The following is a 144,179-nucleotide window of genomic DNA, read 5'->3' as shown; positions in this document are numbered from 1 at the left end:
TAACTTTCTTGGTCTTTTCCTTTAAAATGTTCGATTTAAACTTTTTCACCGTTATCAGAACCAATCTGTAACTGAAGAAGGCGTTTTGGTGACTTGTGCTTGGATTGATTAGGATAATTGCAAAGAGACCGTGTGTGCCACAGAAGCCTAGCTAATGTGCTGGTTGTTAATTGAGATTCTCAGTAAGCGAACATCGTTAACTGGTTCAAGCCGCCACACATCATTTGTAGCCTAAGTGGTGAACGATTATTGATGCACTGTCCTCGCTGAAGATGTTCTCGGTACATTGACTGCTGCATGATCGCGGCCAATAGAACGTGATGGAGAGCCATCGTTATGCTGGATCTTAAGATTAACCCTCATATTCTGCGTACCGCTTTTATTGGCGTCACCCCACCGGCTGTTGAGTGTGCCCAGGCTCTGTTAACTGTCATCTCTCGGCACTGTTCCAAGAACCATTCCAGCAATAAACCCAACTGACAGGCGCAATACTTTTCACCAGAGATCATTATTTATACATGAAAATTCCTGATCGTATATTTATTATATTATTTGTTTATTACATACCCGTGTATTTACAAAACGCGGACTTTTGGTCCTCAATACCCCAGAGGTAGCTGTCTTCCGGAAATGTGTTTTCACACATGCTTCCGCCCCATGATATTGTACGTCTAAAATTGCTTGTTGGCAGAAATCGTAAATCTAGAGTGCCTGTGGCTTTCCTGATGAGCAAGGTAAAACTGTGTTACATTGTCTCTTCACTGTGTTGATGGCGCGCTTTAGTTGTTAAGGAATGGACAGGTCATCCATGGAGACATTAAGCATGGTATGCTGCTGTGTTTACAGTTGCTAATGGAATCCGTGAGCTGCGGAGCAGTGGTTGCGTGGCGATCCCACGTGGCGAAGACCTGATACACGTAGGCGACGTATTAGCAGACGGAATGACTCCCCAGGGGCACAGAGCACTTATACTAGGGGCAAGAAAAAACACCAGTAGTGTGACTATCACACCCCGCGCAACGGCAGCTCTGACATCAAGAGTTTCGTGTGGAGCGAATCGGACATGTTCTGAACACAGTCTAGTTATACCAATGTCTTTGATTTGTGACTTATTTGAAACTGGAAAACCATTCTTTCTTCTTCTAAATTGATCTGTATTCAGACAACTGAAAAAGTGGTTGAATGACGTGCGTGTAGCGTTGTGAATCAAACTGTACACATTGAAGTATGAAATAGATAGAGTGTTCGTTTTCAGGTAAATTGCCAGTCGTGCATCACAGTATAGTATAGTTTGTAGTCATTGGTTGGCTAATATAATCCCGCAGCTGGTTATATATTGTGGCTTTGCACAGAGTGTTTCGGTTAACCTTGCTTTCCAGTGCCTCTCTTTGTTTTTCAGAGAAAAATGAACTCGTAAGACATCTCTTGAAAGTGTGAGAGCCTTTCAAAGTTCACGGTTTCATTTTCATAAATCACCACTCTTCACCATTAGGCAGTTTGAGAAAAGCAGTTCTGAACCGAGGACGGAACTCGCCTGAATCAATATGAAGCATCTCAAAGGTCGTCACTGCGCATGCGCAAGTTTTCATTTTTGTTCAGCCACGTGAATGTTACTTGTCAGGGATGATATAGCAATGGCCATGGATGACGATGATAGTGAACGTAGCCCATCGATATGACGCTTTTGTTTTCAGGTCGGTGACATTTTCGGAATGTTATTTTTGTTTGTATAGGGATTTTTAAACCGTCATTCCTGTACAGAGTGATTTCTTTTCAGTAGAAGGCCACACAGCCTTAAAAAGCCTTCGCTGTTGAACTCGAGAAATCTACGATAATGGAAAATACAGTACCTGCTTGCATTCAAATGTCGCACCACTGAGAACAGAACTTTCCCCTTCACTCTAATTTCTTATATGACGAAATACAGCGACTAAAAATTGTTGAGGTCGCCGTCTCATCGATGGAGTCGGGTTAAACAGATTATAAGATACCGCACCCATTTCGACAATCATGTCGTTGGTTTCTACGGTCTCGTCGGAAACAGTTCCCAAGTCGACATATGCCTGCTTTTCGTGACCGTCTGCCAAAAAATTCGGATCTCAAATTTACCCCTAAGCGTAAAATTCGAGATAACGATTCCTTTACCTTTATTCGTCGTGTAGAACAGATATTTGGCTACCTCTTCCTCAAGGATCTGCAAATAATATGCATAACGCTTTGGTGCAGATTTCCCATGAGACAGACAACGGCGTCTGCAGACAATAGCTGTTTCTATATGGGCTCGTCAGACGAAATCTAATGAGAAATACAATGGGTAGGCTTTCAACAGTATAATCTTCACACCTAAGTGTGTTTCATTTAATTTATGACAGATATATTTGACACGCGTTCCAAACATTACTGACTCTGTGAGCCGACTGAGGGGATACAATAGTTTGCTTACTGAGCACTGTTACATGCATGCTATCGGACGTACCGGCACTGTTCCAAAGTTAACCCAGCTAATCAATTTAATCAACAGAGATATCGTCAGAAAGAGATCCTATCTCGATAAATACATAGTCAATAATGGCATCTTCCTATTAACAGTGTCCGATTTTGCCATTATATCGAGACTTGAGGGAACCATTTAATCATTATCTTCCATTACTGCCGCTGGGAGGAGCGTATAACTTTACGAAGTGTTTCTTTACACTGTTATCCCACAGCCTTGTGCTATGTCAATGGAATTAACGACACCAAAGCGATTTCACTACAGTCCAACATTGCGTAGAGCAAAGAAGGGCCTGAATGCGCTTTAACAAAAACTGGTGGGCACAGTGTGCACTTACAAATACATCACTCATTTCCAGTCGAAAACATTGCATTCATTACAAGACTTGTTTCTTCGTACTATAAAACTGATTTCAGACGTATGAGTGAAAAATTATTGGTCATAGCTTTTACACCAATCAACCAACAGAACACATACTGACCTTACCAAAAGTGCAATAACCAACATTTACCCAATTCACAGACTTCGTCTCTTAATATTCATAACGCTTGACTTGTGACGTCAGAGGGTAATGTTCGGACAATAGCTGAATGAAACAAAGCTCTGCTCGGTTGAAGCAGGGGAAGACACGCGTAATCTTCCGCCCACAACACTATCGACCGTAGGCGATAGAGTAGTGACCTTATGTTAGCAGCGGAGCAGCTCGCAGACGTATCCCTGGCTCAAAGCCAACCGAAACAATCGATGTCTTAATGAAGAAAGGAATACTCCGCTGCGAATAATTTCATTGATGCATTTCTGGATATGTTCTAAACACAAACTGAAGGCGGGTTGATGAAAACGTCACGAAGAGCTTAGGGCATTGGTTTTTCGTTGGAATAGCTATTAAATCCACTAACACGTCATACGCGGTTGCATGGTTAGGGGGCGGGTAACTGGGAATGGTCGGGTCTATATGGTTTTGATGGACATAATTTCCTTGCGGATCATATATCTTTTTATGAAGAAAGACAAATAAATGTCAAACGCATGTCTTTACTCGGAATGTTTCCATTTTTTTATGTGCAAACTGTTTTGTTTTCAAATATCCTGACACTGAAAAAGTATCATTTTGATCGATTACTGATTATTTCTGCTTCAATGTATTTGTATTCGGAATGGATAACAGATTACTGGCGAATATAATACTCTAATGGGAAATCAATTGGGGTGTCATTTCGGAGAACGGCTCAAGCTCCGAAACAGACCCATATAGCCATTTATGGGCAAGAGCTGTTGGCTGATCTTACAGTGCAACCGGGCATTGTCCACAGGGCGAGCATCAGATAAAACTGACAAACTCTACTACAATTTCAACCCTACCTTAATCTTATAATGCGAGAACATCACAAAGTTTTGAATGAAAAGAAAAAAACAGTTTTAAAAAGGTGAAACCTGGGCATAAATCTTCAGCTAGGACTGAAGTAAAATCTGTAGCAGACTTAGAACAAGCATTGTCAGGAGGCAATCGGATATCTTTGAATGTGAAACTGGCTTTATGTCTCTTGGGAGAAAGGAATGGAAACATAATATGCTTCGTGGCCTGTCGTTAAAGGCGCTGATGGTTATTCCAAGCACCATGGGCAATGAATGATCTACAGAATGGGATAAGCCAGTCACGCTCTGAAGTTATTTAACTACCACAGTTATTTTCGTTCCCATCATGTTATATTTATTGGCCCTCAATTTACTTCCGTATCTTGAGTGGTGAACTACATGACAGGATCTGAAACGCCTTCCAGATGAGACGCTTTTCCATTTTGGACAGCTTAGAGATTTGTATTCGTGTAAACCAGGGCGACGCGAAACACAAAAATAAATCAACATTGAAATTACAGTCGAATGGCCTTCAAAAATGCACCAAAGGAGCTTCCGGTTTTCATGTAAAGCGTGCAACGTGTTGAAACAGTAAACATTTTAATTTAAATGCTTCCCAGTAAAAGATTATTGTCTAAATTATTTACGATAGTCTTTATGTAACTATGTAAAGCCTGTAATTTAAATGATGAAGTAACTAAAAAGATAGCACATTTGATGGTTATCTTACACAAGACAGAGTATTTGTTGTCGTCAGTTACGATCTGGTCATTCTTCTACATTGACACATTTAATTCTGATAATGTATAGAGTTACATATAACTGTGAAGCCTCGAGTTCAAGACTCTATAAATAACCCAAGACAATTTCAGTGTTACTGGAAAAAAATCTCCATGCTGTAGGCCTATATTTTCATCCCATAGAATATCTCATTCATACGTAAAAACCCATCCCTTATTCAGTATAGTCTGTCTGCGGGACTACTCGCTAAATCAGCGCCGGTATTGCTGAATTTGATGACGGTTTGGGAATTCGCTGTAGAGATGGCCGAGGAATCTTAAGCTGCCTAATGGAATTCTGTTGGTTGGTAGACTGCGCTCTTGCACCACCTGCTGCTGGCAGTTTGTCAATCTGTCTTTATTTGAGGCTCAGCCAGTTCAAGTTATTGCCACACGCGGCTTAGCTATGGATGGAGGCTTCATCGCTGTGACGTCAAAGCTGTCCCAAAGCCTGGTCTTAAGGCACATACTCTGGTTTCCGTTTTGGCAAACACTAAAAAAAAATAACATTTGACCGAACGTGAAAACATTTTAGCTAGATGTGTTTTTACCTTATGAATCACCTGATTCACACCGAATCCACCAAATATATGCCAACCTGATGTGCATGTTCGTTAACACCTTTTGGATAGAGGGCTAGCATCTACGCACATATTTATAGACTTAGTCTCATAGTGTGGTTTTTGTTGTGACTGATGTCCAACAACGACCAAAGCCAAACTAGCGCTGATGAAACGCCCAGACTAAAGGACTGATGCTGTACGATTACTACAGCTTGCTTGTACGTTATGGATATTTCTCAGCCCTGTTGTCCTCTACATACCCAGTGTATACCGTACCATGGATGTCGCTACCGTTTTGTAAACAGTACTGAATGTCCAGTAATGGGTATGAGCGCGTAGTACGGATTGATCAATAGATGCTATATTTTGCCTCAAAGGGTTGGTTGAATGATACTAGGATATCCCAGTTCGCACTCCCCGTACCATATGTATAAGATTTATTGACTTGGCAATTGTCCAGAGCCGATGTTAATTCTCACTTTTGCTGACGTCACGGGATGGCAGAGCATTACTGAGATATATTGGATATGTCCAATGATGGATTATCAAGAGAGAGTATATGTATTATTCCGTTGGAGATGACCTCTCATGAACCTACGTGAATTGTAAATGTTTTTGTGTGGAATGCAAGACCCTGTATCTTTCCGTTGATTAAGACAAAGTGTTAATGGTTGGCATGGCCGCATGGATCTCCTAACGCACTGATATCCAATTAGAGAAAACAAATACGAGGTACGTCTTCAAAATCAATACCAAATGAAGACATCTTAGGACATTTCGATTGGCATCAAAGGACATGTTTTAATTCGAAGCCTTTCACATGCGGAAATTATAGCTCCTGGCTGACAGGTAAAGGTTCGCCTAAGGATTGGTCCACTTATTTTTAAATGGGAAGAACGTTTTTTATTATGAAAACTGATTTTCCAGAAATATAGAAATGAAAATCAATAATTTGCTAAGAGTCTATACCATATATGCCATTGTCCCAGATCCAAGTCTTTGGAGTGCAGGCGAAATACTTATCTTACATGCGTTAATTGTTTTTTTTTATGATGTAACTAATTCCTTACAAGCATAGCAACTGTGTAACTTTTCTATACCTTATAGGTCTTCTTATATGAATACATTCTCTAACAGCTAGAGCATACCAGAAGCCGACTAAATAAGTATTTGCATTCGTGTGATTTAAATTTGACATTCCAGTGCGTCATATACCATGCCATTGCACGACCATGTAGTAATCTAGTGCAAGTGCACTTTGGACAAGCCACTGGGTTGGTTCTGGTCCTCATAACTAGTAACCCAATGGCATCAATTAATCTGGTGTTCTGATCTTGTGTGAGTGGTAAATTACGACTGGAATCAAACCAGCCATTATGCTGCACATATATCGGGTTTAAATTGAACTCTCTTGGTAGCTTTGTGGTCTGTTATACGTTTATACAGTGTTCTGGTCATATCCCCTAAGTATCTACAATAATTACATGGTTATCCTGCACACCCCGGAGACTCCATTATCAGAGGCACCCACGGGTTCATTAACCTACGTGGAAAATTATATGCGGAGGTCACCGTCAGAACTTATAGTTTCCTAAGCTTCGACCTTTCCAAGGTTTTGGTTCTTTGTTCCTCAGAACAGGCCTACATTCCCGTCACAAGATGTACATTCATGCTTCATCTCGTATTTAGATCGATGCGGAATGACCTACTTCACTGTTGAAGAGCCGGAGGTATAAATTTTGTTGAAAATATCATAGGTCACCAGTCCCGTCGCGCAGGGTTAGTTTAACCCCGGTTACAGAAATGGCTGGCAGATACGCTTTGATCCTCCTAAATCACCCCTTGCACAAATCGTCTAATTTCACCAAAGAAAATATCATATTAGTTAACGTTATAACCTTATACATAAGTTAATGAAATCGAATTGCAACCTGTTATCAATGAAAAAGCACTATCAAATCTGACGGCGTCTCCATGTAGCAGCCGGGCTTCAGAGCCGACAAATACACGATGCTGCCTCACTATAAAGGCATATCGAAGACACCAGGCATGAGGCTTCAACCCTGCACAAAGTACTGACACAATTTCTATGCTACACGCGAGAAAATACAAGTATGAGCAGACACTCGTACCTTCGTGGCCAACACTGTTTGGTGCTTTTCCTCCCATGGAGGAATCCGTCACATCAAGAATAGTGCTAAATGGCATACTTTTTCACTTATACGAAGGCGGTCCGTTTTAATCCATGGGTAGAAGAAATAAGATTGCAGGGGTAGAATACAGACCTTTAGAAAATTACTGACAAACTTGTCCACGTGCATGTGACGTATAAATATGCAGAACATACCGGTGGAAGACAAATGGTCACACGAGCGCTTATTGTCATCAAGGCCCGATCACGAAGTGAAAGCGGGATAAATACAAATTCCCTATTCAAGGCTGGGTTTGAACCCGCACCTCATGTGGCGCCTTACCATTTGTCTTTCACTTCTAAACACTGGTGTGTATAACACAGTGGGAAACATTCGCAGCAATCATTCAGTGTCAATTTAGAGCCTCTTAGGACTACGGACCAACTTCCAGAAATCAGTCATACTGATTGCATTACGAGGTCTTGAGAAAAACCAAAGTAAGACAGTTGTGACTCAATTTTGCCCGCCAGTGTAAAATTGACTGTCTTTTTGCCCCTTAATGGTGGAATATGACATAATACCTTTTTTCTTAATCACGAATTAAAGGATCTCACAACCGCAATGAAACTTACGGGTGTTTACCATCCTGGCATGGTAACTTATATTTACTTATTTATCTGGTTGGTGTTTTACGCCGTGATGAAGAACACCTCACTTGAAAGACGGCGGCTAGCATTATTGTGATCTCCTAACCATACGCCAAGTTTAAATTAATTTAACTCTCACCCAAATGTTTCACATACTAGAGAAATATTATATGCTACTGCAGCTCTACGAAGATGATGGAAAAATGATGCAACAGGGCAGCTCTAGTCCCCAACCCTCCTTTCTATCAGCTGTACCCTCCCTTTGTTATGGCTAGGTTTAAATCAGATTGGCCGCATATAAAATGTAGTGATGATTAAATTGGAACTCAGTGTGTCATTCAGGAAAATGAGTTTTGTTTGGATACTGACAGTTTGTAATTGGACACCGACGTCACCAGAAGGAATGGTAGTCTAAGCACATGTTTTTTTTCACTACCAGATCTTAATTAACTCTTTTTTTTTTCATGGATCTTGTACATGGACTACGGAAGAGCATACGGCAATGATGTTACAGGCTTCAGCCTGATTTCTTGAATCGATTAAAGTCATAAACGGGGCGGTTTAAAGCAAAGAAGTAAAACTGTAGTGCATAACCACAGTGCAGTAACCACAGTTGTCACAACGCCATACTGCAACACACGACATGGATGTAATACTGTCATTATGGCGGAAAACCCCAATCTTTCACAATACTACACTTACTATCATTGTTTTTTTTGATTTCAGACTTTATCTTTGCATATGATAGTATAGCTTAATACCATAGTTAAGTCAGTGTGTTATACATGGGGAACCAGAGATACATTTCATATGAAATCTTATTCACCTGGCCTACTGACTGAATCTGTCATAGACCGAGCACCAGAGATACATATTAGATGAAAACTTACGTTTGCTCGCCTAGTCTTCTGACTAGCTTGGTACCAACCTGTGACAGTTCTGACTGAATCTGTCATAGACCGAGCACCAGAGATACATATCAGATGAAATCTTATATTTATTTACCTAGTCTACTAGCTGAATCTGTCATAGGCCGAGCACCAGAGATACATATCAGATGAAATGTTATGTTTATTCAGCTAGTCTTCTGACTGAATCTGTCATAGACCGAGCACCAGAGATGCATATTAGATGAAAACTTACGTTTGCTCGCTTAGTCTTCTGACTAGCTTGGTACCAACCTGTGACAGTTCTGACTGAATCTGTCATAGACCGAGCACCAGAGATACATACCAGATGAAATCTTATGTTTATTTACCTAGTCTACTAGCTGAATCTGTCATAGGCCGAGCACCAGAGATACATATCAGATGAAATCTTATGTTTATTTACCTAGTCTACTAGCTGAATCTGTCATAGGCCGAGCACCAGAGATACATATCAGATGAAATGTTATGTTTATTCAGCTAGTCTACTGACTGAATCTGTCATAGACCAAGCACCAGAGATACATATCAGATCAAATATTACGTTTATTCGCCAAGTCTACTAGCTGAATCTGTCATAGACCGAGCACCAGGGATAAATATTAGGTGAAATCTTACGTTTACTCGCCTAGTCTACTGACTGAATCTGTCATACGCCGGCACCATAGATACATATCAATCTCTACGTATAAAGTTTCTTCAGAGAAATTGAACGGCATGTGGTTTATCACTGATTAATGCTTATGGTCTCGGTTTGCATCGGTCAGGCTTTCGGTTTCTGTTGGTCACTGTTTCGGTTTCCATTAGGAATGGGCTTTGGTATCAATTGGTCATAGTATCGCTTTCCATTGGTCAGGCTTTTGGTTTCCCCTGTGATTGTGACTGTGACTTTTGTGACTTTGTGACCTTTGAATTACAATCTGTTCGGTTAAATTCTGTAACGCTCGTCATTTTCGAACTGTATCTAATACCACTTAACCTGGGGCTAGGGACTGTAAAGGCAGCCATGCTCATTATATCTGCATTATGCCGTTATGAACAGTTGCAATCCAAACGCGACTGATTAGGGTTTCGGTTTCCAATTGTCAGGGTTTCGTTATCCACTGGTCAGGGTTTCGGTATCCACTGATCAGGGTTTCAGTTTCCATTTGTCAGGGTTTCGGTATCCACTGGTTAAGGTTTCGGTTTCATTTGGTCAGCGTTTCGGTACCCACTGGTCAGGATTTCGGTATCCACTGATTAGGGTTTCGGTTTCCAATTGTCAGGGTTTCGGTATCCACTGGTCAGGGTTTCGGTATCCACTGATTAGGGTTTCGGTTTCCAATTGTCAGGGTTTCGGTATCCACTGGTCAGGGTTTCGGTATCCATTGATTAGGGTTTCGGTTTCCAATTGTCAGGGTTTCTGTTCATATTGGTCGTTACTGAGATTATCTCTTCAGGAACCTTACACCTTTCTTAGAGAAGAAAATGTTGGTTCCTAAAAACATGATTACCCATACACCGAGTTTCGTTGAGACTCTCATCTTGATATTTCATCTTCATTTTTCTTTATTATGAATCTTTATTGTTAATTTTCTCCTCAGGCGCCTTCCTAATTCCTTATGCCATCATGCTGTGTATCGAAGGCATCCCGCTGTTTTACCTGGAGTTGGCTGTGGGACAGAGACTAAGAATGGGGGCCGTGGGGGCCTACAGTCAGGTGTCCCCGTACCTGGGTGGGCTAGGACTAGCCTGTTGTGTCGTCTCCTTCAATCTCGCCCTGTATTACAACACAATCATGGGATGGTGCTTTTATTACTTCTTCCAAAGTTTCCAAAGTCCTTTGCCTTGGTCCAAGTGTCCAGAAGAAACTGTTGGAAATGTGACCCAGATTAAAGACCGTGAGTGTGAGGTGAGTACAGCAAATTATACGGGCTAATATTAAATGAATGTGTACAGGCAGTAACCTTGAATTATATACAAACAAACAGTGGAAGTGATTGTTTTATTTATCAATTCATGAGGCTCAGGCATAGTGTCGTTGAAAATTATCTCACTATTAATTTGACAGCGGTCAGGTGTGTGGGTTGATTAAAATCACCTGACAGAGCCAAAGATGAATCAATCTCCTTCGCATAAATTAAAGCCGTCGCAAAACTAACATGGGATGGATTCGAGCCTGAAACCTCATGGACCGATTGGCTGCAATCGTAGAATAAGTTAAATGAAAACGCTAATATCGAATATTCATAATAACATTAACTCATTTATGCAGATAATATCAAAAAAATACATTGGCAGAGAAACTTCATTAGAGCTGGTTTTAAACATTCACACATAATAGCATTATGATGAAAGTGAATATTTTGTTTTCTATTTTATTGGAGGAAAACTGAACAAATCTGTGGCATATAAACTTTAATCCATACAGGAAAGAGTGACATAAAATTGATAGGCTTAAGGGGTAGACCATAACGTGTTATGTAACCTATGCCATTCCTCTTGGTATCGTATGCAGAGCTAAACTCTTAGCTTGAACAATTATTTATATGGGAGTAGACAAGAAAATTCCTACCAGCACATAGGGGAGTTTCGAGTTCGAGCTCTTTTATCGCTGAGTGGAGAAAAAGGGCAACCGTATCATGTGACCTGTCAAAAATTGTAGTATTGTCACAACCATGCTTTACCAACCAATTCTAAAAATAGTTGTTAACAGTTGTAATGGAACAGGCTGATACTGACATGTATCATCTGACGTGGAACTGTTCAGTAACCAGTCAGTGCATGTTGGTTATCAAAGACTATATATACCAAACCGTAATTTAGCAGTACCAGGCTGTCACCCATTAACAGAGAAAAGTTTAGCTTGGTACCAGCCTGTGACAGTTTGACTTTGTAGGATGGATTGCCTTGAAGGATGGCTATTTATACCGTTTAAGACTTATCTTCTGAGAACATCTGCATTGCTTAAAAAGATTTAGGCATCCGTATAAATAGTTATATAAAGTGCTAATCACATCACAGGGGACTAGATTCAGGCCACAGTTTATTTCTTATTTACTTACATGTTAAGGTTCATTACCGCGGAATAGTCTCTAAGCCCAGACCCTCTTAGTCTGTTGTTCATTAATGTTTGAGACATGGGATTTTAGTGTTAATAATCCTTGGATCTACATCCTTCCCGGTACCTGTCGAAGGATGAGAACTTACTTCGGGCATTCCGGTTTCGTCTGCCGTCATGTGCATAAGTGAAGAAACCTTGAATACCGTGATAAAACAAAACTTAAATAAATTAAAAAAAAAACAAATAATTAAATTAATAAATAAAGGAGAGTAACATAGGATGTAGGCCATAGCATCCATTGTCGTCAGGTTAAACAGAAATACAATGTTATACAAGTTTCCATATCAGGCTGACAGTGATGCCTAATCTATCAACAGGTGTCTCGAAAGAGGATTTAGTCTGAGGTAACTAATTAGACATTCTATTTCGGGAAGGGGTAAAACTTATATATAAATGCATAGATAACATGAATCGACAGTATCCAAGCAGCTCCCGTTCTATTTCTGGACTTTGTGATTCCGTTCACCGTATTAATAATTGATGTCTGTATAGATCCAATATATCACATATAGCCACGCAGAAAAAGACATCATTTCAGAGACATCACTTCGTAATTTATCAAACTACCCTACCCGGATGTTTTCCCTCGAATTGGCCTTGCCTTTTTAAGCGTTCATCTGAATAAGCCATATCAGTTTGGCTTTGCCGGCTGGGAATAAATGACAGATGGTTTTGTGCTGCCTTACTATGTTTTCAACGTTATTTCGGTATACTACTACACTTCCAGTATGCCCTAGTGCCGTCACAATTCTGAAATATTTATGGCACTTTCTCACTGAATTATCATGCTGTCGCATCCAGTCATTATACTTGCGCATATGGGCAACCAGACCTATCTTAAGCGTAGGTTTCAAGATGTAAGACGTTACAACAGAGTGATATGACGTCGTCTCTTTACGGTACGGTAAAGTCTGGTAATTTTGACAAGGAGTGGTATATAGAATACAGAGAACTATTTAAAGAAAATTAGACTGATCTTCTGAATTGTGTTCTTGTGTGGATTTGGGTTTCCAATATTGCATAGAAATGATATTCTGCCGGTACTTTGCTCAAAACACGATCACTGCCATGTAAAAAGATAGGCAAGTAGCCCTACTGTGCCGTAAAGTGGCGACAATATTATGCACCGGGGCGTCATTCTGTTGTCGCAATGGCATAACTCAAAAACTGCATATATTTAACATGGGACCAGAAAAAACACACTTATGTACTATCCAGTACTGTTTAACATTCTTTACACGACATTGCCTTCAGTTGAACTTCAAGCCAGGAAAGTATTCAGGAGTTTTTATTTAAATCGTCTTAAATAAGACTACACCCGGAATTGAACATTTGTCACCCGATACCCAAAGCACTGTTGCCCGTGATTTCGTAAATTAATTATTGTAACTACCATGCGTTTGTTTAAATTGTCATTATTATCGTGGTTAGGAATTACACTTTCTGCATATACAAGTGTAGTACAGATACTAGTGCAGAAAGTTGGCTGCGTGGCTTAGCATATGAACCATCTAAACCACTTGACCAACAGGCCTCCCACAAAAAATGCAAGGTAGTCGATTTTACGACTTGATCCCATTTTTGTTGGTTGAGTGGCCTGGATGTTAAACATGTATTGGTGGGATTTTTTACCCATGACTTACATCCGGGTAATTCTGTGTTTGTAAGGACAGTCCTACGAAGCAGAACAATGACTTTGGTGTGAGGATCAAGTGAACAGGTCGCACACAATGTAACAATGTCGGTCACAATGGCGCAAACAATATGCGTATAATCAGACACGGTCAACAATGCTCTGTGCACAAAAGCAAACTCTATCCGCCTGAAAGACCTATGTTGCACGTTGGATGTTGCTATGATACACCACCGTTTGTCACTCAAAATCACGCTATATACATCACTGGTCAGTCAAAGTAGGTTTCTTACGGTTAAAGCAGTGATCAATAAAAACCAGTGGTACTTGTAGTATATCTATCTAGGAAAATATCTACATGAGCAGTTTGATTTGTTACCGCGAGTAACGCGCTAGTACTCCACTTTCCCCGAAAACCGCGTTGTGCAAATAAAACGTCTGAAGTAAACCTTTCCATTCAGACTCAACCAGATAGTTATGTGACCTTTGCGAGTGAGGACATTACAGATAAGCAGAAACACGGACCTGGAGCACAATGATGATGGCTGCAGAATAAATCAGATGTTAGTGTCTCTGCATTGGTTTAGTACATATTTACTTAAATATCTGCATTATGTTATACAACTTGAAATGCTTCTATACAGGTTACAAGGAAAAAAGAGATGTTGGTGTTATTACATCGGTTTTTATTTTGTGCAACGTCACATTCTAAAAACAGCAGGATCCGTGCATAAACTTAGGATATTTGAGGACTTCCTATTCTTAGTGGTCGTTGGTTTCCCTGTAGTAACGCAAATGGTTGCGAATATTTCTCCGATAATAAAAATGTGTACAGACTCGTTTTGTTGTCCAATTCTCTTAATTTCCTTACTACCTGTAATATGAGGACAGTAATAACAATGCCTAGAAATTATCATAATCAATTCACTTTGACAAGAAAGACTAAATTGATAGACTTTGCAAAAGTCCCTTAAATAGATCATCTTCACACTTGTATGTTTTGCGATGATACGTGGATTAGTCACGCTTGTTGAGTGTTCATACATCTGCCAATAAAAAATTCCTTAATGGTATGTACGGCTGTAACAGCAATTAAAGGCCTTTCCCAAGGAGGCACTTAGTAATGTCCTTGAGATTGTGGAACCGGAAATTTTCCTTCAAAAAAACCGAAATGTTCTTGACATCAGGAATGTACTTACATCTGGAAATGACCTTGACACGAGGCTATGTCATTGGCACCAGGAAATATCCTTGGTACACATCAGTTTCTGTTTCATGGAACTACCCAAAATCATATGTTTAATCTCCACAATTAATTTTAAACTCTGTTCCTGAAAAAAAACGTTTTATGTAGGCATGAGTTGTTACATGTACGTCTGAAATGTTCAAGGCCCTGTTCTGAAATTCTGTAAACCAACAAGTCTCTACCCCAAGAACATGATTTGTGTCTCAGGTGTCCTTGGCAAAGTATGTTCCAAGGTATCAAAATACATTCTACCACGGAATACCAACTTTGGCCTACATATTAATAATTGTAAATCTATAGTTTCCTGAAATGTTTAAGGCCCTTTCCTGGAAATCCCAAAGTCAGCCATTGTCTCAGGTGTCCTTGGTAGAGTATGTACCAAGCTGTCAAAATATATTCTGCAACGGAATTACGCACATTAGACACATCTACGTAAGTTGTTACTGACCTTGGCCTGCATATGTATAATTGTTAATCTATGGTTGCCAGTATTCGGTTTTTATTCTTGGCTATTATTCATTTCCCAAATGGTTCGCTGTTAGCAACGTCTTGTACGGCTTGCCGTCCATACAGAGGCGTGGTGTGATGAAAGATTTGTAACGTTCAAGAATGTACTCTGTCATTCTGTCAATGGCGAACAGCGCTGATGTGTTATGTGTTTTATCCAGGAGGGCTGTATTAACTATGACTTACATCCGGGTAATGCTGTGTTTGCAATATCGACCGAGGGAGCGTGTAAGGAGGTCATAACACGGAAGCCCAGCACACACAATGATATCAAGTGTGTCAGTCACAATGCTTTCGCCAGTGCAAACAATAGCGCGTAAATGACCGTGGAATTAGATACGGTCAACAAAGCTCTGTGACACAAAGGTAGCGCCGCCCAGACTTCTCAGTAAACAGCCTGAACGAGCTGTGTTTCACGTTGGCTGTTGCTATGATACGCTGCCGTTTGCCAATCAAAATCCCTTCTCCGCAGACATGTACATCTCTGGGCAGTCAAAGTAGGACCCTACATCTAAGGTACTGATAAGTAAAATCCAATAGTACTTAATAGAAACAACTAACGCGGAGCACAGTGCTGGTAGCTGTAGAAAACTGAAAAAAAGAGATATTAATGTCATTCTTCAGACTTTTTCTCCCATTAATCCAATGTAAAATACTACAGCATAAAGTGTAAAAGCAGACCACCGATGACAGTGTGATTCGTGGGAATTGGCGAAAACATGAAGTACATTAAGATATAGAAATGTTACATTGTGGTTGCATGATGAGAAAAGACATATTAGTGTCATAATAATTTAATCCTTTATTTTTCTCAGTCATATGATCTGGTCAAACGAGGAATTTATAATACAATGTATAATCTAGTTAATAGACAGAAATATTTATAATTTTTAACCAAAACCTTCTAAATGTGGCGGGTTGTTGTCTGTGGTGGTTATATATAGAAACTACAGTTCAGCACTTATTTCTTCGTATCAACCCCAATAAAAATGTCAAACGTTGCCAGTTTCTCTCCATTACCTGTTTGTTTCGATTCACATTGGACATATTTAATCCTGAATCCTTACTCTTGTCATACATTTCTCACTACTTTTTTTTCGAAATTTCGACTTTTTTCTAAAATTTTGACATTCCTATGTTGAAATTTCGAATTTTTTTTCGAAAGAACGCCACGCACATAATGTCTGCAGTCTTGTTAAGTTAAAAAAGCTAAAATATGAAGTAAGGTTCATCACACAGATAAATGAAAACTGTACATAAAAATACTTTCACCTATTTTTACAGATTTTTTGAGGAGTGTTGAAAGGTATTCAAATATTTGAATATCATGGTGGGCTTTATGAGCCACACTGACAGTATCTGGGAACTCTGTCGTCACATCACCTTTCATTCCTGATGTTCATCAGAAAGAAGGAATTTTTGGGAACATTATTTCAGTAATATTTCACTCAGGGATAAAAAGAGTTCTTTTTCACTGTCATGATTAGAGTTTGAAAAACTTTCTGTGACGTCAGAGTTACTAACCTGTGATGGTATGGTCCATAAAGTCCACATTAGAATTCAAATGTTTGAACGCCTTCAATTCTTTTCACAAAATCTAACAGAATAATTGAAAGTATATTTATGTGTGGTTTTAAGTTGTCCATTTAGTTGTCCCAGAAAATTAATTTTGCATACAGTGCAACACCAAGGAAATTTGTGTAAGGTTTTAAATATTCCTTTCAATATGCCTATTCATATATATGATATATATATATATATATATGATAACCTCATGATAAGAAAGTAAAAATTTCGAGAAAAATATAAATGTCAACTTTTCACCCATTGAATTTTGTTCTTACGTGCCGTAGTATTATGCCTAAGACATAAAAGTGCCGATTTATACCAGAGTACAGTCTTTATTTGTAAATGTAAATACCTACCTTATTTACTATAAGATTTCTACTACATGCGTTATGTGGATGTATCGAAGTCATCAAGAAAAGACATGTTGGCGTTATAATATATACTAAAATACGTACCCTGTATATGAATTGGGTTATACCTGCATTATGAAGTATAAATAATAAAGTATAATGAATACAGCTAATCTGGCAGCAACTTGCCATAACTGATGTGGCGATTGAGACAACTGAAAATGTTGGAATATAGATACATAAAACGGTAGGCAGTGGTCTAACTGGCTGAGAAGGACCATAAATTGCTAGTTCGTCCCCAACCATCAAGCACTTGATCAGTGAGGTTGCGTGATCGAATCCAGCTTTTTACGACTTTAGGGCACGAGTTTTGTTAGGTACCTGGTGAAGGTCGGTGGCTTACTCCGGACATTCCGATTTCCTTTATCGTTAAACCTGTTCTGTTACCGAGAAATTCTAGACAACGTCGTTAAACACCAGTTTAAAATCACACGCCTTTATTCGACGTTAGTAAACACACATGCCATTTTAATCACAGTTACCTAAACAATCGCTCTAGATTATTTAAAACAAGGAGAAATGTGTGAGCTGAGTGAAAGGCGATACGTAACAAAATACTTTAAAGTACTATGTTTACATTTTTCGTACGAAAACACAAGCAGACACACAAGCAAAAATTTGTATGGTGGGTTTTTCACATTATTTTAAGCACTAGATATTAAAATTGGCAAATAATAAGAGATAATTTAACAAAAATTGACTAATTTCAAAGTATCCAATATGTGATTGTGTTTTGACGTCAAAACATGTGGTTTCCAGTAGGTCACCGAATTTTATCTTGTTTTAAATACTTGCTACTACAAATGGGAAAATTTTAAAATATAAACAAAACTTTTTTAGCCTGGAGATGTAATCGACACTTACGTCGCTTTATCGTTTTGGTTTATTTTAATGGCAAAGAGGATGTATCAAAAGTCCACGACGAATGATGTACCATTTGTCTTTCAGATCAGCAGTCCGACGACTTATTTCTGGTATCGAAACACGCTGAACACAGCTGCGAACATAGAGGCAACACCGGTGTTAAACTGGCAGCTCTCCTTGTGCCTGATCGGAGCATGGGTCGTCGTCTATCTGTGCCTCATCAAGGGCATTAAATCTTCTGGAAAGGTAGGTAAAAGACACTCGTGGTACACATACGACCCTGTCCCATCTCTGGAGAGATAGTTGGTAGGCACACTACATCTGGTATACATACGACCCTGTCCCACGTCTGGAGAAATGGTTGGTAGGCACACTACACCTGGCTCACATACGACTCTGTCCCACGTCTGTAGAGACAGTTGGCAGGTCCACTACACCTGGCACACCTTCGACCATACTCCATGTTTGGAGAGATGGTTGGGAGGCACACTTCACCTGGTGTACATACGACCCTGTCCCAGGTCTGGGGAGATAGTTGGTAGGCACACTACACCTAGTACACATACGATCCTGTCCCATGTCTGGAGAGATAGTTGGTAAACTCACTACATCTGGTACACATACGACCCTGTTCCATGTCTGGAGAGATAGTTGGTAAGAACACTACATCTGGTACACATACGACCCTGTCCCACTTCTGGAGAGATAGTAGGTAGGCACACTACACCTGGTACATATACGGACCCTGTCCCATCTCTGGAGAGATGGTTGGTAGCCACTCTACATCTTGTATACAAACCACCCTGTCCCATGTCTGGGGAGATAATTGGTAGGCACACTACATCTGGTACACATACGACCTTGCCCAATGTATGGAGAAACAGTTGATAGGCACACTACACCTCGCTCACATACGACCCTGTCCCACTTCTGGAGAGATAGTTGGTAGGCACACTACACCTGGTACACATACGACCCTGTCCCATGTCTGGAGAGATAGTTGGTAGGCACTCTACATCTGGTACACATACGACCCTGTTCCATGTCTGGAGAGATAGTTGGTAGGCACTCTACATCTGGTACACATACGACCCTGTCCCATGTCTGGAGAGACAGTTGGTAGGCACACTACACCTGGTACATATACGACCATACTCTACGTCCACGTTTTCGTAGGCACACTACACCTTGTACACGTACGACCCTGTCCCATCTCTGGAGAGATAGTAGATAGGCCCACTACATCTGGTACACATACGACCGTACCCGACGTTTGGAGAGATGGTTGGGGGGTCCACTACACCTGGTGTACACACGGCCCTGTCTCAAGTCAGGAAAGGTAGTAGATAGGCACTCTACATCTGATACTCATGCGACCATACCCCACTTTTGGAAAGATGGTTGGTAGGCCCACTACATCTGGTACATATACGACCCTGTCCCACGTCTGGTGAGATAGTTGGTAGGCACATTACATCTGGTACACATACGAACCATAACCCGCGTTTAAGTGAGTGAGTGAGTGCTTGGGGTTTAACGTCGTACTCAACAATTTTTCAGTCATATAACGACGAAGGAATCCTTAGGGTGCATGTACGTGTAATAGCAGGACGGATTTCCACCGCTCTTTTATCTAGTGCCGCTTCACTGAGACGACTTACCGAAGGCAAGCAAGCCACCCCGCCCGAGCCATTATACTGATACGGGTCAACCAGTCGTTGCACTATCCCCTTCATGCTGAACGCCCGGCGAGGAAGCTACAACTTCCTCTTTTAAAGTCTTAGGTGTGACTCGATCAAGGATTGATCCTGGATCTACCGGTCCCGAAGCGGACGCTCTACCACTACCACTAGATAGGCCCACTACACCTGGCACACATACGACCATACCTCACGTTTGAAGAGATGGTTGGTAGGCCCACCACACCTGTTACACATACGACCCCTGTCCCATATCTGGAGAGAAAATAGATAGGCACACTACATCTGGTACATATACATCCCTGTCCCATATCTGGAGAGATAGTAGATAGGCCCACTATATCTGGCACACATACGACCCTGCCCCATGTCTGGAGAGTTAGTTGATAGGCACACAACATCTGGTATACATACGACCCTGTCCCTTGTCTGGAGAGATGGTAAGTAGGCAAACTACCTTTGGTATACATACGACCATGTCCCATCTCTGGAGAGATAGTAGATACGCCCACTACACCTCGCTCACATACGACCCTGCCCCATGTCTGAAGAGATAGTAGATAGGCCCACTACATCTGGTACACATACGACCATACCCCAAGTTTGGAGAGATGGTTGGTAGGCACACCTGGTACACATACGACCCTGCCCCACGTCTGGAGGGATAGTTGGTAGGCACACAATATGTGATACACAGACAAGTCCCATCTCCACACGTGGTCTCGATATGAGTTCGTGAGCCTCACGTTTTTTCACGTTGAGCGTTAATTTCATCCATTATTAAACAGACGATAATTGAAAAGTAGTTGGTTGTGTTTGGTATTCACTATGTCGTGGCACAAAATGAAAACCCCTTCATCGATTGACTTATGTCATCCTGTTTTTTATGACCCGCTTTCCGTGAAGTAGATGTTGCGTCCGTTTATGGCTGCGTGGGGATTTTCCATTAGCAGTCTGGTGGGAACGTCATAGAATTCAGCTGAGTAACAACTGACATTCTATGCCTAAAATTGGATAATAAATATATGAGTCACTTTGCAACATTCGCGCAGCAATCGCCAGCCGCTGAAAGAAAGAGAAATGATGTTTGAAGTGGGTGATGAGTGTGGCTGGAAATAGAAGCAGGCAACATCCTCATCTGTATCGTTTCGCCGCTTGAGTGCTGCAGCCAGTCCCTTGCGGAGCAAAATTACTGAACAAAGTGCAATTCACTTTGAAAGAATAGTTTAGTATACTCTACTGTACACCGTGAAAATCATGGTGTAAAACGCAAATATTTGAGGACATAATACTTTGTTTCCAACGCATGTATCCGTGGTTGCAATATTATCATATTTCACTACGGTTCTTAACGGAACTCTCGAATTTGTTGTTTGCATTTATTAATCAATGAAAACCTACTCCATCTCTCAGTTGATTTTATTTACTTGAAGATGTGCCATTAAATGTTAAATTTTGTGAGGCTAACGATCTATTGTTATTACTCTACATACTCTATAATTCACTGATAAGACTGCCAGGTCAGATTTATTGGTATAGGGAAGAAACCCGGAGTGCATGGCGTAAACCACCAGCCTGGCACCTGACAAACCTCGTGACGGTAGCCAAGGCCGTAAGTCAGGAAGCATATGCGTTATCCCTGCATCATGCTCCTAACTAAGCATCCTACGTTACACACACTGAATTAATCATCACTGTCGCATAATAAAATCTAGCTGGTTTTTCTGTCCAGCATCCACTATGACATCTAACTAGTTTCTCTGCCCAGCATCCACTATGATGTCTGACTAGTTTTTTTCTGTGCACCACCCACTTTGACATCTAACTGTTTTTTTCTGCGGAGCATCCGCTATGATGTCTGACTAAATTAGTTGTTTTATCTGCAGCATCCACTATGATATAAACCTAGTTTTTCTTTGCAGTATCCACTATGATGTCTGACTAAATTTTCCTTCCCAGTATCCACTATGACATAAAGCTAGTTTTCCTGCGCAGCATCCACTAAGTCTAACTATTCTTTTTTCTGTACAGCATTCCCCATGGTGTCTGATTAAGTCTTTCTATGCAGTTTCAACTATGACATCTAACTAGTTTTCAGTGTAGCCTCGATTCTGATATCTAACTAGTTTATTCTGTGCAGCAACCACTATGATGTCTAGCTAGTTTTTTCTGTGTAGAATCCACTATGATGTCTAGCTAGTTTTTTCTGTGTAGAATCCACTATGATGTCTAGCTAGTTTTTCCTGTGTAGCATCCACTATGATGTCTAGCCAGTTTTTTCTGTGTAGCATCCACTATGATGTCTAACTAGTGTTTTCTGCGAAGAATTCACTATGGTATCTATTTTGTTTTATCCACTGTGATGTCTAGCTGTTTTTTGGGGCTCAACATCTAGTATGATGCCTAACTAGTATTTTTCTGTGTAGGATCAACCAAGATGTCTAGCTATTTTTTTCTGTGTACATCCACTATGATGTCTGGCTAGCTTTTCTGTGTAGCATCCACTATGATGTCTGGTTAGCTTTTCTGTGTAGCATCCACTATGATGGCTTGTTGACTTTCTGTACAGCGTTTACCAGCAATGCTGGCTCGAAGAACACATCTGGCCAGCGCTTTGTGCAAATTGTCCAGGCCAGATGACCCGGTGACATGTGCAATGCAGAAATTTTGCTAAATGTCACAACTAATAAACCGTCGATTGCTTGAGAGATCATTGCAAATTCAGAGTGCTCTATGGCAAACAGGTTATAATATTATTAGTATTTAAGTCGTTTTGATACCAAACAGAGTTATGCGTGTTGATTACTACTGATTGGGCTGAAATCAGCCTAGCATATTGCTCAAACATTTCGTTAATATCGGTGCCGCAGGTTTGACAATGTTGTGTTGTTAAGGATATAAATGCAGTTACCTTGGGGAAGAGGAAATCTGATTACGATTCCTAGGACTTTTGGCCGCCTTCAGCGATCTAGGCGTCTGTAGGAGCTTATGTTAAGTAGTCTAGCAGACATAAGCGCTGTTTCATGCAGACCGATAGCATTCGTTTTCTCGCCTTAGGCAAGGAATTAGGTGATAGTCAAGATGAAGTGGCCTTCCAGAAGACGTTGCTATGATGGAGTCTCAGGGAAAGTCTATCTGGAAAACACGGAGGATGAACTGGTAGACAAAATACAAAGATAACCTACTTCTCATATCACTTTAAGTATTCAAGAATAAATGTAGGGGCAGTGAAAATGGTATGCCTATTGGCAACATTTGAACGATTTTGTTTCATTGTTTGGTTTTCAACAACATAATCAAGAAGTTTTCACTATACTAAGACGACCTTCAGTTTTGTGGGTGAAGGAAATCGGATTGCCCAGACACACCCAAATTTCTCGGTGTACATCGGATTTCTAGGAGTAAACTGGATGGTTCGGCGTAAACCTAATTGCCCAGATTGCTCGAAGTTAAACGGATTGCTCAGAGTAAAGTGGAGTAAACTGCATTGCTCAGAGTAAACCGGATGGTTAGGAGTAAACCGGGTGACTAGGATTAAACCGTATTGTTCGGTGTAAGCCGAATTGTTAAGTGTAAACCGCATTGCTCAAAGTAAAAGGGATTGTCCAAAGTAAACCCCTGGTCTTCGCCAGGCCCTAGCCTGACATCATTAGTCTCTGGATCTGACAGACGTTCCTTTATCCGTCTGAGTCAGCCAGGGCTTTGTGTTTGAATGAATACAGTGAGAGATCAAATAATGCCATGAGAAGACAGATTTGGAGTTTATGATTTATTTATAACTATGCCACAACATGAATCTTTAAAAGCACGCTTCAAAGACTTATTTTGCTAGGGTTAACTCGACTATAGTTTCTGGTATACATTTTATGATGCTGTTTAACATCAGTAACCTTTAAGCCAAAAAGTAAAAAAAAATATGCTCATAAATCAAAAGAACGACAAACACACAACGCTAACAAATGTATTTTCTATTTCTGCAGGTGGTATATGTCACAGCCACATTTCCGTATTTGGTCTTGGTGATATTTTTCTTCCGAGGAGTTACGTTGCCTGGATTTGAGAAAGGATTAAAACATTTGTTTGTTCCGGATGTAAGTTGTCACACTAGCTAAAGTTTTGGCGCCAGGCTAAATCTTAAATTACCTAGAGCTATGGGCTTATTAGCCTTATCCTAAAATAGACTCGGTAATGCCTGCAGTTAACAATATTGCAGCATTCAGATCAAAGATGCCTGTAAAATAATTACCCGGTGTATTTTCAGAGCGTAATGTGAGCTGGATGCTGGACCACTTTGTTATTATCCTGGAATCCGATATCTGGGATGGATCTCCAGTAAAATGAGAAAGCCGTTATGCGCTGAAATGCGCCGTTACTTTTACGACTATCTACCTTGTATAGGTTATATTTAGCTGAGATTGTCTCTTGTTTGTTTCCAGTGGAACAAATTGATGGATCCCCAGGTCTGGTTGGATGCCGCCTCGCAGATTTTCTATTCGTTCGGGTTAGCGTTTGGAGGCCTCATTGCTTTGGCATCATACAATCCAGTCCGGAATAACTTCATGCGACAAACATTGATTGTGACCATAACCGACTTTTTAACTGCAATATTTACAGCGTCTGTGGTGTTTTCTATATTAGGTAAGTGAATCGGCTTCTACACTTGGATACATGTAAGCCCAACCAAATCCACGGTATTGTATTTCAATCGCAAGGACACTGGTGCTTGTTCAGTACCGGACTTTATCAGGGGAATTTGCAGATTCGTCAGCTCGCATTGTTTTTGGGATCTTAGTGACAATGCGTTTTCTACCAATATGATCGTTTCACTTGAGAAAGTCGTCAGTAACTTGCCAACAGTCGATGGTTTATCCTGGCTTTTCTCTCACCATAAGGCTTACTACCATCGCAGAGGGAAAGTCTTTTGGATATAGCTTTAAACAACAAAACAAATAAAGTAAATATCCACTCACATATAAATACCCACTCAACATACAAACATCCACTCACATGTAAATACTCTCTCCACATACAAATATCCACTCTACACACAAACACCCACTCCACATACAAATACCCACTCAACATACAAATACCCACTCCACACACAAATATCCACTCCACAAATAAATACCCTCTCCACATACAAATATCCACTCCACACATAAATACCCACTCCACAATCAAATACCCACTCCAGATACAAATACCCATTCCAAACATAAATACCCACACCACACATACTATATAACTTTACAATACCGCCCTAAAAGTGATATATAAGTAGTCACATAAAGATGACTTACCAAGCGTGTCGCGCGCCAGGTACATGTAGCATGGTGTGGGGCAACATTACACAAACCACTGGTTAATTGTATCTCTGGATAAGAAAAAATTCTTCACCGTTGTAGAACATAGAAGAATTCTATACAGCTTTGTACCGTGTTGTGGCCTCAGAACTTTCTTACATGTTGACAGGTTTCAAAGCAACACTTGCTTTCGACGAATGCATACGACAACATTCCATGAACTCTACGTCTTCTGTTGGTGTTAGCAACATAACAGAAGTTTGTAATTTTCAAAAAATCATATCAGAGGTAAGTTTATCCTTGAGTCTATTTAATCCGTGGTATGCTACTCAGCAATATTAGTTCGCTAGCCTTCTCATCAGGTGTGACGCCATGGTGACCATTTTTTCGGCACTACCCTAATTCCTCAACCTGTTCGCATGTAAAAAATTTTCAGTGCTATTTATCCAAATTTTTAATATTATTTTGGAGACAAAGCTATATTTTTTGGATTGGCCAGTTTCAGGGCAGAATTTGCTAAAAAAAACCCACCTTGCGAACATGCCAAAAGGTTGAAGAATTACAGCATCTGAATTATTGCTTTGTTCATAGCTCATTCATGAAAGCATTGCACAGCATATTGTCTCTGAATACCCCCACCGCAAAGAGTTGGACATCGACAGGATTGAATTTAGTCAAAATGTGATATTTAATCGATAAACAGCTGTTTTTTTTTCTTCAAAATTTAGTTAGTAAATACGTAATAAATATTATTTAAAAATATTTGTTTCCAGGCTATATTATTATCCACTTTTATACATTTAAATTGTGATGTTTTGAAAATTGTTCTGTAGACCTCTAAGTCTGATAAATCTTACCTAACTACTTTTCCAAGCTTTACACTCGTCACAATATGGCTGAAATATAGCCGACGTGGCGTTAAGCCATAATCATTCATTTATTCCAAGCTTTGTACATGTGGTCGATCCATGACAGCTAAGACCTATTCATGCTGTAGACGTCAGTGGTGTTCAAAACCTTATCAGAAAAATAAAACTCAAGTCAATTAACAGATGAATATGGTTGTTTAGTTAAGACGTTCTCGTTATTAATTATTAATGTAAATATGTTTTCAGTCGGCCGCCGGAACTGGTTTGGCGTTTATTGCGTTCACAGAGGCCATTAACCAGTTCCCCCTGGCTCCGCTCTGGTCAGTGTTGTTCTTCTTGATGTTGTTTACTCTGGGCTTGGACAGTATGTTCGGTACCCTGGAAGGTGCGCTCACCTCCATATATGACATGACGCTAATCAAAATCCGGAAAGAGCTCGTTTGTGGTAAGCCTCAAACTTTTCCTCCTTAGCCCAACTATGCAGTATGTGTAAGTTACCGCTGTCTCTGCATATCAAGAAACAAGCCAACAATGAATCAAAGTCTCAACCCTTATGATCTGGTGGTATGAACACCACAGTGATGGAATTCCACGAAAACATTTCTATATGTGACCAATTTTCTACTATATAGTGTCTTAACAAAAAAGTGTTAATAACTAATTCCGATGGAGAATTCACTTCTTATTATTTTATATGCAGTAATAATGGCTAAAAACATCATAATGAGGCCTATGAAGATTTTCCCTGTACCATGAGGAAATATAACTCGTCAAAAAGTGGGTTCCAAGCTGTGTAAAAATAGACCATTGTCTGCTGTCACGTGTGTATTTTTGTGAACCTTTGTGTGTAGTCTTTGTTTATGAACTGACGAGTTTGGAGCTTGTTTGCTCTGCCCTGTTTTAGGCGCGCAATGTTTCTCACTAACGTCAGTAATACTTTCGATTTCCTTTTATCTTGTAGGTGTTGTGTGTTTTGTCATGTGCGCCATATCTTTGTCCTTCGCTACAACGACCGGACCTTACGTCTTCGAGCTATTCGACGACTTCTCAGCTAATATTCCGCTCTTGGTCATAGCGTTTACAGAATGCATCGCCGTGTCTTATGTCTATGGGCTGCAGCAGTAAGTGAACACGTGTATACATTATATTTTTTTAATTTTATTTTTTTATTTTATTTTTTTATTTACTCAACCATATACTCAACAATATTTCACTTGTTTTTACTATCAGCCATACTTTCTTTCGTTCATTCACCGAAATGTTTACAATGTCTATACCTAGGCAGTTCATGTATAAAACATTAAGTTCTAGCCGACTTATTTTATTCCAAATTGATCAAATAAAAAGGATATTATGTGTTATAATCATAATATATATTGATATTAAATTTCTCCCTGAATGTAACTTGCAAGGGTAAACATAGCAAACCTTGCAGTCCTATAAATTTTCAACAAACATGTAGGGAGTAGAAAGACAGTTCTGTTCTATAAAATGATGCATATAATAGATAACCAGAAAGCTACTTCTCACAGTCATAGGCATACTGCTGTATTTCACGAGGATCAGTTATCACCCCTCACCATGGAACTGATAATTTTTCTTGCGCAGATTCAGTGACGACATAGAGTTGATGCTTGGTCATAGGCCTTCTTATTACTGGCTGTTCAGCTGGCGATATTTAGCGCCAATTACAATGGTTGTAATATTTATTTCAAACCTCATCGAGATTTTCCAAAAAGGGACATCTTATTCTGCTTGGCATCCGGAACTGGTAAGAAATATTTATTTATTATTTCTTTATTTTTATTTATTTATTTACTTTATTAGTATTTAACTCCAGACAGATTATTACCTCCGTAACCGAAGTGATTAGCACGCCAGCGCAGTGCAATGGCCAAGGAGCTTCTCACCAGTGCCGTCGTTGTGAGTCCAACTTATGTTGGCTTCCTCTCCGGCGGTACGTGGGGTCTGCAGCAACCTGCCAATGGTAATGGATTTCTCCTTGGCTTTACCCGGTTTCCTCCCACCATAACGCTGGCCGCCGACGTATAAGTGAAATATTCTTCACTTATTTACCTATACCGTGGCTGTCAGGTTGGTAAGAACTATGGTCATAAAGGATTGTTTTTCGATAAATAACATAGATGTAAAGTAATAGCCGCGCACTCTGTAGGCGACAGATCCTTGGTCAGTGCGGCCGCGTGTTCGAATCCAGCCACAGCTTGCTTTAATCGGGATTTATCTCGAAGGTAGTTCTATTGAGGTATTATCGGGCTTTCTCCGCTTATGTGACTATCAAGGTTGACGTAGATGGAACTGTAATGTGCTGAAGCCTATCGTTAAACCTCTAGTAAATAACTAAATAAATAAAAAAATAAATAAATAAATAAATAAATAAATAAATAAATGTGTCAATAAATAAATTAAACAGGGTAAACTCATGTGATAAATCTGTCACAAAGGTATATTCTTTTTATCATTTGAAGTTTTGTACGCTTATCTCTAAATCACAGTTTTTGGCCGATGAAAGTATGAATGTATGTACCCTTGGGGTTTTACGTCGTACTTAACAAATTTTCATGCATTTGAAGACGATGAACCATTAGGTGAATGTACATATATTCAGGGTTTTTGTGGCAGGGCGAGTCCTAGCCTGCCAAAGGGATACCACCACTAAAGTAAAATGCCGAAGACACCTGACATGACACTCCATCCGGTCACATTAAACTTACACCTGGTAAGTCAGTCCTGTTTGCTGGCTCTAACATGGCAGTGCCGAGAGCCAAGTGAGGCTGCAACAAGTACCACTTTTAAAGTCTTTGGTATGACCGGATCCCTGAAGAAAGGTTCCAAAATATGACGCACATACTCGGTTTATATTTTGGTTTTCATATATAAACAACAAATTAAAAAATGGCGGTTTAATATGCTCCAAAAATGTTGATAAAACTTTGTCGTTACTGTAGTAGTAGGATAAATCAGTATTTGAAATCTAATATGCAATTGAATGTTAGCTAAGGCGACTTAGTCGGCTGTATAAGTGGCTCTTGACGTTATCTCGCGTAATTGTTAAGGTCAATTCTCAACGTGGTCATCAGCGACAAGTCTCGTCATCTATCTGTCAATGTGTGAATATGACATTTCCCTTTCGTGCCTGTGCGTTATCGGAACGAATTTGGCTTATTAAGATCATCATCTTGTAATTTCTTCTTTGAACAACTGTGGTGACTAAGGAACGAGTTGAGTAATGCACGGTAATTTATACGTTCATTTCACACAGCAGAGACTTTCATTTTATCCATATAAACATTGCACCTTGTCGATTGGTAGGTTTCCATCGATGTGTTATACAATTCATTACTTCTAATCTGACAGTTTGAAGCTGAACCAAATCTCCGTCTTCAGGTGTATGTAAAATTAACTTTGGTATAAGTCAGGTCAGCCCATGGAACAGGTTGTTGAGGGCGTTGTGTTATTTTCAATCAATGATCACACCCTGTTTAGTAGGATTCATGGTTTAACGAGAGATTTGACAACAGCCAATCAGAAAGCTACCTCGGAAGCAATGGCGATGGTGTGAACTTGACCCCACATGCCATTCGGAGATAGCGTCAGGACTACACGTCAAAGGGCAACCAGAAGAAGAACCAGAAGGGCATCACTCTGGTGTGATTCACAGTATTATTTGAAAATGCCACCAATAATTTCGTGGATTAGTATTGGTGTGTAACTGTTATTCGCCATTACAACTTGTGGATATTCGTGGGTTTCCTCCTGACTCTGTCCAGTTTCCTCCCACCGCCGCCGTAGAAGTGAAGTGCTCTTGAATACGGCGTAAAAAACATATAAATAAATGAATGAATAAATAAATAAATAAATAAATAAATAAATAAATAAATAAATAAATAAACATTAGCTGTAAAAAGGAAAGTTGACAAACTTTGCCCTTTGACCGGCAGATTTATATTAAACATCAGTAACGATGATGTGAAAGTCAAAATGTCTAGATATCTCGCAAGTTGAAATGTCTAGGTATATCCCGCAAGTAAAAAAGTCTAGGTATCCCGCATGTCAAAATATATAGGTAGCCCGCAAGTCAAAATGCCTAGGTATCCCGCAAGTGAAAATGTCTAAGTATCCCGCAAGTGAAAATGTCTAGGTATCCCTCATGTGCCTAGATAAATGTGGTATTTGATGAGAACAGGGCGTTTAATCAGTCAGAGAAAGTGTAGACGACCATTCACAGCGGTCAGATTTTTATTTGAAACTCGAGCGCATGAATCAATATCTACATCTAGAATTACATCGCTACCTTGGCTTTTTAACTAGAGGATATTAGTAGACTTTCTGACGTTATTCCAAGTCTCAAAATTTCCGTCTGCACTTTTGTCACCTGTTTCCTGTCTGAAATAGCATTCTTAATTCCCACGCTTTAAATCAGCGTGAAAAAAAATCCGTGCGAGGTGATGTGTTAGCTGAGGATCGATTTGACGAGAGAGTGAAAGCGAGTGGCTGGGCTTTACATGAAACAGCACCTTTCCAAAGGGCATAACGATGACGGCACCCACCTCGAGACTGGCTGCAAAGAGCTGTCGAGTTTCTGAGAACAAATCAACCGTTCACTGGCGAAATAAAGCTTTTAGATATAGACAGCTAGCTCCTGCCGACCTGTCTGGCATCTCACTGTCAAGAATCCAGATCCCATGTTGTCAGCTCATCGACTCTTCTTAAGATCCAAGTCTCGTTCGTCGGAAGATTTGCAGTAACCTGCGGATGGTCATGTGTTTCATCCCACCATAATGCTGGCCATGATGTTGGCCGATATTCGACGGCGTAAAATACCAATTAAGTGATTAAAAAAAGTGTATTCAATTATGGCGTCTTGTATATGGCCCTATCCATTTAACATATGTGTTAGTATTCATCTGGAATGTACGTGGCAAGTGTCTGCTACAAAAACATGTACCTGCTACAAAAACATGTACCTGCAACAAGAACATGTGCCTGTTACAAGAACATAAGCCTGCTATTAGAACATGTACTTGCTACAAGGACATGTAACTGCTACAAGAACATGTACCTGCTATTAGAACATGTACCTGCTACTAGAACATGTACCTGCTACTAAAACATGTACTTACTACATGTACAAGATTATATTTGCTCGAATGGCCATCTGGTGCCATAACTCAATGTTTCGTCTCAGTGGCTTAAATGAAAACAGCACTCACAGATGATTTATATTAGAAATGAAAGTCCCTGTTGTCCCTGTATAATCAGGGACTATATGGAAGAAGTTTTAATTTTTTTGCGCGAAGTACTTCATAATCAGACTGCCTAGGTTGTCAAATTGAACCTCTCCAGGGACACATGTAGAGGCTTTCAGTTTGCCACGAGATTGTCTATAAGTTGGTCTGTTTGTTTGTCTGTCCAATGAGGGACATCAGCACAAGACGTCATCGCCTTTGTTCGGGCTGTGTCACGTTTTTCCCGTCTGCCTTGTTTCACTGCTAGTTATTTAAATATTGCAATTTTGTCAGCTATGGTATTTTGTCTGCTTTAGGGCGTGACCGTGTTACAGCCGTGGCCCTGGTGGTGTCAACTGATCGCAGCCATCCTCATTCTCAGCTCGATTCTGTGGATCCCGGGGGTGGCGCTGGCTCGCTGGAAAAACCTGATACCGTGGAGGGAGGTGCCGCCAGCGTTTTTCCCTGCTGAAGAACTACGTGAGGAGTGGGGTCTCCAGCCCCACCGGACAAACTTGTTCGAGAGAATTTTCTTCGGCTTTAGAGAACCCACCTTCAAACCGGCACCTTGAAAAGGTCGCCAACTTTTAAGCAATGCCACGTGATGCCTGCAAACTATTAGGCCTTTCAGTGCAATTTTGCGACTGCTTTGTACAATAAAGGTAATCATGGTACGGTATAACATTCTGTGTAGAGACATGTAAGATTCAGTCAGTGACGTGCAAAAGAGTAGGTATACTTGAGCCGTGTTTTGCACGGCTACTATGTTTGGTGATGAACAAGTCCCAGAAAGGTAGCACTCAGCACCACAAATCAGCGTGACAGAAAACAGGGCTGTGCTGTGTCCTGGTCAATCACTCACTGTGCACGCAGTGTCCTGGTCAGTCACTCACTGTGTACGCTCTGTGGTGCTCAGTCACTTACTGTGTGTGTTGTGTGGTGCTCAGTCACTCACTGCGCATGCTGGGTGCTGGTAATTCAGGCATTGTGTATATTTGACGTCCCCCTCATCATATGTAGACCACGCAAGGCTTCATGGAATATCATTTTACTAGGATCCATTCAAACGTAATAAGCACCAATACTATTTTCAGTTCTAATTAATACATGTGTCTCCAAAGAAACCGGAGGCATTATACTAATCGGGTAAAATATAGTACTGTTAACACATTCCTCTTTAGCAAAGGTCTCCAAGTTGGACACTTTCATTTTTTATTAGAAAAATCTTTCTATTCTTGTTTGAAAGTGAATATTCACTTTTGATGATGAGACAAGTATAGGTCACAAAAATTCCCGGGTGTGTTAATGGTGAAATAAGTAAAAGTCACAAAGTTGCCGTGTGTGCTAATGGTGAAATAAGTAGAAGTCACAAAAGTAGCAGTGTGTGCTGATGTCAGATGGTGAGACAAGCAGAGGTCACAAAAGTTGCCGTGTGTGCTGATGGTGAAACAAGCAGAAGTCACAAAAGTTGCCGTGTGTGCTGATAGTGAGACAAGTAGAAGCCACAAAAGTTGCCGTGTGTTCTGATGGTGAGACAAGCATAAGTCATAGAAGTGGTCGTGTATGCTGATAACGAAGTAGATATGAACGTGGCGGAGTAGAAGCAAACGAGTCCGAAAAGAAGTGAATATGACCAAACGGGAGTGAATGTGGCTGAATACTGATCACTTGGCACAGCTTGACACATTTTAAAGCTTAATTATAGAAGTGTCTTATGGTGTTGTGATGACGTTTGAAACAGGAGCATCTGCCCTTATAGAATCCGTGGCATTGAATCCCAACCGGCGAATGTATTGCCACCTCCTAAAAACGTTTCAGTTCACCTTAGTGAAAGTGATGATGACGTCATAACGTCGCCGGAAGATTGAAGATTTGTGACCATTATGTGGGATATCCGTTTGGCCAGCTCGCGACCATATTGATTATCATTGGTCTGGTGAATTTTCTTGATTGCCAGTTTAGAAATGTCCATAGCACATGCTATTCTTCTCCATCGACCACACAAGCTGCAAAATTAACACCTGCAAGCTGTGTCACGTCCCTCAACAAAATAAACGATAAAATGCCGCAAACGGCATCGCTGCAAATGCTGTAGATCATCGGTGTGTGGGGCGTCCTGTTAAAATTGACGAAAAGGTCATCTGTGTTGACAAATGCTTTTCTTAGAAATTTCCACTGCCCTGTAGATGTCTTAGGGCTCTTTTCCCCCAGTACATGACAGTCGTGCCATGGGTGAATGTCACATCATCTTACACCTTGTGTATATCATCTCTGGTTGAAACAGAATTCAAAAACTTTAAGATGTAGTCTCATATCAGTCAGTAATCATCGTGCCCATCCACGTATAGTAGAAGTAGCTATAAACTGTGTCTTTTCTTGTAATATTTATCGCCAAATTCATAATTTCACTCACTCACTTGTAATATATATTTATTTGATTGTTGTTCAACGCCATACTCAAGAATATTTTACTTGTACGACGGAATCAATTCGTAGGAGGAGAAAATTGGAGTGTTCAAAATAAAACCATTGACTTTTGGCAAACTACTGCCAAACTTTCTTACGGCTGAAGTGTGGACTTTACCGCCATATTAACGATATTTAGGAAGCTGTATCATCGTCAGGCAATTAATACAAGGCATCTTCATCATCCAAGATCATTCAAGATAAAATTATTATAGAACTAAAAGGAATCTACATGAAATAAATACAACGAAATATTGACTTTTAGAGTTACTTGTGATTTATAGAGAAACTATTAAAATAAGACTAAATTAAAAAAAAAATATCAGAATAATCATTTGACACCACCGACCAGTAAACTGGCTGTTAGCAAACTAGATTTGAAATCAGTTATAGTGCATATGTACTGAAGAGTAATCATTATCAGGCCCTACAGCTGTTTAAGATAAACGTGCATAAAAATAATAATAAAATATTTTGCTCTTTCTAAGCACGTCTGGCAGCTACCATTCTTGTTTCTGCACGACGCCTACAATTCAGGGGAATTCAAGACGATATTAGTTTCCTCTCGTGACAGTAAAATAATGTGGAGATACTGAATTGCGCAGATGTTGTTTTATCTAAAGTATACGTATATTATATTTTGTTCATGTCAGCATTTTCCTTTAAAACAGTGTCCTTATACATGTATAGGGGATATATTTTACACCATGTTACAGAAAACATCATGCAACCGTTTGTGAGCATATGTCATATGTTATTTTATGCAACGGTGCTTTGAGTGGCATGCGTGGTGAATGTGTTTGTTTGTGTGCTCTCAGGTACATCCAAGTACTATCAATGCAACATATTTCTTGCTCTGTCGTCAGTTAGACATGCATATTATATATAAACTCAGTAGGAATCGTGTTATTTGTCATTGTCTGTACATGTAAATTAACGGTGGTTTCATAGGTAGCTATATGTATAGAGCAGAAGCTCAATTTAGATCACAGTTATTGGATCATAGAGTTTATATATAGGCCTACAATAACATGACAACTCCTGGAGAGATTTACAAAAATGTTTACTGTGACCGCAGATTTATTCTGCAAAATCTACAACAGAAGGCTACATATACAGTAATAACGCAACTACTGATGACATATACAAAATCGAGCTACATATACAGTGACGTGGCAATTAATCATGACATATACAAAATAGAACTACAATTACAGTGACGTGACAACTATTGATGACACACACAAACTAGGGCTACATTTACAGTGACGTCATAACTATTGCTGACATACACAAAATAGGGCTACAATTACAGGGACGTGACAACTATTGATGACATACACAAAATAGGGCTACATATACAGTGTAGTCAGATAACTGCAACACTTTTTGTTTAAAGCAGCAAAACGTATTTCACTTACATTGCAACTTTTAGTTACATTTCCAGAATAGGATCATGATATGGCATAATATTCTCATTTATTTGCTCCATACTTAACATTTATTCCCTAAACTGCATGAACCTGTCGTGCGAGAAGATGCAGGTCTGAGAACATATTGAGGACAATCTAGCTTACTGTTCACAAAAGGTATACGGTGTCGTCCATAGCCCTACCGGTTACACAAATGCATACATTAACTACGTGTAAAGCAATTCTTTTTTAATATTCATTTCATGTTTGAATTATAAACCCTCTCATTTTCACTTGAAAATAGAGGCATCTCTTTGAGTATGTTTGTACATAGTAATTCTGGTTGACAATGTGGATTGAAATGTTCAGAGTTAGATCTGTAATTTTGTGTAAAGTTACCAGGATGTACTAAGAAGGGAGGTAACTCTAAGAGATATGATCGACAAGAAGTCGGTTAAACCAAAGCATTCAGGTTTACATGCAAGCGAGACATATCAAACAAACCTGTCGACCCAATATTCACATGCATTACAGTACTCCTGGTTTTATTGTGTACATATCAGTAAATCACTATAATGTAGTGGGCATCAAATACAACCAAAAAAGTGATATCTACTCCGCTTGTCTTTGGTGATGTTTAACCACTATTTGTACGGTTTCAGGATTGAGCATTTTGGTTTCTCCTTTTAAAGTCGTTGCGTTGCTGTTTATTGGATTTCATTTTAAAGTCAGTTCTAGCATCTTATCGAAATTATTGGTTTTCAACGTCGACCACTACTCCGTCATTTTGGTAAATATATGTTTGTCTGTACTTAATCACCGGTATTGATCTCTGATTCATACATCAATTGATCAAAGCAAACCGCATATATATTCGTTTCGTTTCTGTTTTTACAAGTTTAATACTAACAACGTTGTGATTTATGGATCTATAATGAAATTCATTGCCACAGTAAAATATGTCATTTCATACCCGGTGCAAACGTTATCATTGGCATAAGGGTCATGAGCGCACGTTGTGTATATATGTTACCTCGCAAATGAAGCCCCACACTAGGGCTATATGACCCTATACAGTTTTAGTGACATTGTAACAGTCTAGCTCCAAAATAAAACGGCCATGTTGTTGACAAATGTTGTGCTTAGGTTCTTATCGCGGATTAAAATGATTTTCAAAATGAACTTGACTTGTTTCGTTTCTTCTAGACTTTGTTTCTAGAAACCTGACACCTTCCATGAGTTCTGCTCGTGTTAGAATTCGACTGGGGATCGCGGTGTGTCACTTTTTCCTTTACAGAAGAGTTATATTTGACAATGCAAAAAGATGGAGGCATTCTAGAAGGGACCTGGTCAGTGTCAGTACTGGCAGTTCATTGCCCTACAGTAATGTCCGTTAAATTCAGACAGCTGTAGGATGAGTGATAAATGATCCTTTAATGGAAATCCACGCTTCATTTGTCTAAATCTGCGGAATATTAAAGGTGTGATGATTGTGCATACGGGTGACCAGCCCACATGTATACACTAGTCAACTCACTTACCAAAGGTACCTGTATAGACAACTTGGAGGTACCGTACACTGAAGCCAGAAATGCACTTGTTTATTTACTTTTTTGTTATCTAAGTAGGTCTTACTCAGTCAGATTTAGTATATGCTTGAAGTCAAAATGCAAGAAATGTGGAACATTATAAAAAGTTGATCAAACCAATGTGTTCTTTTGTTCTTATCATATTAACCCTATTACCATGCAGCATCTAATCCTTTCTGGACATAACACAAACAATTTAACATGTCAGGATCTGGGATTTCGATTCCTTGGGAAGCTTTACACACGTAAGCCTTTCTTGTGGGATGTTTGTAAAAAGAGAAAGAGACCAAGCATGGTACATGTATATAATTATGTATGGAATTTAATAGATATGGAGAGTTTCTGTACATTGAAAGCCATCTGCTGATGAAGATAGAAACATATCAGAATTGTACCTTCACACTTACTTCTATTTTAGACAAGTTACGAAATATTTGAGTACAATCCAATCTAGGAAAGTAGTCTACAACATACCGTTTTTGCAGTGGTTAAAGTAAAGGACAGTTTCACGAATAAATGAAACATTCTTGAGGACGACGTAAACAAGAAATAAATATCCCTCACCTGGTCCACCGTTCAATTTCGATTTATCGTCATCTTAATGAAACTGACCACGGAGAACCTGACTGACTTAGTTAAATAACTGCTTTCAGATGGTGTGGTTGAAAACAGGATGTATTTCATAAGCCGTGTTCAGACTGTGAGATTTATCGAATGCTAAAATCGCATTAAACTGCATACGTCCTAGTTTTATTAGACAAGTCTACTCAACAATCGCCCTCGGGACAGCTAGATCCAGGATCAATCCTTGATCGAGTCACACCTAATACTTTAAAAGAGGAAGTTGTAACTTCCTCGCTTGGCGTTCAGCATGAAGGGGATAGTGCAACGACTGGTTGACTCGTATCAGTATAATGGCTCGGGTGGGGCGGCTTACTTGCCTTCGGTAAGTCGTCTCAGTGAAGCAGCACTAAATAAAAGAGCGGTGGAAATCCGTCCTGCAACAAGGAGGCACATTACACGTACATGCACCCTAATGATTCCTTCGTCGTCATATGACTGAAAAATTGTTGAGTACGACGTTAAACTCCAAGCACTCACTCACTCAACAATCGCACCGTTTGGGTGCGGTAGAATAAGTTATACAAGTAAGAGAAAGTTTAAAAATAAGGGGAAGTAAACCTGAAACCACTATATGCTATTACACTTCCACAATGAGTAGCCTCCCGTGGACTGTCTTATATGCGTACATCGCCGGAACAGCACTGTGAGAACCTGAGGGAAATCTCATTTTATGAATCACATATCTCTGTTAGTAGAAAATATATTCAGTAAATAACTGAGGGGTATTGATCAAATAACGATCTCTAAAAAGAATAATGAGCATATATCTCTGAAACAGCACGCAACTATTAGGATGTGTTTGATAATAGAAATCGTGGTGGTGCGTCATATCCATGGAATAGAGTAGATAGAGTAGTAGAGTTCTAAATCTGTTGTAATTGACGGTGAAAACCGTGAAAAATGTGAGGCAACCTTTGTCACTTGTGTAAACGATACCAACAGGACAGCACCGGGGCATACAGTAGAACAGGGCTACCATCAATGCAATGACGTAGGAGAGCACCGGGGTATACAGTAGAACAGGGCTACCATCAATGCAATGACGTAGGACAGCACCGGGGCATACAGTAGAACAGGGCTACCATCAATGCAATTCGGTAGGACAGCACCGGGGCATAAAGCAGAACAGGGCTACCATCAATGCAATGGCATAGGACAGCACCGGGGTATACAGTAGAACAGGGCTACCATCAATGCAATGACGTAGGACAGCACCGGGCATACAGTAGAACAGGGGTACCAAAGCAATGACGTCTTCTAAATCAACACATTTCCACAAAATCGGTAGCGAACACGCCCTTCCAAAAGACACACAATGGCGTCCTCAAAATGGCGTCCTCAGATGAGCAACACCTGACATAAACAACCATGGCAAAACATGTCTGTTCACAATGAATAAAGGAACAGGTTATCAAAAGTTAAAAATACATCGAACCATGGAGGGTTAATTCTTACACTTGTCTTACCCTGTTGCAGAAGCACAAATGATACATTTTTCCTTTAAAAGCTCACTAAAGTTAAACTCTTCACTTTCTTCAATCGTTTGTCTACTCTATTTTTTTTTCTCAGATGCCCATGTTATCGTAAATGTGGTACGACGTTAAACCCCGAGCACTCACTCACTCACAAACTCACTCAATCGTAAATGTTATCCCGAAATAGTTGCCTAATATTTTGACTTTTCCCACCTTTAGCGAAAAAAAGAGTTCGAACTCGAAACTTCACTATTCATCAACATGAGTAACATTGGAATTCAACAACATCAGCGACACTAGAATTCATCAACATCGGTGACAATGCAATTCATCAACATTAGTCGAACAGTTTAATGATCTTTTACATTTGGGCATGGCTCTGTAGGTAACAAATGGTAACAGACACCGGGACAAAAGATCAGTTAATGTATGCCTACCAGAAAAGCACCTAAGCCCATGCGATTCATCAGTACCAGTTTGATACGTGCATGACAACATTAACGTTACTGGACACATGTAGGAGTGTTGTTCTTTTCCATAACTTCAAGTGTGTATGTATGCTCTGGGTTTTTCGTCGTACTTAACAATTTAAGTCTCATGACGACAAGTAGTCTTTAGATGTGTGTACGTATACTGTGTCTTCTTCTGGCAGGGTGAGTCCATCCATACAGCCACATTGCTGTCTCTAATTAAGTATCATGCAAAAGACTCCACCCAGTCGCATTATACTGAGGTTGGATCATACCAAAGACTTTAAAAATGGTACTTGCTGCTGCCTCGCCAGGCGCTCAGCACTTGGTCCGGCGTCAGGATAATGTGACTGGGTGGGGTGTCATGTCTGGTGTCTTGGGCATGATACTTCAGTGGCGGCAGTACTTACCTTGCCACAGGAAGACACATGTGATGTACTCACACCTAATGACCCCTCGTCGTCATATGACTGGAAAACGTTTTACCTCAAGCATACATACTTACATACATACCGGTATTTGAAGACAGTGTGAATGAATAAAATATCACTGTCATTTGGATTTCATTCAGAAAAAAGTGGATGCCTTGTTGGGTGTCGGAGTTTGTGGATTCAAAGCTTTATTGTTATGCCTACATTTATGTCACACTTCATCCTTCACGCTGAGTGATACTCTATGTCTATTCTAGCCTTTATACATAGGCAATAATACGTAAAGCAAATACATTCAAACATTAGTATTTCCGTTATTATACGTGCCTGCTTTCACTTTGCTCTTTATCGTTTGAAAGGCCTATGTTTATGTAAGTTTTATATTCCAGGGTTTTTTGTCGTTTGAAAGGCCTATGTTTATGTAAGTTTTATGTTCCAGGGTTTTTTGTCTGTATGCCCAGATTTCCAGATGTCCATTCCATGCAGAAGGAGAACCCGGGTAAGGCGAGTTAGTATACCATGCCAATCAAGCTGAGAGATTTTGTCTCATTTTGTGTTCAGTTTTCACGAAAAAGATCATGTGCCTCTAAGTGTACTTTTGTGCTTTCAGTGGAACAACATTTTAAACATAACACCAGTCAGACACCTTTCATATGTACTCATAGACATCTTAGTACATGTAACCATATTAATGCATTTTAAAACTACATTAAACCGGTAGTCACTTAACCCACAAAATAAATACAAAACTGAAAGGCACAACAGGAGTACAAAAATCTGCTTCAGCAATATGTACAAATACCCTCGATTTGCACAGATAAATAAACAACATTCTATATTTCTGTTCTCAGCCTTAACATTAAAGAATCGATTAAAATTCTGTTCATCCGAATACTGCTGCAGATTACCACAAAAATGTAATCAAATCACTCTTAGCCAAAGGCTAACCTATGCTCAAATAGCTTCATAGCTGTTTCCGTAAAGTTCCTGACAGACAGACATCAGACAGACAGACATCAAACAGACAAATAGACATCAGACAGACAGACATCAGACAGACAGCCATCAAGCAGACGCTGGTCAAAATACAACTTTTTTTGGCGGAGGTAATAAAGTAAAGCAAATGAATCGTTGTCTGATTCATATTAGTTTTGTATATTTTTTTGTTTTAATTTCCAAATTATATTTGCCCATTGAAACACTAAAGAGCCAAACATGCACAGATCTCATTTATCATGGATATAGCTGATAATAGTAATTCGTATACTGAGCTTATCCTCAAACTTCGAATAAGGCAGTTGCAGATACAGCTCATTATAGAACTGAAACCCATCGTACTACATGTGTAATAACAGCAATAATAACAACGACTTCTAGGAGACGATTATACAGAGTGTGATTCCATACGTTTATACTGAGTTAGAAAACTTTGCTTCTATCAAAACTGGTTTTGTGGGATCGACTTTTGAAATTATTACTCACATTACTCATTATTACCTCACATGTCCCAGGAATGCATAAACATTCCTACATTTCACATTTGCCAAAAGTTACGAGCACGCGATATTTCCGAACTGTTCATATACGGCAAGACTTTAATGAGATGTTGAATACCTTCCTCCACCGATATGGTGGATGTAAACCCCAGGCTCTTTATCATGTTGTACGATACTTCATAGTTTCTCTTGTCCAAGTCTTCTCCAACGGTCTCAGTGACTGTGCAGTCTTTTACCAGCTTCTGAATGGCAATGGCGACATCGGATTTCGTCATATTCATACGCTCGTCTCCAACATTGTAAGCCTTGCTTTTCATCGCTTTGTAATTGAGTAGAGCAAACATGAACGCACGCGCTGCGTCCTTCACGTGCAGAAAGGTGCGCCGGAAGTTGCCTTGATAAACCTCAAGTTTTCCCTCACACAGTGCTCTCTGAGTAAAGTCGTTGATGAGTAGGTCCAGTCTTATCCTAGGGGATACGCCGAACACAGTTGCCAGTCTCAGAGCCACACCACCCACCTGAACACACAGCCGTTCCCCCTCTGCTTTAGTGCTGCCATACAGCGTCAGCGGGCTAATCGGGGTGTCTTCCGTGCACACGCCTTCTACGGAGCCATAGCACGATCCAGACGACGCGTACACCAACTTCTGCGAGGACTTTAACAGTTCCGTCACGTTTTTCGTGCCGATCACGTTGATTTGGTACGCTGACTCTTTATCGCGGTCACAGGCTGGATAGCCCACTATTGCCGCCAAGTGCACGACGCCATCTTTTCCTTCCATAGCAATCTCAAGCTGATCTCTGTCCCGGACATCCCCCTTTACGATATGGAACTTGGGATGGTCGGCGTACGGAAGGGAGTAAGTCACTCCCCACAAGAACACGTCGAATATGGTGACCTCGTAGCCGTGCTCTAGGAGCATGGGTACAAGCGTGGTGCCCAGGTAGCCACCCCCTCCCGTGACCAGAACATGCCCAATGCTCCTTCCCATGTCATGCCCATTCTCACCGCTGCGTCCTGGCAGGCATTTCTCATTTGATTCCATAACAGTTCTTCTGTAGCTGCAAAAAATGTCTCAAATTTAATTTATTTCCATAAATTTATATTACATAGACTTCAATCCTTTTCTTGGAAAGAGGATTTGTATACGTTCCTTGACACTTATTATTCATAAGGTACTAGGATAATGTGCGGTGACGGATATGGGTGGGACCAGTCGCGCAGTCTTACGTTCGTTGAAGACCATTTGTCTTCTACCAATATGCATGACGTGCGAGTTGGCATGTTATAAATGAGAAGGCTCGTCTGTAACTTGTAGAAGATCATTGTTTCACTTTGGACACGATGGTGTTCTTCGGCCATGAAAATGACCGCCCCCGTAGGTACATCTATGTGTGGAGATATGATTGTGAACAGTTATAAACATTTATTAAATTAAGTCAGATCAAATGCTTGTCTGGCGCCGTTTCTGTCTAAAGTAGCCTTAGTTTGTCATGGCCAGTTTTAGTGTAATTTTGTCCGGGATAGTATGATCATCTTCCTGTCAGCAAGATGATTGGCCTACTTGCCATGCGCTTCGTATTCGTCTTTGCTTTTAGTGTACCTATAAAAGTCTCCAGAAACCTATTCTTTTGACAGAGAATGGCAATGCGGGCCAAATACTTCCGCCAAGGCATTTTCAGCCCATCACTGATCGTCCTTTGTAATTGTGTCTTTCCTTGTTTCGAAATGTAAATGCATGTAAGCTCGGGTCCGATTTATTCCTTGACACAGCGTTATATAACAACAGTAAGCAGTGCTGTGGACGGTTATAGATGTGCTTTTACTAAAACAAGTAGGCAGCTGAAAGTCTCTGTGCTATTAGGCAATACCGGTGATAACGAGAGAGATAGAACAACCTATCGATGTAGCCTATGTTGTTGTTGTTGCGCCACTAATTTCTGTCAAAGTTATTTTGCTTCAAAATGAGCGTTCCCCCCTATAATAATCCTTAACACGTCCATGTGCGAGAAATTATTTTTTTTTTTTGCGCTAGCACTTTTACGTCTTGAGTGAAATAAATATATTCCGCACATCGCACACTTCTCACTACAGTGTTATGTGCACGACTGCCGTCAGTTTCTAAATATAGCTTGCCACTGTTTACATATGCTAAGTTCAGGGAGTGCTGTCTGAACTTAGCATACCTGTCTGAACTTAGTGCCTGTTTGTTTACATCAAGTGTTCAGGAATTTTCTTATTCTGGACAATTCCACGAGGTTATATAAGACCTATGAAAGCAGGCCAGAGGGAGAGAACAGAGATCGGAGATGGAAGAATTATTGAGAGTTTGGATGCTTTCGCTGTGTATTATTTTAGTAGGCCTTTTGTGCTGAATTTTAGTGTCTCTATAGCCTCTGGCTTTGTTATATCCTATCTCCACCGAGCATTTTTTGTGTATATTTCGTCATACACTCAGTTATACTGTGGATTTTCCACCTTGTGAATTTGCCTCTGAGCATTTATGCCTGTGTGGTATATATATTGTGGAATATATGCGTCCGTTTGGACTTGACACCGTAAGTACCTTAGTATTTGTATAGATACTGCTATCCTTTCTTGTTAAACTTAAGTACCTTAATATTTGTATAAGTCTTATTATCTGTTCTTGTTAAGCTAATAAATTGTTGTAAAATAAAATCTGCTGGTTTTGGTTACTTTTTTGTGCGGCTAAACTGTCGTGTATTTCGAACAAGCCATCTCTTTATAATACAGGCAGTTTGGGTCGTAACAATAGACACATCCCATGTTGTTGTTTTGAACTGTAAGCGTCAATAACTAGGGTATAAAGTGAAACCTGATTAGGCAGTGTGAATGGTAAGAAAGATGATGTCGGACATCGCCGGCTTGATCAAATGAAGATGTGCCAATGCTAAAACATTGCAGACTTCCATCGACAGCCTAGGATTCGGCTCAGTTCCAGTTGTGTTTACTTTGTATCTGCCTTGATATACTGGATTCTGGGTTTGTCTCGCTCCTAGCTGCCATTTTTGTTAGGATTGTTGGAGATCCGATTGATATTTTCTCATTTTTAACACAGCCGTTAACGAGCTAAATGTATTCAAAATCTTCCAAAATTGGGAGAGCACAGTGGACTATTATTGTATTGGTGCAAATGTACTGCGAATCTTCCGTTTAGCTGCGTAACGCCTGTTGTAAAAAAGTTAAATGACACACATTTAATACTGACTTGAGAGCCTGCCTCTAATTTAGCCAATATGGAACTAACTAAAACATATTGGATGGGTCTGGTTTTTATATGTTGCTTATAAAAATTCGTACTGTATATTACAATCGCCACACTTGAATGATCATGAGGAATATAGTTGTAACAAGCTGTTGATTGCAATTTACCGGCTATTCGGCACGCATGCGTATTGGCTTGAGTGCGCGATTGTTGCGTATGGAGTACATTCCTGAACACTTTCATGTGAACTGTAAAGCAACGGTCATTGCGATCGATGAGGAAGAACACATGCACCATTTTGGAGGATATTTGTCCTTGTATGCATTTGCAACTGTTGTCAACATTGCATTCAATACTGCCAACTCCAACATTATTAATGGCACAGCTGTTATGTGCTTTTTGTTTTCTTATTTGGCGATCCAAATTTCCATCGGAAAACACTAGAAGAAACAACACACAGTGTAACTATATAAGTATGAACAAGACTGAAGAATCCAGAATATCGATCACACAATATCATTATTTGTCTATGATATACAATAAAAGCTGCACCACTCTCATCCATCAATCACTGAATTAAGCAATAGGATGGTAAACTATATCACAACAAAGATGTATATTTTTATTTTTGGAAACTATGCTCAATCCAATGTCTGGAGACTTGAGATCAAACCCAGGTCGGGTCATACCGACAAATAACACTTGTTGCTGCGCTGTTTGGTGATCATTGATAGGTTAGAGATGGAAACAGGATTGGTTTGCCCGGTGTCAGCATAATGGTTTGGTGCGATGTTATGTCTGGTGTCTTCGGCATGATACTTAATTCAGTGGCAGTAGCACTGCATGGCGGCATGGACTTTCCTTGAAGCAAGAAAACACAATACGTATGTATACACACAATAAATGACTCCTCGTCGTCATACGACTGGAAATTGTTGCGTACGACGTAAAACATCAAGCATACATACAGCCCATGTAAAGCCTTAGATGCCACAAGTTTATAAAATGTAAGAAACTTTCTAAATTACGTGTGACATTGGAGGTTTATACAGTGTTTTAACATATACGCGTGAATTTGTATGTTTCATAACGAAAAAATCTCGTTCAACAGCTATCGGGCTTGTGAGATTGTGTGTTCGAGTCCAGCTCTCGCTATTTTAGCTGCGGCTTTATTTCACCATCTGCCTTATAAGGAAAATATGATACCTATTCGACTGAAGACTTAATGTAGTGCCGCGTATTATATCACACCGATAAGGCAGAACGTAGTGGTTGGAGACACTAGATTATCCTCCCATACCATGAATGCAGTCGTATAGCAACATCTTAAATAGTTTTTTGTTCGACGTTAAATAAATAAATTCTAGTCCTATTTGTGAAATATAAGTAAAGTTATGATTGTATATGAAAAATGAGAAATAAATCCTCCAGACAGCCAACGAATGATAGGAATAACATAAAGACATATATACAGAAAGAGTTTTTTTTTAGCCGAGCAATACAACTCCGCAAAAACTCATCTTGACGACCTCAATATTTCTACTGCAATTCTGTCATGCTTTTTGATAATTATAGTCTTGATGGTGAAGATGAAAAGGGATCTTTAATACAGAATGACTTTGTTTACAGAAAAGGCAGAGGGTAGCAGTATAAAACTGAAGGCTGTGTAATTCCATTGTGGCTTTTCCAAGCACTTTCTACAACGTTTCCATTTCAAGATAAATCGATTTTACAACACAGGCTGTTGACTATGTGCCAATATGTTTTTTTTAAACGTGAATAATGATAATGTGAACATATGGTGCAGATGGATGTTTCGACACAAAGATATCTAAAGTGGAGATCGGAAACCTTATGTATCCTTCGATCGAAGTTCGTTGGTTCAAAATACACATCAATACATACCAGACACTCCAAACATTTTGGCAATGCATCAAAAAATGGGGTGGGGGAATACGCTGCAAATTTCAATAAATCATTTCCAACGTTTTCTCCGAAACATTGGTGTTTTACAGAAAACACGTGACATGTCTATTAGAATGGTCAATTAGCCGTTTTTATTTTAACAATGTATATAACTATTAGTTTTTGCTGCGTACAGGAGTCACATGTGAATGATTTCATTGGTGCTTGGTAGTCATAAAAAGACCGGGGCACAAAGGGCATCAGTTTTCAAATGTCATGATAAAATGTATTTATTTATTTATTTTATTCTTGTTCAACGCCATACTTAAGATTGTTTCCACTTGATGGTCAGTTTTTATAGATGAAGGAAAGCGCAGTGCACCGGGTAAACCACTGATCATTGGCACCGAACTATCTCACGTCTGACACACACACTCACATGCACACTATTTTGATGATACACAAAAAGTGGGCATGAAAGGAACCCTGCGCAAACGGCCATAACAGCCCCCGAACCGTGATAGGAGAGATCTTCACTTCAGCCCTCCCCCCCCTCCCCCCCCCCATTAAAACTTGACGACGTCCCTTTTATGTTTTAATCAGTTAATTTATTTATCTGATTGGCGCTTTACGCTGTAGTCAAGATCATTTCACTTATACGACGCTGGCCAACTTCATGGTAAGAGGAAAACGTCAAGACAGATTAACAATGACGTTCACACATTCCTTTATTTCTCCCCTGCCACGCGACATGACACCAGAGGTAAACACGCAATTTTACATTGATGACGGAATAGAACAGCAAATTCTACACGTTATTAATGGACATTCCTTCATTAAAAAGTCTAAATAGCGTTAACCGGTACAAACTGTGACAAACAACAAACTCCCCCCTTCCCCTGTAATGCTGTTTGGCTGACATATACTTGTTCTCATATTAATACGATTATATACAGAAATTAATGCAGAAAAGTAATCTGCATCTGGCTCGATCTTTTTCATTCACTAAACGGTATATTGATAATCTGCTACCTTTAAACAACCCACGTATAGCAAAAGCTCTCAAGACCACCATCGCTGCATTTAAGGAAATACAGACCCCAGATGGTACATCTTATCTGAACCTACACTTGTACAAAGACTAAAACGGTTTAATATTAAGCAAACTTTACGACAAAAGGGATATTTGTACATATGGTTTCAGTGTTGACATTGTAAGTTATCCTCGCTTGGATCATAGTCCACCAAAGGGTCCTTCATATGGCGTGCAGATATCCCGCCTTGTAACATTTGTTAGATCCTTTGTGTTATTTGTCGATTTATCCAACATATTTGCGCTATCGCTGAAAACACTGGTATATCAAGGCTATTCCATCAAACACCTTCCGTGGGAAGAACTGCCACCAAGCTGTCGTGGGTTTCCCCCCCGTTTTTATATGACTATATTGCTGGCCTCTGTCGTTCAGGTGAAATATTCTTGAGTACGGCGTGAAAATACCAGATGAAATAAATGGATAAATCGAACGCCTTCACTTCAAGTTTCGTACGGTTTACAACGAGTGTATCTCTAGATCTCTAGATTAGGGGCTGTATATTGGTTGTATGGAATGAAATTGATTTGTAGGATGTGTAAACAGTTGCAATCAAAGCGCAAAGCTTTTTCAAAACTGTGTCAAAGAAACATTTAAAGTTAAAGTTTCGCTTTTGGTTATCGGCCCATTTTGAAACCCTGCCAACATGATAACATTTTAATTTTAAAACGCGGAATTATGAGAACAAAATCAGCTTTTCCCTGTTGTCGTGTTCATCTTTATTGTAGCTTATTCCATAAATTCTTTAACGCAATAATGTGCAAAAATTTGATATCTAAAATGTTGTGGCGTTGTCCCTTCAAGCTGTAAATCAAATGCCAAAAAACCAAGACATTTTACATGAAAATGTAAAATTCTGCTTTCGTTAGATTCCAAAGAGCACCGTAAAGTGAGGCGCCGCGTTGCTGACCCAACTATACTTCATACTATTTCAAAAGGAGTAAAAGGTGGCAGTATTAAATTACATCATGTTTAAAGAGTCAAATTTGTAACGCCTTTGAATGTGTTAATGTAGCCTACATTATAAATACTTTCTCTCCTTCAAAATGTTGGATTTAATATTATCAGTGTTGCAACATTTTAATATCAAGAAAGTATACAAATGATAGTAGACTTACCTGTGGATAATTACCCCTGGTATAAAGAACACACGGATCCGGGTGTGATATTTCTGATTTAAAAGATAGTTCTCCTTGAGATCTCGCTAAGTTGATACCTCACCACGGCGCATGTCTGCGGATGTGTTCGGTTGCCAGAGTTAGTCACCGTATTGATAAAGGTAACAGCTATCAGTTCGCAGTAGCTCCTTACGTATATCCCGATAAGAAATATACATCAGGTAAAATGTGTACCTAAATACCCTAAATGAATTATTCTCAGGTGACCGAAAAATCAATAATAGGTGATATGCGCGAGCTGTTTCGTTTTAAATATATACTGATTATGTAGATCAGTTAAGGTTATCATCAAGGAACGAAACGATGGAACGATAGTTGAAGGTAATGGCACGATAATGTCTATCATTCCATCGCTTTGTATTATCTTTCCACCGCATCGGGTTACTCTTCCATCTGCTGTTTAATCACTTCTTTCCATCGCCCTGCAAAGAATTGTCAGATGACCAAAACAGTACTTTGTGATGGTGTCTGTCTTCTCTTTCCAGTACTAATGGCTGCCTTTAGTCGAAAATTAAAAATAGTGAAAGTGATTATAAAGCATAAAACACATGACAATATTTGAATTTCAGGTATGCAGTGGAAATGCTATTCATGCAAGTTTTATGTTTGAAACATGAAATGGTATAGTGCGTCAAACCTTGAGGACTTTGAATAGATATTTACCTTTGTGATGATCTACAGCTCAGGATTTTTGTCAGTCTATTGGTATAGAATCGTTAGCTTTTATGACAAGTCATATAATATTTCTTTTTGTACGTACATGTAAATAGCATTTTTTGAATGTGTGGGAGAGCACTACCCTTTTTCAAGTGGTATCCCTTCCATCGTGTTTTTGTATTAGAGTTTCGGTGATATTTTGCAACAGAGGTAATTTGAGAGCTGAAACAGCTATCATTCGTCTAGACTACCATATGTGGGGTATATAGTGACCAGTGTTAAAGTTCTTCATACGATTGTTGATAATTTAAGAATATTTGTTTATTTATTTATTTATTTGATTGGTGTTTTACGCCGTACTCAAGAATATTTCACTTATACGACGGCGGCCAGCATTATGGTGGGTGGAAACCGGGCACAGCCCGGGGGAAACCCACGACCATCCTCAGGTTGCTGAGAGACCTTCCCACATACGGCCGGAGAGGAAGACAGCACGAGCTGGACTTGAACTCACAGCGACCGCATTGGTGAGAGACTCTTGGGTCATTACGCTGCGCTAGCGCGCTAACCAACTGAGCCACGGAGGCCCCATTTAAGAATGTTAGTGTTTAGTGATTCATGTGGTGGTCAAAATAACATGTTCGTTTTGTTGGTATGAATGTGTTGTAACGTGTTTTTGAATTTCAGAACTTGAGTTTTCAGAAGATTGAGGTGAAATCTACTGACATGTGTCGGCCTAAGTTGGCAGTGATAAATAGCAGTCATGAAACTCTGATTCCAGCTTTATCACTTTCACGAGTATAGGTCACAAAAGTGCCACAGGGTGAGACTCTACTTGTTAAACCCTTGTCACGGCCAACAACAGGATATTAAATTTTCGCACTTTCTGATGGCAATGTGGAAGTTTTGAATCCAACAGTTAGCGACATTTGGTTACCATCTACGGCTAAACTTGGGGTGATGCAAAGCTATACTTTGAGATGAACAAGTGTTTGTCGGCGTGAACCGGGAGGAACCTGTTGGTGAAGTTTTGCTTCCCAATTTAGATAATTTCAGTGGAAATAAGGTAGAATTGGAACAGTCTAGGAAGATTTTTTGGTAAGTATGCCGAAGTTCTCTGTGAGAATTTTGGTAAGCCTCAAATCGTCAAGCATAAAATTGCAACCACGGACGATATTCCATTTAGTGTTTCCTGTCGCAGAATACCTCCCAACTTAGTCGGCGATGTCAAGTTACGCCTTGAAGATCTGCTGGAACAAAGTACTTCAAGCTATGGGGCACCGCCGATGCTTATCTGGAAGAAAAAATGGAGATCTTAGGATGTGCGTGGACTATTGCACACTAAACAGCAAGACCATGGTGCATATCTGATATCATGAATCGAGGAGTCTCTAGACCTTTTGTCTAGAGAATGTTTCTCTTCGACCATCGATTTGAAGTCAGCATTCAATCAGATTAAACAGAGGAAAGCGACAATCGGGCATTACAAATTCAACAGAATGGCCATCAGACTGATGAATGTGCCGCCCAGCTTCCAACGACTGATGTCGACGATATTTAGAGATGATCTGATGGAATGGATATTCGTCCATTTGGACGATGTCATCAGTTGCCCCCCAGCACCCCTGATCATTTGAACTAACTGAATTGATTCAGTAAAGCTAATGGTAAAGCTGTCATAACATGGGCTGAAGGTGGAACTGTGCAAGTGTCATTTCTTCAAAACAGAGAAGTTTTTCGGACACGTTGTGTCGGCTAATTCGTTGTGTTTCTGAATGGCTTACACAAACATCACTGCGAGAAATGAAATCGTTGTAGGATTCAGTTCATTCTACCGTTAAGAGGACTAGCTCTTAAGCAGGCTGTGTGACAAATTCAGGAGTTTTTGGCCTTCACAGACAACAAACCCCTGACTTGCCACATGACAAAGAGTGGGGTTCCGGCGTTGGAGCACAGGTGAGTCAGTAAACTCTTTGGGTTTAATTTTAAATTTCAGTACAGATCGGAAAATTCCAACATCAGGGCAGATACCTTCTCATGGATACCAGTAAACACAGATCTTACATAAATATATCAATACAGATATTGAAGAAATCTGGCTGGCTAAGATTAATGTCGAGATGTGTTCTGTAATCGAGGGAACTGAATTACCCATTGAAGTACAGCAGTTAGATTTGATTTACATAATCTCTGTTTGGTTCTGGAAACATCTGCTGATCCCGATGAGGGAGTTCTAGGCCTACGCTCATTTAAGTCAGAGAAAATGGCGAAATTTCACCATTTAGGATTTATTTATTCATTTTTTGTTGTTTTACGCCGTACTCAAGAGTATTTGACTTATATGGAGGCGGTTAGCATTATGGTGAGAGGAAATTGGACAAACCCGGAGAAACCCATGGGAATAATTTCAGAGGGATAACTCAATCATAAGCTGACTGGTATTTTACTATGCGAAAGGAAATCTACCAAAGGGAACAGAGCGCTTACAGGGGTATAAAGCGGTACAAATTTTTCTGAAACAATGGGACAGAACAATGGAGAAGCAAGGTGTACACAGTTACCAACAACGATGGTGAGAGCAAACATTGTGTATTTCTACTAGTCTGCTTACAGAATCAAGTTCTGCATGATTTACATTACGCCAGTTGGCACCAAACAGAAGAAAACACAGAGTTGTTACTCCGAGACAGGTCATGTAATATTTCTTTTTGCATGTACACGTAGATAGTATTTTGTGAGTCCAGGGGAGAACACTCAGCCTATGGTGCTCTTCCCTTTTCAGGAATTTCGGTGATCTTTTGTAGTTTTCTCTGAGCTGAAACAAACATCTTCCATCTGGAAAGTAGCATACTCAGGTTGTTTTTGTGTGATACACTGCGCTAGGTTCCTGTAAAAACTGACGGTGGCTATTCTGATCGCAAATGCGCTGGGGTAGTTATTTATTTATTTATTTGATTGGTGTTACGCCGTACACAAGAATATTTCACTCATACGACGGTGTCCAGCCTTATAGTGGAAGGAAATCGGAGAAACCCACGACCATCCGTAGGTTACTTTAAGACCTTCCCCCGTAATACCGCAGAGGAAACCAGCATGGGTTGTCTAACTCACAGCCACCTCATTGGTGGGAGGCTCCTGGCTCATTGCGCCGTGCTAGCATCCTACAGGGGTGAATATCAGAAAGCCATAACTATGCGAGCGCCAATATAAATATAAAAAAAACGGAGCATGGTCATACAGAGCTATCGTCTGTAGGTAATAGAATAAAATGATGTAATTTAATAAATGCTTTTGTCGATACTGAATAAACTGAATTGTATAATGCATTGCTGTCTGATTTTGCCATAAACATCCTTACTTGCCTGATATCAGGCCTTGCGGGGTCAACGCAAAGAATAAAATGTTTGGCACCTCCTGGACCATTTCTCTTGTGCAGTATATACTTGTTCAGACAGCCCTAGATTAATGAAGTATCTACAGTGACTGTTCTACTCATTTTCAAATTTCAAAGTACAGCATATAGGCCTGTTTGTACAGATAATATTAAATTTTTCAAGTACCACAAATGCTTGGGCTAGTTTTCGGCGGCACCTAATATACACAAGAAATTTAAATATAGCGCCCCCCCCCCCCCCTGCAACCTTTTTTGTTTTCACTGAACCGATTCTGTACACATGGGATTCATGTTCTTCTACATGTGTGAAATGTGTAAAACGTGATTGGTTGTGAACCGCGTGATCCTTTGGCAAATATATATATATATATATATATATATATATATATATATATTTTTTTTTTTTCTCGCTCTTTCAGAGTCAGTTATGGCCAATAAACTAACAGTACAAGAAAAAGTTGAATTGGTTTTTATGTAATCCCGCCAAAGCGCCACATAATGTGACTGAAAAAAAACAACAAAAAAACAAACACACACACACACACACACACACACACACACACACACACACACACACACACACACACACACCCATTAAATATCCCGATATTACGTTTTAATATAGGTCTGCAAAAGATGAACTCAGCTCCTTATGTTCCATGGAAGTTGCTTAGTTGTGCTTTCATTGTACAAGAAAAATAAACAAATGTCTGCAGGCACGTGTATGTCCGGTGTAAGTCAAAATTGTAAAAATTGAATGGTAGAGGGGAGTTGGCTAGATTTTTTTTTTATATTCAAAGTAAAATTTAGTTTTAATCCCGGCCTTTTGATTCGCCCAATTTCTCCAGTTATTAAACCCAAGTGAAGATTGGCGGCATTTTTAATTTTCCTCATGTTCAAGCATATATGTAGGCCTGTTTATGTGTGTTTGGGGTTAAACGCCGTACTTCATACTTTACAGCGATATGACGACAAGGGGTTGGTCACACTTTGGCCAGGTGACCGACTTAACAACTGCTTTCAGTTGAGCATAATGTTATTATGCTTCATTTTACCCTTCTCTGCAGGTCACCAGTTACAGGATATATGTGTACATGTGCGTGACATCGACATCAGACATGAAATCTGATGTGAGATTTCAACGTATGCGGAGGTCGTTGGATACAACGGAGACTGAAGTACGTGTACCCATTGCTTCTTGTAAATGAAGTACAATGGCTACATGTAGTAGAAGTGCCCACTTTTTTTTCTTGAAAGCATTCTAAATGTCCATTATTTTTCATACTTACATGTATATATTTTTCAAGGTTAAATTATTTTTCCGTCGTGTAGAATTGATTTGAAAATCGGTTCTGTATCCTCAAAGCTACATTTGAGCACGAACATGTGTACGTGCGTAGCCTACCTGGCAAAATTATGAATGTATATTCATCAACTTTCAACTTGTTAAATATGATTTACATCAAAAAGCATTTTTTAGTAAGCACAATACGTTTTGAAAGAGGGCTGGCGAACACTATACATTTGTATTTCACCTCTGTTTTTCCTCTGGGACTATTAGCTGGGACTAATATAACCAGTGTGTCAAGGTGTCCCTTATACATTCATATTACTTTGCAATGAACTATTTTACTGTCATTCTCTCAGAATTTTTTCCTGCTATCAAGTCTTTTTCTTGCGAGGCAATACCACAAAAAAGTCCGTTCCACATTTTATACATGCGTTGGTAGATAGTTGCATTTCGTAATTTAGTAACCCATAAAACGGAAGTTGGCGTTGTTGTCATGCAAACAAACCAGAAGTCGCGGGCAAGTGGCAGATGTTTGTATTATGGTTTTATGTGCATTGGAACATCTACAAATATCCCTCAACCAATGACGCATGAACTGTGACCTTGTATGAGCTAAGGTGCCATAGGTAAACCACCGGGCGTTTGTTCACGAATGTACACAGGGAAAAGTTTCATTCTGTATCCCTCAGTGTAGTGATCTCGGTCAGGTGTAAGTCAGTTTCAAAGTGGTGATCGAGTGCGTTATGGCAATTATATCATTTACTGTTGATTTAATCAGTCAGGTGCACCGGCATCATACTTAGCAATAGTCAGATTGTACACCATTGTCATGCAATGAGCATTAATTGTGCTAAGAAAAAGGACCCTTCAGAGCTGGGTGTTATGACGGGCGAGAAAAAACACCGCAAGAAGAAAAATATAAAAAAGAAAGTGCGCGCCAGGCCTCTTGGAAGTGCAGAGGTCAGCAGTGATATTACTGTGTTGGGTAAAGAGATATCTGTAACACCTACATGTATCCCTGCCAGTTTGACCCCGTCATATTTGTCAACATCAACAAATGTGAGAAAACGAATCTGTCAGTTAAACGTAAGAGCAACATCAGTGAATCATGTGCGGCTAAAACATATCACATTGTCATCATCTCAATCTCTTTGGGACGTCTCCCATAATGATGTTTCATGTAAGACGAAGTCAGGCCAGAACAGTTTAGTTGGTAAGCAAGGGTATAATACTGCAGCAAGTGACCATGTGCAATCTTGTTCAGTTCAACCTTTGAACATAAAGGGGGGCAAGAAACCAGTAGTCCCTCTGTTAACTGCTATCAGACCTGAAAATGAGAAATCAGAAAAAGAACGCTTCTTCCAGGCCAGATTTTGCTACAACCCAGTGTTTGTATACAGAAATCCAGCTGACGTTGATGCCTTAGAAAGATTCAGCTCCCCAAGTGATAAATATTTGCCTCAGGTACTACCAGTAATTATTATTAAGGTTTGCCACATACAAAACTGAAAAAAATAAGTCTGATATATGGCTTTCATACGGCAAACATAACTATGAGTTACATACCAGATAAAAGTCACCTAATACATGCTGTAAAGCTATTAAACATCAGTGATACATTGGGACGTATATAGTCTATGTAATTGTTGTCCGTGATAGTTATGGCTGTATTTTCATACATGTTTGTACTAATCTGCTGGGTAAAAACAGGTCAAAACATATTAAGTGGACATATTATTTTGTTTTTAACATATACATACATTATTGCCAGTAAGTAATTTTGTTTTGTAAAAATGTCTTTGTTTAGTACATAAAAATATAAGAATTAGCCCTTCCTATAATTTTGCAGGCAATTTTAATCATGGAAAGGGCTCTGGAAAAGCATGGCCACTATGAAAATTTTGAGGAGAAGACAGGTGGAAAGATTTTAAATAGACCTGAGATTGTGTCGATCATCAAACGCTATCTTCGACAAGAGGACCTGGAAGATGAGATTCGATTGAATCTTTCTGAAGATTTACTCTCGAGGGCTTCCATGACAAAGGGCAGAGGCAAAGCTACACTCAATGTCCGTATTGTCAACTTAAGGGAATTCTGGGTAGAAGGACTCCTCCGACATGAAATTGGTACATTTTCAATTAGTGTTAGTACAATATAGTGTTAAAAAAAAGAAAAATATGACCATGCTTATAAATAATTATTTGTTTGGTGTAACCATCTGTCCCTGTCAGAAAAAATATAGTATAAGGCTGGTATGGGTTTTTTTCTCCCTTTTTGTCAAACAAATTATTAAGGTAAAGGTTTTTACAGAAATCATTTTGGATAATATCCAATGCACATATTTTTCCAGTTAAAGGTAAACTGCAGAGATTTTACATTTGAAACTGAAAGTTATCAGAGTATTAAAATACTTGGTGATGAGGTGTACTTTTTTCTGTGATTTTGTACTCATGTCAGGGTTTAACCAGTTACCTGTCCACCTGTGGACGAGAGAAATAGAAAACTGGTGCTGTTTGGACACCCTGTTTTCAGCACTTGTAACACTGGAGAGATAAGAGAAAAAAATTCTGGACACCGTACTATGGCAAAATGGCCTCAAAATGGGATGCTTTGACACCCTCTTTTACATTTATGGCTAACCCTCTGATGCATGTATATATGCAATTTATATCTTATATTTGGCTAGAAATAAGCTGTGGAGATTTGGGGCCTCTTTGCACACATAGGAAAATGGTACGTTAATAGTGATGTATAAAATATCGTACGACAAATGTACAATAAATACATGTGGTATGCCACTTTGTGAAAGTGGCCCCAGGACAGTTTAAAATTTGCTAAAAATACCGTGGAGTCTTCTTGAAGTTTGGAATGTCCTAGCTGACATCTGATGCCACAGAAACATTATTAAAACAAAAATGAAAGGGACCACCAATGACATCACAAGGATTTAAAAACAAAAAAGGATAAGTGATAAACATTTGTTGTACAATTTTACACTGAACATGTGTGTTAAAACCCCAGTTTTCTCCCACCTAATTGTTGGTTGCCATTATGTTTGTGAAATATTCTGGAGTTTTATTGAAAATACTTTTCAACTATTTTCTTGAAGAAATTCTTATTTATCTACAAGAACAGGAGAAGCCTGTTGACAACAATTCTCATGAAAATTGAAAGTCTGATGGTGTTGATTGCATCACCATAACTTGGAATTGCTATACATGTAGAACAGTCCAATCCTAACTTTACATTGTCCAGGTAGGTTAATTGGCATCTGTTGATTATAGGATGGTTAGTCTGATATTAATGCGTTACAGGTGTAGATAGGACGGCTGTCTGTCTGATGATCAAGTACCCTATTAAAATGATCTCAAATTTTTCCCACAAAAGTGCATTTTTAGAGGCATATAAATTATTGACAAAATTTGTGGTCATTTAGGGTAATTAGAAGGGCAGTGATCTGACCACATCCCAGAAATCACCAGTTTGGTGCAGTCATTCACAAACATGTCAAAAAATATCTAATTTTTTACTGTACTATTTTGTATTTACAGGTACCCACTATTTACGCAGCTGTAACAACAAGCATCAGGTTAGTTAGGTCTGTGTCACTCAGTACCATAAATCATCCATTTGGATCATCTGAAGGCATGTGTATATAAATGTATACTCGGAGGACAGGAAGGGGGTATTATTGGAACAATGCAGTTGACAAGAAGGCATTTGTAAATAAATGTATACTCGGAGGACAGGAAGGGGGTGTTATTGGAACAATGCAGTTGACAAGAAGGCATTTGTATATAAATGTATACTCTGAGGACAGGAAGGGGATGTTATTGGAACATTGCAGCTGACAGCAAGGCATTTGTATATAATTGTATACTTTGGATACAGTAAGTGGGTGTTGTTAGAACATTGCAGTTGACAAGAAGGTATTTGTACATAAATGTATACTCTGAGGAGAGGAAGCGGGTGTTATTGGAATATTGTAGCTGACAAGAAGGCATTTGTATATAATTGTATATTCTGAGGACAGGAAGGAGGTGTTATTGGAACGTTGCAGCTGACAGCAAGGCATTTGTATATAATTGTATACTTTGGATACAGTAAGTGGGTGTTGTTAGAACATTGCAGTTGACAAGAAGGTATTTGTACATAAATGTATACTCTGAGGAGAGGAAGCGGGTGTTATTGGAATATTGTAGCTGACAAGAAGGCATTTGTATATAATTGTATACTCCGAGGACTGGAAGGGGGTGTTATTGGAACGTTGCAGCTGACAAGAAGACATTTGTACATAAATGTATTCTCTGAGGACAGGAAGGGGTGTCATTGGAACGTTGCAGCTGACAAGAAGGCATTTGTGTATAAATGTATACTCTGAGGACAGGAATGAGGTATTATTAGAACATTGCAGCTGACAAGAAGGCATTTGTATGTGAATGTATACTCTGAGGACAGGAAGGGGGTGTTATTGGAACGTTGCAGCTGAGAGAAACGCATTTGTATATAAATGTATGCTCTGAGGACAGGAAGGGGGTGTTATTGGAACGTTGCAGCTGACAAAAAGGCATTTGTACATAAATGTATACTCTGAGGACAGGAAGGGGTGTCATTGGAACGTTGCAGCTGACAAGAAGGCATTTGTGCATAAATGTATACTCTGAGGACAGGAATGAGGTATTATTAGAACATTGCAGCTGACAAGAAGGCATTTGTATGTGAATGTATACTCTGAGGACAGGAAGGGGGTGTTATTGGAACGTTGCAGCTGAGAGAAATGCATTTGTATATAAATGTATGCTCTGAGGACAGGAAGGGGGTGTTATTGGAACGTTGCAGCTGACAAGAAGGTATTTGTATGTGAATGTATACTCTGAGGACTGGAAGGGGGTGTTATTGGAATGTTGCAGCTGACACAAACGCATTTGTATATAAATGTATACTCTGAGGACAGGAAGGGGTGTTATTGGAACGCTGCAGCTGACAAGAAGGCATTTGTATGTAAATGTATACTCTGAGGACTGGAAGGGGGTGTTATTGGAACGTTGCAGCTGACAGAAACACATTTGTATATAAATGTATACTCTGAGGACAGGAAGGGGTGTTATTGGAACGTTGCAGCTGACAAGAAGGCATTTGTATGTGAATGTATACTCCGAGGACTGGAAGGGGTGTCATTGGAATATTGTAGCTGACAGAAACGCATTTGTATATAAATGTATACTCTGAGGACAGGAAGGGGGTGTCATTGGAACGCTGCAGCTAACAAGAAGGCATTTGTATGTAAATGTATACTCTGAGGACTGGAAGGGGGTGTTATTGGAACGTTGCAGCTGACAGAAACGCATTTGTATATAAATGTATACTCTGAGGACAGGAAGGGGTGTTATTGGAACGCTGCAGCTAACAAGAAGGCATTTGTATGTAAATGTATACTCTGAGGACTGGAAGGGGGTGTTATTGGAACGTTGCAGCTGACAGAAACACATTTGTATATAAATGTATACTCTGAGGACAGGAAGGGGGTGTTATTGGAACATTGCAGCTGACAAGAACACATTTGTATATAATTGTACTCTCTTTTCTGTGCATGCTAAAGTGAATCAGACATGAAATCCTTGTTTATACTGATAGAGAAAATTCATTGTGATGTCATTGACTATGTACACTGTAGGTGTACATGATAAACAATATGGCCTTATACATAGTAACAGTTTGAAAATAAACCATGATTGCAGTATGTATAGATGGTTATATTCACGTCTAAACATTCTTTTAATGTTAGTGGCATGATACTCCTCAGTAAATACTGTTTATTTGTCGAATGAATATTTTAAAAGTGTCGTGAAAACTTTCATGAAGATTGTCTTTGGTGAGAGTAGTCCTTTGGATGAAATATTTCTATTCTACACATAAATTTCATTCATCTTGTTTTCATACAGATCTGGTTCAACTGGAAAAAGCGGAAGGAGTTAAGTTTGAAACACTTCAACCCCACTGAGGAAGGACTAGCATCTCTTCACAGCGTTCTCCTGAGGAAAGACCCATGCCTCTGGAGGTCAGCACTTCTCTACTACACAGCATACAAGGCTGCCTATCTTTCATTCAAAGATCTATTTCGAGACTTGGGTAAATTTGTGAGTGATGCCCAGGTAAGATGGGATTACTGTATGCGGGCTAAGAGAGGCCAAGGAGACACGTCAGTTCCAGGTGAGTACAAGGAGGTAGTGCTTAATGTTTGTGAATTAGTAGTTGATAGAAACTGATTAATATATAAACATTCATCATGATCAGAAAGGCCACTGTATTGAACCTATAAACAGGAACTGAGAAGCACTGTGTTAAACATATCAGCAGGAACAAAGAAGGACTGTATTGAACATATCAACCTGAACTGAGAAGCACTGTATTAAACATATCAACCCGAACTGAGAAACACTGTATTAAACATATCAACCTGAACTGAGAAGCACTGTATTAAACACATCAACCTGAACTGAGAAGCAGTGTATTAAACATATCAACATGAGCTGAGAAGCACTGTATTAAACATATCAACCTGAACTGAGGAGCACTGTATTAAACATATTAAGATGAACTGAGGAGCACTGTATTAAACATATCAACCTGAACTGAGAAGCACTGTGTTGAACATATCAACATGAGCTGAGCACTGTATTAAACATATTAGGATGAACTGAGGAGCACTGTATTAAACATATCAGCAAGCACTGAGGAAGCACTGTATTAAAGATATCAACATGAACTGAGGGGTACTATATTTAACATATCAACATGGGCAAATTAGGAGGACATCAGTAAACATGTAAACATGGGTTAAACAGGAGCACTATTAAACATATCAACACAAACTGATGAGCACAGTGTTAAACAAATCAACATGAACTGAGGAACACTGTTTTAAACACATCAATATGAAATGAGGAGCACTGTATTAAACATTTCAACACAAACTGATGAGCACAGTGTTAAACAAATCAACATGAACTGAGGAGCACTGTTTAAAACATACCATTATGAACTGAGGAGCACTGCATTAAATATATCAACACCAGCCGAGGACCACTGCATCAGACATATCAACATGAAGCAAGAAGCACTGTGTTTAACATATCAACATGAACTGAGACAGTGCTGTATTCATGGTATTGAGCATATCAAGAGGAACTTGTGAAGCACGGCATTAAACATATCAACCTGAACTGAGAAGCACTGTATTATTACTGCTGTTATGTGATAGGACTGGTTTGTAGGTATTCCAGCGGGCGTACAGATGATTGCGGAAAGCTGTTTGAAAATCTCCGCAGGATATATACATGTACCAGCTGCCAACTTCCTGTTTTTGTCTGAAGTCTTAGATAGTAATTTAATCATTCTTTTTCTCGTGTGTTTGTCAAGAATATAGTTTAGTTCAGTATAATGTCTGAGAGAACTGAATGAGGCTTCCAAGGGGTAGGAACAGAGGTAACATTATTACTTGACATGACATGCCACGTTATACGGCATCATTGGTATCTTCGAGGATACATTTAAAATAATTAGGGAATATATAAATTCACATATGGAATAAGCTATTCTTCGCAATTCTAAATTTACCGTAGACATTAGAACAGACATCAGGGATGTCTCAGGGATTGAAAGACTTTCCAAAACCTTACACCTGGCTGCAAGTGCCACATGGAAATGCACGTGGTTTGTGTGTGATGGATGGCATGTCTTGCTATATGTATGCTCACACTCTACAATTTTTAAAGTCAACTAAGCAGACATTGTTTATGCTTTATATCAAATCGCATGGCCTTTCTCGGCAACATACATCTACACAGATATAAATTTTAATAAACATAACAACATGAACTAAGAAGCGGTGTATTAAACATATCAGTATAAACTGAGGGGTACTCTAGTAAACATACATGTAGCACCATGAACTGAAGAGCACTGTATTCAACATAGCACCATGAACTGAAGAGCGTTGTATTAAACATACCAACATGAACTGAAGAGCACTGTATTGAACATATCGACATGATCTGACAGGCACTGTAATAAACATATCAGCACGAACTGATTAGAATTGTATTAAACATAACACCATGAACTGAAGAGCACTTAAACATACCAACATAAACCGAAGAGCACTGTATTAAACATACCAACATGGACTGAGGAAGCACTGTATTGAACATATCAACATCAACCGAGGAGAACCAAATTAACCACAACAATATGAACTGAGGAGCACTATTATAACCATAATATGAACTGATCAGCACTGTATTAAACATAGCAGCATGAACTAATGAGCACTGTATTACACACGTCAAAACGAACTGAGGGTACTGTAATAAACATAACATAAACTGATAAGATATTATGACATGAACATGAACTGAGGAGCACTATATTATGACATTAACATGAACTGAAGAGCGCTGTATTATGACATTAACATGAACTGAGCAGGGCTGTATTATGACATGAACATGAATTTAGGAGCACTGTGTTATGACATTAGCATGAACTGTGGAGCGCTGTATTATGACATGAACATGAACTGAGGGGCGCTGTATAATGACATGAACATGAACTGAGGGGTACGGTATTATGACATTAACATGAATTGCGCTGTATTATGACATGAATATGGACTTGGGAGCGCTGTATTATGACATGAAGGTAAACTGAGGAGCGCTGTGTTATGACATGAAAGTAAACTGAGGAGCGCTGTATTATGACATGAACATGAACTGAGCGCTGTATTATGAAATGAAGATGAACTGAGGAGCGCCAATAATGACATTAACGTGAAACGAGGAGCGCTGTATTATGACTTGAACATGAACTGAGGAGAGCTGTATTATGACATGAAGATTAACTGAGGAGCACTGTATTATGACATTAACATGAACTGAGGAGCGCTGTATCATGACATTAACGTGAACTGAGGAGCGCTGTATTATGACGAACATGAACTGAGGAGAGCTGTATTATGACATAAAGAAGAACTGAGGAGTGCTGTATTATGATATGAACATGAATTAAGGAGCGCTGTATTACGATATTAACGTGAACTGAGGAGCGCTGTATTATGACATTAACATGAACTGGGGATGCACAGTATTAAATACATAAACAGGCGATGCAGGGGTACTGAATTAAACACATGAACATGAACTCAGGAAAAGATGAGCGAGCAGAGGCCAAGTCATTGAGGCTTTAGTCTTTCACTGGTAGCATGGGATATACATGTATATGGGTTCAGTCTCATTCTTGGGCAGAGAATTGACTTTGTTTTCTGTTGCATTTATTGTTCTTAAGGCTGTCATGTAGCTCTCATTAGGAGTTGCATGCAGGTGGTGTGGTCACACATCACATTCTCCGTCCACCAGCATGAAATGTTACACTAGAGAAAGTTCGTTCATTTATCCACCCAGAAAGAAACATAACAGATGTGTTTCAGCAAATCAACTAATACATGCTGAAACTTATTAAGTATAGTATACATTTTTTTGGATATTGCCTGTTTTCCACTCATAATTTGCTGTTCAACTTTTCAGGAGGGTTTTGCAAGGACCAGGTTTATCTGGATGGAGCCTTAGAACTTCTTAAACACAGAAATTCAATAGATTTCCAGTTACTTCTCTCATTAGGAAAAATTGCATACCAGGATGTTGATAGACTGAAGGAACTGGCTGATTTGGGAAATACCAGGATCCCAGGCTTTATGAGGGACTATGACAATTACAAAAGGTGTTTGGACAGAGTGGCAACAGTAAATGGATTAACCGAGGAGGTCTTAGCTGGCGTGTGATGCTAGCTCAAAAACCAAGGACCAAGGTGTGAATCTGACTTGATGTTACCGCAAGGACATCAAAATTGTGTTTCAGATAAAAGCATAATTAAGGACCATGGTAATCAGGTTTGCTTCCTGCATAAGGACGACATAATCAGGGGGTGTTTGATATCAGCACAAGGACCATGGTGTACAACTGGTCTCATGCCAACACAAGGACATCAGAATTAGGTGGTGTTTGATATCAGCACAATTCCATGTCAACAAAGGGACCATGATGTAAAACTGATTTCATGACAAGGACAAGAGAACAAGGCCTGTTTGATATCAGCACAAGGACCATGGTGTAAAACTGGTCTCATGCCAACACAAGGACATCACAATTAGGTTGTGTTTGATTTCAACAAATGGACCATGGTGTAAAACTGATTTGATGACAGCACATTGAGAACAGAATTAGCCCGTGTTTGATATCACCAATAGACCATGATGAAGATCACGGTGTAAATCAGATTTGACGCCAGCATAAGGACAACAGAATAAAGCTGTGTTTGATATCAGCAAAAGGACCATGGTATAAATCTGTTCTGATGCCAACACAAGGACATCAGAATTAGGTTTTGTTTGATATCAGCATGTTTAAGGACCATGGTGTAAATCAGATTTGATAACAGCACAATTAAGGACAAGATAAGGCTGTTTGATATAAGCACAAGGATAATGCTCCAAACCTGACTTGATGTCCGCACAAGGACAACAGAGTTAGGTTGTGTTTGATATCAACACTAGAACTATTGTGTAAATCTAATGTTATGCCGGCATAAAGAGAACAGAATTAAGTTGAGGTGTGGTTGATATCAGCACAAAGACATTGGGGGTAAATCAGATTTCATGCCAGCGCGGGGACAACGTAATTACGCTGTGTTTGATATCAGCATAAAGACCATGGTGTAAAAACTGATTTGATGTCAGCACAAGGACCACAGAATAAAACTGTCTGTTATCAGCACGAAGGGCATGGTGTAAAATTCATAAGCAGACGTAGTGTTATCAACTGTGACCTAGAGTAATACTCAATACCCTGTATCTTGTAATTTTTGTACATGCGTTTTGAAAGAAATTTCTGTTTGCCAAAATAGACACTTATCATATCCTCACAGGGGAGTGGGGCTTTATAGCTGACTGATGGCAAATATGCAGGAACAGGTTCAGTTCCGGCCTTAGACTGGGAACTTCTGGATTTCCCTGCTTTTATTGCTGTGATTTGATTTGATAGGTGCTTTACGTCGTACTAAAGAATATTTCACCAAGATGACGACTGGCCAGCTTTATGGTTTCGAGGAAACCGGCCAGAACTTGGGGGGAACCCACGAACATCCACAGGTTGCTGGCAGACCTTGCCAGGTATAACAGGCCTGAGAGGCAGCAAGCAGGAGATGGACTCACTTGGACCACATTGGTGGGAGGTCCATTGCCCCGTACAGGCGTGCTAACCCCTCGGCCACGGAGGTGCCTCAATTCTGTGAAGATCCACCAAAATACATTATAAACTTGAAAGGGTTTATCAGTGTCTTGCCAAATGACGATGGGTTACTCCAAGCACGCCCAGTTTCCTCCTCCCGTGAAAATGACTAACATCGTATATTTAAGAATATACACCGCCCTAGCCACTGTACCTTGTTTTGTACAAAGTCGAATACCTAGAATGGGAAAGAGGTATACTATATGACGAGGTACGAAACAAGGTTCAGTGATATAGGGTCACACAATAACCGCCAAGACGGAGGTGTTAAAGCCTATTCTATCTCGGAAGGGGGGGGGGGGGGACAAAAAAAAGGCATATTTCATGTAGCCGTTCTCTGTTGCACGCTCCACAAAGTTCATGAATTTTAGACCATTCAGCGTCAAGCTGAGCAATTCACTAGATATCTGAAAGCTGCATATCAATCTTATTGTTGCGTGACGTAGGCCTACATATAGGACTGTAAAAGTTTTGTAAGGAAAAATGATATCTGTAAAACATATGAAATAGCACCTTTCTCACTGAAAGAAATCCAGGCATAAATCATAAATACAAATGTAATACGTAATCAGGCTGAAATCATTTTATTTTCAGAAATAAACAGCAAGACGATGTATTATTTGGGGAGAGGGTACGATCCGGTATGTTGCTTGGCACACGACGCACTGCTAACAGCGAAGTAGAACCAATTATAATCGGAAAATTCAGCACTGTATGAACGAAATCCCCATGCCGATACGTCAGCTCATACGTGGTACAGCCAGTAATAATGCGAGACTATGCTGGCTCCCATTTCAAGAAGTAAAACCTTTGGGTCTTCGACATATTTTCAAAGTATACCCCCAGCACTAGTCCTGCCAAACTGCGGAGAGACAGTTTGAATTCCCCTGAATCGATTCCGATCATTTAAAACGTGGAAAACGGAAGAAAAAAACGGTAGAATTTGGTGCTCAACGTCAGAAAGTCTGCTCCACTACAATCGAGCCACCCTGACCTTGTGACGTCACGGCGGTACATACCCGGCAGGCATGCGGGACTTTTCTACGTGTACAACAAAGCTGGACCACAGTAGACAATCCGAAATTCGTAGTTTCGAGCAGCTGGGTGCCTGGTAAGGAGCAGAAGATGATAAATAACATATGGCTAAATGGGTGATGCTGATTTTTGCCGATTCCTACAGTTCAAAGTACTATGCATGGCAATGAAACTATCGTATTTGAAGGCTATATAGGTTTACCACTTGATTTTGCGTAACAGAATTCAGCGGATATACAGCGATAGTTTTAATGGGTTCTCCACTGTGTCCTCAAGGCTGGATGACCCAAGACAGAAGCTGATGTACAAGGCTTTATATGCCGCACGAAGAGCGGTGATCTGCTTTGCCTTCAACTCTACAGAAACGCCACCGCTTGCCTTGGCATACACGATTACTTATTTGAACTCTCTTTTTCATACTGTCTTTCAAGGGCGCCGTTATGTTGAATAACTTAATATTCATTAGATAATACCTGAGTAAATAGTTCAGTTTTATTTTGGATGATTTTGATTGATTCAGATACAGGTAGCCTAGGTGATTGGTTTTTCTGCAATTTGTAGAGATTAAGGCTCAAGGAATCTGAAAATACGCATAAAATATCTGATACTCCTCTATCAACAATTACTCTCAAATATTAAGGGAAATCACTGCGCTGATGGCGCCCATCTATACACTAGCCTTGTCTCAGTGCCGTAGGCAGGGACCGTACGCTACCTTCAAAACCTTGAAAAGCCTTGAAAATGGCCACCGGGAATTCAAGGCCTTAAATCACCTTGAAAATTGAACAAATAGTCCTTTTCCAATTTCCTTGAAAACACCATGAAAATGAGACCTAACTGCAAATCTAATTGTAGCTTATGATATCCATGGTAAATATCGGTACTAATAATCAATATTGTACAAAGCTATTACCACAGTCGGCTCGAAAGTTGGTTGAATTTCGCGTCCGAGATTTCGCTGTGTCAAGGGAGACAACTTTGAACAAATGCATATTTAAATCAATCCTCAGAGCAGGACCGAAAGTGTGCTGTAAGTCATAGTTCGTGACGGAGAAGTTACAATGCCGTGCGTTTTCAATCTGAAGTGGTTGAGCGATGACAAATATAAAGACTGGCTCGTCGCTCACAGCGATGAAAGCAAGGCAGTATGGTGTATATGTAGTAAAGACATAGATATTGGCAAAATGGGTTGGCGCTCTCGTCACATGTACGTGGGAAAAAGCACTGCGGTGGTTTGCAAAGTCGGAGAAGTCTGTTGACAACTAGCAATCCAATCAGCTAGCAATACTACAATTAGGCAACAAAAAAAGGACACCGGTGTGAGTGAAGGCGAGCGCACAATTGCCACAGGTAGGCCTACATTGTCCATTAAGAGAGATCAAACCACTAATGCCAAATGTCTCTGGGGATGAAAACTGTATGTGAACATTATTCTTATAAAAGCTGGAAAGATATCCATACTTTTATTTCAGAGAATGTTCCCTGACAGTGAAAAAGTGTTGACATTTTCGTGTGGTGAAAAAAGTGCGCTTATCTTGTTTGCTTTGGACTGGCCCCTTTCTTTTTATGTGAACTACTGGATAAGATAAAAAAAAAAGCAGTTATAGAAAAGGAGTTATAGAACGAAGTGAGATCAGATGAGAACGACTCAAAAAAGATAGATATTGGTACTTGTTGACTTCACATAATTCATAATTCTTTCAAGACCGGAGGGCAAGCTGTTGATTGGGATATAGATGGACTAATGAGAGCTCTTCATACCATATTCAAACTGCAGCACTCCGAGGCGACTTCACAGCCATCACTGGAGGTGATAGTTTTGTCCTGAAGTTTTGTCCTACAAGATGGATCAAAAATGCGCCTGTTGCCCAGTGGGCAATTGAAATTCTGTCCACAATCAAGCTGTATATAAAGACTGTCCTTAAAGATAAGAAATACACACGCCCGCAGACCAGGTCTTTTGATATCCTAAAAGAGGCTAGTGAAAACCGAGGCTTCAATTTTATGCTTCACTTGCTGAGCAATTTACCCCATTTCTTACAAAATACCAAACAGACTGTCCGATGGTCCCATTCTTGAGCCGTGACCTGGAGAAACTTCTGCGTGGTCTAATGAATCGCGCCATCAAATCAGACCTTCTTAAGGAAGCTGACACATGCACGAAATTGCTGAAGTTAGATGTAAACGATGTCAATGTTCACAAATCCTTTCAGAAAATCGACACTGGGTTTAGTGCTTCCAAAACTATGAAAGAACTGATTGGATTGTAAAATATAAGTAGCAGACAAGAGATGGAGTTCTACATGGACTGAAAAAACTGGTTATGTTAGTCAGTTAAGAAATTCCAGGTGAAATCCCCACTACAGTACACTCTTACACAAAATTTGTTTTGTTTTGATCCCGAGCTCATGGTTACAGAGACCGAGTCCTGTAAATAGAAATTTAATCGTGTACTGACAAAGCTGGTGTATTTTAAGCGATTACCAGAGGCAGTGTGTGACAATCTACAGAGACAGTACGATATGTTTGTGACCGAGGTAGCAGTGCCCCAGAAAAGAGAATTCAAAGCCCCAAGGGACCGACTGGATCACTTTCTGCGACATCATGTAGTGGAAAATGGCGATGGTTGGAATATTTTTGGGGATGTGGCTCAGTTGATCCTGATATTATCGCACGGTCAGGCATCAGTGGAAAGAGAGCATCAATAAGGAACTGGTTGTAGAAAACATGAAAGAAAGATCCTTATCTGCACAGAGAGTTGTTTACGACCACATAACAGATTCTTGGGGACGTTGAAGGTGTCGATTCCGAAACCGTTGCTAATGGCTGCACAGTCTGCGCGCCAGGAGTATGGCGAGCCCTTGGTTTGTGCATACTTCTGACGTGATAAGGTTGAAACTACTAATGCTAGAAAACGGAGAATTTTGACAGAAGAAATAGATGAATTGAGTAAGAAAAGACTATGGCATGAACACGATGTAGCTTCATTGACCACATTAGATGATGAGCTCCCGGATCAAGCTGAGAAAGCTGGAAATATGACATTATGACTGGTAAAGTGCTCCATTTTCGCGTGGTGTACAATATATGATTAATGGTCCGTTAAAGTAGGCGTGCAGGGTAATATAAATTGGCTTAGGTTGTTATTGGTAGTGGCCTGACAGGTAAAGATGCTTCAGTGGCCGCAGCACTTTTCCGAATAAATTCACCCTGTCACAAGTAGACACCGCCGCCGTATGACTGAAATAATGCATGTTATGTACGGCGTTAAACCCAAAGCATCCATTCGCTGCTTAATATACTGCATATATATTCTTAAGCTCCTAAAAATACCTTGAAAACTAACTGCAGCTACCCAGAAAAGACCTCGAAAAGACCTTGAAAAATCAAATGTAAATTGAGTACGAACCCTGCGTAGAATAACGTAGAAAGGCGCGTGATCTCAAATGTCATAATCCGATGGCTGCATATGGTTCCTCCGGTCACAGTCGGTATCGCTCAACTTGGATGTAAAAGTTATCTTCTGTGCAGGCGTGTGTTGGGCGATTTGAAAGTAGTCTGTCATCTGTGGACTATCCCAGCACAAAAGGCGGACTTTGTGATGCTAGACCGCTGGAGATCCCCGGAAGTTGTTGCACGGGATTTTTATTCTTCATATATAGATTCATTGTAGTTTTGTGTGCTTAACAGCCTGTGCATTGGCCTTCGTTTTTGTCGTCGCAATTAAATTGGTTCGACTTTTTTTCCACACATTTTTTACATTTTTTTGATGAAAAGGTGTATGGCCAGGGCCGCACTGCTTCCGTCGTCACTGCTGTGGACTGTGACAGCGTGCCAAATTCTCCATGGGTACTACCATCATTCCATGGATGTCCAACTTGTGCCAGAGAAAGCAGACGGTAGTGCGTTTGTGTCATCTACGGTGGCTGGTATGGGAGCAAAAATTGACAAGAAACCAATTGCCAGCTATAAAACTGTCGTGGCTGCTCTCGTACTCTATGTGCTGTACGTCTTTAATTATATCATATCGCACAGTCGCTAAGCTGTACACGATTTTCAAGGATCTAATGCAACTCCGTTATCTTTAAAAATAATTGTTGTGAAACTGTTGTACTTATATGATTTTCAGGTTTCAGTTAAGAGGTGTACACGTAGAGGTATTTATAAATTAAGTTATACCATGACTTCTGTAAAAACGTGGGTGATGCTTCAAAACATTATCCCGACACCTGGCCAAGGCTCCACTGCTGACAAGATACATGTCGGCAGATGGTCCAGCTTAAATGTTTTTCTTTTAATGCAACTGATTAACATAACATTTTTATTAAAATACAGTTTACAGACTAACATAGCATAAATATTGCGTCTAGAGAACATTTGCTGTGAAAGTGAAGTCGTTGGAATCTCCTTTAAGTTTATCTGAGTCGCGATGGGACCAGTCGCAAACGGAGAACAAACATTAAGACGATGCCAAAATCAGATGAAAGAGCGTGAAAGCTTATTTGCAAATATAGCCTTTACTATTTTATTCGATATTTTCTCTCAGGAGAAAAGGGCGTTTGAAAGTATTTTTGTATGGTGGGTATTTTGGGACCAACTTTTGGTATTTATCATCCTTGCATAATAATGTTCTACGTGTAAATAAGGATGTGATGCATGAATGTCATTATAAATTCATTTGAATGTAAATTTGCATGCATTTAATTTAACTATCATAATATTTACAAATGTATTAAAAATATAAATATGATCAAAACCCAGACTGAACACGTGTTGGATGGAAAGACCAAATTCTAGTTCAAATGTATTTATTAAACGTGTGTTACATCCTCATTTACAACATTATTACGCAAAAACAATGCATACCAAAAGGTGGTCCAAAATACTTATTATATACTTATTTTCCAGTGACTTTTTCTCTTTGAAGAAAAAATTGACCGCATTTACAACTATCTTTTCGAACTCTTTCATCTAAACTGTAATTTTTTGTGTTTTCTCCACCCTTAAATTTTACAAGGCCTCGCATGAACTCGCACCTACATCGTACTAATCCAGATCCACGAAAGAAGCTGACGCCAGATTTGGCGATCTACTTACCTTACCGAGCTGGCCTATCAACCTCACGCAATCATGATATGATTCAAGATAGTCTGTTAACCTTGTAGGGAACTAGTTACAACCTATTTGCGATCAAACAATCTTGCATACATTTCCCCCCTCAAATGTCGACGAACAGATAACCACAATTTCAATTTTCAACCACCTAAAACGATGACGTTACTGCATGTGTTGACAACTAATGGCGTTTCCGGCCCGAATGACTGTGTCACGTGACGGAGAAATGAGAATCGGTCAATGACGTTCAAGACGACGAAAGAATGAATGAGTATGGTTTAACGCCACCTCGATGAAAGACATAGGGGGCTTGAAACCATCACAGACACGATGGGATAGCTATTTAATTATTTCTTTTTATTTACGCTGTACTCAAGAATAGTTCACTTAGACGACGGCGTTCAGCATTATGGTGGGAGGAAACCGGGTAGAGCTCGGGAGAAAACCACTAGGCTGCCATCTGCAGGTTGCTGATAGACCTTCCCAGGTATAGACGGGAAGGAAGCCAACATGAGCTGGACTTAAACTCACAATCAACCGCACTGGTGAGAGGCTCCTGGGCTATTTCGCCGCGCTGGCGTGTTACCCCCTCGGCCACGGAGGCCCCTCACCGGGGTACTAATAAAACATCAAATATGGACTCGCCATTGGTCCTTTATTTGCAAACTGCGACTGTAAAGTAAAAATTCCCAATGCATTTTGATAAACGAGTGTCTCCATGGTACTAGAAACTCAGGTGAGCTGATTGATCAATACACATTGGTTGAAAGCATGTCAACTGGCCAGTCAGAGCGCATGACCGTCGTTAATGCTGTGAAGGCTGCCATATCGGGTACAAAGAAGACGCTCGTTTATCAAAGTGTAGTGGAAATATATACATTGCAATCAAGTTTGTAATTAAAGAACTAAATTGCGCACAGTTGCTAAAGTGAGATCGAAAAGATTAACCGTTTCCCCTCCACGGCAAATAAGTTTATAACCAAAAGTTTTGTCAAGCGATATACTGTAGCTCGAGCCCACTGAAGTCCATCTTAAGTGTTTTTGTTACTATAACTTGTGCGTGCACACTACGTATAAAGAATTATTCTTTGTTAAAAGCTTTGTTATTAGCAGTGGGAGTTTTGCCACACCCTGTTCGCATCCGTTACGGACATGTTAATCATATCCATGCATTGGCGTGAAGTCACACGTAAAAGTACACTTACTGAGCGATTGAAGATAAGAGAGAAACGTGTGATGTTGAATGAAGATGGAGGCCTTTTTTCTTAACTGCATGCGTAGGCTCCTATACTTTTAATAGTGCATGTAAAGTTATTAGGCTTTACACATCTAATCAGAATGTACTGCGTTCGCCCTAGGCTTTATGGCATGATCACTGATTTACACCGTAAATTAGGGTGAGAGGAAACCGGCAGTGTCCAAAGGAAACCCACGATCTTCACACGTACAACCGCAGGCAACTGATTTTTTTTATGTCGCACACAAAAATTTTCACTTCAATGCTGTCAATAAATTTCACGGGTAAATGAAACCAAGTAGAGACTGGAGAAAACCATGCACCATACCTTCCCAGGTAGCCTACCTGACACTATTTCAAACTAAACTTGCAAAACAGTCAGCCATTAATCAAGTCTATCTGAAGGTCTTTGATAGGCTTTGCATCATGTTCTTGAAGTTTATTCATACCGTATACTTTGTGTATCTTAAAATAAACATTAACGTGGCAAGCATATCTTATCCTTTGTAGCTACAATTAAGCATTAACCACTGCTGATGTTAAATGTAGAAGCAAGAATCAACCAGACAGATCTGTAGGAAGTGTTAATTTTACATGGGTCTTATACCAGTGTGAATCCACAGCCTGCAAGATTGACAATTTCTGAATTCGAGATCAGTGAGTGAGTGCTTGAGGTTTAACGTCGTACTTAACAATTTTTCAGTCATATGGTGACGAAAGAATCATTTGAGTGCATGCAATGTGCCTCCCTGTTGCAGGACAGATTTCCACCGCTCTTTTATAGTGCTGCCTCACTGAGACACCTTACCCAAGACGTCGCCCCGCCCGAGCCATTATACTGATACGGGTCAACCAGTCGTTGCACTATCCCCTTCATGCTGAACGCCAAGCGAGGAACGGCCTAAATGTATATAATATGCATAGATCAGGCATTAATTTGACATAAATTTACACTACGCCCGGTCTTAGGCTTTGCCTAGTTCATATTAGTCTTGAAGAGGAAGGGGGGGGGGGGAGGGTTGGTTTTTTGAGAAAACATCTTTCCTGCAAAGACGAACGCTTGCCTCCACAGATCCTGTGGAACTGTTACATCCCCCTGTGACTTTATTTGTCGTCACAATCACTTTTACCGGAAATAGAATGAAACCTAAAGTCATCAAGAAGTAAATGTTAAGTTAAAAAACCATGAGTAACACGAAGTAAAGAGTGAACACAAAGATACAGATATATTGAGACCAGTTTGAGTTACATAAAAGCTTACAAATCAAAACAAACACACATATATAAAGCATATCATGGTACAAACTAACAAACATCCCCATCATGCTCACCAGCATAAATGTCGCAATTAAAACCAAAATATATCGTTTGTTAACAAAGTGTGTAAAGCGAAAATAGCTTTCGCGAAAATTAAAGTGAAATGTCAGGATTTTCATCGCTGATATTTGAATTTGTTATTATTTATATAAATGTGATGAATGTTAGGATATAGTCTTATATGAGGTGCCATTCTAGATGGACCACTACCCTCACAGGATGCCCTCCCCCGCATTTATCCTGGAGTGTCAGAATGTGCATGCTCCGCTCCCCTGTGCTGAATCACTGCCGCCAATAGGGGACCTTGGATAGAAACAATGAACAAGTTGATTACCCGATGAGGCAAAAGCCCGGTCAGAGGCTGTTTTGTACAGCTATGTCACAGCTTTGACTGTTAACCTGTGATCGGCCAACACTAATTAATGCCGTTAATTTTTCTTTTTACCTTGTATATAAGGACTTATTCGCACATTTCCGACTATAACTGCAAGTGGATGTTTGGTGAGTGTTGAAACTGCCACATATATATATTATTCACAGAGAAAAAGATTTGTACCGTCCCACGTTTGTATAGTAGTTACATTTAACAGCAGGGTGTTATCACAGACGAGATTGTTCAAAACACAGCAGATGACCCAAGGTGTGTCAAATCATTATTAAACCAGTTAACAACAACAGCTCACTGAGACAATGTAGTGTACAATACAGTAAGGGGAAACACAATGTGGTAGTTAAAGGTCCGCAAACAACCAGCGGGATTTCCGTTCCCATCTCCGTCTACGCTACCGGTATCTGTGCCTGTTCCACCACCGTTTGTCCCGGTACCATCACTGTTTGCCCCGGTAACACCACCGTTTGCCCCGGTACCACCACCGTTTGTCCCGGTACCACCACTGTTTGCCCCTGTAACACCACCGTTTGTCCCGGTACCACCACTGTTTGCCCCGGTAACACCACTGTTTGCCCCTGTAACACCACCGTTTGTCCCGGTACCACCACTGTTTGCCCCGGTAACACCACCGTTTGCCCCGGTAACACCACTGTTTGGCCCGGTACCACCACCGTTTGTCCCGGTACCACCACTGTTTGCCCCTGTAACACCACCGTTTGTCCCGGTACCACCACTGTTTGCCCCGGTAACACCACCGTTTGCCCCGGTAACACCACTGTTTGGCCCGGTACCACCACCGTTTGTCCCGGTACCACCACTGTTTGTCCCGGTACCACCACTGTTTGTCCCGGTACCACCACCGTTTGTCCCGGTACCACCACCGTTTGTCCCGGTACCACCACTGTTTGTCCCGGTACCACCACCGTTTGTCCCGGTACCACCACCGTTTGTCCCGGTACCACCACCGTTTGTCCCGGTACCACCACTGTTTGTCCCGGTACCACCACTGTTTGTCTCGGTACCACCACTGTTTGCCCCGATACCACCACTGTTTGTCCCGGTACCACCACCGTTTGTCCCGGTACCACCACCGTTTGTCCCGGTACCACCACTGTTTGTCCCGGTACCACCACTGTTTGTCCCGGTACCACCACCGTTTGTCCCGGTACCACCACTGTTTGTCCCGGTACCACCACCGTTTGTCCCGGTACCTCCACCGTTTGTCCCGGTACCACCACCGTTTGTTCCGGTACCACCACTGTTTGTCCCGGTACCACCACTGTTTACCCCGGTACCACCACTGTTTGTCCCGGTACCACCACTGTTTACCCCGGTACCACCACTGTTTGTCCCGGTACCACCACTGTTTGCCCCGGTAACACCACTGTTTGTCCCGGTAACACCACTGTTTGCCCCTTCTTCCTCGTCAGTCTCTATATCTATCACAGTAAAACAAATCTAATCTGATTCATGTTCTCAGCAGAGTCTAATTTAGACCAACTGTTCAGTCGTAAATTCATAACATCTTGTAAAGGGTCCATCAGACGCCTGATCAAATGTGGATGTTTTTCCTAGGATCTGCGCTTATATATCTGACAGCCATCATAGAAATACAATACATTTGAGCACGGCAAAAAACACCATTCAAGAAATATTAAATAAATAAATAAATAAATAACATGCTGAATGGTTTGACAACAATCTGTCATTTACTAGTCAAGTGTCCATGTCACAAACCTAACCTTAAAATGAAGGAAAATGATTACAAGTAATCAAGAATACTTACATAATTATTTTAAGATCAAAATCATCCGGTTAATACCGGGAATAGTTAAAACGTACACTGACTGTGCATCCTTTTTCGACATAGTAATGAATTATTTATTTATTTGACTGCAAGGTTGATGGTTTTTTAATAAATATCTATGTTTGTTATGGAGTGAGTGAGTGCTTGGGGTTTAACGTCGTACTCAACAATTTTTCAGTCATACGACGGCGAAGGAATCATTAGGGTGCATGTACGTGTAATGTGCCTCCTTGTTACAGGACGGATTTCCACCGCTCTTTTACTTAGTGCTGCTTCACTTAGACGACTTACCCAAGGCAAGTAAGCCGCCCCACCCGAGCCATTATACTGATACGGGTCAACCAGTCGTTGAACTATCAACCTTCATGCTGAACGCCACGCGAGGAAGCTACAACTTCCTCTTTTAAGGTGTGACTCGATCAAGGATTGATCCTGGATCTACCGGTCCCGAAGCGGACGCTCTGCCAACTGTGCTATCCGGGCCGGCTGTTTGTTATGGGAGACATTGGTCTAATTCTTCTGCAAACATTGCACAATTATTTGACCAAAACCAAACCTGAAGGGATTTTTAATGAAAATATGTCCGCTTATGTATATTTACTGATTTGATTTAATATTCAAACAGTTTTTTGTCGGTTGATGACCAAACCGGGGATACAGTTGTCTTAGATCAAAGACGCTTGATATTGCCTAAAGCAATTGTATAGCTTCTCCTATACAAGAACTGACACCCTGTAGAGAGGTATGCCGATAATTGAAATAAATACTTACAACACATGCCCATTTTACAACCATGGTCAGTGGGGTAGCTCTTTTGATCACACGCTGAACACGGGTCTCCCAGTAGGAAGGGCTTAACAGCAGCCATGTTACCACTAAAGTCATTTGAAAAGGAGATGAAATGAGCGACACTGAACAATCAAGTAACACCACAAAAGCTGAATTGACAGAAAAGCAAGATGCCTGAAAAGGAAAAAAAATGTTGACGTTTAAATGATCATTCAGGTGATCAATAGTGCATGCATCGCTCTCTACATTCGTTTCAAATCACTGCCAGCACTCGCATTTTGGTACAGAAATCTTAAATAACGTCGAGGTCACCTTAGTCACGGCGATAAAGCAGAAAACATTGAGAAAACACAAAAAACTCTGTCTCGACCTTTGCTTCCAATGCTTTTTTATACACGTGCATTCTTTTATCATATAAAGTATGCACAGCGTGATTCAAACCAACCCTTCAAGCAAATACATGCATATTGATGAATGCTAATTAAATAATTCCTCGCGAGTACTCCTCTTAGCTTGATGAAGCTAAGCCTAGGCAAGCTTACATGCGTCGCACAGGCTCCAAAGATCAAGCTCGTGTTAGTGGCGCAAGCGATCTACGACGAGCATGGAGTGCGGCACATGCGCTGTAAGGAGTATGCATTCACTGTTGCAATATTCCATACATACATACCTTCCTCCGTGAAAACCTGAGGTCAGAACCGGCTGAGCCAACTGAACACCTTAACTGTTTGATATCGCCACAGAATCACTGCTACATGTATATATATACATACATTACTCGGTGATGTGTCGTTAAACCATGATTTCATTCATTCGAAATTTGGCCCAAGCAAAACAACAGTATTTCCAAACGTAACGATTTTGTAGTTTGGTTCTTCTTTATCTTTTATTTTTAAAATGAACAGACATTGCATAACTATACTGAACAAAAACAGAAAGTTCTCATGTGTCACTTTATGTTCCAAACATACCAATATGCATGGAACAAAGTGTGTTTCTACTGGATAAATTTGGTTTATAGGCGATGGGAAGGGCTTCTTTGGCTCACTTGGTTAGCGCGCTAGCGCAGCGTAATGACCCAGGAGCCTCTCACCAATGCGGTCGCTGTGAGTTCAAGCCCAGCTCATGCTGGCATCCCCTCAGGCCGTACGTGGGAAGGTCTGCCAATAACCTGCGGATGGTCGTGGGTTTTCCCCGGGCTCTGCCCGATGTCCTCCTACCATAGTGCTAAATAAAAATAAATAAACAAATAAATAAACAAATAGACGATGGGGTCGAGGCCAGGCGATCTCGATGGCCACTCCATGACACGCATGACGTCAATACCAGCATTTTGCAGACAATTTCGTGTGAAAACAGCTGTGTGTCGCATTGCCAAGTAGGCCTGGACCATGAGCAGCCACGAACGACACCAGCTCCGGAACAAGAACCTGGTCACGATATCCCACTGCAATGAGGTTCCCACGAATTACGAGAAGACATAAGCGCACCTTCAACACCAGCACGAAATTGATCAACTTCCTGTACGCAGCACTAGGCATGACGTTCACTCCCGTCGGCAAACCGCAAAGTAAAACGTGATACGTCGCTGAACACAACCCTATTCCTTCGTATTTGATTCCAATGCAATTGAAATTGTGCACTGCGTAGACGTTAATAGCAGTTAATCTGTGTTAGAATCGGCCCAACACGTCGGGTACAAAAAATGGCAGCGCGCAAGCGGTTTGGTATGTTCTGGAGAGTTACACAAACCGTAAACAGGGCCTCACTGTTTGATTTATTTATTTGATTGATGTTATAGTTATCAACTAAAACTCAGTGAAAAATCATTGGCGTGTGTAGAAACAACCTCAGTAAGTAATGAAATAATTTATTTATTTATTTCATTGGTGTTTTACGCGGTACTCAAGAATATTATATACTGATACGACGGCGGCCAGTATTACGGTGGGAGAAAACCGGCCAGAGCCCAGGGAAAACCCACGACCATCCGCACGTACGGCCGGAGAGGAAGCCAGCATGAGCTGGACTTGAACTCACAGCGACCGCATTGGTGAGAGGTTCCTGGGTCATTACGCTGCGCTAGCGCGCTTACCAACTGAGTCACTGAGGCGCCCCTCAGGGTGTTACCTGTCCGTCTACTGCATCTCATGACACGTGCAACATCCACTGGACAGTTTGGAGCATGCCAAAGATTGTTAACTTTTTTTTTGTAATCACCAGCAACTTCTTCACACGCCTTAGTGCTCAGCCAAATAAAATTGTGGTCACGTGACCTCGAAAGAGCACCCGGCATGGACCCCGCGTGGTTCACCACAACTGAAATGGTTGGATTCGTCAGGTGAGACCAGGCCATTATGGCATTCGTCCATTTTAACTACCTTGTATTCAATATAATTCATTTCTCCACATGTGAAGTTTTTTGTTCATTGTAGCTTTATGTTTGTTCAAAGTACAATTCTATTTTCCTACAATTCATCGTAATCTGAACGTATTATGTGCACAAAGGATTGAGCTGTGAAAACTACTGCAAACCAAAAATATGCTTCCCTTTTCATGACATCACAAAAGCAAGATAGCCAACCTTCTGACGGTATATGTAAAAAGCGCAGGAAAACCCAAGGGTCACGCAACGCATTCAATGGCTTTTTTACGCTTTTATGTCGTGATCTGGTAAAACACGTTCTAGACCCTAATATGCCACTGAAGCGCTAACGATATCCGGTTAGTGGGTGATGTCCTCCTACTGGACATCTGATCATAGACAGGCTGGAGAGAGCATTGTACATTATGTTCTGTCCCAGAAAAACACACCACAGGCGAGAAAATCGTATGAAATAAAATCTCAAGCAGCGTAATTAACTGTTCTATGAGAGGTCAAATACAATACATATAGCGGGCCTCCGTAGCTGAGGGGATTAGCACGACAACAAGGCGCAATGACCCAGGCGCCTCTCACCTATGAGGTAGCTGTGAGTTCAAGTCAAGCTCGTGCTGGCTCCCTCTCTGGCCATACTTGAGAAGGTGTTGCTGCAACCAGCGGATGGCCGCGAGTTTCCTCCAGGCTCTGCACGGTTTCCTCCTACCATAATCCTGGCCGCCATCGGCCAGTTAAAATAGTGTAATATTGCATGACTTTTCTTTTACAATATCGAAACCAAAAGTAACATCTTGATGAAAATTGTTCATATGAATACGATACTCATAATTTACACTTTACTCTATAGCACTTGCGTTTAATTATTCTAATAAACATTTGCATATGGTTATACGAATTCTTTTTAAACTTGATATTTTGAGTGGGGTTTCGAATCTTATATCGACAAAAGATGCCCGGAAATTAAAAACATACCAATCATTAAAGCATAATACAGCGGCCTGAGCTACATGTTGTATTTGTATTCTATTGCGGAAACTAATATTAATAAGAACAATCCCCTGCGTGATTCATTATCTAACATATCAAACAGAAGTAAATGAATAAACTAATGGCGAAATGAATACCAGGAAAAGGAAACAAACTCGATGAGTACATGTAGCAAGGAGGCCTTCTGAGAAGAATCATGTTTCAAGGAATATATCGCCTTCAGGTGGTTCCTCCTGGCACTCCGCTTTCTTCAATTCATAAACCTACCAGACGTCAGACACATGCAAGTAAATACTTCTTGATACATACTGAACACCACTCAATATAAATGGATAAGTAAAACTTAACATACGGTCCTCCGTAATTACATCCCGTGTATACAGCATTCTTCACCGTCTTCTTTTTGTAGGGAACTTCTAGCAGTGGACACATGACTTTAGCGCAGCCCACCATCTCCGACTTTGCCCAAACAACCTGTACGCAAACACAATTTTTTGTACGAGACAAAAGAGTGTTTATTTATTACTTTCGTTGTAATGACATTTATTACATTTACATATTTACTTATTTGATCGGTTTAACGCTGTACTTAGTAATATTTCACGTATATGAGATGCCACGCAGTCAATTTATGCATGGGTGCCGGAATACGGACTACCCGGAGTAAACGACCGAACTTTGGCAAGTAAAAGATAAAGATAAAGAAACAAACGGATAAAGATGATTCTATATGTCTCCTGATCGGTGTTAATCCTCGGTGTTAATCCCAAGTCTGGTTACCACTAATACACGAGATCTGAACGTGTGAGAATGATGGTAATTCCACGCTACATAATCAGGAATACATGTAAAAAAGTCGTGAACCATTGGTCGAACCATTGATGCAGTGGATATGGCGTCATGGACATGTATATTCTCTAACAGCACTCATTTATACTCAAACAACTTATAGACTAGAAAATTTCACAAGAATTTCACCCGAATTTGAAATAGAAAGTAAAGCAATTTTACATGAGGCATGTAACAGTATTCTCGCGGTCAATAAAGGAAATACATCCGTCGGAATATACGTGACTCAGTTCAAAACAAAATAATTGGTAGTTTTCAGTGGTCTTTCCATTGTACGGAAGCCCGGGAGGGACAGAGTTTTATCATTCTTATTGAAGCCTGAAGTTATTAAGCCATGAAAAAAAAAACCAAAAAAAAAAAAAACCAAAAAATTTTTGAAGGGATTTGAAGATTACTCCGCTCTCACAGCTTATGAGGTCTTGGTGACAATGGGTGGCGCTTCTGGGGCCGCTTGCTCACTTTTACGGTCGTTGCAGTTCACCGTTATGGTGTGCGCGTGTTTGTACGTCATATCGGGGAAAGTTCGTCAGTAACCTGCCAAAGGTGGGTGGTTTACGCTGGATACACCAATTTCCTCAATCCATAAACTGACGACTATAGGGGAAGAATTTTTGATTGTAGCATTAAGCAAAACCCAATTTAAAAAATATAAATGAGTTTGGACAAAGGAACACATACCTGTGTGTAATGACCGCACACTTTCCCTGTAGCACACGTGTTCGACTCGTACGTGTAGTCATTGATTTCTATATACCAGGCATCCACGGCCTTGGCCAGGCTTAACTCTTTTGTGTTGTAATGTAGATTCTCTCCAACTCGTTTATAGGTGAAGTCATATTCTTTATCTCTATTCAACATGTCACTGTGCTCAAACACACATTTCCCAATGTATTCCTCCGCCATTCTTGCAAGCTCAGAATTCCATGTCTACAAGAAAAGCATTGGAAATTTAAAAAAAAACGAAGCTTTGCAACAGAGGTAGTAAACCAAATATGTCAACAAGGACGAAATCAAAAAGAATGACAAGTCTTAAATGTTCTGTGATAAATCACGTAATATTATACGAACCATATATTCCATATTAGAAGCATTTTGCTTTGCCCTATACTCATTGTGGCGTAATACACCAGCCTCCCTTTCTTCCATAGATATTGGAATCACAGTACCCGATGCACGTTTTTGTCGGGACAGTTTAGCAATGTCAAGATCTGGCGGATCCTTACTGAGCGCCACCACTCCGTCTGCTTCTGTTAAGTTAGCTCTTAAACAGCCAAGACACACAAAAATGAGGATTTCTTGAAAAAGAAGGGTTCTGGACAGGTATATCATGCTTTGCAAGTCCAGCGTTCGTGCTCAGTGAGATCTTTGATGCGGCAGCTTGCGAACCGAGAGAATGAAGACCAATGTTTGTTGTCTCCGAGCAGACTGACAAAGTACTAGTGACAAAGTAACTAGTGATGGGACATGGCGACGATCACCGACTCCTCAGAATCACAATCATTTATTGTCTTCACGTAAAATTTCGTAACAAACGATCTGTCAAATCGACCACTGCACAAAGGGAACAACCCTTAGCAAAGACAGTCCCGTTTAGCTCAGTATAGCGCGGTATTTTTTACACGTTAGTTGTTGGTGAGTGAGTGTGACAGAACCATGGAGATTGGGGTCGTCATAATACATGGCTCTAAACTAATCAGCAATGTTCTGAGCAATAGACACGGAGTCACCGATACGCTCCGTGTCTGTATGTCAGCGCGATCTATCGAACATACCAGGGCGAACTTAGCTAACAGAACGTGATTGAAATAAAGACCTTTCTCGTCGGCAAACCTAGACATTATGGATGTAATGAAGCAACTCTGTTGTCAGTGGTTGCCTTTTCAACCAAACTATTGCAATGAAACATTACATATACATTTTCTATAATAGATAACCCATGCGTATAGCCCAAGGCTTTCCGCGCATCGTGTAGTTACGAATAGTTAAAAGTTTGTTTTGGTTTGTTGTAAGTCAATATGTCCACACATAGTTTCATGGATTATTCTCGTTACAGACTGATCTGTGGATAGACCGGTATATAAGTACTCTGTGCCAGATGTAATGCTGTTTTCTTTATTGAGTAATTAATAATTTATTTGTTTGTCTATTTGACTGTTGTTTATTTCAATATTCAGAAATGTTTCACTCATGCGATGGCGGTCAGTTTTATGGAAGTATGGAATAAACTGCAGTGCCCGGAGTAAACCACCGATATTTGATACGTCACTGAAAAACTTTTCCACGTGTGACGTACATGTATGCACATGGTATTGATCTTCAACAAACCTTAAACAACGCAAAACAGTCACACCAAAGTGGACAATCTCTTATTGTTACCAAGGCACTGTGAACAGTGAAAGTGGAGGATTTTTACAGAACAACCGTGAACATGTACTCTACCTCAGTCCAGGCGACTTCGATTAAGCTAGAGAGGTTACTTTTTCGATTTTACCTTTCATCGGTATATCTGACACCTAATTTTAAGAACGTAGACAGGAAATTGGTGGTTGGATGTTACTTTTTCGATTTTACCTTTAATCGGTTTATCTGACACCTAACTTTAAGAACGTAGAGAGGAAATTGGTGGTTGGATGTTACTTTTTCGATTTTACCTTTAATCGGTTTATCTGACACCTAACTTTAAGAACGTTGACAGGAAATTGGTGCTGAGATTTCCCCCAGGACATTACCTTGTATTCTTTATACCAGAAAACTGAGTGCCATCATATAAATGAAATATTCTTGTGCATAAAATATCTTTGATAAGTCTTACCGGAAGGAGTTTGGCATTTCACTACTGCTATATAATATTTGAAAACGAAATTGAATTCATCGAGTGTTTAAACATTATGTGTGTAGAGATGTAATCGAGATGTACACTCAACTGACTTGACCTGGCTGCGTCTCTGAACTTGTAGGTATAAAAGAGGATAATCAGATAATCGGTGAAGTGCAGGGAAGCTTCCAAGGCTAATGACCTTCTCTGAATAGACTCTAAGGGCATATATCTGTAAGAAAATGCGATAGGGATCTAGGGGTTAAGACTTACTCGATACTGATTACGAGTGTATGTAAAGGCGATTATTGGGGAACTGCCCAAATGCGAAGAAAAGTTCCCTCTTAGTTATGACTTCCTCCGATTAAACCGGCTAAGACTGCATGTAGCCAAGATTGTCCGATACCTTGTGAAATGCATTAATGTTTCAAGGGTTAAGAGGTTGTCAGGTAACTGGCGAAATGCAACCTTGGCACCTACTCCGAGAAAACTGGCTACGGTGTATGCAACGAGGATTGTCACGTAATCTGGAAAATGACAGGAATTGTAACATTTCCCCAGCGAACATATATGCACTGCAAACAGGATTGTTTTTACAGACTTTTCTGAGGAAATAGTGAAAGTCTTGCGTCGTCCGTGGGCACAAAACCCAGAAAGTGCAACTCACAAGGTTCCTATGTTACTGGACATTCCTTCGTGAGGTGGAAATCAAAGTTCATGTCCACATGGACTAATGCCTAAGATTTGGAACTAGTTTATTTCCGTAATTGTCTGGAACTCATTGTCATTAATAATCCCGTGGATGAGTGATGGGTCCCATCTTGACAATACCAAAATCATGTCAAAAGCAATGTTAAAATGGGAACAACCAAAATGAGCACATGCATACAGCTTTCTCCTCAAACAGGCAAAGAGGGCTGGTGGCCAATGAATGTTTTTGAAGAGAATGAGTTTCAGTAAATTATAATCTGCAAATACAACGTAAAAAGTGATCTATGACATCTCAGTGCAGAAAGACAACAAAGATGTTTCAGACAATATAGTGTGTCATTATTTACACACCAGTTCTTAGCTACTGAGCATGACATAACCATGAATACTGTGATTGTCATTTCACCTGACTCTAAGCTAGTCCACGATTTTCTTAGCCATTTACATACGGGATGCTTATTATTCAGATCGATGTGTTAGCGCGATCCTCACAACATAGAAGGGGAAAAGCAACCAGACGTAACGTCATAAGAGTAAAGACCTTCTTCCTTCTTTACTGAGACTGTATCGACAGAATCAGGCAAACGAGCTGATTAGTTCCTGACCATTACATTGGGGGCAACCAAGACATCATCTCTTATGAAATGTAAGTCCCTTCGCCGCTGGTTTTGAAGAAAACTGCAGACTTTCCAGTGGGTACATATTATCTTTGCTTGTATTTGTACAAAGAACAAAACAGTTTCCTGTCTCACAGGCTTTACAAATAAAAGACAAATTTCAATTCTTTCGAAGTGTCCTGTGTATGGCGTGTAAATATCTCGTCTTGTAACATTTGCTAGATGCTGTGTGTTATCACTTAAAATACCAGTGTGCTTAGGTCATTTCATCAAACGCCTTCACTTCTTAAGTTTCTTAAGTAATATGGACAAAGCGTCCAGAATCTCTGGCACCAGTCTGCTTCACGATTGTGGGTAATTCCGCTTAGAGGAAGTGTATTCATCGCGTTGAATTAGATTGCCACGTCGGATATATGAGCAGTTGAATAACTGAGACACATATTATTTTATCGACAACTTATTATATAAGATGGTACACTGTCTGAATACCGATTTCCCTCTTTTGCCTAGAAGATTCCTTGCGTCTTCCTACATCATTGAAAACTGTTGACCGCTTCTCTTTGCACATTTCCGTCCTAATTTTGTTCTGTATATACTTTGTTTGTTCTTTGGTAGTTTACGCTAAACGTCATTTGGAGAATTAGACTTGCGATTATTGACCTGAAAAGTCCATTTTGGTCGACGGCTGATATACGAATGCATAGATTTAGGTCACTCCTCCTCAGTGAGGAAAAATTAGGAACTCTTAATTACACAGCATATTATTTTGTGTAAAGCTTCTTTTACTTCAGCACAGTCTATATGTGAAGTGTAGATATAGGCTACATGTAATAGCTTGAATGTCTACTGTAAAAACTGTTCCAAGTTGTGAGTGATGTGATGTGCATGCACAACGCATTGTGCATGCATCTGGAACAGTCCTCGAAAAGTAGGTAGAAACCGCAACTGTATGTTTAGCGCTGCAAAGAGAGGATCTTAGAGCATTATCGATAAGTTTTTCAGGATCCAGAAATCCTTTCTGTCAATGTCACAGAGACCAAGGTACGCCTTGTCTGTGCTATTGTCCTGACAACACAACAATAATATACCGCGTCCAAAAAAGTCAGCAAAACATCACAAACAGCTGAAAACTGGAGACGAAAAGGTAATTAGTTCTACCTTCGCGGTCAAATTCACAAGATGTTGAGCGGATGCCAAATCCAAAGTCTCTATAACACGTGCCTATGCTGGGCACTGCACTGTTTGCGTAAGAGAATCACTAGAGATCAAAGTGGGTTTGCACATGTAAATCTGCGTGGCAACCTCAGGCAGGGTGGGGTATAGAATATCAGGACTGGAGCAGATTGTTCCCACATTACACGATATCGGCGGTGCATGGCATTCACACATGCGTTTTCCCTGATGACCCGGATGTGAGCTTTTTTTAAACGATATTTCACCAATGCCAACCATGGACAAAAATGCATATTAGTCCTTTAACTTGCAATAGTACATAGCAAAGTATTGCCCATTTGTAAGAACTCATCAAGCAAGTATTTTTAGCTACGATAGAGGTCTTTCTCCGAGTGTCATTATCATAATTATCATTATGAAAATTGGCGACTGGAATTTCGCTGTATAATTGTATTTGCATAAATCGCAGTATTGGAATTATAGGCCTACTTCAGGTATCTGATAACCGTACGCACTGTGCTCGGATCGACGAGAAAGGCGGCAAACTGAGTCGTTTATGAGTTTGGCTCTCCCTCATTCAATGAAATACATAGTCAGTTCAATCCTGGCCATGGACATGGAATTCATAAATTCCCCTGCTCTCACTGTTCGTGAAGTGTTGCCAACAATAAATCGGTTGAGGACCAATATGAGACCGTTTGTGCCGTCTAATTTATGTTGAACACAGTGTCGTGCCTGTATACATCTGAGGTGGGGAAGTTAGGCATTAACTTGTTCAAAGTAGATGGTTTACCCCGGGTACTCCGGTTTCCCCCAACTATAACTAAGTGGAAAATCATTGTCGTTTATAGAAACAACCAAAGTAAGTAATGAAATAATTTATTTATTTATTTGTATGGTGTTTTACGCCGTACTCAAGATTATTTCACTTATACGACAGGGGCCAGCATTAAGGTGGGTGGAAACCGGGCACAGCCCGGGGGAAATCCAAGACCATCCGCAGGTTGCTGCAGACCTTCCCACGTAAGGTCGGAGAGGAAGCCAGCATGAGCTGGACTTGAACTCACCGCGACCGCATCGACAAAAGATGAATGAAAGACATGACAAATTCTTTTATTGAAGGTAGTACATGTATACATGTGTCTTTCCTTTGAAACACACCTGGTGTTTTTTGCTTTTACGATAACCTAGTACAATTACCATTCCGATAATGGACTTTCTGCATTACGTCCCATCCCATTGTCGTACACTAGACACGCCGTTCTACTTCATCTTCTCAGTGTACACAGGTTTATAACACCAGTGTCATCTCCACCAGCCTTTCTTATGAGGCTTTCTTAAATCTTTTCACTCAAGTGCTAATATTGTAAGTCAAGATTGTTCAGCAAATTTGTCCACATCTAGATTGTTGATGAATGGAGAACCAAGAAATCTGTTTACAAAGTAAACCAGCGATGCTCATCTATCGACTCTGTTGACTTACGATTCGAGGATCCACCCTGGTGGCATTCAATGTAACTAATGTCCCATATACTTTGTTAAAAAGTGTGTGAATCCCTTAGACAGCAGCAGAAACAAGAAGATAAAATCTGTGTTGATTCAAGACAACCATGTTTGAATCTCAACGATCTGGGTACTTAAAGGGATGAGCCGTTAATTTACTAATTGCTTTCTAGTACAAGTGCTCGGATTCATCGGATTCAGCGATTTGCATTTGTCAACAATGTGTATGGCAGTCAAACCATCAGTAACAGGGTAAAGTTCTGGTGTAAACCGACGCATCTGGTCTGCCCCAGTTAAAAAAAAGGTCCCGACAGCTGGATTCGAATTCACATCTCATCCGTGATTATCTTAGTTATATACCCCAAAAATCTGAACCCATTGACTGAAGATGACCTTATACACACAAGTAGTTATTTCATCTAGAGAGCAAGTATATATTGGTAGAAATTCTCTCAGGTGACCGAAATCTAGCCTTTTTTCTCTGATTACATTAGTTTAAAAGTTTGAAACCATAACTCCTTTTCAGCATCCCATGATAGCTGAACAATGCAAACAGATGCTTATTCTGAAACACTTACTAGAGCTTTAAACGATAAGCTCTTAAATGCTTTAATCGTCGTTGCTATTGATTTTATGTAAGAAATGCAATTATTAGGTATAACAGATTAGTCTGCAGCAATTGCAAAGAGAAATATATTTCTGTATCCCTTGCACACGTGTTGTGGTAATCTCCGGCAGTATTCCGAACAAAAAAATCATTACAACGAAAAATCTATCATATTTTCAGCGTGTTGCGACGATGTAAGAAAATAAGAACTTTTTAGTCCCTTTTCATAATTTACGTTTATCTATATCCGTTCAAAAATCCATGAATTATATCCATAAATAAAAGCCTCAATTTGTTCAAATGAGATCCTCATTACGTTCGTTTATGTTAAGCAGTTTTAAGTTCGCATTATGAAATAAAAAGAGATAATCATTTGTTCCAGGTGTATTTAAACATACGAAGAAATGTGTAAATATTTGTACGGGAAAAATCCCTCTTTCTCTACGAAACGAAAACGCTATTTAAGATAATTGTCATATATTAATACTTTTCTACTATTTCGAAGTTCTGGCGAACTTTTCATCACGTCTACAAGATTTCCATCAATTGATTACGCGACTGTATGAAAACAATTTGTCTTGGGTAAATATTGGTTTTAACGAATTTATTTCATCTGCGTTAAATATCGACATTTACACGGTTCTCCAAGGCTTTAAAAGTATGTTATGTACGTGGCCATTCACCGCGTGTTTGAAATACAAAGATTCACAGGGCGTATCAACTTACACGTGTCAACGAGCCCGAGTGCGTGGGATTTTAATCTCTTGGACAAGGGGTAACAAAATACAAGTGTTGTCTGGCTGACGTTTTTTTTTATCCCCTGTCCTTCTTTAAATTACTTGAAGGAAATCTTAGATTTGCTTACCACCACAAACTGACGAGGACGTAAGGATGTCGTGCCATCTACCGAAAGATATGCTTGCTCTTTCTGTGTTTCTGATTTTGTTTTCACAGGACATTTTCGGACTGGAATCAAAGGCATTCCCATTGTAAGTATATATGTTTTGTTTTACTGCAAGATCGTCACTTAGATTCAAGAAAATATCCAACAATTTTGCAAATGAAAACATGGTCATTTATCAGTTTATAATGGTCAGTACGTTTCAAGAATAGTATCGCAAAAATTTAGACGCAATTGTCTAGAAAAGCATTATCAATATTTACTGCTAGTAAGCCTAATCGAAAATTATTCCTGCCCGTCATCCATATGTTATCACAATAGTGTAATGTCATTTAAATACCCTTCACATTCTGTCTAATCCTAAATAGATATTAACCATGCCAGATATTTTTCTGCTATATGAAAATAACTTATTTACGTCTATTTATCACATGGTTCACTAAACATTCCCAAAAATTTGAGAAAAAAAAATCATTTCTCTTCTCTGTTTTACAGTGATATAAATCCGGGTCCGGTACTTGAACCAGAGCTCAGAAACTACACACGTGGTAAACCAATTCTAAAGACTGTTATTAGTACTCATTTTGTTCATGAATTTTATTTGAGTTAGAGACCGTAATCAAGTGTACTTCATTTATATGACTGCTTTAAGCATGTTAGAAAATAAAAGAAAATCCTGGTTTGTTTTCTGTGTCCTTAACCGGTTATGCACCGATTCCTGTGAAATAGACTTAAGCGAGTGTTGGGTTCGAATCTTTGACCCAGGGGTATTAGCTGAAGCTTTAGACGACCGTTCCAGTAATATCGTAAGATCTACTATTGTTGTAAAGGTAACTATAGGATGTCAGCTTTATTCACACATTTGTGTCCACATCACAGATGTTTTATTTGTCATCTAGGAGGCTCAACATCCCTATAAAGATTTCACGACGGTGTCTCTTTGTATCTCAGATTCACCTTATGTACAGTTTTGTCCATAGTAACCACATCGCACCAGAAATGACTACATGTACCACCGGGCCGATAAGTGATTCGTGTGTTGAGCGCTAGGCAATCAGGCCGATTAAAAAGTCTTGGGTAAGACGCGATTGGGTATTGAACTCTGATGTTCCACTACTAAGCAGACACCCGATGATTACATTGTCATTTTTAGTGAGATTGTCAGTGAAGAAAAGTTCATAAAATGTGTACTGTTTGCTTCAACCTTCGACTAAGCATGTATATTTATTTATCAACCAATTTTGAGAGGTGGGTTAACAGTAAAGGTATTGTCCCCAACAAAGCAGCCATACACGCCAATATGTTTGATGGAGTAGAAAGGGACGGGGAGCGGGATTGCTATGACGCTCGATGGTGTGCGCCACAATGCGTTGGTAATGAAACGGGGTTGGTAATGACAACCACAACTCCGTAGGGAGCAATAGGATTCATTGAGCTGTTGCTTTATACCCTGTGCGGTCAGTGTTGGTCGTACATGAAGTATATGGTATATGGTAATTTCTTGCTTTTCACCAAAACGGAATGCAAACTGGGATCACTCTTCTGGTGTATATTTAGTTTGCCAAACATTATGAAGTTTGTAAGTTACTTGTTAAATATCGGAACATTTTTTCTGAGTGTGCTTCGTTGGTGGTGGACATAGTTGTGCCTTTGCCTTAAAATTATAGTTCAAATATTTGAATTGTTTCGTGTTGTCTTATACATTTTTATCTCAACCGATATTTGATGTATTGAGGTGGTCTTCATCGTCTCAGTTTAAGCATTTGTCATATGGCGTCGCCATATTGAATACAACTCTAGTTAATAAAACGCTACAGTTAAACCAAGAACATTTCAGCGCTGAGTGTGAATTTTTAAGCAATGCAAAACTTACATTTCAGGGAAACGCGAAATATGCGAGGCAACCAGAGGACTGTTTCCAATGGCGGATAAAATCCGTTTACGTGCGGCTCACAACAACTACCGACGTCAAATGAAAATACCAGGGACCAACGTCAGGCGTTTGGTGAGTAGCGCACCAATTACGATTCCTTCAGTTCTGATAGGTGATTATTTTTCGGAGAGGTCCCTGTTAGTTTAGTTCAACTGATCGGTGTTTTAAGCCATGCTCAAGAATATTTCAATTATGCGACGGAGGCTAGCATTATGGTGGGAGGAAGCCAGCAAACCTTGGGGGAAACCCACGAGCATCCTCGCAGTTGCTGGCAAACTGGAGAAGAATCCACTATGAGCTGGACAGAGATGGCATTGGTGAGAGGCTCCTGAGTTATTTTGCCGCGCTGAAACACTGACCACTCGACTTACCACAACAGTGTAGCTTGTCAGAGGTGCCTTCATTTCTGATTTTTGCCCTGAAGCTGTGAGACGTACTGCAGATAGATATTTTACTTGCCGGAAACTATTATATTTGTGTATTCATTTCGTTGACTACTTCTGTCTAACAGGACTGGAATATTCACCTGGCACAGCGAGCTCAGGCATGGGCCGATAAATGTATATACGAGCACGATTACCTGTTTGAGTAAGTATATGTACATTAGCTACAAACAAGTTTAAAGGTGTAATGAAAATCATTGTCCCTTTGGAACAACAAACAATGGCTAACTGAAACCGAATCTTTACGAAACAGTTTAAATTTAAGTGCGGATTTTGTTAAGCTTATTCAGTTTCAACGCAACACAAAGGACCTGCTTCTAGAGAAGTAAAAACGTAAGTAAACTGAAAAACATTTCATTTTATCTTGGGGAGAACCCGCAATAACATGTTTATATTGTGTATATTTACCAGAATAGCATTGGTGTTCCCTTGTTGCAGATGTAGCGGTGAACGCATGGGACAAAACCTGTTTGTAAGTTGGGGAGACACAGTGTCCCCGAGTTAAATGTTCGAGGCGTTGTGAAGGCTTGGCATGATGAGATTAACTTCTACGACTGACCACCAACACTTGTTCGGCTGTTTGCGGTCATTACAAACAGGTGCGAATTTACATGTGTAAAAATGATAATTTTTGGAAAAAAAAGATAAGACAGATACGTGATTCCTTAAAAATTCATCAGGCAGAAAATGGAATTTTGTTAGCCTGATTAAGAGACTGGGGTTACAGAATGTACCTGTCTAAAAACAAAAGGCGGCTAGATGTGCATTAGCCCATGTGAATACGAGGAATTTGAAGTGCAGATAATGAACACGAAAAGAGGGTCATAATGATTTCCGGTCAATCCATTTCCTTGCATTTTTAAATCACAAACGGGCTCTCATTTGTCATATAACGGGTTTTATTGATTATTAGGTCCCAGTAATGAGTTATTCCTGTAATCCGTTAGCACCTAATCAGAACTGCGAAAAAACGCCATTTACAAGAACAAATGAACTATTCCTGCATTCCTGTAAACACCTGATCAGAACTGTGAAAGAAAACCCTCATTTACAAGAACAAATAAACTATTCCTGCCTTCCCGTAAAAACCTCATCAGCACTGTGAAAAAACATACAATTACACAAAGGCATGAAGTATTCAGTAAACAACTGATAAGGATTGTGAAATGAAAGACACCCATTACAAAAACAAATGAGCCATCTATGCATTTCCATAAACACCTGATCAGAAATGTTTGTTACATAAACAAATGACGTATTCCTGTATGCCGGTATAAACATGATCAGGATAACGAAAAATCACCATTTGCAAAAACAAATGAGGTATTCCTGCATTCTCGTAAACACCTGATCAAAACTGTTTAAATCACGTACATTTAAGCAAATGAACTGGAGAGCACCCCGACATGCACAAACCTCCGCCATGGCTTAAAGGTACGAATTCCTCCACACAGCCCTGTCTCTCAATGGTAAAGCATTACTTCCAAAATTTCTAGATCAAGATTCCGATGAAGATCACGATAAGAACAAATGGATTGGTCTTTAGCTGAATGCCAACCTGCGGACAAAATTTCACCCACATTCCTGCTTGTATAACTGATAGCAGACAGAAAGACAAATTAACGCCAGCCAAGACACATGTTGTAGATTGTCAATACGGGAGATGGAGTAGTTCTATCATCACTTGTCAAAATTTATTTTCCATGTTGTAGGTGGTATGGGCTAAATCTCAGTACTTCGGCTGCGGCGTAGCGTACTGTCCAACGCTGACCCATCCAGGTGTTGAGGATAAGAAATACGCTGTATATGTTGTATGTAACTACTCTCCACCGTAAGTAAACCAGCTGACACTAAGTACTGTTGTCAACAAGCTATTCATTCCGGATTTTGCAGAATAAAAACAATGTACTTCATCAGACAACAGGTGAACCACGGTTGTATAAGAAGAATATTTTGTGGTATGAATTTCCATATCAAGGCACATATATCTAACAACCTTAAAACAAACACGATACTTTTGTTCAAACTGTTTTCTAAATTTCATGTGTTCACTTTGAAGACAAATTCACTTCAAGTAAGGGATTAGTAAGTCATTTAATCCGACATTGCCCAACACTACCTGGATGATTTTTTTTTTGCTGGTTTCTTAACGTTTATACCAGTGCTACCTTCTTAACCGTTGGCGGATGGTCGTGGATTTCCCCCGGGCTCTGCTCGGTTTCCTCCCACCATAATGCTGGCCGCCGTCGTAGAAGTGAAATATTCTTGGGTACGGCGTAAAACTCCAATCAAATAAATAAATCGTAACCTTTTGCCTTTCAGCGGCAACTACAACGACAACCGTCCTTACAATGCGGGTACCTCGTGCTCGGAGTGCCCAGCCGATACAAAGTGCAAGAACAATCTCTGCAGTAAGTCTAGGATCTAATCGGAATGAGTACTGCGTCTTCTTAGTGATGATATTGCTACAAACTTTTATGTTATATAGGTCAGACTTTTCCATTAGTCCATCAGAATGCTTTTATTGGAGTAACGATATCTAGTGCTATCAGTCCATAACATACAGTGTAGTAATTATAACGCAGTAATCATCACTAACAGACATCAGATAATGTTCAGTTTCCCAGACCGGATTTAATAATGAAGGTGCAGGTGAACGATTTATACTCACGACAATATCTTAAATATGTAGTTATCAAATGAAAGAACCTGAACCTCTCTTTCGTTTATATGATGGATTAACTGCACAGCACTGACCGAATGTTTCCTGTGCCTGCTTTGAAGGCGAAAGGCTCCCTTTGTTCAATCAGAAGTCCTGCATGCCTTACATCATTATAACTGGCAAAATTGTTACTCTAACCGGGGATTGACATGTTAGCGGATTTAGGCAGGCTTGGTGTTAGTAGATTGTGATGGGATGAGATGAGGTAGCAAGTACGGTACTTACGGCCTAACCTTCCAGTGAGTCAGCCATAGAAATATATTCTTGATAAGCTGGCTATAAGAAGACATGACAGAATTCTAACCAAGTGAAAATTTCTATATGTACATGGTTAATACCAATATTTTGATTTTTTTCAAACACAGTTCCAGCGTAGGCTTGGGAAGAATCACGTTGAGCAAGTACATTGCATCAGAAGGTAGGACCTTGATGTCGTTCACACTAACAGATTCCATTTTGAAGCATTTTTGCTGAAACAAGAAGACAAGGTTTTTTTTTGTATACGAAAACACTTCGAACACATCCTGTCATTTAACATAAAACAGATCTGTGATTAGTACAACAATCACTATCTGTACAGTTGTACATAACTATTGCGGATGCTTGCTGACCGAGTCAACGAATGGGTTTCCGGATGACGGCATGTCCTTGGTCCCTTATCAGAAAGGTTGAAAATCATTTTAAGCTAACCGAAATAAGCTTCCTGAATTGTATTCATAACATAGCCACTGAATTTTATCACGCTATAACATGGTATTTTATTAAATCACAAATGTCTGCCCATGGGTAAGTCTTCATTGTGATTCTCTAAGTTTAATATTTCAACTACCTTAACTGACTTTTTCACATGATTTGCTTTAATTTCAAAATTTTCCTAGCAGCCTTTAACATATTGAATATTTTTTTTTAAAACTTTACTTTCCCTAGCTCTTAGGTGCACTACTCACGTCAACGAGGCACTAGATACGCGGGTTCAATCCTAGCCGTGAACAGAGTATTGTAGACTCTCCTCTGTCTTTGTTCATAAGGGCCTTGGTGACAATACACGGTCGACGACGCTCGATGCGATCGTTTTCCCAGTCTTACCTTTGCTTCAAAAAAAAAACTTGTACCTACATGTGTATGGTGTTCATATGTATACACCACACTTTGAAAAGGCCGTCAGTAACTTGTCAAAGGTCGGCCTTTTACCCAAAGCAACAGAACTATAGTCTATTTCTTTTAGTCATTCGCCTATATTGAGCTGTCTATAAAGTCAGTCATACCCGGTACAAAAATTGCTTTTACTAAGTGTCACTTAACAACAGAAGTTCTCCACATCCGTAATTTGAAAATTCATATCCTTGCCAAGAAAATGAAGTTAGAACACTTTTCTAATTCATAATGTTAAACTGCATGAACACAGTTTCACACTGAGCCCTGGATGACGTCATAATTATTCAAAAACAAGTGGCATTCTCGGGAATGGGCGAAGTCCGGTATGCTTGGAGGGAAAGTGACACCAGCTACCTAAGCTCCTTTCGACTTCACTCTAAACCCTGCTTGTGATACTCCCACATTTGAAACTATTTACAGGTTTAAGTATAGGCTAATATAACCTAAATAGATGAATTGTAGTTTATATCTTGTAGTATATGATCTGACAGTAGAATGATTTTAAAGTTGCATGTCAGGAAATTCTGTAATAAAAAGCAATGTAGTCGATTCGTGGAGACAGAAGTGAAGGCCGTGTTACTGGATGCAGTTCGTCCTAACCACATGTTGGTGCACCGATTGTAAGACTTTTTAGCCTCCACGCTTGTTTCTGAATAATTATGACATCACCTAAGGCAGTGAGTTCTTTTGTCTCAAGTTTAACATTATAACATAGAAAAAGCGTTTTAACTTCATGATCTTGGCAAGAATATGAACCTCTAACATATGGATGTGTAGTGCTTATGGTGTAGCTTGTCACTGACTAAAGGCAATTTTGGTAGCGAATATGACTGAGTTTACAGACAACTGAATAAGCCTACAGGCGAGTGGCTAACAGAAACCGTCTATAGCATTGTATCAAACAATCACCTTACTTTTCAACACAGCACTGACTATTTATTCAAAATTGTTCTTTGTTTCATTGCAGAGAATCGAAGGTTTATTGAGGCAAGAAGCTCGTTGGTAATGCCATTATTACACCAGAAAAGGTCTCAGAGACTCTTAAGTCACAATGGAACTTACAAATACGTAAACAATAGACAACAAACCACAAGTGCAAATCCTCGACCTTATGTTTATAAAAAAATCTGGTGGAAATGATACATTTTTGTTGTATTTTATTTCATATTGCAATTTGATTTGACGTTTATTATGTATGTTGAAGGATAATGAAATATGACTCACAACTTACTGCATATATTTATTAGAGATTTATTTATTATTTTCATCAATATGCCATCCATACATACTGAACTCGCTGTGCCGGGGACAAGTCTGTAAAAGCTCAAGAGAGAATTGTGAAGGGCCTCTTGTTTACACGGAGCACCACGGTTTCCTTCACAGATAAAAACCATTGTCGTCCGGTAAAAGGATTATTCTTTCAATCAGTTAATCGATTAATCACAGTCAGTGGATCATTGCATTTTTGTACGCCGGCTCGTCATGATTTCTTCATCGTGCTGATCCACAGCCCGAGTACCAGCTGAAATAGACATCCATAACAATGGACACTAAATGTACCTGTGATAAGACAGGACATACCAATATTTCTGGAGTTTTTAACACCGCACTATTCAAATAACTATTCTATAGATTTTAAACGTTCTGTCGTACGTGCAGTACATGCATACAATATCGATGAAGCAAAAACGTCAAGTGTATTTATATTTTACTTGTGACCATTCCGTCAGAATTTGTTCTAGAAACATATCTAATATATACAATCAACAAACATGGATTCAGTTAGTATATTATTTGAAATAAGTCCTGTAAAAAGTAGAATTTTACAAATGTATTACGTGCATTTATTTATTTCAACTGAAACAAAGCATGTGTTACATCCTCATTTATAACATTGTTACATAACGGCAGTATATACCAAGAGGTGACCCCAAATACCCACCGTACAAAAGTTATTTTTAAGTGTCTTTTTCTATTTAAAGGAAAATCAAACAAATATTAAAGGACACATTTACACCTAACTGTTGGGACTATTTTATTTGAAATTCATGTATTTTTTATGTTTTTCAATCTTTACGGATATATATTAACCTGCGGAAGCAGCTTACCAATGCAGTAGCTAGGTGGAATTTCTATTTTGCTCATTTGGTAGAGGGCTGGAATTTGAATCAGGAGATTCAAGTTCAAATCCCGGGGTGGCACATATGAAAATCTTTTAACCATTAATTACATATGAGCTATGGTCGGGTCAGTGTTGTGATAATGATGATTACGTTTACAACATTTAATAATCGATATTTGCAATCATAAGCAAATGCTAAAGGAAAAAGATAACCGTCTCCCCTCCCCCCCACCCCCACCCATTAAACACTAATCATATAAAATCATTGGTGGAGTACAACAGAGAATTTTACGTTTTTGTACACTTCGGATCTACTTGTTTTTACCTAGAAATTCAATCATGGGCGTCACGTTATGTGACAGTAACGGTGTAATTGTAGGCCACAATATGTTTTGCATATGCCTTTTCCTTACAAGTAAAATCTTAGTGTAAAGTCTGGGAAACTTAGGTTGTCAAGAAGCAGCCTAGACTCACAAGAAGACAAATGATATGTAGAAAACCTCATGACTCCTCGTTGTCACATGGCTGAAATATTTTAAAGTACGGCGTAAAAACCCAAGTATACATACATACATAACATACATACATACATACATAAATGCATTCAAAAAAGAGCAGATGAAGTCATTTGTTGTGCTCTTGGCATATACTTATATAGGCATCGCATACATATATATGTGTGTTTTATGTTTGCTTTTATAGAATTGCGTGAAACACCAATCAACTTAATACATAAATTTATTTTATAGTTTTTTTTTCATTGAAAATAAAAAATGTAAATAATAAGAAATTAGAAATAAACATATTGGTTGTATATTTGGCTTATGTCTTACGCAAGTTTATGTTATTTGACTGTGCATACGAATATTCCTTCAATCCAGGTTAAGCTCATACTTTTACATAAGCTTTGAGGCACGTGCATCAAAAGCCCATATCACTCTAGGTTAATCAGGCGCACACATTTCTGGGTAAAAATGCCAATATACTCTGGCAGCTCACAACACTCGACATTGTTTGCTTTACTAGTGCGTTTGTGTTACTGTCAGGTGCTAACAAATTCTCCTGCTACACCCAAGTGTCGACTCGGAAAAGATAAACACTGGGTCGTGAGAATTTCAAGAACTTGAGCGGAGCTGCGTTGAGCCACGTCTATTTAAACTGTCTATATTTATCGTTACAAAACTTCAAAGGCACCACTGTTTGATAAAATGGCTTGCTATTGATTCTCCAAAATGAAGTGGGTGGTTGGGTGTTAACTACAGAGCTGCCCTAAACCTTATGCACACTAACCTCGACTTTTAACTACTGTATGTTTCAAATACTTAGTACTGAAAAAGCTCCAGTTAATGCACGCTCGGTACTCTATTTTGTCCAGACTATTGAGGTAGACAACTTGGAGACGACTCTCACTAGTGTATATGGAGCAGGAAACAAACGTTAAATAAATGGTGTATCATTTAGTTTGAACGTAGGTATTTTCTCTGCATGAAATGTTTGAGCAATATTTTATAAGTGTACATCTGGGGAGTGTTTATAAGTATACACCTGGGGAGTGTTTATAAGTGTACACCTGGGGTGTGTTTATAAGGGTACACCGGGGGAGCGTTTATAAGTTTACACCTGAGGAGTCTTTACAAGTGTACAACTGGGGAGTGTTTTAGCAATAACTGAACTATAATAACAATGAATCCTACACACGCTAACAAAGTCACAAGTATATGAACACTCAGTTGTAATTATTTAAAACGTGCACAGTACCTTCAGTTTGTACGCCAAAAGATTTCGGCAGCTGGCCTATATATGCTTTTTATGCCCTTGTTTTGATCGATGTTCCATTTGTAAGTTCCATTAGTGAACAGAGGTTGGAAGGAACAACCGCATGATAAGTACCTCGCGGGTGTAGCTGTTATAGGGTTATAGCACAGCTATAAAAAGCTCTGTTAAGTTGACAAAAGATATGCGCGCTACAGCTACAAAGGCATATGCATATTTTCCCGAGCATATTGTTCAACGTTCTGCTGTGTAAGTATCGATCAGCCCTAATCAGTGTATCAGTTTACAGTACTAAAGGAGACTGAAACTACAATATTTGAAGGCTAGACACATTCTAATTACTTCCCATATTTTCAATTTTTTAAGCTAAAATCGTCTTCAATGCCTATCTCACGTGGGTTAAATTCGCTTTGTTTTCACCTCCAGTACTTTAGTCACGTGACCAAAGAGTGTGGTGATTTGCTCAGAGCAGCTGGGACATCACGGCAAAACTAAGACTTTTTTGGTTTTGGCTATTTGACGTCAAGCACAAACAAACATTCCAAGGTGTTAGAATGTGTACCGTCGCCAATTGACCAGCCATTTCGTTATTTGCGTTTTGACAGGTGGTGATTCTCCTTACTGAACATGTGACAACCGCCTTTTGACTTAAACACGTGTCTCAAAATCGAGGCATGTTAATATCAAAAGATCAGGAAAGTGTCGTTTCATGTAGTTGGCACAAGTGTTCCACTTAAGACACGTATGTTTGCCTTTGACATCAGTGATCAGCCTGTGTAGAAATTATTATTATCTTTTCAGTTTAATGCATTAACTATAAGTTTTCAGTATCTATCGACTATACACTAACTGTGTGTGTTTCGTTATCTTTTTTTATATTATTGTGTAAGACACTTATCAAATAAATAAAATAAATAAATATGTTATTCACAGAATATTCACTTATTGATTTAGATTATACTGATATCCTTATAATATTCTGGTAAATGTTAATGTTAATTTACCATCAAAACCACCACCATAAATCAATGGTGTTAACTGAATTCATCCGAGTCCGTGTACAGGTCTGCGTTCAGAAATCAACGTCCACTTGTAATGCTTTTAATCAGCAGTTGCAACACTCAAAATATCTGTCAGTCATCGAATAAATGTGTTTTTTTTTGTTTTTGGACATGATCAGCGCAAACCACATTATTTCTTAAACAAAAAACAAATACGGACTCGTACAACATTCAAGACATCTAACAGCCGCCAATGAAAAAGGGGTGTCTTTTTGAGACGACAACCGCAAGCCACATGTGTAAAACAACTACTTCCATACAAAGAACAGACGTACGTATAACGTAAGGCTGAGTGGGTAAAACAGAAATAATGTCTTGAGACGTGTCCAGATGTGGAGGAAGGAGGGTGGGGACATTTGGGTTATGTTTTGTTCTCGTCGTGCATGGTGACCTTTGTGCCTATAAGCGGCCAAGAGCAGGAAGATAACTTTCTGTCCACCCTGTTGGCTCTTTCGAGTGACAATATGTTTACACCTTTATGAAAGGATGATGATGTTTGCCAAACATCGTTCAGAAAATTCTTGGCGGAATTTGCTTTCATTTCTGCTTTACACTGTATTTTTTGTTTGGAGAGCTTAGCCATCTACTTGGCCAAACAAACAGTTGTTGTGCTAAGCAGTTATGTTGAGCAAACAGCTCTTAGTTGAAAACACTTTCCAGAACTTAGTCTAATGACTTGAGCACAACATCTCCAGCAGTATTGTGACAGTCTCATATACTCCACAACCATAACTAACCATTTTCGTCAGGGGTTAAAGTTAGATGGTGTTAATAAAGCAAAGTCTACACAATAGTCGTTAAGTCATTACTTCAGTGAAACGTCATTCATGGCCAACGAACTAAAAACCCTTAAAGGTACATATTTGTAGTGAGAAAGACAAAATCGACCAATATGAAATATTTTGGTGGTCTTTTGCACTTCTGCTGAACAGACCCGATGGTACATGTGGTAACTGTCTACATCTATTTGGCAAAATAATGTAAATGCTCATAACGCCAATGGAGTTTCACAATATGACGGGCCCCAAATAGCACAAAATACCATAAAACCTGTAATATTCCACTACACTCGGAAATCCACCATCAAGAAGGTAATTATCACTTTTGAGCCAGATAAAGCCGTGTGAGCCCATTCAATAAATAGTGAGTACTGACGGAAACTCAATCCGTCAGCTGATTGACGAGGTATGCCCTATATTTCCAAATCAAGGCTTTCAATACACTACATGTGCGCTGCATGTTTACCTAGAAAAATATCTCATTGTATCATATACACAACGTATCTGATGTTATGATGATATACTTGAAATGACTGGGCACTAAGACGTGGTACATTTGTCGAATGACAATCCACCGAAAATTGGGTACATATGTAGATACCAAGCTGTGTTCCAGGACAGGCTCAAAATACGCCAAGTACTTTTACAACCCGCATGAAAAAGTGAAAGTACCTTTAACTATGAACAAACCGAAACCTGACCAACTACTGCAGGGTTCCTGTCTACCTCTGAGAAGAAAAATAATATCACTATATAACTTCCCAAAGGAAAAAAGTTAGCAGATATCCAAATCACTGTGTACATGTAGTTTCCATTGTTGTGTCAGATTACCTGCTTATTTCACACAAGATAAATTATAACATAAATCGAAGATTTTGGAACCCCCTTCGTTATGTATCCCAACCTTGAAATTGGTGGGGGCCTCCGTGGCTCAGTCGGTTAGCGCGCTAGCGCAGCTTAATGACCCAGGAGCCTCTCACCAACGCGGTCGCTGTGAGTTCAAGTCCAGCTCATGCTGGCTTCCTCTCCGGCCGTAAGTGGAAAGGTCTGCCAGCAACCTGCGGATGGTCGTGGGTTTCCCTTGGGCTGTGCCCGGTTTCCACCCACCATAATGCTGGCCGCCGTCGTATAAGTGAAATATTCTTGAGTACGGCGTAAAACACCAATCAAATCAAATAAATCAAATTGAAATTGGTGACCTCTTGAAACTGGATCTACAGAGAGTAAAATGTGAACAAAGCGTGACTCAGCAAGACCAAAGGAGAGATTATGAATACGTCTGTGTCGCCTCAAGGACAAAGTATACATTTGTCACAGAATACCACCCACGAGAACATGCAGTATTTGATACACAGAAATCTTATTACAAATATTACAAAAGTATATAAGCGGAAAGCTTTCTCGTAAAATTCTGTATTTGTAAAAGCCCGCTCAAGAGAATGGAATAAAAATGCCGAAACAAGACATTGGACCTCATGATGATGAAAAAAACCCCAACAGACTGGCATTACAGTTAAATATATCGGAGCATGTCTATATGAACTGTATGACACCTGTAAAAAAGCGAGGCCGGGTCAATAAAACAATAAAACGTTATTGGAACATGGAATTGTGTTCTGAAGACAGCTGTACACCCATATACTCAAAAAGGCGACTTCTTAATGATTTGTCAAACGAAATATAACTTACCATAATTAACACAAGTTTCTATTTAAACTCCATCGTACCATGAAGCGATCGATTGCTCACGTTATCAAAGGATCGCTCATCCTTTTGAAATAAACTGATATGACACAAAATGATTACAATATGCCCTTTTTAAAGTACAACTAGTCAAGCTAAGGGATGTTGTTAGCTTTGTGGTATTTACAGGTTGGTTATGTTCAGACACAAGTACTTATCGTGCCATACCCCATTTGTGTCAGAGGTGACCTTAACAGTTGTTTGGGCCTTCCATGCAGTGGGCTCGCTCGCTTTACTTGGGCCAAATCTGCCTGTACTACACCTATATTTGAGTAGACGGAGGGCCTTATTTTCGTGTTGGTAAACAACCGTGGACAAACCATGTCAGAACCATTCCGTTTATATGTTTAAATTTGTTTCACTCCATTGTATTTTCTGGGCGTGTCTTGCTTGTGCGCAAGCACTATTTATCTAATTGTGCTGGTGTAAGTCTTCAAGTTCGTTATACTATGAATCAAAACTCCGTTTCGTTTCCATATGCGCCGACCGTCAGTCATGGATCAATCCCAGTAAGTGCACTTTGTGACACTGGACAACCTAATTTTAGGTTCAGTAGGTTAAAATCTCGGTTTATTAAAGCAAGAACAGGAATATCGAACTCGGTGGCTATTATTGTAGTGTAATCCGATCAGTTGGCCATCCCATATCGTTTTGATTTGATTTGGTATAGTGTTGTCTCGGAGCGTATTATAGATATAATAAACTTATGTATATATATATATATTAGTGACGACTGTGTTTTCTAGTCCAAAACACGAGCGTTAATTTGTTCCATAGGATATTGAAACGAGTTATATCTGTGGTTGTATTAGTTGTTAAAACTTGGTGTTTAATGATCTATAAACCATATGCACTTATAAGGTTTAATGATACTTTAAATTACTTAAAAGGTTTAATGATACTCTAAATTACTTAAAATGTTTAATTATATTCTAATCTATAAAAGATCACACATATGCACAACGTTCTACATGACTAATTACAATATAACATATGAATATTAACATGAGAGACACCCTGTTCGTCTCGGTGCTTACACTTCCTAAGCGTCGCCGAATTCTGTGGTATTGTTTGTTGAAAATTCGGCCAAATTTTAGTAGCGTACTCAGAGCTGTGATCCTCCAAGCTTGTATCTCCTAGTTTCCAGTAAAGTGTATTTCATGCGCGTGGCACGCTATGGTTTGTATCTGAATTTTGTGGTTGTAACTTTTACATTCGTTTACTGTATGTATTCCAGTAATTTGACTTCCTACAGTTTGTATCTCAGAGACGTGGTTACATTTTATATCTCAGTAATATGACTTCCTACAGTTTGTACCTCAGAGACGCGGTTACATTTTATATCTCAGTAATATGACTTCCTACAGTTTGTACCTCAGAGACGTGATTACGTTTTATATCTGACTAATATGACTTCCTACAGTTTGTACCACAGAGAAGTGGTTACATGTTATATCTCAGCAATATGACTTCCTACAGTTTGTACCTCAGAGGCGTGGTTACATTTTATACCTGACTAATTTGACTTCCTACAGTTTGTACCTCAGAGACGTGATTACGTTTTATATCTGACTAATATGACTTCCTACAGTTTGTACCACAGAGAAGTGGTTACATGTTATATCTCAGCAATATGACTTCCTACAGTTTGTACCTCAGAGGCGTGGTTACATTTTATACCTGACTAATTTGACTTCCTACAGTTTGTACCTCAGAGACGTGATTACGTTTTATATCTGACTAATATGACTTCCTACAGTTTGTACAACAGAGAAGTGGTTACATGTTATATCTCAGCAATATGACTTCCTACAGTTTGTACTTCAGAGACGCGGTTACATTTTATATCTCAGTAGTGTGACTTCCTACAGTTTGTACCTCAGAGACGTGGTTACATTTTATATCTGACCAATTTGACTTCCTACAGTTTGTACCTCAGAGACGTGATTACGTTTTATATCTGACTAATGTGACTTCCTACAGTTTGTACCTCAGAGACGTGGTTACGTTTTATATCTCAGTAATATGACTTCCTACAGTTTGTACCTCAGAGACGTGGTTACGTTTTATATCTCAGTAATATGACTTCCTACAGTTTGTATCTCAGAGACGTGGTTACGTTTTATATCTCAGTAATATGACTTCCTACAGTTTGTATCTCAGTGGTGTGGTTACATTTTATATCTCAGTAATATGACTTCCTACAGTTTGTACCTCAGAGACGTGGTTACGTTTTATATCTGACTAATTTGACTTCCTACAGCTTGTACCTCAGAGACGTGGTTACCTTTTATATCTGACTAATATGACTTCCTACAGTTTGTACAACAGAGAAGTGGTTACATTTTATATCTCAGTAATATGACTTCCTACAGTTTGTACCTCAGAGACGTGGTTACAATTTATATCTCAGTAATATGGCTTCCTACAGTTTGTACCTCAGAGACGTGGTTACATTTTATATCTCAGTAATATGACTTCCTACAGTTTGTACCACAGAGAAGTGGTTACATTTTATATCTCAGCAATATGACTTCCTACAGTTTGTACCTCAGAGACGCGGTTACATTTTATATCTCAGTAATATGACTTCCTACAGTTTGTACCTCAGAGACGTGGTTACATTTTATATCTGACTAATGTGACTTCCTACAGATTGTACGTCAGAGACGTGGTTACCTTTTATATCTCAGTAATATGACTTCCTACAGTTTGTATCTCAGAGAAGTGGATACGTTTTATATCTCAGTAATATGGTTTCCTACAGTTTGTACCTCAGAGACGTGGTTACGTTTTATATCTCAGTAATATGACTTCCTACAGTTTGTATCTCAGAGACGTGGTTACAATTTATATCTGACTAATTTGACTTCCTACAGTTTGTACCTCAGAGACGTGATTACGTTTTATATCTGACTAATTTGACTTCCTACAGTTTGTATCTCAGAGACGTGGTTACGTTTTATATCTGACTAATATGACTTCCTACAGTTTGTACCACAGAGAAGTGGTTACATTTTATATCTCAGCAATATGACTTCCTACAGTTTGTATCTCAGAGACGTGGTTACATTTTATATCTCAGCAATATGACTTCCTACAGTTTGTACCTCAGAGACGTGGTTACCTTTTATATCTGACTAATTTGACTTCCTACAGTTTACCTCAGAGACGTGATTACGTTTTATATCTGACTAATGTGACTTCCTACAGTTTGTACCTCAGAGACGTGGTTGCCTTTTATATCTCAGCAATATGACTTCCTACAGTTTGTACCACAGAGAAGTGGTTACGTTTTATATCTCAGTAATATGGCTTCCTACAGTTTGTACCTCAGAGACGTGGTTACCTTTTATATCTCAGTAATATGACTTCCTACGGTTTGTACCTCAGAGACGTGGTTAACTTTTATATCTCAGTAATATGGCTTCCTACAGTTTGTACCTCAGAGACGTGGTTACCTTTTATATCTCAGTAATATGACTTCCTACAGTTTGTATCTCAGTGGTGTGGTTACATTTTATATCTCAGTAATATGACTTCCTACAGTTTGTACCTCAGAGACGCGGTTACATTTTATATCTGACTAATTTGACTTCCTACAGCTTGTACCTCAGAGACGTGGTTACGTTTTATATCTCAGTAATATGACTTCCTACAGTTTGTACCTCAGAGACGTGGTTACCTTTTGTATCTCAGTAATATGACTTCCTACAGTTTGTACCTCAGTGGTGTGGTTACGTTTTATATCTGACTAATATGACTTCCTACAGTTTGTACCACAGAGAAGTGGTTACGTTTTATACCTCAGTAATATGACTTCCTACAGTTTGTACCTCAGTGGTGTGGTTACATTTTATATCTCAGCAATATGACTTCCTACACTTTGTACCTCAGAGACGTGGTTACCTTTTATATCTGACTAATTTGACTTCCTACAGTTTGTACCTCAGAAACGTGGTTACCTTTTATATCTGACTAATGTGACTTCCTACAGTTTGTACCTCAGTGGTGTGGCTGCCTTTTGTGTCTCAATAAGGTGACTTTGTCAATCCAGTTTTAGCAAATGGGAACGTTTATCGGTAACTTGCTACAGGTCGGTGGTTTTTTCTCTGGAACTCCGGTTCCCAATGAACTTTATCGTCACCAAACAAGTTCATTGAAAAATGACTGAGTACGGCGTCAAACAACATTTAAAGAAATGCAATAAATAAATAGATGTTAGTACTGTTTCTGCACCCCCCCCCCCCCCCCCCCACCGTTTTGCAGGGAAATAGGGAACGTGAACGTTTAAAGAGTGAATATTGATTAACACAGTAAGTTGCGAAACAAAGAGATTTACATAATATGTTTTTTGCTTACCACTTGACCAGATTTACCCTCAGTAAAATCCATTTCTTAACTTAACAAAATATCTCTACTTGCATGATGCTGTATAAATACGGTCCTTGCGCGTATTTATGCAGCAATAAGATATCCACGTAAAGAAAACATATGTTATGTAACAGACTACCTGGGGAATTAAAACCTGTTGATGCACCTGTTACTGTTAGAGCATATGGTCAGCTAGATAAATCTTTGTTTTGCAGTAAAAATGGGATATAGATTTGCGTGGGATATGAAACCTCTAAAATGCGGACAACAACTCGCCAAGCCTGAATATCGAAATTGGGGACATTTAAAGCGACTTGGTCGGTTCAACTAACGATCTGATCGACCTTGAGCCACCGTTTATTAACGAAATCGATCGATGACTTTAACCTATAAGTCACGGAACGCCAGCTATATAACGAGCCGCAGACCTGATACTTCCTGGCAGGTTTCGACAAGAAGTTCAGCTGTAGCGCGTCAAGTCCATCATCATGAATATTCATCATCTCGTGTCTCATTGTGCTTTAATGGTTTTGTCACTCTGCTATTCCTCTGCAGAAGTCTTCGAGTAAGTAGGCTCAGACCCTATTAGTTATTCTCCAATTTTCTTCTAGAACATTGCTAATCTTGCGATAAATATTTTTTCTCTTACTTGAAGATGATAAATGTAGCATTAAATAATTTTAACCCTAGTTACTGTATATGTATGCTGTATGTACGTGTTTTTTCATATCTACTTTTATTACAGATGATGTTTTTTTAAATCTATTTATAAGGTCCATCAATGCAGCCCCGGCATCAGTCGTACAAGGTAAGTGATAACTGATATTTGTGCTGGTTACATGAATCAGTAAAGTAATCTGGGTGTTCTAAAACTACACCATATACAATGTCTGTATCTGTTCACAATGTCTGTCTGTAAACTGTACTGTAGTACCGTAAACACTTCCCAAGGACAAATGGAGTATGGGCTTACTGAAAAACACTGACATATATGTATATATATATATATATATATATATATATATATATATATATATATATATATATATATATATATATATATATATATATATATATATATATATATATATATATATATATATACTCATTTTGCCTGTAACTTTACATCATGTTACTGTAGTTTTGATTGGCATGTGCGATTTTTTACAGCACTTTGACAGCAAGAAACTTGAGACGATGTTATGCCTGCACAACACCTTATCTACTTAACTATTCACTTGGCTGTAAAATTTACAGCCAGAAAAGAGCTGCTTAATTGTATTTAGGAAAATGTACTACATCCCAAACAGCAGTAAAATCTGTAAAACTTTTAACCAGTCCCTAGGAAGGCTTGCAGTGTTTTATCAGCTCTCCTGTAAATGATGTACTGTGTAGGGCAGTTACTTCTTACAAGTTTATTTATATAGGAATATTTCACTTATACGACGGCGACCAGCATTATGATAGGAGGAAACCGGGCTGTTACTTCTTCAGAATGAATGGTCAACTTAGTTACTAGCACATAGTAAATGATGAAGCGAAGTCTTAACTTATGGGAGAAATCCAGGTAAGCTGACCCCTCGAAGAGTCGAAGTGAAAAGATAAATGATAACAATGATAAATTGGCAAAGCAATGTATTATTGCTGTTTATGTCTCAAACAGCACGTTTGGTAGACGTGACAAAATGTCACACATCTGTTTAAACATATGTTCGTCAATTAATTGAGCTTCCGGTGAGCTAGAAGCTATTGTGCGATTATCATCATACTTTATCTTTTCCTACAGGCAAGTCGACGACATGCCAGCAGACAAAGACTAATATAAAATCATACCAAGCCAACTGGGTAACAAAACTTCACAACATTCTGAGGCGCAAACCATGGGCAGCAAACATGCAAGAAATGGTAAGAAAGTAAATGTTTTGGTTTACATATAATTACTACTTTACCTTGATCATAAACATTCCTATAACAGCGGATAAAGTACATAAAGTTGCGGAATTTTATTTGTGGTTGCAGATTTGAATGTTATTATAGCAAACAACCCAGCAGTTATTGTAGAGTCATTGGGAACTATACAGCATGAAATTTAAATACGTGTGGCCTTTGGTAGATATAAGGTATTTTTGTGTTAAATAATTTTATTTGTCTAAACTTTACCTCGCCTTAATGTCAGTAGCAATATGCAAATTCTTGGTTTGCTACAAAGCGCTAGCGTTGCGGAATGTTATGTATAATACAGGAAGCCGCTTACCGCACCCAAAATATATCAATGATCTTATAGTGTGACAGGTCTGGCAACAACCTGCGGATGGTCGTGGGTTTCCCCGGGGTGTGCCCGGTACCTACCCCCAAATAATGCCGGCCACCTTGGTTTAAGTGAAATCTTCTTGAGTACGGCGTAAAACACTAATCAAATAAATAAATAACTAAATATAGTGTGACCGGAGTAATCCCATTATATCTAAGCCAAAAATATGATGTTGGATTTCTATGTGTTATTGTCGTATTATCAGGTGACCTTGAATGTTTGCATAGGAGTTTCGCTCTTTTGCTATGTTTTGCGTCAAAATTTATCCCGATGTATTGGCTTCATAAGTTCATGTGACGGTAATGTCGTACTGAACTCACTTCACGAATTACCAATTTCATACACTTAACCTTGTCTGTAGATTTCAGTCCACTTACCGAGACTTTACCGAATCCGGTCATGACACGGGCTTTCTGTTTAAGCGATCAGTGTAGGAGCTCAGTTTCTAGGTTAAAAGCTGTCCGACATATACGAATTTACAAACATCTTACCACCTACAGTACATGTATGTCTTAATGTGCGCTGGCTGTTAAAACGTACAGCATAAGACATACGGCTTAAGATTTACTACATAAACTTTGTAAAATAATGTCCAAACGCAGTTGTTCGACAGCAAGTCGGGATGTGCAGCATTTATGTGGTAAGGTGCAGTGATGTATACTGGCTTTACTGGGTTTCCTTTACCCATCACTGAACCTACTCCTTGTTATGTAGACACACTGGTATTGTACCATTAGAATGACGTACCTGGTAATGACACTCGTGTAAATCGTCACTATGAATATGTCATATACAAAACAACTGTGACATCATCAAAATACTACTAAAAACTCCTCTCAAAGAAAGCCAAACCGCCGTTTCTCATGCTCCGGGCCCAGTTTCACCAAGCGGTGCATGACATGTTTATTTTATCGTAAATTTGGCGTACGATATTTTGTACGTCACTATTACCGTACCATTGTCCTATATGTGCGATTGTCGTACATGTACGATATCTTTGCGAAACTGGTCCCCGGTGTACACATATGGAACGTTTCTCTCCACAGAACTGGTCGTGGACTATTTCTAGACGAGCTCAAGCCTTGGCTAATACATGTGTCTTTGAGCATGGAATGATTGAAGAGTACGTACATGTAAACAACTGTCAGTAATCTTGAATCAAAAAAGCAAATTTTAATGGTTCTATATTTAGTGGCTTAGTGGTTAGCTCTGATGTATAAGCCAACTCATCCACTCTTAGTCTCATCATCTCGGCTCAACTGCGACACACCCAGAAGTAAAAACGCCTTTGTCTTTATTCTCAAATGTCTTTCTGTCTTCCTATATAAATTAAAGACGTACAGCATGGAGAGTAATACCAGAACAGCAACGACAGTGTGTGATAGCTGGCAAATGGTCACACGTAACCGATGAAATACGGACTCTTCAATTTGCCTTGTGTTTTATTTTAACCGTCCATGTAAATGCTGAAGCAGGAGCAAATTGCACGCCCCCTAGCACCATGGTTTAAGGTAAACTTAAGGAAAATTAGGTAAAAAAATGCACTGGTGTTAACTGCAATATATTAGACGTCGCTGGTATAGTATTATTCAAAATGGTATGGCTCTACCGCAGAATTATACACACAAGTCACATTTTCAAAATAAGTGGAATTTATTGACAATAAAATATTTCCTCCATGCAAAGTCAACCAAGGCGCACAGACACGCAGCATACAGTCAGTCCTAGATGACCTGTATGAGGAGACATGAATACACACACTGATACTTGTGTTTTCGGAAACTTTAATCACTTATTGTTTGCTTGCAGCTGTTCTGGAAAGCGCATGGGACAAAACCTACAAGCCACTTGGGGCAATACAGCCTATCCGGAAATCAACTTGAGCAAAGCCGTGTACAGTTGGTTCAACGAGGAAAGCGAATTACGTCATCAAAACAGGCGAATGTAATGGTGTTTGTGGACATTATACACAGGTGAGAAGATGATTAAAGAAGGAAAAGTAAAATTTTAAGTTTTATTTAGGATTAAAGGATGCAAGAAGATTTTTGTGTTTCATAATCCAGATTATGTTTCTAATCACTTTGGCACTGATTTTTACTAAAACTGTACATGTATGTTTTGGAAATATAATATCATTTTCGTCTTTATTGCGGAAGTGATAAAGATACGATGTAAGATCGGATTTGAATAGATATTTTAGCACAAGGTACAAAGTAGTCCTGCTTGCATACTTTAATTTCTATATTCCCCCACTATGTTTGTGTGGCCTATGTGACAAACCGCTCGTTGAAGACCGCTTGTCCTCCACCAATATGGTGTGCAAATATGTGCGCCATATGAGAGAAAGCTCGTCAGCAACATGCCCATAAAACTGACTGTGATCGTACACATTAAAGTGACAAATTCTTGAGTACTGCGTTAAAAGAACAATAAAATAAATAAATAAATAAATAAATAAATAAATAAATAAATAAATAAATAAATAAATGAATAAATAAAGAAATAAATAAACAAAAAACTGAATAGTTAAGGAGCAACGATTAAAAAATTAAAGCTTTCGTCAACGTCACATTATCATTGTCATTGATATGATATACATATTATTCCGTTCTTCTCTTAGAATGTTCATTAGGCATGTTTTTAATGTGAAGCTTAAAATGCTTGAGCTGTGTTGCCATCTACATACAGCCGATTGCATAATTAGTTTAATGAACTACGTTTTCAAATTGTGAATGAATGTAAAAGCTATGGCGCGCATTGCTTGGTCCAGGCATTCTGTATCATAACATACTTTGCATTTTACTCTGAAACATACTGCTAAGCATGATATGGAGCCAAATACATCGCGCAGATTTCAACCTTTTCTATATCCTCACAGGTGGTATGGGCTAAAAGTACAAAGGTAGGCTGTGGTTACGCCAAGTGTCCCACTCTAAAGATGCCCAGTGGCAATACGGTGAAGAATGCCATATTTGTGGCGTGTAACTACCAGGTTGCGTAAGTTCATATTGACATATATCGTTTTTTTTTAGCCAGAATTTCCCTTTGAATGTAAAAGTTATATTAGCCATGATATTCATTCACATATCTTTTGTACTCTGTCATACTATATAACATCTACACTTTACACATTTAAATAAATACAGTTATTACATTTTTTTCTGAACATTACTTACACACGATATATAATAATGTCCATGTCGCTGTATCTTAATTCCGAAGATTCGTATTGTTATGATAATTAATAATTTTAGTGGCAACGGTGTTTTATATAATTGATACGTGTACCCTCAGTGTAAACGCTGTTATATAATTGATACGTGTACTCTCAGAGTAAACGTTGTTATATAATTGATACGTGTACTCTCAGTGTAAACGTTGTTATATAACTGGCACAAGCACGTTTACTCTCCTCGTGTTTACCTGTATCACGTTTTTATCTGCCAAAAGCCTGTTTCAGAGATCCCGTTTACTGTGACTTATAAATATATGTGTTTTATTTTGGCAGCGGGAACTACGCTGGTCTTCCGCCGTTCACAATGGGTAAAAAATGCTCCAAGTGCCCCTCAGGAACCAAATGCAAGGACAGTCTCTGCGGTAAGCAAACGCTGTTAATGCTATTCTAGTATGATGAAGTCATTAAAGCTGGCAACTTAATCAGTTTTCTATGGAAGCCGATGGAAGACCTCCCGCCACCTCGAAGTAATCCCACCTCGACCGAGGCATCGAGGCAGCTAGGTAGCCAGACACAGATAGGCTCCCCATCGGCTTCCACAATATTCAGTATTTGTCAGTGATTTCATTAGTCAGAATTTTGTAAAGTATTTGCTAGTTTTGTTAACTCTTTGGAAGTTATTAGGTCCCAGACCGTCAGGGAATAACTCAGATTCTAGGTTAAAACCTACGGCACACGACTGACCGTTTCAGCTACCTATTAACCTTATCCTCGTCATGTGCTAAATGCGATATCCTTTAGTACGACCTAGCAGAAGGAAATGAATAAATATGTAAATATGTGAACATTTTTAAGTCAAACAATTATTTTTTTCTTCCAGAATTCGCTTGGAATGTCTCACTAATTAAGTATTTTCCCTTGCAGTCCCGAAGTAACAGACGAGAATCACATGGTGTCTGTATACGATGAATATATGCTTCTGTTAAAACCATTATCACCAGGCAAAAGTGCCCATCTACATGTATTATCTTTTTACTGTAAACACAATAAAAACTATGACTAATCATCTGATAAGTATTGCTTGAATTTTTTTTTTTTGATTCTTAGTTATCTTTTCTTATAAATTTTTTGTTAGTGTGCTATAATCTTTCTTTTATCAAATATTAATAAATCGTGATATTTACTTATGAAATATAAGCATGCAACTTCTGTAACACTCAATTTTCATTCAAATGAGTCAGACCTTCCGGCCCGTCGGATTGTTTGTAGGCTAGACGTATATACTACATATACCGTTCAGTTTTTCTGTTCAGCAAATCAAATTATTAATTTGATTACTAGTATAAAAGCTTTCGATAAGAATTGTTACTTTAGCAATTTCATTTCACACAAAACAAAACACCTATAATTTATTTATTTATCTGATTGGTATTTTACGCCGTAGTCAAGAATATTTCACTTCATAGGACGGCGGCCGGCATAGTGGTGGGAATAAACCGGGGAGAGCCCACGGCCATCCGCAGGTTGCTGGAAGACCTTCCCACTAAAGCACCAACAAGTTTAGATTAACATCATTCTGAAAACTTATGACCTACATGAAATAACAAAACAGAAAAAAAGGAATACTACTTTCTTAAAAAGAAAGTCATTCGTGTCAAGGGAAATAATCATGTGATTGGAGCAGACTTTATTTGATGTTTTTTGTTTAAAATTACCTCCCTTGGATCGATCTCAAAAAGAGCACGTATGCCAGAAACTGGCTACACTGTATGGGTAAGCCTAACGTTCAAGGCTGTGTTCAGCGATTCAGTGCCGGATAGAGGGGCCGCCTTAATCTCGGGAGACGGGTCGGCTCATACCAATGGTTTTAAAAACGTGTTGCTGCCTCGCTTGGCGCTCAGTGCTGAAAGGTTAGAACAAGGAAACATGACTGGTTGGCCCGGTGTAAGTATAATGTTGCTGAGTGGGGTGTCATATCTGGTGTCTTCGGCATGATACTTCAGTGGCGGTAGAACTTTGGCGGCATGGACTCGCCCTGACACAGGAAAACACAGTATATGTACACACACTTAATGACTCCTCGTCGTCATATGTGTGAAAACTTAATAAGTACGACGTAAAACACCAAGAAAACAATATATATACACATAGCCATTACATCCAGGAGCGGGCCTCCGTGGCACAGTAGTTAGCGCGCTGGCGCAGCTCATTGAAGAACGATCCTCTCACCAATGCGGTCGCTGCGTGTTCAAGTCCAGCTCGTGTTATGTTTCTTTCCTGTCATACGTTGGAAGGTCTACCAGTAACCCATGAATTGTCTTGTGTTTACTCCCACCATAATGCTGGAAGACGTTATACAAGTGCAATACTGCGACGACTTTGTGATACGGGCCCTCGCGGGGCGTTAGAAAACATCTGACGTATTTTGACAGAGTTGCAGAAAGTAACAAATATCGGCGGGGAAACATACAGGCATCTTGCATATGTATTAAAATATGCACGTACACACCTCGATTTAAAGACAGGTGTGTCTGTAGTTCAGGTGTTTCTACAGAAATACACGTTTTACGACACGCGTTGTTGTGAAGAATTGAGATCAAACAAACCTTGTCTCCTGTACACAAACGTAACTGACGAATGCATTTGGGAGTTTTCCGTTTTAGTGACTTGTGAACACATGGACTCCAGAAAAAACCATCATATAGTTTATTTGTATTCCAATTTATATACAGTATGTACAAATGTTACTCAAAGGAACAGTGAACTATGGGCTATCTGACACTGTTCTTCATGCTTCGTACACCTGTTCCGCGATTGTTCTAATTCAAACTCTTAAGTGAAGCAGTTCTTCAAGTGCACAACTGGTGTGAAAAACCCGTAAACCAGAAAAGGGACACATTTCTATAAATGTTAAAGCGATGTAGCTCGATTTTAAGAGATTTCTGGTTTGAAGCACTTTTTGCAAAGGTGTCCCAGCACAGCGCAACCTTGGTATGATTTTACCGAAAGAACAACAGTTCTTGCCGTGGTGATACTTAGGTTGCTTTGTTTATCGATACTGTACATAAATTGTGTCAGAAATCATATTGCACAGGACATATTATTTGAGCGAAAATTGATCCTTACAAAAAATTTCCACGTAGGTAGGAGATTTACGGATTCACTAATATGTGCTCTGCCATGGCCAATATTCCCTGAAGAGTTTCTTCCCCTGTTGGAATGATTTGATCGGCCGGTAGGAGGAATCCATGGTTGCCTCTATCTCGGAGCTCCAGACCGGCTACGTATGGTATTTTAATAGCCCCATGCGCCCAGTCCATGCCTGAGCCTGATACTGTATCTGTAAAGAAACGATAACAGTGAGACACTGAAATGCATGTCATAGAAAGCAGTCGATCTGTTTCGTGAAAGTGAAGGTTTAGAGAAACAGTTTTTAAACGCGGGAAAGATAGAATGAACCAGTACGTGTTCCATCAGAAGGTTGTTAAATTTAGAGGATTCAAGCCTGAATTTCACCACAGACATTGCATCGTGAACCAAGTATACGACGTTTTTATTAAGAGTACAGTTCCGTAAAACGCCACCTCTTCATACCTCGCGCTACTCGTGTCATACGCATAACAATGTGAGGCATGTTTTGAAAACTTTAAAATCAACAACAAACATGTTTTGACTGGGACATCTTCGAAATCTTAGAGGTATTTTCGAATGGTGGGTACATATTCTAATAGATGTGGTCAAAAGCCCTTTGCCATATCATTATTCATGCCACATATTTCAATAACTAAAACCGGAAAAAAACGGTTTCGGCTGGCTCTCATATTTACTGTTATTCCTAGAATATAATCATTTAACTCCAAATTAACACAAAGTCACAAACCCAAACCGAAACCCACACAATGCCCAATCCCAAAGACATACCACCCAAAGCCCATACCACCTCAAACCCCCAAAATCACAAACCCATGCCACTCCAAACCTACACAACCACAAACCCATACAACCACAAACCCATACCACCTAAACCTATACAACCACAAACCCATATCACCCCAAACCCACACAATCACAAACCCATACCACCCCAAACCCACACAATCACAAACAATCCCAAAGACTGTCTAACATTTTTATACAATGATCAAGTAGGAAATGATGGTCATCTTCAACAACATTAAAAGTACCACGTTTTGTTTCGTCAACATGAAATTTGTTAGGCTTGTGCCATCTCCGAGTTGGCAGAAGGTACAGAAGGTACATAAATCCATACAAGAATTTTCCTCTACTCATAGTTGATAGTCGTCCCAGCCAATCTTGTTTAGATATATCATTTACACGTTGCTTTATAAAAGTGAAATTAACACATTTATGTTACCTACCAACTGGGCGTATCATGCATAACTAAGCCCAAGAGAATCTAACAAATGATGTATCTTTGATACCCAGTTAGCCTTGTTCTGGGATAGGTTATCATTGTATTATCAATAATACAATGTAAGCACGTTTTACCATACTTCTGTCTTCCGGCTGAGTAATTTAAGCCAGTATTTAACAATGACTGAAACTCTCAAGGCCGACATTGTAATGCGACCGGTTTCCCCATACATAAGATCACTTGGCGTACTGGATTTCGCACCTAACAGACGTTTACAAAAGCCTAGATGGATCCATTCTACGACTGGTACGTTTGAAAAACCCCATACTTCAGCTGCATAATGCATAATTGGGAAAATGAGTTTATCAAATAAACCTAGCATATGGCTAACCTGCAAAGCATTGAAATTGCATAGATATTGGTTCAAATTAAAAATGGTTTAATTCTCGATTAATCCGCTAACGTGTCTTGAGCATTTGTAAAGGATCAACCTGGCTAAAATACAATTCCAAGAAAACTAAATTTGTCCACAATTTCTAACATCTCATTATCATTACAGAAACTCAGATTTTTAGATCGTCTTCGTTCTTTTCTAAGTATTATTATTTTTTATATTTTAGGCTCCATGAAATGTAACAATCTTTTAATGTATCCAGAGACTCCAGAAGTTCAATCTCACTTTCTGCCATTATTACCACATCGTCTGCGTATAGCAATAAAAACACTTGAAAATGTTCCATAGTTATTCCTTTGATTCCATTAATGTAAAACTTATCCTCAGGATCATTTATGTAAATTGAGAATAAAAAAAAGAGGACAGACATTCGTCTTGTCTTACACCCGTATAGCAAACATATTCTTGACCAATATGATCGTTGTATTTAACTCTAGAGCGGACAGATTTCACCTCGTAATCTGAGTTTCAATAATTTGTTCCATAGATTATCTTGAACAATGTAGTCGAACGCTTTTGTGAAATCAATGAAGGCACAGAGTAACCTTTTTACCTGAATTCAGTAAATGAGAAATAATGTCATGCAATACAACAGTACTCATACATTTTCGAAAACCTGCCTGTGTTCCTACATACACGTAATTTGTTTCTGGCCATTTCGTAAGGCGGTTATTCAATATGCGCGTGATCAACTTCCCCATACAATTTAAGAGAGTAATGCCCCTATAATTATTGACATCATTCTTGTTGCATTTTTGTGTAAAGCAATTACATAAGCCTGCTACTAAGACTCTGGAAAATAGCCAGAGTCGAAAATAGTGTTAACCAAACCATTAAAGTCTAAAGGGACTAAAAGCATTCGTTCCATGTATCAATAATTCGTTAATAATCGCATCAGATCCTCCTGACTTACTGGTCTTCCATTGCTCAATGGTAATATGTATTTCAGCCTCGGAGATGTTCTCATTTAGCTAATACAGTCAGCATGACTTTTAGTTCTCCTCTTTCATATCTTTCAATACATTCAACTGAGGTTTGTCTGCTGCAATAAATGTCGCTGGTGCGGTTATTTACAGAGTTAATAAATTTGGCAGACGTATTGGAATCTGTATCACATTGCTAACCCTTTAACAGTTTCCAATAGTCTTTCTTGCTACTGGACCGAAGATTTTCTAGCTTTTGTGTCATGGCAACATTAAAGTCTCTATGGTATGATCTATCTGGATTTTTGTACCGAGTTCTAGCTACTATCATTCCTTCTCTGTTTCTTTCGGATTTATATGCGCGATAGTTATTTAATGATCTATTGAACATTTGTCTCAAATTTTCACATTCAGCCGTATACCACAGCGCAAATTTTGGAGGGGGGGGGGGGGGTGGGGCGTGATCTGCTGGTCCTTTTTTGTTCTCGGGAAACAGTTGCCAGAGCATTGTAACACAACGATAAACTTACTGAGACAATGATCAATTTCGTCTTTATTGGTGTCTCCGTACGTTAATTGTGTGTGTTTAGCTCAGCTGAGACAATGATCAATTTCGTCTTTGTTGGTGTCTCCGTACGTTAATTGTGTGTGTTTAGTTCAGCAGATGTGATCTCTGAATGAAGATTGAAGATTGATAAAGACTGATAGATAAATACTGTCTCAAAACCCAGACAATTCCAAACCCAAGCAATTTCAAGAAAACGGTAAATAACGTACACAGTATTCTGGCAACCGTGCCCTTGCGGAATCGGGTTCCGTGGACGGCTGTTAGGGCTCTAACCCCCGCGGTTGCACAGTCATCCTGTGAATGAAAGCAGGTAAAATATGATTTTATATATCACGTGATTTCAGACATGATTTTCTCATCAAAGTTTCAATACGAGTAAAATGGGAAAAATGAAAATGACCAAAAAGCATGTAAAGAAAGTGGCCAAAAGGCATGGAAAAGTTGTAAGAACAAGGGCTATATTTAACTACATTGCTGTTAAGGACAGGGCATTTATCAAATTTTTTAGGTTACGGCGGATGGGCTAGTGCTGTTATCTTCACCGATAAACTTTACATGTGTACTGCCGTCGTGTATTAGTGGATACACTTATCAACATAGATTAAAGCTGCTACATCCCTTACGGCGAAATAAAAGCCTGCAATAAGCTGCATAGCTGTTATTAGCTCCACATAACACACAACTGCTTATATAATATAAGTTTCATTTGGGACAAAATAAAAAAAAAAATAGCAGTGGAATATTTCACACCAGGACGTTCAACTATATACCTTTAAGTGTTTCATATTTAAACACAGCATAAAGTTCAACGAAGTAATAGTCGAAAAGGTTCTGATCAAACACAGCCGTTACATGTACATACTATAGTTAGCGTGGAAAGTGACATAGCATGGTGAAAGCTTTGCCAATATTCATACTGTAGCGTTTTAAACGCATTTTATGGTAAAAATAGCCATCATGGTAAAACAGTCATAAAGCAGAAAAATTGCTGATCTACCTGATAATGATTTTTTCGCTACCCAAGATAATGAATTTTCTCCTATATATGACATAGCAAGGTTGTTAATATATATAAGTTTCAAAATTTCCATATATTTAAAAATTCGCTCGTAATGCTCTCGGGGTTAAATTGTTCTACATTTATGCCAAATCTTAAAGGAAAAGTGGCCCAGAAACAATCGAGAAAGGAGAAAAAGAGTTACCAGTCGTTTATGACTATTGGAAAGAGTTCTGGTGTAAGCCCAGGGCAATAACCACATCTGGGAGTAGGCATGGACATCGACGTAGGCCTGGAACCGCCCGGGTACAGCTTTCATGAAGTCTGCCACACCCTTCACTTCCGTCTCCGAAAAAGCAAAGGGACCACAGTAATCGCTCCTACATGGGTTTCTTGACGCTCCTTTTTCTGATACAAAGCAAAGGAGATGATCATCAGAATAAAGGTAATAATGTTGATAACTGTCATGTTTATTGCGTGTACAACTATATGTGATTACACGCATTTTACTGCTAGTGTCGCTAGTGTCATCATAGTTCATTGCTATTGTTATTGATATCTTGGCATTATTTGAAACAAAAAATAAAGCAAATACCTATTAAAATCAATCAGACTGGGATCTTGCTATTTTAAGACAACGGTACTTACTATGCATACAACAACATGTAAATAACACTGAAGTAAACACTCACGGCACCATTTCCAATTAAAGTTTCTGTTCGGATCAACACCAACACAATGGCCGGAGCGCCTGGACCGGGTTTTCCTCCACAGTCGATCCTTTAGATAAAAAAACGAGATTCATGCGTCTGTTTTGCAGTTCTGGGGATTCCGAATGCATTTCTAATTTATACATGTTACCAGAAGCTAAACAAATGAAGGCAAGTTGTTTTGTTCAAACCTGAGACATGCTTCCATACATGTCAATCACTAGATTGAACTTTTACACAGAGAAGCCTTTGGTATAAAAGCTCGGGCTCAAGGCTCGACCGTGACATAAACGCTGACATCAGAGGAACTTGTCCTTTTCAAGTAAAGCATGAAAAGCGTGAAATGAATTTTGAATATGGTAATTTACCGTCGCTGTCATTTCCGATTGTTTGAAATATATACAATAAGCTATGTAAAGCCATGTATTTGTGTATTACCAAATAATGGCATAATTCCCGCTAAAATATATTTCATAATATTATAAACATGTGCCATTATGTATATCTCGTTGAGAGTTCCGTTTATATCGGTTTAATTGCATAGCATTCATGTTTTGCAATTATTTAAGATGAATAAATGTTTTACCGTTGTCCAGCTGTACACATAACCGTCTGGATTTACGACTGGTACTATATACCAGTCCATGGCTTCTACCATTGCCGTGATCTGCTCATCGACTTCGTATTGTTCGATGAGCTACAACAAATTTGGAGTTCCTTGGAATTTTAAGAGGACTATTTGTTATCATATAACAATTGGGATAATTGTACATGTACATGTGTAAACTGGCTTTACAAACATAAAATCGACTCCCGTGGCTTATAAACTGTATTTTGATCATGCAACTGGTTCTATCTGTCATGTAAAGAGACTACATGGATCCAACCAAAGTCGCTGAATATGTACAATGTCGCAGAATGTTCATGCCTACGGGAACATAATAAGTACAAAGAATAACAGCGGTGATATGTGCGTGACGACAAACATTCGTTTACCAGCCGTACACCAATAAGGACGTTCCAATAATTGCAATAATAACATACTTTCATTTTCTGGAACTACACTCAGACTAGCCTAAAGAGCAATTTAAGAACTGGTGTCCCGCTTTTAGCTCCCTACATTAACCAAGAATTTTAAACATGAATGAGCCTGCTTTAGAGATTTTGACATAACACAAGACGCCTAGCCTTTGACCAGGGTATAGAATTGTACCAACTATGATTGTTCGCACTGCTGCTTAACGAAATGCCGAGCACAACTAAACAATTCCTCTAAGCTAAACGTCCATCCAATAACTACATATATAGACTAAGTTGTTTTAATCACTAGACCACATATGACTTCAAAACTGCAAGCACGCCTGACTTATTTTGTGGAGTAAAACATCAGCGGAATGAAATATTGGTACTTATCTCAGCAAGGGTGAGTGAGTGAGTGCCTGGGGGTTAACGTCGTACTTAACAATTTCTCAGCCATATGACCACGAAGGCTCTTTTGCTCTTTTGTTTAGTGCTCCTTCACTGAGATGACTTACCGAAGGCAAGTAAGCTGCCCCACCTGATACGGGTGAGTCAGTCGTTGCACTTCTCCTTAAAGCTGCACACCAAGCCAGGAAACTACAACTTCCTCTTTTAAAGTCTAAGGTGTGACCCGACCCAGGACTGACTCTGGATATACCAACTGTGCCATCGGGGCCGGTACATCCCAGCAAGAGCACAGGCTGATCTGTTGCCGGCACAGTTATATAACTGTGATATCAACTGGTTTTTGACTGGAAAGGAAATAAGGTGCTTCAATCCACTATTTACGCAATGACGTCACCGATGCAGCCGGATTCAAACGCACTGCCCTATTGGTCAACAGCCTATGGGTTGAACTTAAGCAGTGAAGTTGTCTGGAGGCGCTTAAATAAATGTTTGGAGGTTTAGAACTTATCAAAAGCAGGTTGAGTAATTTAACCATTAGCTTACATGATGATAAGCCTGACCTACCTGTCCAGCCATGTATACAACAGTAGCTGGGGAGACCCACTCACGGGCGTGCATTCCTCCGGTCAGGAGGAACCCCGGCTTGGCAGTTCCACTCTGGGAGCCAGCAGTACTGGTTATCTGTAGGATAATTGGACATGATCAAGAACAAAGAACGATCTACTAGCACAAACGAGGAAATTAATCCATTCCTTGCGAAATCGATGGAGGGCAAAATACTTGAAACATTGATGATAATATGATAAAGATCATGGGTTTATGTGAGTGTTATGAAATTCATTTTAATTACAAAATGGTGTTTCCTAACAATGTGACATATGCTCCATTACACTGGTATTTAACGTTATATATTGTATGATTTTGGTTGATTGCTGGCCTAATGTCGTACACAAGAGTATTATTGGTATTATACAGTACCACAGTGTTTTATTGAAGGAGAGGCAGTGTTTTATTAGAGGAGAGACCATACCGAGCCCCTAAGAATGTAACGATCAGTCTAAAGTACTTGACAAACTGTCTTTCGCCTGAAGTTTAGCATTTTTCAAATGGCATATTTTGTGTGATTCTGAATGATTCATTCACCTTACCGGATCACACAAGAGTTAATTGTGAAGTTTGATTAACTTCTTATCACAAAAAGTTAAGTGTTGGTATCAAAAATATCATTTTAAGGTCTTTATTTGCTTCAGATGGTGCATTTTACATACTCTATTTCATGTGAAATACAGTACAGAGTTAAACGCAGGAAAAGAAACAATATCATAACTCGTACATTGCACTCGTCGGCGTCGGGCATAAGACTCACTTTGTGTGAGGACAAACAGCAGAATTTCAGACGGTTACAGTATAATGACCAGACCTGGTACAAGAAAGGCAGGTATTATTTTGAAACTACCACCTTTATCGCCATGATGTTACGACCTTCGTAGGATGTCGTGACATTGATGAGGGAGACAAGGTGAGGAAAATTCGCTGCCATGTACAGCATCCAATTATTTATCTGCAATGTAAAAAAAAATACTTTATATTAAAGTGTCCATATTTCAGAATTGGAAAAGCTAAGAATGGACATGGCATTTTTACCCCATTTTAACGCTACGCTCCAGCATACACTGTTTTTATGCGAGGAAGGTTTCTTGGTCAGAAGAATGATTTATTTTAACAGAGTAATTTTAGAAGAAAAAAAATGGTTGAAAGCCATCCTGTGTGCATGCATGAATGTGTACCTCGTTTAACGGATGATATATGTCATAATCAAAGTAAGCCAGCCCAGGTTGAGTTTGTTCTGATATTGCCGCCGCCTCCACGTCTATGGCCCGCTGTAGGTTAGCTATCATCACAGCAGGCTGCATGCCGCGCCGTTTCAGCTGGCTCATGATCTGGGACCGTCGATTTGGCGGTAACCGAAACGTTACAGGGGATCCCGTGGCGCTGGTCTCCCTCCAAAAGTCTAACTGTAAATAAACACGGGAAACAGTGAAAAGTAATGTACAAAACAGTTTAAACGTTATATTAATGACCCACATGTAATAAATGTGAGCATTTTGTTCGTCAATGTGATGTCTTAGGTGGTATTAAAAGATACAACACATACACCCACTTGAACGCTTGCAGTAAGCAAGAAGAAATGGACGTAGGCGGGTTGTGCTTGACTTTTACCTGAAACAACCAACCTTTATTAACAAAATCACATATCTGAGACTAATCTCATGATAACAATCCCTTCAATAATGAATAATCAGAATCGATAGATGACGAATATGTACTGTTGAAACAATTAGATTGAAACATCTGTACACACTACTTGAATATTTGCACATGGCATAACGTATGCGTCAAGAATTGTTGTTTCACGCAGTTTCTGAAGGGGAGCCTCCAAACACAGACTCTGATGATGTTAAACAGTTCCGTTCATTTTGTTTTTCTTTCCGTTCTGCAGTCTTACAAGTCTTAATAGTTAACAATTTAGAGAATATTCCCACCAGAGATCATTATATTATCCAGTTTGGTTATTTACTGGGAAAACGTGGACAGTTGAGGGCATATATGACACGTTTTCCTTTCTATCCAACATATTAACGCTTGAGTTTATTTACCTGGATCTGATGGGCTTGGGACTGAAGGGTTTCTAGGTATTTGAGCTGTGCACCTGTTCGTGGCATCACTGTCCATACCTGGTGACTGGAAGAAAGCGCAATAAAGTAGTAAAGACACTGGTGTAAATTCAAAACCTGACCTCAAACTACTAGAGCAAGGTAAATTCAGACATCATTGGTGTTATATTTCCAGGGCGTTGTTCAAACACAAAGGGATTAAACACGTTCTGGGGAGCGCTTAAATATATACCATACACTTTAACTGAATGATGGGATTACAGACTGATACTGCAAACAACTGGTGTTTTACACATAAGGTCGCGGGTTCGAGGCCAATCAATGCCGGTTTGTTTGGGCCGACACAGTTTACTTCCGCTTTGGTTAACCTTATATTTAACGGTCACCTTTTAGTGAGATGTACGGCATAAAACATCATGCATGCAACTAAGTAAATGGATGGATAAGACAAACTGTTACAACACCGCTGCTGTATGCAGGCTACAATATGTGTAAGACACATTGGTGAGATTTATTTATTTATTTGATTGATGTTTCACGTCGTAGTCACGAATAATTCGCTCAGCGTAATGACCCAGGAGTCTCTCACCAATGCGATCGATGTGAGTTCAAGTCCAGCTCATGCTGGCTTCCTCTCCGGCCGTACGTGGGAAGGTTTGCCAGCAACCTGTGGATGGTCGTGGGTTTCCCCCGGGCTCTGCCCTGTTTCCACCCACCACAATGCTGGGCCGCCGTCGTATAAGTGAAATATTCTTGAGTACGGCGTAAAACATCAATCAAATAAATAAATAATACGAATAATTCACTCATACGTTTGCGGCAGGGACCGGAGAAAACCCACGACCACCAGCAGGTTGTTGGGGGAGCTTCCCAAGTAGCTTTAATGAAGGACATTAGTGAAGGGACACCCAAAGAACTTCATGTAACACCAAGTCAACACTGCAGTTATTCCGACCTGTGTAAGCTTGCAAAAGAATTTCCAAAGCTGACTTGAGGTTAAAGAGACCCTGAGCCAAGACTTTGTGTGTGAGACAACTCATGTGCAGCCAGTATACAGGGATACAGTCCATGAAGTACAAACGCCAGCTTCCCAATGTAAACTTTCTTCAAAATCGTAAGTCATGAAGGACTGGTACGTGGGTTCCGACACGCAAACCTCCCTCACATCAAGGGAATTTCAGGCCACAATCACTATATCTCAATCCGTGCAGACATAACCCGATGTCTCTGTGTGCATGAAAGCGTGTCCACTACTGTGAAGCTACATGTAACTTTTGGAACTTTCTTATTTGTTGACTTCAGCATAGCTGTGAGACATTCTTTCAAATGAAACATTCCGGCCATAAATAATGTTTTACATACCGTGTAACCAATTTAAAGAGGGCTACTTTTATGTACTGTTCATTCTTGGATCAAAGAAAAACATTTTTGTTGTACTGTATCATATAGTTGTTCCAAAATAAATACAATTTATCCAAAACAATCTTGCTGTGAAGGTATGCACTCAAACGTAATAATATGTGTTATTTATCTCTGATTTGCATCCATTAGTATTGATATTAACTCAAAACAATTTACTCTGCCCGGTTTCCTCCCATCATAAGGCTGGCCGCGGTCGTGTAAATGAAATATTCTTGAGTATGGTGTAAAACAACATTCAATGAAAAAAAAAAATAAAGAAAGGAGGGAGGAAAAAAATAAAATAAACAATTTAGCTGCCACGTACACCTAGTACACACCCTGCTATGTAAGTCACACTGTGTGTCGTTGGGTCAAAGTTTTGACATCTTATATCGTTTAACATGTGCCATTAATTTAGCCAGGATTCTCAGTGCATGACGATATTACGGGATGTCTCAGCTACACAGCTATTATGGATTTTACTCATGTTTGTCTAGTGTTACTAACCAAAGCCTCTTGTGCCTTTAGGGTGAGTAAAAGTAATTAGCCTGATTAGTCTGAATGGATTTTTACTTTTACTCCACATTGTTATAACCATGGCGTTTATACGCATTAGTGCTCAGACTTAGGTACCCTTCTACAAATCACGAAATATTACGAAATCACGAAACACAAGTCTATATGAATGGTTCACAGAATGCGTATGAAAGCTCACCTGTCATAGCGTTGCCGAGCGGCACTCGAGGCTGCAGTGTAAAATACCACCGCAAAGATTACGACATACGCAGACATGCTGACGTACTGCTCGGCTAAAAAACTGTCCTGTTCACGGGATGTCCCCGCCTTACAGCCTGCAGACCTTGTAGGTAGAGCGAAAGGCACTTGTCTGAGAGACGATTCTGCATCAACACTATAAGTCATACGAAAATCGTAGCTATAAATGGGTCCGCTTACAACTCTGTACCAATGGAATCATGGATTCAGCAGGCCTCGCACGTGATGCCATGTCTCGCCAATCGCTAACCACGTAAGAGCTGTCGTGAAAAACTCATGATATTTTCCCCCCATATTTCAGTCTGACGACGAGGAGTCATTAAGTGTGTGTAGTCCTACATGTACTGTGCCATCTTGTTGCAGGGCGAGTCCATGCCGCCACAGTTCTGCCGCCAATGATGTATCATGCCGAAGACACCAGACATGACACCCACCCAGTCACATTACACCGACACCGCGCCAACCAGTATTGTCTCCTTGCTGTAGCCTCTCAGTGCTGAGTGTCAAGCGAGGCAGCAACAAGTCATTTTTTTAAAAAAAGCCTTTGGTATGACCCGACACGGATTTGATCCCGGGTCTCCCTAAGGAAAATGAAGATGAAATGAAGTTAAGTATATAAATTTACGTAGCTGTTTTAACAACAAAGACATTTCAAGGACTTTTCTCTGGCTCTGCTCTCAATGATTGTACCATACCACTGTCCTACAATCATTTTTTTGTAACGCCCTTTCTGACCTCAGCACAATACTCATACAAAGAAGTATATGTAGATGTACACACTCGAAAATATCAGGGTGTTTAAAATATGACGTCATAAATATATAAATCGGAAAAAATCGTAATCGTTATGCGTGTTTTTTACTCGAAATTATCATGACGTAATTGGTGTTATTGTGGCACTAAGTTCTTTGCCTAAAGCTGATAATTTTTAAACAGTAACCCATGCTTTCTTTTTAATTATTGTTTTTAAACATAATCACATGGGAGACCATGTGCGCGTATGTGTACGTATTTGCACACGTTATTATGCACGTGGTGAGAACAACTCATGTGTGACTTATCCAAACTCTTCATACCAGCACACAACACCGATACTTACAGTTAGCAAACTTTCCCTTATGTCTTCATGTATAAACAAAATCTTCTCTTACACCTATGGATTGCTTTGCATTTAATTCAAATTTGTATTATTTCCTATAGATCTGTCTCTTCTTAAACACAAAGTATAAACGATAATTGTACATAAACATGTACTATCTAGCATAGATTTTGGTTTGTTTGTGTTTGCCACTTTATATCTTTTTGACTAATATTGTTATCAGACATCATATACTAACACGAGCAAGAGATAGAAAATACCACACCTGGGAGGTACATTTGGGCAGATATATATTGTGTAAAAGTTAATAAACCCAAAAATGGGTCACACGTTTATATAAACGATACGTTTTTAATAAAACCATTGTGTGGAGACATACACTCCCAATTGTGAATTGCAGGCTGATTTTCATAAATGTGGTGAGTAAATTTTTACTAAATTTTCGTGAATTACTTTGTTTTATTGTCTAAAGTCTTCATAACCTGGATAGGCTACAGAGTCAGAGAAGATCGAGATAACAGTTGGGTGTTGCTACACTTGGGAAGATACGATGCACGATAATATTAAAATCACGCAAGGTGTGGAAGACAAAGGCGAATGTTCGACCTATATATGCCCGAAGCTAAAGAGTATTCGTGATTGATAAATTACTACTACAGTTGTTCACGTGTTTTTAAAAGTAAACTTTTGCCTCAAGCTGTGGTTGTGGAAATTAACAGCTGAAAATTAATCCGCAGGCCTTGACTTTTAAAAAATGAAAAAAGTTGTATAAATGTACCCATTATATTTTATTTTATTTTATTTTATTTTTTTCCTCCCTCCTTTCTTTATTTTTTAATCCTTTTTTTTATTTCTCGAAATAGAAAGTCATTATAGTTTGATAATTAAAAATGAAGGTTTGTCTTACTCTTCACACGCTTGATTCTGATATCACCTCGTTTGGGTGAAATCATCTTCAATTGTGTTATACAATTTAGGCCGGTATTCTCTACAATCCACCGCATCCACCGCAACATTCACCGCGACATATGTATCTGTGGTACACAATTTGTGTACAATTTGTGTAGCACTGATACATTTGTCTTTGCATATGTGTAAATTTGTACACAATCCTTTTCAGAGATCATGTTAAGGTCGGTTGCTCACTCAAGCCGAAACTCTAATTTATATGTAGATGGAACATGGACATCTACATTTTTTGAAACAAGACCAATATAATTTGATTTTTCAGTTAAAACAGGCCATACACCCAACGTGCACAATGAAAGGTGTGTTGCATCTTATTTGTTATTTTTCTCACATTACTTGATTGATGACAAACAACATGTTTATGCACTCAGGGTCAGACATTATTTTTTGCACGTGCTGATATGGGCTAGCAAACATTAGTCAAACATACTGCAAAAAACGCGGATGTTACTGTTTTATCTGAATATGGACAAGTTGATTGGCGGGAAATGGTAGCAGAAGATCAGATTGGAGGAAACTTTCCCCGGTAAACTGTTTATAAACCAGGAAAAAGACGAGCTGGACTTGGCGCATGAACATCGCTAGCTGCAGAATCGTTGCTCAGTGTTTTGGCAGGTACCTTACATCTCCAAGATCCGGGGACCACGGCAGGCCAAAATAGGAGGACATTCTGTCAATTTACTACGCCCATAACCTATTACTTCAGTATGTCGCCGGGTGCAGGAATTATATCAGCTATACTGATTATTGCCGCCTCACAAGCTTCTCAACAGCGATACGACGGGTAAGTCTTACCAAGATATGCCCAATCCTGTTTTCGCTGAAATATTAACAAAGCCACCTCGTGCACTGATGCGTAAGCGTGATCTCCCCAAGGCTCTAAATTACACAGAATCTGATTTAAAAAGTTCACGATAGATATCTTTTATGTAGTCCCTCGGGGATTAAGCTGTGAGAAAATACACGTTGGAGACAAATGTGAATCCAGCAAAAAAATTTACTGAAGCTCGATTCTTGTGGGCTGAGAATGACACGGCTACAGACTAAACTGACATATTTTATTTATTTATTCATTTGTTAGTTGTTCAATGCCATATCTCAAAATGTTCCAAAATGCATATTATGTAAATGTGTATGATATTTTTAAGAGCTATAATGTCATAATTTTGTAACATTTTATAATAATCACCATTAAGTACCGATAACTTCAAATATAGATATCGTAGTTTGTCCTTAAACTGAATTGAAGCGTATACGTGGAGAACATAATCGCAAAATTGTAGTATCCTGGTTATAAAAAAGGCTGCAGTTCTTAAATTAGCGATTTAAATATGTTTGCAAGCGGCAATGGTAAAAGGATATGTGCATGTAGCTTATCAACATTCGACAAGGCAGACTGCATGTGACATACCTGTTTCTCCACATTATAGTGTTTGTATAAGGTTCTGATAATATTCAAGTCTTTTTATGCCATTTTACGTTGTTTCTGGTGATATAGCAATTGAATTATGTTTGCAAGAAGTCTTGCTTTTTAAATTTCACTTCACATTTGCAACTCAATTTCAGTATGCTAATTTATACCAAAAGCTTATGAAGTTAGCCATGGATTAAAATTCAGTATATCTTTACAACAAGCATTTTCTATAGCCGTCAACACCTTTGCATTATTTGTGTATGACTTAGAATGATTGTAATTTGTCTTGTATTTCAGTCACGAAGTATGGACGGCGACACCACACACACCTGCACAGCTGGAGTACCTGGTTTATCTTCAAACACATGCTCATCTGTACCAGGTAAATATCTGCCAACATTACAGGTAAATGACTGCTACTGTTACAGGTAAATGTCTGCCAACATTACAGATAAATGTCTACTAGTGTTACAGGTAAATGTCTTCTGTGTTAAATGTCTGCTAGTGTTACAGGTAAATGTCTGCTAACGCCACAGGTAAATGTCTGCCAACATTACCGATACATATCTGTCATCATTACCGGTACATATCTGAAAACATCAGCAGGTGAATGTTTGTAAGCATCAAAACTGTTTGAAACGTACTGAACAAACATACCGGTACGTGCATAACCGTACCTGCATATATTAGATGAATTAATTAATGTTTTAAGTCATACTTAAACGATTTTAAACGATTTCACATATATAAAATGGTACCGGGGTCAGTTGCAATGATGGAAAGCACGGGATAAAACCATACAATAATAATTACTGACAAATTTCCCTGGTCAAAGACAAATGATCTCAGAGGACAAAGATTGCACAAATAAGCGCCTCGTTTCCATCACCAGTCGTGTACGCTACTCCTAGTATCCCCTCACCAGCGTATCTATTGATCAAGTTGATGTAAAGGCCGGGAAAACGTCACACAGATTCACGTTTTATTGCACAAGGATACCAGGAGTAGTGAACACGACTGGTGATGGAAAGGAGGCTAGGCTACGTGCATAACTCCATGACACGTGCAATGACACAGTTAACCCATTCTCTTGTTTAATTGTTCACACAAAGGCGTCATGTCATTAATAATGTACACATAGCCACACACAAATAGGTCATAAAGGGATATATGTAAAACGTGAATCTGTACGACGTTTTTCACCGACCTTTACATCAGCTTGACCAACCAGGTACGCTTGGGTAGTCCATCCTAAAATAAAGCCATATGTAACTTGCCTAAATTTAAAAACAGAACCAATCTAAATACCGACACTCAACTTCACTGTTTGCGCTCCGTTTTTCCACCTTTCGTTTAAGCAAATGTGCTGGTATATACAGGATTTTTGTACAGCTCAGTATGGACCGACTGCGGCCCTGTTTGGTGGTAGACTGGTCAATTTAAGACCGATTGTGGCTATGAATAGCTTAGCTTAGGACTACATGGTCCCTTCTGTTGTGAATAACTGTTGTCCCATAGCGTGGATAACTCACTCTAGTACCAATTTCTGTCCCGTTTGGTGAGAATAGCTCAGCTTCCCTTCTCACGGTCCCTTTTTACTGTGGCACGGTCACGTCCGGCTGTGTCCCCTTTTTTGTGAAATGCACAATACAAAGTAAGATACATATGAAGAACTGTTCTGAGGAGGGTAAATTCATATATCCCTTTATGACCTATTTGTGTGTGGCTATGTGAACATTATTAATGACATGACGCCTTTGTGTGAACAATTAAACAAGAGAATGGGTTAACTGTGTCATTGCACGTGTCATGGAGTTATGCACGTAGCCTAGCCTCCTTTCCATCACCAGTCGTGTTCACTACTCCTGGTATCCTTGTGCAATAAAACGTGAATCTGTGTGACGTTTTCCCGGCCTTTACATCAACTTGATCAATAGATACGCTGGTGAGTTCATCCTAAAGTATAGCTAACTAACCTAAATTTACAATTCTCATTACCTTAGCTGTTCCGTTTTACATTATACGATTAAACAACTGTGCAAATACGTGTATTTATAGTATTTTTTTGGTGTGGACTGATCAATTTAAAATCAACTGTGACCCCTTCAGGTGCGAATATCTTAACTGCGAACAGCATGGTCCCTACTGTTGTGAATACCTGTTTTCCTGTGGAGTGGATAACTCAGTCTGGTACCGACTTCGGTCCGTCTGGTGTTAATAGTTCAGCTTGGGATTACACAGCCCCTTCTGTTGTGAATACCTTTGATCCCGTGGTCTGAATAACTCAGTCTCGTACCAATTTCGGTCCGTCTGGTCTTAATATAAGGGTCATGTCCGACATTCGTATACCATTCGTAGTACGTTCCAAGTCGACATTCGCAAGATCCATTTCCAAAACAACGATTAACACTAGCTCCCAAAGACAAAGGTATGTAAGAAATTATACCCACAAGATAGGTGTCGTCATCAGATTTCAATGATTCCGGGCAGACAGTTGATATTCCAGGCATGAATTCCATATTAAAGTTCAGATTTGTAGTCCATGAATGAGTTCCAGGTCAAATGACAATTAAACAAAGTACCTCAGTCGCGCTTTGATTGCCACTTTTCATAAAGGCATCTTTAGCTCAGCTTGCGACTACACGGTTCCTCCTACTTTCACGATCACTGTCCGACTGTGGTTCATTCTGGTGTAGATAGCTCGGTCTGGTTTGGTGTGGACAGCTCAGCTTAGGACCACACGGTTCCTTCCACTGTGGTCATATCACGGTCAATGTCAGTTTGGTACCGATTTCTGTCCCATTTGGTGTGAAGATCTCAGCTTGGGACTACACCTTCCCTTCTACTGTGGCGGTATCACGGACATTGTCCGACTATTGTCCCTTCTATGGATAGCTCAATTTAGTACCGATTTCGGCCTCGTTTGGTGTGGACAGCTCAGCTTAGGACCACACGGTTCCATCCCCTGTGAATATGTCACGGTCAGTGTGGTCCCATCTGGTGAAGATTGCTTCCAAACATGTTGTAACATACTACGACGGCTACGCCATCTGCGGCATCCAGCCAGCCAATCCTTAAGCTTTACCTTAAATACCAAACATCAGAGAATTGATGACGTGGAAAAATAATTTTAAAAATCCCTCAAGAAATCTTTCGATTTGACATAGGTCCATTTGACATCAGCTTTCAGTTACATGCATCGAAGTAACATGACAGTGAATATTTTGTCTTTCATTACAGTTAGATTTTTGGCAAGAAGCTTATACTGTGGGCACCACTGCGATGTTCCGGGTACCGCCGAGTCGACGGTCCGAGACGCTAAATCAGCTGGGACTGCGGGGAATGCGGCCAACTGTCACTATCCCCAATATACAACAGGCAATAGACGTAGAAGGGCATCCAAGGTCTATAGCACACAGTGAATCTAGGACAACGTTGTTTGATTATACAAGATATCATCCATTAAACGAGGTGCGCAATGACGTTATCCTGTAAATGACGATATTGATCATATCTGCGTTCTATAAACTGACTCGGATTCATTTCATAGGCAGCTTATTTATTTATTTATTTGAATGGTGTTTTACGCCATAGTCAAGAATATTTCACTTATACGACGGCGGCCAGCATTATGGTGAGTGGAAACCGGGCAGAGCCCGGAGGAACCCACGACCATCCGCAGGTTGCTGGAAGACCTTCCCACATACGACCAGAGAGGAAGCCAGCATGAGCTGGACGAACTCAGAGCGACCGCATTGGTGTCATTACGCTGCGTTAGCGCGCCAACCAACTGAGCCACGGAGGCCCCATAGGCAGCTTATAATATGCTTCATGTATACTTCCCCGGCGCTAAACACCAATCAAATAAATAAATAAATCATATGTACTTCATAGTTTGAGAAAAACAATAGTATGGGCGCAATTATATAACATCTGTATATCCTCAAGAATTCTTCAGTGAATAAAACTGAATACTTCATTACATATTTAAGTAATGGAATGGCCCGAACATTTACACATGTATAATACCAAAGGTCACAAAGCCTCTGGAGGTATATGAAATTTCAAAGTTTAAATATGAGACTACAGAGGGGCTGCACGTGACATCATCATTTTCACAAAACAACGGCCAGTCAGCCATAGTGAAGTTGTATTTACATGGGCTGTTATAGTCACAGAACTCCAAGATGGCTGTCAGAAGTAGGTGTTGTAACTCCCCCATTGGGCTTAATAAAAAAACAAACATTGCACATTCTCGGAAGAAACGAGGGAACGGTGTAACGAATGTGGGCTTGATCGCTATTTTCTTTTCATGTTACAGATAAATTACTGGATGCAGGATATGGCCGCTAGGTTTCCCAAACGAGCTTCCCTTTTCAATATTTCCACGTCTTACGAAGGTCGAAAAATCGTGGCGATGAAGGTAAACGACTCATACATATACTCATCCGTATCGTATCGAGGTTTGCTATATCGATACAGTATAGGAACTTGAGGGTGATTGTTTCCTAAATACAACTTTCTACATTGTCTAAAGTATCTGTATACGGTCAATATGCTCATTCTTTTTCCGCATTTTAGGTTAAAGAACGGTAATAAAAAACATAAATGTAGAAGATCAACAAAAAGTACTGTACACATATAAATACCTGCTGTACATTTACAGTACTGACATACGCCCAGTTACATCTTCAATATTTAATTGATGTTTATACTCTCACTTCACTTTGGCTGCCAAAACAAAAACAAAACAAAGCTGTAGTTTTACAGCACCTTGCGAGTCTGGTTGTATATTTACATTCAGAATTAGAATGTTCATTTACAGAAGTATATCTGCAATGAGAAGCTCAAACTGCCCGCAAAATTTAAATGTAAATATACGTTTTTTTGTTATTACAGCGTACACACTCTTTTTTTATTTGAAAAAAAAAACATGGAGAGAAATAAATCACTAAGCCTAGAACTGACATGACCTTTCATTTTTCAGCGCGTCGGTTAGCGCCTTGTGGGGTTAAAACACTCGTCTTTCCATCATTCGGACAAGCAAGTGTTTGGTGTCCCAGCCTTGGACAAGGCATTTTCGATATTCCTTCTGTCATAAATATGAAAGGTTATGTAGAACGTCCATAATGTTGACTCCAACGTTTTGATTGTGGTGAAGGAGGGAAATATTCATAACGTTGTATAGCGTCACACTTCTTAAAATGTGTGAATGTTAATACTTTGTTAAATAGTAAAAGAATGTTGAAATTTAACACCGTCTCGTGTTGAACTGTCAACGCTGTCTCGTGTTGAACTGTAAACATTGTACTTTGTTGAATTGCCAACACTGTCTTGAATTGCGTTCCACATGCATAAGTCCCACAATTTTGTGGTGGTCGAGGAGGGAAAACATTCATAATGTTAGATTAATAGTTTAAGATGTTAGCACTCATATTTCACTGCCAAAATCGGTTGACAGCCATAGTTTTAATGATTTCAAATAAAACTCTTTGGAGGTCATTTGCCCTCCATCGATATAGCAGATATACTGGGCTTGTAATATAAAGCTTATTAGTTACTGAATTATAAAAGAACGCTTTGTTTACTCGCCCGTTTCCTAGCAACCATGAAACTCCCTGCCGTCGTAAAAGAGAAATAGTCCTATACATACAACATTAAACATAAATCATTGGGAAATAACGGAAATAAGAGTCGATTTGTTCGACCTTGACATACCAGGCAAAGAAAACACCAACGTGAAGTATTTGTCAGATGGAAGGCCGTTAAACACCGCCCACAGAAATTGGTGGATTTGTTTTTTGCAGAATTGGTCCACCCAGTAGAATTCACTTGAAACATTTCATTCTGCTGTGGTCTTTTCTGATCATATTTAGACTTCTAGATTCCATCATTCATATGCATATACATAAAGACCTATATATGCATTCTCCGAATGGACCTTGGAATAAATTATCCCTTGCACAAATGTGGATGTGACGTCACTGATACATTTTGTGTCACTAATGACTGCCGTAGAATGTTATGTGTTAAAACCATTTTACTCGGTTGGAAAAATTCTAAACAAAATAAATCTAACTAAATTCATGTACAGTGTTTAATGGTCTCGAATCTGATACATACTTCATTTGTTTTTGCTTTTAACATGACACCATTCCATGTAGCCCCTTTCTGTTGCATGATCATATTTATTAAATATATATTTACATTTTTAAAAAAAGATCACCGGCTCCCGGAGTGGAGCTGCTAAACCTGGGTTCTTCCTGACTGGGGGAATGCACGCTCGGGAGTGGATATCTTCGGCTACTGTTGTCTATATGGCTGGGCAGGTAGGTTATAGACACCAATAACATCCATTCGTATACGTTTCTCCCTTGAACTGCAATTAACTCAGACGAACGTTATGTGCATGGAGTCACATGGAACTGGTCTCTTATCTATGTTTACCTTGGCAGAGTACATTAACTCTTATTTCCTTTGCTTTACACATGTATGTTCATGCCTGTGAACGGGTTTTATATTAGGATATTTGTAACAAGACCAAAGCTTGCTTAATCAGCTACGAAATTATCCAGATGTGTGGGCAAGGAACTGTTATTCATCGTTAGTGTTTGCCCAAACGTATAGGAGCTAAGTTTGTTCTGATTATGTAATATATTTTGAATTTCCAACATGAGGGTTTTCCACGTCCGTCTTAAACTTATAAAGTGCCTGTTGTGGCTATCGTTATGTTTATAAAGACATATCGCATGAAGTGGTTGCAATGAACTGTCATGAACGATATTTTGACCTGTTTTACCAGATTTTGTCCGTCGGGTATCTGGCCAGGCGTCACATTTTCCCCAAACACTTGATCTCTTTCCTTTACCCATAACCATGACCACTGAAATTCAAGCGAAATATTTGTGAGTGCAGATGCTGACACTGTCATTTCATAAGGGACCTGGGTTAAAAATAAGCCATCGGCGCCACCGGTGTGGCTGTTTGCACTGTCTAACGTTCGTCATGATCACATGTCTTCCACCAGTATGGCGTACATATCTATACGTCACGTGTGGGGAATATTCTTAATAACTTGCCAAATGTCGGTGGTTTACCCGGGGCACACCGGTTTTTTCCACCCACAAAATGGAGCGCCATCGGTCAAAAGCTGTTAAGTTTGGCCTTAACCAATAATCAAATAAATAAATATATAAATAAATAGACGAATAAACAAATGAATAGATGAATAAATAAATGAAAAGATGAATACATAAAAAAATAATTCACTTGTTCAGAATGCGTAACACGTTTACACCATGGACGTTTGAAAAAGCTTCAGAACATGACTTGAATGAAAGTGTGGAATGAGATGGATATGATAAGATTTGATGTATAGTGATAGTAAAATTTAGAACTACATATACATGACATTAAACTCAAACAGGGTAGTCGTGTAACAGCTGCATGTAATGGTTTGTGAAATGTGCCATAATGTACAGAACACTTGAAGTGTGTCGACAACTAGGTGTAGCCTAAAGGGCAAACTTGCGCCATCTGTTAGTGGACTGACAAGACTTATTGTAAATGCGATTGTCAGTATGCAAAATAATATCTTTTTCAGCGCTGTACATTCTATTTTAACATGTGGGATACTCTTTTATTCTTTTTATTTTATAATCTTATTATTTTATTTTATTTTATATACAAAAAGTACAGACGCTTTTGTGGCATATGCATGCTTGTTTATTTATGCTTTTGAAACATTGTTGGTGTCTTAAATTTTGTGGAAATTGAGAAACGCTCCATGGCAATTATTTTAATAATGCTGCCAAAAATGATGAATTTTCAAAGCTTCGTGGAAAAGAACAGCTGCAGAGTTACGGCATAAAGTCCTTCTGAAATCTAATTTCTTATTTACATTTGCCACTTTTAACCACGAGTTCACACGATGTGATTTGTCACATCCATTCGTTGAATTCGACGTGTGGGGTGAAAATAGAATAGTTTTTCAAAGGAGAAGAAAACATAAAAATGATGCCAAAATCAGATGAAATGGGGTCAAAACTCATTTGCAGATATGGTCTTTAATAGTGTTTTCGATTTTTTTCATGGTATGTATGGTGGGCATTTGGTACCTATCGTCGTTGCATAATAATGTTCTATATAAGGATGTGATGCATGTCTAACAAATGTATTTGACTGTATTTTTTTTTTGTTTGTATCCAAGCATATGCATTTAATCTGAATTTTGATAATATTTATGAATATATTAAAATATAAATATGATCAAAACCCAAGATCAACACATTTGTTAGCCGAAAAGACAAACTTCTTGTACCCATATATTTATTAAACATGTGTACCATCTTCATTTATGACATTATTACACAAAGACTATATATATATATACCAAAAGGTGGTGCCAAATATATGAACCCACCATACAAGAATTATTTTCAAGTATTTTCTCATCTTTAATGAAAAATCGAAAAAAATATTGAAGACCACATTTAGGACTAACTTTTGGCACTCTTTTATTAGAACTTAATCTAATGTTTATGTTTTCTCATTTAAGTGTCGACAGGATTGGTCTAATGCTACAATCGCATAAAATAGCTCCTGTCCTATTTTCATTCAACCAGTCCAATTTGACGGATTTACATGTACTTGAAAACAGCATCGTATGAACCCATGACCTCATGTACTAAAATCATGAGCACTGTTTTTCAGCTTATTGAGCAGTACGGTGTCAATCCGGATATTACCGCTGTGGTTGATGCCATGGACTGGTATGTACTTCCGGTTTTGAACGCCGATGGTTACATCTATTCCTGGACATCGGTAAGATATTTCTTTCATGTATGTTTTTCTTTTGTACATCACACAGTACACTTTAAAGGTTACGTTTCCTGAAGGACATGTTACACAGAGAAGCGCTGATTGGAGAACAAGTAAGGTGTGCCTGTTGTCATTGTCTGAGCAACTCTTTTTAAACTGCCTTTTTCACCATCACTGTAGGCCTACTCTGCTGAAATGCTCGGTTTTCAATAGAACAGTTAATATGTACGTGTACAATTCTGTTAAAATTGTTATTTGGTGAGCGAAATAAAGTGTTGTCGTTGGTGTTAATGAAGGATCGACTCTGGAGGAAGACCAGATCCCGACACTCGGGTTCAGAGAAATGTGTTGGGGTAGATGCTAACAGGAACTGGGATTGGAAATGGTGCCGTAAGTATACCTATCATTGCCTAGGTCGTCGACACAAATGCCTACATATCTACAGTGCAAACCCACTGGAAAGGCATTCCAAAGACATCACACTTGACACTCCACTTAGCCACAGTTTGTAGGCACTAGGCTGACCAGACACCAGACATGACACTCCACTCAACTTGGAGACAGTTTATAGACACTAGACTGACCTGTCCATTCCTCTCAACCAAAGTTTACAGACAATAGGCTAGCCAGGCACCAGGCATGACACCTCACTCCGCAACAGTTTACATACACCAGACTGACCAGACACCAGACATGATACTCCACTCTGCACAGACACAGTTTATAGACACTAGGCTAGCCAAGCACCAAGCATGACACCCCGCTCAGCAACAGTTTACTGACATCAGGCTGACTAGACACCAGACTCCACTCAGCCACAGTTTATAGAGACTAGGCTGCCCAGGCGACAGACATGACACTCCACCCAGCAACAGTTTAGACACCAAGCTGACCAGAAAGGGGCGTGAGGCACCTAGGTCATTGCTCACGGAGGCTCCTATCCAGTAATTAGCAAGATAAGCTCGGGCCTGGGCTTGCCGCTTATATGGAGCTTCCCTTATCTAAAGTTAAAATGTAAGATGTTGGTGTTACTGTTATTGATATTATGAGACCATATCTTACAGAAAGAGGTGCGTCTCATAACCCTTGCTCCGACACGTATTGTGGTCCGGGTGTCTTATCGGAACCGGAAGTGAGGGGTGTGGCAAACTTCATACAAGCTGTACCCGGGCGGTTCCAGGCCTACGTCGATGTGCATGCCTTCTCACAGCTTTGGTTAACGCCCTGGTCCTATTCTATAAAGCAACCTAGTAATTATAACCAGCAGGTAACCTTGCGCATTAAGTATGTATTGTATGTAACCATCGATTTACTCACAACAGATAAGTGTGTATTGTCTATGATAATCGATTTGGATCTATTCATGATCGTAATCTTTGATCTATTCATGACCGATGCGTGTGTGTGGTCTGCAGCTTTCGATCTATTCATGACCGTGCATGGTCTTCGATCTATTTATGACCTATACGTGTGCGTGGTCTGTAGCCTACAGTCCATCCATGACCGATAAGTGTGTGTTGTCTGTAGCCTTTGATCTACTCGTGACCGACACGTGTGTGTGGTCTGTAGCCTTGGATCTATTCATGACCGATACGTGTGTGTGGTCTGCAGCCTTCGATCTATTCATGACCGTGCATGGTCTTCGATCTATTCATGACCTATACGTGTGTGTGGTCTGTAGCCTACAATCTATCCATGACCGATAAGTGTGTGTTGTTTGTAGCCTTTGATCTACTCGTGACCGACACGTGTGTGTGGTCTGTAGCCTTGGATCTATTCATGACCGTAGCCTTCGATCTATTTATGACCGATACATGTGTGGTCTGTAACCCTTATTCGATCTGTTCACGACCGATATATTTGTATGGTCTGTAACTTTCAATGTACTGACAATCGATAAGTGTGTATCATTTGTAGCCTTCGATCTGCTTGTGACCGATAAGCGTGTGTGGTCTGTAGCCTTCGATCTACTTGTGGCCGATAAGTGTGTGGTCTGTAGCCTTTGATCTATTCATGACGGATAAGAGTGTGTGGTCTGTAGCCTTCAGTCTGCTTGTGACCGATAAGTGTGTGGTCTGTACCCTTCGATCTATTCATGACCAATAAGTATGTGTGCTCTGTAGCCTGCATCAACCCCTGACCGATAAGTGTGTGTGGTCTGTAGTCTTCGATCTACTCACGACCGATATGTGTATAATTATGATCTGTAGCCTTGGATGTACTCACATTTGATAGGTGTGTGGTCTGTAGCCTTCGATCTACTTGTGACTGATAAGTGTGTATGGTCTGTGACATTCGATCTACTCGTGACTGATAAGTGTATTGTCTGTCGTGGAGGAAGCACATTCTGATCTTTGTGACAAGTTAATTTTACAACCTGCTTACTTACATGTACAAATCCTGGTATCGATAACTGATATTTTATGAACCAGCAATTGCTAAGACTTTGCTGTGTTTGTGTTGACAGGACGAGTGCTCGTTGGCTGCAGTGAAGGCTCTGACTGCTGTCTATGGCACCCAGTATCGACGTGGCTCCGCCGCCAGTACGCTCTGTATGTTATCTCTGGTCTGCAGCATAATGGCTTGTAGGCCTATAGGCCCTATGTTCTAAAACATCACTATACAGCTAGGCTGTCCGTTGATAGTATACATACATATAGAACCAAACAAAATATGCTTTATCATGTTCACTTGAATCCCATGGATTCGCCTTGATAAGTTACAGATCAATTCCGCGTTTTGGGCCTTTTGCTAAACTTTTGACAAATCATTTAACGTAGGCCCAATCAAGTCCTCGAACTGTGCAAATGTGAATCTCAGTAAAAGCTTACACCATTTAAGTTGGGCTGGCTACCAGTCTATCCTATTAAGTCACTCTAGAACCGGCAGTAAAGCAAATTTTAATGAGATGAGAAGTAAAGAAAAGCATATCAGAATTATTTTCTTTCTTCTTTGTTTATTTGTTATTTGTTTCTTTGGTGTTGTACACTTTACTCATGAATACTTCACTTATACGACCGCGGCTAGTACAATGATAGGAGAAAATCGTACAAAGACCCTAGAATCTCACGACCATCTCAGAAAGGGATCATTAGGCCTATAGGCATATATGTAGGCCTAAACTTAGGCATATCAAAGAGGCCTGTCAAGTGTTTCTATATACTCCTCTATCACATCGTTGAAGATTTTATTTCAGTCAGTGGAGTTTCTGTTTTCACTTACAGACGCTGTGACGGGTGGATCCATGGACTGGGCACACGGAGTTAGTAAAATACCATATGCAGCTACTCTGGAGCTACGGGATTCGGGAAAGCATGGGTTCCTCCTGCCGGCGAACCAGATTATTCCATCAGGGGAGGAAACTCTTCAGGGAGTATTGGCAATGGCAAAATGCGTTGTAAAGATTTAGTAGATCATGATACATGGACATCAATGGTTCCCGGGTCATTTATTTGAATTTTATTTTTATTACTGATTTCTTGTACACAACTAGTGCAATATCCTGTAACTAACGTAACTTACGTGTCTAAAGATGTCAGAAATGAAAAGAAATGTTTCAAATCATAGACAGATGCATATACATATGTCATATGCAAAGCTGTGGAATCATTTACAATTTTCGGGATGTGAAATGCTTGCTAGTGGTTAACAGCCAATATAGGAACATCATAACGTAAGTTATTGAGCAATAATTCAATCGAAAAGGGAAATGTTTTAAGGGAAATACATCCTTCTCGAAGGTGGTCATCTTCCTTCATGTGTACATGTACTTAGCAAGCACGTGTGTACGCTCACCAAAAGCTGCTAACAGTGGTAAAAAGTAAAACATTTTAACGATGTAAAATAGTTACGGCACCTCCCTTCATTTTCACATTCAAATTCTGTTTAGATCTGTTCGTATATATGGTAATTTTTAAACACCATAAATGTGCAATATTTCTGTTTGTAATGTAATGCAGCAGAGTGCCAGTTAACCTACAACATTTACCGTTGTATGTGTTTTACAGTGGAATGATGTGTTGTTGTTTTTTTACTGCATATCAATTAATGGAAAACTTTTTAATGGTGTTATTCTTTGTATTTGTCTCTTTGAACATCAATATGTGCAATATGCAACTGATCATACACTTACAAATAATCCTCCAGATGCCATACTTTCATATTGCAAACTTTAATGATTTAAAATATTGATGGACTACATGCTTATACAGCTTATGTCACTACTGATTTGTAAGAATTCTCACAGTGTATGTGTATCATATCTTTCTTTTATTGTCTATATTGTCTGGTGAGAGCAATGTAAATTTTAGCAATTATGTAAGATGTACAATAAATTGAATATTGTTTTGCAA

General features: G+C 39.5%; 8 protein-coding genes across 11 annotated transcripts in view; 5 read left to right on the top strand and 3 right to left on the bottom strand.

Annotated features, from left to right (window-relative positions):
* Positions 1–33,366, top strand: part of LOC135475494 (sodium-dependent neutral amino acid transporter B(0)AT3-like) — a 36,010-nt gene extending 2,644 nt beyond the window's left edge. Inside the window, exons 2-10 of the mRNA XM_064755422.1 lie at positions 10,481–10,788; positions 18,314–18,475; positions 23,910–24,020; positions 24,366–24,567; positions 25,405–25,523; positions 26,351–26,549; positions 27,066–27,225; positions 27,713–27,875; positions 31,668–33,366. Coding sequence (XP_064611492.1) covers positions 10,481–10,788; positions 18,314–18,475; positions 23,910–24,020; positions 24,366–24,567; positions 25,405–25,523; positions 26,351–26,549; positions 27,066–27,225; positions 27,713–27,875; positions 31,668–31,922 — 1,679 coding nt within the window. The 3' untranslated portion in view covers positions 31,923–33,366. The remainder of the gene's footprint in view (positions 1–10,480; positions 10,789–18,313; positions 18,476–23,909; positions 24,021–24,365; positions 24,568–25,404; positions 25,524–26,350; positions 26,550–27,065; positions 27,226–27,712; positions 27,876–31,667) is intronic.
* Positions 33,367–41,351: 7,985 nt separating this feature from the next.
* LOC135475673 (GDP-D-glycero-alpha-D-manno-heptose dehydrogenase-like) lies at positions 41,352–42,359 on the bottom strand. Its single transcript, XM_064755603.1, has one exon. It carries the CDS (start codon positions 42,357–42,359, stop codon positions 41,352–41,354), a length of 1,008 nt encoding a protein of 335 aa, XP_064611673.1.
* A 12,245-nt stretch (positions 42,360–54,604) lies between these two features.
* LOC135475122 (putative tyrosine carboxypeptidase MATCAP2) lies at positions 54,605–64,927 on the top strand. Of its 4 annotated transcripts, XM_064754875.1 has the most exons (6): positions 54,621–54,682; positions 55,457–55,520; positions 55,906–56,182; positions 57,608–57,645; positions 59,999–60,266; positions 63,638–64,927. In XM_064754875.1, the coding sequence occupies exons 3-6, from the start codon at positions 55,918–55,920 to the stop codon at positions 63,889–63,891; spliced, it is 825 nt and encodes a 274-aa protein (XP_064610945.1). In that variant the 5' UTR covers positions 54,621–54,682; positions 55,457–55,520; positions 55,906–55,917; the 3' UTR covers positions 63,892–64,927. The 4 variants fall into 4 exon arrangements, with proteins under 4 accessions (XP_064610944.1, XP_064610943.1, XP_064610945.1 ...); XM_064754874.1 differs by lacking the exon at positions 55,457–55,520 and having other exon boundaries at positions 54,605–55,016; XM_064754873.1 differs by having other exon boundaries at positions 54,605–55,520.
* A 9,851-nt stretch (positions 64,928–74,778) lies between these two features.
* On the bottom strand, positions 74,779–83,140 carry LOC135475672 (uncharacterized transmembrane protein DDB_G0289901-like). The gene is made up of 6 exons (XM_064755602.1): positions 83,133–83,140; positions 82,371–82,563; positions 81,981–82,229; positions 80,806–80,927; positions 77,069–77,208; positions 74,779–75,929 (listed from the first exon to the last, which is right to left on the bottom strand). Exons 1-6 carry the CDS (start codon positions 83,138–83,140, stop codon positions 74,779–74,781), a joined length of 1,863 nt encoding a protein of 620 aa, XP_064611672.1.
* A 6,347-nt stretch (positions 83,141–89,487) lies between these two features.
* Positions 89,488–97,052, top strand: LOC135474929 (cysteine-rich secretory protein LCCL domain-containing 2-like). Its single transcript, XM_064754621.1, has 9 exons — positions 89,488–89,717; positions 90,125–90,177; positions 91,510–91,634; positions 92,074–92,150; positions 92,444–92,604; positions 93,718–93,836; positions 94,328–94,416; positions 95,093–95,145; positions 96,850–97,052. Exons 1-5 carry the CDS (start codon positions 89,620–89,622, stop codon positions 92,508–92,510), a joined length of 420 nt encoding a protein of 139 aa, XP_064610691.1. The 5' UTR covers positions 89,488–89,619; the 3' UTR covers positions 92,511–92,604; positions 93,718–93,836; positions 94,328–94,416; positions 95,093–95,145; positions 96,850–97,052.
* On the top strand, positions 93,412–114,286 carry LOC135475670 (peptidase inhibitor 15-A-like). The gene is made up of 7 exons (XM_064755601.1): positions 93,412–93,474; positions 93,718–93,836; positions 94,328–94,416; positions 111,984–112,018; positions 112,924–113,042; positions 113,554–113,642; positions 114,145–114,286. Exons 1-7 carry the CDS (start codon positions 93,412–93,414, stop codon positions 114,153–114,155), a joined length of 525 nt encoding a protein of 174 aa, XP_064611671.1. The 3' UTR covers positions 114,156–114,286.
* A 2,086-nt stretch (positions 114,287–116,372) lies between these two features.
* Positions 116,373–130,262, bottom strand: LOC135475669 (carboxypeptidase B-like). The gene is made up of 9 exons (XM_064755600.1): positions 130,218–130,262; positions 124,463–124,690; positions 124,132–124,236; positions 123,240–123,356; positions 121,834–121,944; positions 121,230–121,317; positions 120,743–120,945; positions 119,750–119,834; positions 116,373–116,560 (listed from the first exon to the last, which is right to left on the bottom strand). The coding sequence occupies exons 1-9, from the start codon at positions 130,260–130,262 to the stop codon at positions 116,373–116,375; spliced, it is 1,170 nt and encodes a 389-aa protein (XP_064611670.1).
* Positions 130,263–130,300: 38 nt separating this feature from the next.
* On the top strand, positions 130,301–143,236 carry LOC135475668 (carboxypeptidase B-like). The gene is made up of 10 exons (XM_064755599.1): positions 130,301–130,377; positions 131,305–131,389; positions 134,248–134,394; positions 135,329–135,430; positions 137,229–137,336; positions 139,720–139,830; positions 140,124–140,217; positions 140,892–141,094; positions 142,295–142,379; positions 143,052–143,236. Exons 1-10 carry the CDS (start codon positions 130,301–130,303, stop codon positions 143,234–143,236), a joined length of 1,197 nt encoding a protein of 398 aa, XP_064611669.1.
* Positions 143,237–144,179: the final 943 nt, after the last annotated feature.

The sequence above is a fragment of the Liolophura sinensis genome, chromosome 9 (genome assembly GCF_032854445.1).
Source record: "Liolophura sinensis isolate JHLJ2023 chromosome 9, CUHK_Ljap_v2, whole genome shotgun sequence".
Taxonomy (NCBI): domain Eukaryota; kingdom Metazoa; phylum Mollusca; class Polyplacophora; order Chitonida; family Chitonidae; genus Liolophura; species Liolophura sinensis.
This window is presented reverse-complemented; position numbering and strand designations above follow the sequence as displayed.

Coding starts and splice junctions, on each gene's coding strand:
- LOC135475670 (XM_064755601.1), top strand. CDS start 93,412: ATGCACAAACCTCCGCCATGGCTTAAAGGTACGAATTCCTCCACACAG. Junction 93,475..93,717: donor CACAGCCCTGTCTCTCAATG/GTAAAGCATTAC, acceptor TCCATGTTGTAG/GTGGTATGGGCTAAATCTCA. Junction 93,837..94,327: donor GTATGTAACTACTCTCCACC/GTAAGTAAACCA, acceptor TTTGCCTTTCAG/CGGCAACTACAACGACAACC.
- LOC135475122 (XM_064754873.1), top strand. CDS start 54,891: ATGAGCATTAATTGTGCTAAGAAAAAGGACCCTTCAGAGCTGGGTGTT. Junction 56,183..57,607: donor ACTCCTCCGACATGAAATTG/GTACATTTTCAA, acceptor TTGTATTTACAG/GTACCCACTATTTACGCAGC. Junction 57,646..59,998: donor GCTGTAACAACAAGCATCAG/GTTAGTTAGGTC, acceptor GTTTTCATACAG/ATCTGGTTCAACTGGAAAAA.
- LOC135475669 (XM_064755600.1), bottom strand. CDS start 130,262: ATGTCCTCCTATTTTGGCCTGCCGTGGTCCCCGGATCTTGGAGAT. Junction 123,357..124,131: donor ACATCATGGCGATAAAGGTG/GTAGTTTCAAAA, acceptor ATTATCCTACAG/ATAACCAGTACTGCTGGCTC. Junction 121,945..123,239: donor TTGTATACATGGCTGGACAG/GTAGGTCAGGCT, acceptor AATTTGTTGTAG/CTCATCGAACAATACGAAGT.
- LOC135474929 (XM_064754621.1), top strand. CDS start 89,620: ATGTCGTGCCATCTACCGAAAGATATGCTTGCTCTTTCTGTGTTTCTG. Junction 89,718..90,124: donor GAATCAAAGGCATTCCCATT/GTAAGTATATAT, acceptor TCTGTTTTACAG/TGATATAAATCCGGGTCCGG. Junction 91,635..92,073: donor GGACCAACGTCAGGCGTTTG/GTGAGTAGCGCA, acceptor TCTGTCTAACAG/GACTGGAATATTCACCTGGC.
- LOC135475673 (XM_064755603.1), bottom strand. CDS start 42,359: ATGGAATCAAATGAGAAATGCCTGCCAGGACGCAGCGGTGAGAATGGG.
- LOC135475672 (XM_064755602.1), bottom strand. Junction 77,209..80,805: donor GGATGTAATTACGGAGGACC/GTATGTTAAGTT, acceptor TTGATTGTTCAG/TGTCGCTCATTTCATCTCCT. Junction 75,930..77,068: donor TTGTAAAATGGGCATGTGTT/GTAAGTATTTAT, acceptor TTACTGTGATAG/ATATAGAGACTGACGAGGAA.
- LOC135475668 (XM_064755599.1), top strand. CDS start 130,301: ATGTCGCCGGGTGCAGGAATTATATCAGCTATACTGATTATTGCCGCC. Junction 131,390..134,247: donor CACATGCTCATCTGTACCAG/GTAAATATCTGC, acceptor CTTTCATTACAG/TTAGATTTTTGGCAAGAAGC. Junction 141,095..142,294: donor CTAGTAATTATAACCAGCAG/GTAACCTTGCGC, acceptor TTGTGTTGACAG/GACGAGTGCTCGTTGGCTGC.